Below are 144,179 nucleotides of genomic sequence, written 5' to 3' on the forward strand. Positions count from 1 at the left end.
GTCAGCCACTGTTTCCACTGTCTCCCTATCTATTTGCCATGAAGTGATGGGACCGGATGCCATGATCTAAATGATCATCTGAGTTAAATTCGCCTATTCCAGTCCATTTTAGTTCACTGATTCCTAAAATTTCGATGTTCACTCTTGCCATCTCCTGTTTGACCACTTCCAATTTGCTTTGATTCATGGACTTAACATTCCAAGTTCCTATGCAACGTTGTTTTTTACAGCATCAGACTTTACTTCTATCACCAGTCATATCCACAACTGGATGTTGTTTTTGCTTTGGCTCCATCTCTTCATTCTTTCTGGAGTTATTTATCCACTGATCTCCTGTAGCATATTTGGGAACTACCGACCTGGGGAGTTAATCTTTCAGTGTCCTATCTTTTTTGCCTTTTCATGCTATTCATGGGGTTCTCAAGCAAGAATACTGAAGTGGTTTGCCATTCCCTTCTCCAATGGAGCATGTTTTGTCAGAACTCTCCAGCATGATCCATCCGTCTTGAGTGGCCCTACGTGGCATGGCTCATAGTTTCATTGAGTTAGACAAGGCTATGGTCCATGTGACCAATTTAGTTAGTTTTCTGTGATTGTGGTTTTCACTGTCTTCCCTCTGATGGAGAAGGATAGGAGGTTCATAGGAAGCTTCCTGATGGGAGAGACTGACTGAGGGGGAAACTGGGTCTTGTTCTGATGGGTGGGGCCATGCTCAGTAAATCTTTAATCCAATTTTCTTTTGATGGGCGAGGCTGTGTTCCCTCACTGTTGTTTGACCCAAGGCCAAACTGTGATGGAGGTAATGAAGATGATGGAAACTTCTTTCAAAATGTCCCATGCATGCACTGCTGCACTCAGTGCCCCCAACACTGCAGCAGGTCATCGTCGACCCACGCCTCCGCTGGAGACTCCTGGACACTCACGGGCAAGTCTGAGTCAGTCTCCTGTGGGGTCACTGCTCCTTTCTCCTGGGTCCTAGTGCACACAAGGTTCTGTTTGTGCCCTCCAAGAGTCTGTTTACCCAGTCCTGTGTGAGTTCTGGCAGCTCTATGGTGGGGTTAATGGCGACCTCCTCCATGAGGGCTTATGCCATACCCAGGTCTGCTGCACCCAGAGTCCCTGCCCCTGTGGTAGGCCACTGTTGACCTGTACCTTTGCAGAAGACACTCAAACACAGTTCTGGCTCAGTCTCTGTGGGGTCTCTGGGTCCTGGTGGGCACAAGGTTTGTTTGAGCCCTCCTGGCATCTCTGGTGGGTAAGGGGTTTGATTCTAAATGGGATTTCACCCCTCCTGTCTTGCTGGGGCTACTCCTTTGCCCTTGGATGTGGGGTATCTTTTTTTGGTGGGACCCAACATTCTCCAGTCAATGGTTGTTCAGCAGCAAGTTGTAGTTTTGGAGTTCTTGCAGGAGAAAATGAGCACATGTCCTTCTATTATGCCATCTTATGCCATCAATTAATTGTTTCCTATTCTGTGATGGAGTCCCCCTCCACAGTCCCCAAATGTTTAGCTAAGTGTGTTCCAGTCACTGGCCTTGAGTTAATGGTGTTTTGGGGAATCAAAAAAGGACAGACCCACAGATCAGGCAAAACAAGCAGAGAGGCAGCAGCTGTAGGAATTGTGAAATCAGCTGAGATGAGTGGGAAGCAAACTGGAGGCAGGAATTAGAGAAGTAATGGGAAGATATAAGCATTCCTTTTAGGAACTGCTGAAATACTAGGGCTGGGGGACAGAGCTTTCTGCAGTATCTAGAAATAAGTATGGAGAAATAAGCCATTTCATTCAAGTATTAAAGGAAACTGTGACTGACTCCAGGGACTAGTGAACTTGGGAATATCCAGTTAAACTTAGAACATACCTTGTGAAAGGCCACTTGAGACCATGTGAGCTGACACACAGGTGACTCGATAGGAACTGGGTCACATACAGATCATGACGTGAACTGCAGACCTTGCAGTTGTCCCTTGTGCTGTTAATCCATCCCTGCTCTTGAGGTCAACCCCTCAAGCCATTCTGATTCCCAAGCTTGTCAATAACCTACCTTTCTTCCTATCTCTCTCTCCTTCTCATTAGAAAAACAAAAAATGAAAGAAAAAAAACTGGAAGAGTTTTTGTATTTTCACTTTCTCCCCAGCTTCATTCCTTCCCTGACTGGAACAGAAAATAACCCAACTCTTTTACTTTAATCACCTCTTACTTCACCCTAAATATGAGCTACCAGATTCCTCTATTATTTATTTTCCAACTTCTCCCAAGTCCCCTGCTTTCTGTAATAAAATATAGTTCACTCGGAATTTCAACTGTGAAATGGCAAGAGAGGGAATAACAAGGCAGTAGAGATGGAAGGAAGGGGTTGTGAGAAATGCATTTGCTTCAGTTGCCAGTCATGAGCCATTTATATGTCTAGACAATGGGCTTGGAAGGACCTTAATGCTGACATTTGAGTTGATCACACCACTGGTAAGATGCCCATAACAACCATGACGACCATAACACAACCACCTCACATGTGTACAAATGGCTTATAGCTTATCCACAAGTCCACATGTTCAGCTTGCGTTGCTCACACAACTGTGTTAGGCTGTTATATTATTCTCCTTTCTCACATGAGGAAGTTGAAGCTCGGGAAGTTTAAATAGCATGTCTAGTTCTTCTGAATTCAAACCATACTGCCTCTTTGCCATCTAATATGCTATCCCTAAGTAAGCACCAGTTCTATTTTGATCAGAGATTATTAACCTGGACCCCATGGTGAAGGGTGGGGGGTGGAGGGTGCAATGACTCTCAAAGCAAGGAGTTCATAAACTTCTTTGGGAAAGGGTTTCAACTTTATTTTAATCATTTCTAATTAAAATTTAGCCTTTCCTTCCATTACAAATATGAGCAACAGCTGCACCTGTAACTTTCTCTCCAGTGAAAACCATGGAAATTTTCATTTACAAGCTATTGTTGCAAATGTCTCAAAATACTGTTTACACTCATCAGGAAGACTATGATTGTTATTAGGTTTGTCATAGAATGCATTAACAATAAGCACATCTATTAATACACTGCCAATGTAATATTCTAATAACTCTAATTCACTACCACTGACTTCCTTTGTAATCCTAGGTATTTAATGCATTTAAAAACATTCTGAGAAAGGACCCATAGATTTCTCATGATTGCCAAAGGGGTTTATGGTCACGTTCACACACATGCATGCACACACACAGACTGAGTTCCTGATCTAAAGGATGCAGCACATGGTCATGAATTGCATGTTCACCTTGTTCCTGTTTACCCTATTGTATCATATATATTTATATACCTTTCCTTCCCTGGTAGCCTGTGAGTCCTCACGAAGCAGGAATGGTACCTTATATTCATTGGCTCCTCAGTGCCTAGAACAGGGCTCAACATTTGTTGAGCTATCATTTATAGAGTATTTTGTGTAAGGCTCAAGTCCCATTGGGTGGGGTAGAAGAATGGAGTGATTCAAAGGAGAGCAAAAATTCATTCACATGCTTGTTTGAGCATTCATTCATTTGTTCGTTTAGAGAACTGTCCAGTGGTACTCAATGCCAGCCACTGGGGTAGGCTCTGGGGACAACAGGAAAAATGAAACCCAACTGCTTATTCTCATGGAGCACCCATTCCGTCTGATGGAGAGGAGAGAAAACAAGATTTCTGAAGAGAGAGAGTGGGAATGATCCCATTTGTTCTGGGGCCATAGTCACGGGGAAACTCTAGTTCTTACACTTATATTCATCAGTTGTTTCTGGACAAAAAGTGACTGGGAGAGTCACCACAGAAGTAGAAAACGTAGACAACAATGCCTGTTCTAAGAGGACAAGCCTGTGGGATGTGCGTGAGGACAGTTTACCTTGTTGTGTGGTTGCTGGTCCTGCCTAGTAAACTGTGAGAAGTTAGCCCTCCATTGCCCCGGGTGTTTCTGGGGCTGGCCAGTCCAAAGACGGCAAAAAGGGTATCTGCCCTCTCTGCAGTTCCGTTTTGGTTCAAGGATTCTATGATGCTATCAGTAGTCAGAATGTTGCCTAGATACCTTGGGGCTTCTCTTTCTTGCAAGAAACCAACCCGAGAGACAAGTAGGCCAGGTGACTTCGAACCTGCCAAACATGTGCTGAAAGACCAGGTGGTGGGAGAAGGTGGTGGTACAGATCCCTGAATCTCTGGGCCAGGTCATCCATCCAGGCAGGATGGCAAAGGGAGAGACCCCAGCAGAATCAGGAGAGAAAGGGACTTGGAGCTGGGGGTATCTTAGGAATAGCAGAACTGGGAAAAGGATAATAAGGACAACAAGGTCTGGGGCTAACTAAGCAAAATCTGTTAAGGTGAAACATTTCCCCAAGGAGGCATAACCTCAACATGCAAAAAGATAATTTAACAAACCCACACAACATCCTTGAAGAGAGGTATAATGCCAATGCAAAAAAAAAAAAAAAAAGTTCATTTTCATAAATCTAAAACCTGTCCACAACAGTATCTCCATACCTATTTCATAAATGTGTGAAAAAATATTTCCTAGGGAACTCCCTCATCTGTCCCCAAGCCTCAACTGAACTCTCTCTTACCCTCCCTCCAGCCTCCTCCGTTCTATCTGTTTGAATGTCCTGCTTTAGCAAATGGAGACAATTAGCACCATTAAGTACATGAAATAAATCAACCTGCATGGTCTGGAATATCAAATATCATTCTATTCAGTTTGTTACCCATGATAATGGCCTACACTTATTCTAAGAAAAATTTCTTGGAAGACTTTATTTCAATCATGCCTCTATCTAGGAAATATTTAATAGGAATGGCACAGTGCTGGGTTCACTGGGCCAGAACAAAAATGTATCTAACAAAGCACTTACAATCTACCAGGCCTGATAAGAAATGTGTACAGATAACTCTGTGATAAGGTAGAAGGTTACAGGTGGTTTAGAGAATGGGAGCGGGGAATTAAATGAATAGAAAGAAAAAGAGAGAGGACATCCAGTGGGAAAAAGGTCAAGGACAGGCCAATTCCTCTTAGTTCTGGAGGGTAGAATAGACAGATGGGGCATGTAGGAGGGGCCGAGTTCCAGAGAGGTAGGGGTCAGTTTGGAAGATGAAAGTTCTTCTGGTCAACTCCTGCTTTTCCAAAGCAAGAGCTGTAGGATCATGTGGTAAACGCCCTGGTCACAGGAAGTATTCATTCAAATCAAATTCAGATAATTTGTTGAAGATATTATAGAAAATAGTCCATATATTTTCTCCTTGTTGGTAAGAGGTTTAAACTAGAGAGTTTAAACCACAACTTCTGACTCTATGTGTCTCTTCTTCCACCAACAGAGCATGGAGTCCCCAAGGAATGAAATCATTTCATTCCCAGATGAAATATTAAAACTTCATTCAAAGATTCTTGGGAAATCAAATATTTTTTTATTTACTGGATTTCATATACCTGATAGTCCTTTATAAAGCTATCATTAGCAGTGGCACAAACCACCTGTAAAATGACTAACAGGTGCCCCGAACAGCACCCTCCCTGTCACTCACATGTATTGAGAAACAAATCCTACAGGGCGCTGATATAACTCACTTTAAGCGTGAAGAGTTTCCTGAGATCCCTGGCAATCAACGTTTCTTCCTGGGACTGAATACTCCAAAGTTTTTGTTCTCACTTCATGCTTGAAGTCAACATGACAAGTCAGAGTAGATCTCCAGGTGATTACATAAGCCTCTATCCCTCTGAAATGTGCATTCCCAGTAGATGGCCCAATCTGCTACAAGCCATGACTGAAGCATTCCCATAAGGAAGTCAGCCAGCCAGGCCACCTGGGCAGATTGTGTGTTTGCTTCCAAGTCCAGCAGTCACAGGACCCTAAGCCACAGAAAATTAACAGCTGAATTGAGAAATTTGCTGAAACGGAATCTCTCGGGACCAGTGCTTTGGTTTTACAAGTTGGCCCATCTTTGGTACAAAGATGGCAAATAGAGAGTCATTTAATGCCGTTGAAAGCCAGTAACAAAATCCTAAGAGTACCCAAGAACCTGGGGTTCTCTTTTGGCCATCCAGAAGGTGAAGCCAGCCAGAAGCTTGCATGTTGGTCTTGACATCTGCCAGAGGAAAGGCTGGTCAGCAGCCAAAGAACACCAGGCCCCACCCCAGGGGCTTCCTAGTGCTCCCTTTGGGCCTGCTGTAGCCTCTTGGCCACAGCAGTGATCAGAGCTGCTCCCTTTCCACTCCCATCTTCTGACAGCATGAACATCACATCACATTGAGGAGCTAGTTCTTTCACAGTTTCCCGCAGTATCCGAGAAAAGCTATAGAAAAAGAGAAAGGGAAAACATCATTGGCACTTAGTTGTAGCATGTATCAGTAGTTCATGCCTCTTTATGAGTAATGTTCCATTGTACAGATGTGCCACATTTTGTTTATCCATTCATCTGTTGATGGTGAGACTGTAAACTTGCATAGCCATTATAGAAAACAGTATGGAGGGTCTTCAAAAATTTAAAAGTAGAACCAGCACATGATCCACTAATTCCACTTCTGGGTATTCAACCAAAGAAAACAAAACACTAAATAGAAAAGATACATGTATCCCTATGGTCATTGCAGCATTATTTACAACAGCCAAAATATGAAAGCAACCCAATTGTCCATCAATAGATGAATGGATAAAGAAATATGATACATACACACACACATATACACACAACGGTATATTAGTTATAAAAAGGATGATATCTTGCCATTTGCAAAAAGATGAAAGGATCTAGAGGGAATTACGCTAAGTGAAGTAAGTCAAACAAAGAAAGACATACAGCATGATTTCACTTATATGTGAAAAAACAAAACAAAACAGAAACAGAGTTACAGATACAGAGAACAAACCACTGGTGGTCGTCAGAAGGGAGGGGACTAGAGGATCAGGCAAAACAGGTAAAGGGGATTAAGAGGTACAAACTTTCAGTTATAAAATAAGTAAGTCAGTGGGATATAATATACAGCATAGAAAATATAGTCAATAATATTGCAGTAACTTTATACAGTGACAGGTGGTTACTAGACTTATGGTGGTGATCAATTTGCAATGTATATAAATATCAAATAATTATGTTGTATACCTAAAACTAATATAATATTGCATGTCAACTATACTTCAGTTAGACAAAAAGATGGTAAATTGTTCCCTTAACAACCTTAAGCCTTTCAATCCACTAGTATATTTTTCCAATTATTTAGGTCTTTCTTAATTTCAACAATGTTTTGTAGTTTTCAGTGTACAAGTCTTATACCTCTTTGGTTAATTTATTGTTAAGTATTTTATTCTTTTTGATGCTATTTCAATGGAATTGTTTTCTTAACTTCATTTTCAGATTATTCATTGTTAATGCATAGAAATGCAGTTGATTTTTGTATACTGATCTTACATCCTGAAACTTGACTGAATTTGTTTCTTAGTTCCAATAGTTTTTTGTGGATTCCTTAGGATTTCTATATACAAAATCATGTCATCTGCAAATAAAGATAGTTGTAGTTTTGCTTTTCCAATATGGATGCCTTTTAGTTCTTTTTCTTGCCTAACTGCCTGTCTAGACTTACACTTGATTCTCCCTTTGAGGTCACATAATTTTTTGACCTGGATCCTATAAGCCTCTCCCTTAAATAAAGACTTGACTGAGAGACAAAAACCACACAATCATCTGTAGGCAGTGTTAGAAACAGTACAAGGTTGAAGAACAGTGGCAAGAGTGGACATCCTTGTCTTGTTCCTAACTTTAAGGTGAAATCATCCATCCAGTGCTTCCCAGTAAGTATGGCATCAGCTGTGGGTTTTTCACAGATGCTTTTATCAGGTTGAAGGAGTTCCTTTATTCTTAGTTTGTTGAGTGCTCTTATCATAAAAGGTGCTCCGTTCAGTCGCTCAGTCGTGTCCGACTCTTTGTGACCCCATGGACTGCAGCAAACCAGGCTTCCCTGTCCATCACTAACTCCCGGAGTTTACTCAAACTTATGTCCATTGAGTCAGTGATGGCATCCAGCTATCCCATCCTCTGCCGTCCCCTTCTCTTTCTGCCCTCAATCTTTCCCAGCATCAGGGGTCTTTTCAAATGAGTCAGCTCTTCACATCAGGTGGCCAAAGTACTGGAGTTTCAGCTTTAGCATCAGTCCTTCCAATGAACACCCAGGACTGATCTCCTTTAGGATGGACTGGTTGGATCTCCTTGCAGTCCAAGGGACTCTCAAGAGTCTTATCCAACACCACAGTTCAAAAGCATCAATTCTTCAGCACTCAGCTTTCTTAATAGTCCAACTCTCACATCCATATATGACTATTGGAAAAACCATAGCTTTGACTAGACAGACCTTTGTTGGCAAAATAATGTCTCTGCTTTATAATATGATGTCTAAGTTGGTCATAACTTTTCTTCCAAGGAGTAAACGTCTTTTAATTTCATGGCTGCAGTCACCATCTTCAGTGATTTTGGAGCCCAAAAAAATAAAGTCTCTCAGTGTTTCCACTGTTTCCCCATCTATTTGCCATTAAGTGATGGGACCAGATGCTATGATCTTAGTTTTCTGAATATTGAGCTTTAAGCCAACTTTTTCACTGTCCTCTTTTACTTTCATCAAGAGGTTCTTTAGTTCTTCTTTGCTTTCTGCCGTAAGTGTGGTGTCATCTGCATATCTGAGGTTATGGATATTTCTCCCAGCAATCTTGATTCCAACTGGAGCTTCATCCAGCCCAGCATTTCTCATGATGTACTCTACATATGAGTCAAATAAGCAGGGTGACAATATACATCCTTGACATACTCCTTCTCCTATTTGGAACCAGTCTGTTGTGCTAGATTTTATCAAAAGTTTTGTCTGCACCTATTGAAATGATTATATGGTTTTTGTCCTTTGTTCAGGTGTTGGTTCAAAGGAAGAGGCTTGCAGGAATCACAGCAAAAATCTGTGACCTCAAGGGAAGACTCAAGAAAAGAAATCAGTCAGTTATCCTGGATAATTAGTCAGCATCATAGGAAGGGCTAAGCATCAAGGATTACAGTAATAATATGTTTATCTATATATTTCAGCATGATTAGAAATTTTTACAAGCTGGCTAAAACCTTTCTTCATCTACCAAGGTAAAATGTGAAACATTAAATAAAAATAAAAGCTGCCATCATTGCCATCTTTGTAATATGTCACATAGTCTACAGACACTATTTAACTGAATTCTCCTGACAACCTATGAGGTAGGTACAATTTTTATCACCCTTTTACAGATAAAGAACTAGCGTCAAAGAGGGTAAGAAACTGGCCCTGGGCCTCCCAGCTTCTAAGCAGTGGAGCCAGGATTCAAATTCACTCTTCATCCTTCTGCCTGCTGATTCTGAGCTCATACTTGACACACTCTCTGTTATGTGGAAAATACTCAGTTCTCATTGCTCCCTGTGAGGTCAGTTTGGACTGTGTTAATGATAACCACCTGTATTTACTGCGTGTGTGCTAAGGTGTTTCAGTCATGTCTGACTCTTTGTGATGCTATGGACTGCAGCCTGCCAGGCTCCTCCGTCCATGGGATTCTCCAGGAAAGAATACTGGAGTGGACAAGAATACTACAGGCAAGAATACTTGCCGTGCCCTCCTCCAGGGATCTTTCTGACCCACAAATCGAACCTATGTCTCTTATGTCTCCTGCATTGGCAGGCGGGTTCCACTAGCACCACCCGAGGACAGTGTAAAACACTTCACATGTATGAACTCACCCAGTCCTCATGCAGGCCCCTGATGTAGAGGTTATTTCTGCCTGCCTGATACAGATGAGGAGCCTGGGGTTTGGGGAGGGTGGTGAACACTCCCACATCATAGCACTAGGAAGCAGAGCCACTTTGTCTGTCAGCCCCAAAGGGGTCCACAGTCAGCCTCAGCCCCCAGCCCTGAGTCTCCGGAGTACTCACTGCGGGTGCAGCTTGTACAGGGTGCCGTCCACACCCACGGTGATCCTCATGTGCTCAAGTCCCTGGTCTTCCCTCCTCTTCTCCACGATGGCAGCCAGGCCAGCACCATAAAGCTGGGCCGCCCGCCGGGACACAGCACCGCACACCTCCTTCACCACGATGCTATCCTCACACGTGCTGTCCAGGCCGAGCTGCTGCAGGATCCTCCTGACCTGGAGGAGGGCCAGCCGGTCGCTGCCAGCAAGCAGAGCAGGATGTCAAGACCTATTGCTGGAGCCCTGGAACCTGCTCCCCAGGTCTCACAGCCCCCCATCTCCTGCCTGAGCAGGAGAAGAAATGGTCCCAGCAGAGGCAAGGTTGGAGCAGGATGCCTTAGAAGCTGAGATTCTAGAAGGTCTGTCACCCCCAGAAAGTCCCATCATCTTTAAAGTATTAGCACATCATCTTTTCAGAATCAAAAGAGGATCATTTTTTTTATTATTTATTTGGCTGCACCAGGTTTTAGTTGCAGCATGGGGGATCTATTTTCCTGACCAGGGATGGAACCCAGGCTCCTTGCACTGGGAACACAGAGGCTTAGCCACCAGATCACCAGGGAAGTCCCAGAAGAGGATCATTTTTTAACCTAACCTAACTCTTCCATAACCATTTAGGAATCTAGGGGTCCAGACAAGCTTCTGGCTCCTCAGCTGGGTGCTGTAGTACTGATGTAGCTGGAGAGTGGGAGCAGCCCCAGGAAGCAACCCTCTGCCCAGCCAGGCCCTTACTCTCTATTTTTAAATTTCAAATCTGCTGGAGCCTGGTGATACAGCAGCATGTCCCAATATAGGACCTTTTACATCAAGCAGGTGAAATTGACCACGAGTCACCTTTCAATCTGAGACAAGAACTTGGTTTCAAAGATGCCCCTGGTCCGGAGACGTTCTGAAATCTGGCCGCGGAAGAGGAGACCCTGCTTGGTCAAGTCGATCAGGATCTGCCGCACAATCTCCCCCAGGTACATCCCACTGGTCATTTTCTCGTATCTGTTGAGAGAAAGAGAGACAAGGTTGGTGAGAGCAGGGAAATCAGTGCTGGTGAGCGGTTCCCAAGAGGATCACACGTCAGAGCATGGAAGGCGTGCCACTGGCATCCACTAGCTGCCTGGGTCACAGTGGGGTGGAGCGGGCAGCAGGCCCAGAGAAGTGCATGCAAGAGACAGTATGATGTGGGAAGGCCAGGCTTTGGAGACACGTTGAGCAGAAGCCAAGTTCCAGCTCTGCCACACATTAGCTGCATGACCTGAGTAAGGACTATAAGCCATCATCTATGAAACAGGGAGCAAATCACTGACCCCACAAGGCTGTTGGGAACCACACATCTGGTACACAGTAGACCCGAAGCTAAAATAAGTCCCTTTTCTAGCCCCAAAGCTAGTTTACCTTGGCTTTGTATTTGAAGAAATCTCCACTAGAGCTTCTGCTCCATGAGATAACACATTTGAACTGCATACACACACCATGCGTGGTTCAAAATGTTAGCTCCCTTCCTTCTTCCTACCAGGCTGTGAGCTCCATGATGGAAGGTACAAGAGAAAAAGAAGCTCTACAATCAACAGGCACTGACCAGGCACTCTGCCCAGGTATGTGTGACAGTATTAATAACAATGAGGTGCAGCTGGACTCCCACTGCCTGCAGGGTCAAATGAAAATCCGAGTGTGCCTGAGACTTACATGCTGGACTTGCGTTCTCTTAACTGCTCAGGATTTCATCAGTCTAAGGAACCAACACTTAGACACACAATGGGGACAGCAAAGTAAATCCAAGTATGTTGCCCCCTAACACTCTTCACTCCAGAAATGAGAACCTCCAACGGATTCAGACACAAAACTTGGATGCCCCAACTTGGAATTCAGGTCCCTTGTGATTTTGGCCCCTGGTTCAGCTGGGCTTACGGTAACTCACCCACCTCCCAGCTACAAAGATTAGTGCCAAAGGAAGATGTGGGACCACCAGGGCTGGTCTTGGGCTTGTCAAGCCTCTTCCGACTGAGTGTTCTCAGTTGAATAGTCAGCAAGGCGTCTGAGACCCAGGCATCCCATCACATTTCCTAGCTCAACTTTTCCACTTGGATATTTTCTCACAGTAAATCTATATCCTTATTTTATTTTATATAGAAAGACACTGAGCTTAGTCGTGACAAAGACCACATGGTCTGAGAGTAAAACATTTACTCTCTGATCCTTTACAGAAAAAGTATGCCAACCCTTACAGAAATAGACGGGCCCAGGCTAATAATCAGTTCCCCCCATGCTAGCTCTACCCCTTTCTCTCCGACTAAAGAAGCTATATGAGAATGCAAATGAAAATGTACTCTGTTTTCTGTTTATTTTTTTAACCATTCATTGTTTTCAGTATTTTTAGTATGGTTAGCAATTGGAATAACCCTTACAAGTGATTGTGACCCATGCTGGGACATGACGTCATGGCTGAGAACCAGGATTCCCATCCTTCACTTGCAGTTACTTACCCAACCCCAGAACCACAGAGGTCAGCAATCTGGCAGCCTGCTCTTGAAGGATTGAGGATGTCGACCTCTAAACAAGACTTACTAGAAACCCATCTTGAGAGGCCCACCATGCCCTTGCTGTGTGACATCAAGGCCACAGTGAATAGACTTCCTGACAACCTCGGCCTCATTTCCAAAGCCACCTCTAGACCTTATGGTAACGTTATGGTAATTAGAAAAAGGCACACTTTCTGTTTGTTGGAAACTTTTCATAACATTTTGCTGCTTCTGTGTCCGTGCTCTAGTTGTGTCAGACTCTTTGTGACCCCAGGGGCTGTAACCTGTCAGGTTCCTCTGTCCATGGGATTTCCCAGGCAAGAATACTGGAGTGAGTTGCCATTTCCTTCTCTAGGGAATCTTCCTGACCCAGGGGTAGAACCTGTGTCTCTTGCGTCTCTTGCATTGCACGAGGATTCTTTACCACTGGGCCACCTTTGCTTTTATTCAAATTAGACACTTCACTGACATCTGACAAAGAGTTGTCATAAATATACAAACTATACACATATCTGTAATATGGAAAGGGCACCCCCATAGATCTGCTGAAGTTGGACAACTTACAGAAATGTACAAACACCCTCTTCTCACCTCTGTTTGCCAGGATTCAAGGACCCCTCATCCACCTCCTTGTCATATTGGGTCTGGATATCATCTAGGCAGCCATTATCTCCAAATCCTCCCCACTCGGTATTAATGCACATCTTCCCTTCATCCCCTTCCACCAGTTCAATGTTTCTCATTTCCTCCATGTAGCACATGTTGCTGCCTGTTCCTAGAAGGAATCATGAAGGGACTTTAGCCTTCAGAAGACACCACTAGGTCTTAAAGAGCCAGCAGGGTACAGTAGATAGGAATTTAGGTTTGGAGTCAGATACAACTGGGTGTGGACTTCAGCTTTATATTTATAGTTGGGTGACTATAGGCAAGTATTTCATCTTTCATAGATCCAATTTCTTCATCTGTAAAAAGGAACTAACACCTGTCTTATAGATTTGTTATCAAGAAAAAAATGAGATGATGTCTGTAAGTTTCCTCCACATAGAATTTGTACCTGTGATACCATTATCCTCCTCCTCACCCTCCTCATTATTGATAAGCCATAGGCACACAAAGTGAGCTCCAAGTAGTCACAGAGTTAGCAGAGCTGGCAGGGACCATGAGGAACCATCTAGTCTTGGATAAGCAGACACTTGGTATCTGAACACCACCCTCTTCTACTTTGTCCATGACCTGGTCTCAGAGCTATTCTCAAGACAACAGTCCAGGCAATTATCATCTTCAGTCAAACAAATCTCACCTCTTTGACCTCCCAGATCTAGCCCAACCCTTCCCATGGATGAGGAAGCTCAAGTCCAGACAGAATAAGCAACCTGCCCAAGGTCACAAAGCAGGTGAAGTTTAGAGTGAGATGAAACCTCTCCTTGGCACTGAAGACATCTCAATATATCCCCATCTCCATGTGCTATGTACTACTTACACTCAGGAAACCCAGACAACCAGCTGGAACAACTTTCTCAGATTCTGGGATTACTTAACCAGTGTCTGTCACTCGGAATGCCCACTGCCCCTGTCTCCATCTGTTCAAATGCACCTGTCCCCTCACCACTTACAGTCATCCCTCTGGAATCTACTTAATCACTGCCAGACTTTTCCAGAAGACTCCTAAAATGCCTATATCATACCTTGGAGCTCTCTCAGCTCCAGGCCAACCAACATGATCCAACTGTGGTCTCCCTCCACCCAGTAAAATCTGCCCCAAGGCCCAAATGTGAAAGTTCCCTCTTTCCAAGTTATTCTTCTTCCTCAACTGAAAAGACAATCTTGGCTTAGAACCCTTAGGGGAAAAGATATTAAGTAAAGACTTGGGAATTAGGAGACCTGAAATCCCAATGTTAACTTCATCTCAGCCATGGACAAAGCTGGCTTCAGAGCCCCTATGTAAAGGAACAATGGCCCCCTGCCCCTCAGTATGTTAAAAGGTAACTTCCAAAAGATCAGATGGGAGCAGGCCAATGGGACATGCCTGATCACTCACCTGCAATCAGGCCAACCTCACAATTACGATCTTCATAGCCACAGGTCATCATGGTCCCCACTGTGTCATTCACAACTGCAACTATGTCCAGGTCAAATTCCTGCAAAGGAAGAGAGCTCTACTGTAAGTAGGATGGGCAGGCCAAACAGTCTCAACGAGGGGCACATCAGACTGAGGTGGGCAGAGGCCAGAGTCGCAGGGCTGGTGTCTGATGACATAGCACGGGGGCCTTGGGGAAGGGACAAGGTCAGGTATGCACTTCAACACCATATCATACATTTCTCCTCTTGATGGCCTCCCTGAGCATATCCACCACATCTTCCCCTTCACAGTCAGTAGCTTTGAAGCCTTTGGTCCACTCAATGAGTGTTCCCTGAAAGAAAGGAAGGCAAATTCACTTGAGCAATAGTTTGCTGGAACCACTGCACAACCTCAGCATCAAATAGATGCAGGGGACTACAGCTAACTGCTGTCCAAATGCTTTTCACTGTGCTTCCATCTGGATCCCTAACACTGGACCCAGAGGCACCATGAAGCATGACGCTCAGACAAGGTCTACTGCTGAGTGGAATAATTGCAGAAATTTACATCAACTCATGTTCCCTGGCCATGCCTGCACAGAACAAAGACCACTGCTGATTTATCCAATCAATCACATCGTCATGATCAAAGATAAAGCTACAAAATGTTCATCAAAGCATGGTTTCACAGGAAAAATGGGTGGCTAAGGCAGCAAAGAATCTGCCTGCAATGCAAGAGATGTGGGTTTGATCCCTGGGTTGGGAGAATCCCCTGGAGAAGGGAATGGCTACCCACTCCAGTATACTTGCCTGGAAAATTCCATGGACAGAAGAGCCCGGTGGACTGCAGTTCATGGGGTCGCAAAGAGTCAGACACAACTGAGTAAATAACACACACACGCACACATTCTGTCTTTCCAACAATATGGATCTATCATTGTATATCAATATAGGAAATGCTCTAGAGCCACAAAAACATAAAACTTTAAGAGAATGTTAGCCGTTAGAGGAAGATGTTTACCATACACTGTTAGGTGAACTCACATTGAACAAATACAGATGTGAACTATTCTGTTATTCTTTTAAAAACCACACACACACTCAAATTTGGAAAAAGGTCTGGAACAATGCATACACCAGAGGGTTGACAGTGGTTCTCTTTAGATGTAAGATTACAGGTACCTTTCAGTCTCTCCTTTTTGCTTGTCCGTATTTTCTAATTTTCCTAAAATCAATATGTCTAACTTTTTATAATACCAAGAAGAAGTATATCTAATTTTTAAAAAGATGGTTACACTGTTGGCCAGAAGCAAGAGGTATCTAGCCTCAAACTCCATAGTCTAGAGCTGAGGGTGGGTGAGTGCAGGGAAAGCTGGGGTGTCCAGGCCAGGAGAGTGGCTGGGGTAGGAGAGATGGCCAGAAACTCTAATGGCAGCACCCCCAACCCCAGGGCATGAGTGGCCACCTCACCCTGAGGCCCTCAGCTCTGGGCTCCCCCCTTCTCTCCATAGTCCTTGGGAAGCTGGGCTTCCTTGCTCCTTTCCTGGTGAATATATGTAGAACCTCAGAGATTCAACCCCAGTTGAAAAATCTTTCTCATTAGTTGCAATTATACCAAATCATATTTTTTAAAAGTTTCTCTTTTTTGAAAAACTATTGGTTACCAAAATGAAGAGGGGTGAGGAGAGGGGCAAAATAGGTAAAAGGGATTTAAAGATATAAATTTCTAGGCATAAAATAAATAAGTTACAAGGATGCAATGTACAGCAAGAGAATATAGTCAGTATTTTACAATAATTTTGTATAGAATACAACCTATAAAAATATCAAACTATTATGTTATATACCTGAAACTAGTATAGTATTGTAAATCAACTACATTTCAATTATTTTTAAAGAAAGTTTTTTTTTTTTTTTTCACCTCAGCCATTGGTGTCTTTGCTCCAAGCTCTCCATTGGTCTCCCTTCCTTCTTAGTCATGTCTTCATGAACCTGTCAGAACTGCTGGGAGGGAGGCCTGGAGGCCCAGGGGCCCAAATCAGGAGGAGCAGCTGTGTACTGGTGCCTGTGGACCACTCAGGACCATGGACAGCTGCACGCGGCTTTCCCCTCCCCACCCCCAACTTCCATTCCCGTGTGTATTCATTTTTAACGGCAGCAGTAATACAAGAATGCATTACCTTTGCAAAAACTCAGTGCTATTGACAACAACAAAGTCTCCTTTAACTCCCCATCCTCCTAAATATGGGAGGTAACCTCTATTATCAGCCCGATAATGAATCCTTACAGATTTTTTTTTTCTCTATTTATGTGCGCTTTCAAATTCATATTGTGTGTGGACTACTGCAATTTGTTTTTATCCATAAACTGTAGCCCACCAGGCTCCTCTGTCCATGGGATTTCCCAGGTAAGAATACTGGAGTGGGTTGCCATTTCCTTCTCCAGGGGATCTTCCCGACCCAGGGATCGAAACCATGTCTCCTGTGTCTCCTGCATTGTCAGGCAGATTCTTTCCTTTGAGCCACCTATGAAGCCCTTGTTTTTCTCACTCAGTAATATATCTTTTATACCATTGCTGGTCAGTTAACATGGAAAATACTCCTCAAGTATAACTGCACAGAAATTTTAAAATCCACAAAACATACCTATTTTAATCCCTATTTTTCAAGTAAGGAAGTAAAAGGTGCAGAGAGGTTAAGTAATTCACCCAAGGTCATACAGCCAGTAAGTGTGGAGAAGCCAAGATGCAAATTGAGGCAATCTGGTTCCAGACCCATGCTCTCAAACCATTGCACTCTGCTGGCCTCCTGACTGGGTAGGTAATGTCTGTGAAGCATTTAGTACAGCACCAGGCACCAAACAAGCACTATGTATGTGTTTGCTAAATAAAAATCCAGTCATCTCATGTGAGTGATATACTATATTTAGTCATTTTTCATTTTAGGGGAAATGAAAATTTATTTCCATTTTTTATTTAGTCATTTTCCATTGCCAGGCATTTGGGTTATTTCTAATTTTTCATTATTAAAAAGTGATGGTGTAGTGAACATCCTTGTTCATTAATCTTGAGAAATGGATCTTATGGCTCTTAGCATTCTAGCATTTTTAATTTTGAGAGATCTAGCCATATTACCAGATAATTTCACCTTCTGAACCCCTCTTCCTGTTCTCTGAATGATTAGGAGTGAGAGGTAAGCCTGGTGAGTGGGTTTTCATGGCATTCTCAGAGCCCTGGAGAGTTCTGTTTCAGTTCTGGTTTTGCGACTGCTGTTTAGATGAGACTGTATGCCTCAATTTCCTCATATGAAAAACAGGATATGCCATATGACCCAGCAATCCCACTTCTGGGCATACACACTGAGGAAACCAGATCTGAAAGAGACACGTGCACCCCAATGTTCATCGCAGCACTGTTTATAATAGCCAGGACATGGAAGCAACCTAGATGCCCATCAGCAGATGAATGGATAAGGAAGCTGTGGTACACATACACCATGGAATATTACACAGCCGTTAAAAAGAATTCATTTGAATCAGTCCTAATGAGATGGATGAAACTGGAGCCCCTTATACAGAGTGAAGTAAGCCAGAAAGATAAAGAACATTACAGCATACTAACACATATATATGGAATTTAGAAAGATGGTAACGATAACCCTATATGCAAAACAGAAAAAGAGACACAGAAATACAGAACAGACTTTTGAACTCTGTGGGAGAAGGTGAGGGTGGGATGTTTCAAAAGAACAGCATGTATACTATCTATGGTGAAACAGATCACCAGCCCAGGTGGGATGCATGAGACAAGTGCTCGGGCCTGGTGCACTGGGAAGACCCAGAGGAATCGGGTGGAGAGGGAGGTGGGAGGGGGGATCGGGATGGGGAATACGTGTAAATCTATGGCTGATTCATATCAATGTATGACAAAACCCACTGAAATGTTGTGAAGTAATTAGCCTCCAACTAATAAAAAAAAATAAAAATAAAAAAACAGGAAGAAAATCCAAAAAAGACGGGATATATGTATATATATAGCTGATTCACTTTGCTATACAGAAGAAATGAACACACCATTGTAAAGCAACTATACTCCAATAAAATTTTTCTTTAAATTTATTTCTTAAAAAAAAAAAAAAGAAAAACAGGATAGAAAATAAAATGCACAGAACAAGGGTAGGTACTATTTCTTGATTTTTTGATCTTAATTACATATATATGTGTAAGTATACTGGGTATTACGGCCGAAATGGTCCAAAAACACTGGGTTCCAGGTCCTGAGGGCAAAGTGCAAGAACCTGGGCTCTCAGGTCGGTGTCCTGGACTGACCCCTCCACCACTGTTTATAGACACGGTAACCTGGACGACTTAACTTCTCTGTGCCTCTGCTTTTCTTAACTACAAAATGGTGATTGAAAATAGCATGTAAACATACAATAAAATATCATTCAACTTTAAAAAAGGAATGGAATTCTATGTGAATCACCCTTGAGAACATTATGCTAAATGAAACGAGCCAGTCACAAAATGACAAACACTGTTAGGATTCTACTTAGATGAGGTGCCTAAGATAGTCAAATTCATAGAGACAGAAAGTAAAATAAAGGTTGTCAGGGTCTGGGAGAAGGGCAAATGGAGAGAGATTGTTTAATGAGTATAGAGTTTCAGTGTGGGAAGATGGAAGACTTCAGAAGATGGATAGTGGTGGTAGTTCACAATGATGTGATGTACTTAATGCCACAGCACAGCTGTACTTTTTAAACGTACCAGTGTATACTTAAAAACAAGATACACTTAAAAACAGTCAAAGTGGTAAATGTTATATAAATTTTACCACAATAAAAGATGATAAAATAAACAAAACAAAAATAATGTGTACATCATGGAGACACTGACTGGATCAGACAAAGTCTTAAATCTTTGGTGACATTCTTATCATTGCCATGAGCTCTCTGCCTGACTTGCTGTGCTGACCAGGGTTCTCTCTGAAAATTGAAAGTGGTGTTCTGCTTTTACACCAGATCAGATAGCTTGATTGACATAAGCCTGTTAGAGAGCAAGAGGGTACTCTGTTCTCCTTGAGCAGGTGAATGGTGCTTTTATCCATGAAAAGTCATATGATATGTGCTTTTAAATTATTATGAACAATTTATTAAAATTATCATCCATGAAGTTCTTCAGTGTCAACAAAATATGTGTCAATGTGATCAATGTCTCCTGAGAGTCTAATATCAGGAAAGAAATGCATTTCTTCAGAAGCACTGGTGAGCTTTTGTTCATCAGACAATAAAAGCCTTACCACCTACTGTGTTTCCCTGTTTACACTGACCACCCAGGAAGACACACGCAATATTACAGATTAAGAGTTATAACTTGCCTTAACTGATCATTACCTCTTATCTCTTGATAATATGACTTGACCTCTCTTTTAACAGTAATTTTATCCACGTGTCCTTTTATACAATCCGAAAGCATTTTGCAAACTTCAGTCCATAAAACAGTAATAGTGAAAATGGAACACAGTAAATAGAAGAAATTAAATAGTCTAAATTCTTGATCATGTCTCCCCAGCTGCCCTGAACCTGAGACCCCTAAGCAAAGTGAACGGTGACTCAGAGCTGCCTTGAGACGCCCCAGGTGCAGGAGGGAGGCCCTCCAGGCTGACCGTGGTACCTTGTCAATGCTCGTCTGCCTGCAGGGAAAGGAGAACGTGAAGCCCAAAGGCAGCTGGGCTCCCTTGAGGCCCATGTAGTCCAGGAAGTCGGCGATGCACTGCACGATGTGGTCAAACAGCTGCAGGGAGAGAGCAGCAGTCACGCTGGACCTGCACTGTCCGGGGTGGATGGCAGGCTGGCCCCTCGGAGGGTGAGCCCCCGGCCGGCATTTACCTCCTCGCCCGTGCCCTGCATGATCTCCAGGGGGATGGCGAAGATCTTGTTGTACATCCGCACTGACCGTCGTCCACTTCTGATCTTTACCAGGAGGACCCGGAAGTTGGTTCCCCCCAGATCCAGGGCGAGGAACTTTCCTTTCTCTGTGGTAGAGGAAGCGAGGGTGGCATCCCACCAGCATGCACTGAGCAGGGCCTCGTGTGCAGGCATTGGGAGGAAGAAGAGATGCCGAAAGAGAACAGCCCTAGGGCTTGTTGGCCTGAGGTTCAGGGGCCACAGGGGCGTGGTGGTCAGCAAGCATGGTGTCAGAGCCCTGGGCAGGCATCCTGAGCCCATCTGAGGCCAGCTTGCTTTCCTTGGTGTCTGCTAACGGCCACTAACTGTATTTGTGTTCAAGGAACCTCTGAGGGTGAATCCAGGTCAGGCTACCTGACTACATTGGACTCAGGAAGGTGCTTCCATTCTGTCTGTAGGACCTAGAGAAACTGCTCATCCCAAGCATGAAATGATTCTCTGTCCCACTCTTCCCATCCCTGGATTCCCACACCCCCACCAGACTGACAAGAAACCATATCAAGTCCAAACCCATTACCGCCTCTTGCTTCTCTGACATCTCAGAGCATCATAGTCTGTTCTGTGTGATCCCTCCCCTCGCTGACTGCCTCATTCACTCTGTTACAATCACACTGGTCATTTTGCTGTTCCTTGAATTTGCCAAAGCCCTCACCCCCGGCCAGCTCTCTTACCCCTGACTCTGCTCTATTTGTCTTCATAGCCCTGTTATGACATGGCTTCATCTGGTGTTTGTTCGTTTACTGTCAGCCCAACAGAACAAAGGCTCCATAAAGGTAGGGACTGTGTTTTCTTTACTGCTCTGCCACTGTGCCTACAACAGAGCCTGACCTATAGCAAGTACTTAATGAAATTTTGAGGAATGGAGGCAAAAGGAAAAAAGAGATGAAAGAATGAATAATTGAATAGTGTTTTTTCCTGCTCTCATTTTCTCCCCCCAAAGACTCAAAGGATACTGGCTCTGGAAAAGATCTTTGTTGTTGAGAGATTCTAAGTCCAGCTGTATAACCTTAAGTATGTCACCTAACTTCTCTGAGTCTCAGTTTTGGCATCCATAAAATGGGAATCATTCTCTCTTTACATAACATACAGAGTGGTTATGAGCATAAAATGAAATTAAAGAGTCAAAAGCAAATTAAAGAGATGAAGCATTTTACAAAGATCATTATATCTTGGTGAGATTCATGAGATGCAAAGAGGTGGAATTACTTGTCTAAAGAACTGACTTCACTGTTGTGTAGCTCCTGTCAGCTGAGCACAGAGGACCAGGAAAAGGATCAAGTATCAGAAAAGTCAGGGGCAGAAAATGAAGAGAGGGAAGAGAAAGAGAGCCAAGCCCCAGGAGAGAAGAAAGCCAGAAGAAAGGGCAGAAGACAAGCCAGACATGCCACAGTGTCCAGATGGTAGCTCCTGGGGACAGCGTCTGGGTCTTCACACACATGGAACCTAACTTAGGTATTCTTCACTGCCAGTGCCCTGGATCAACCAAAGAACACATTCAGCAGAGTACTCTCCCTCCCTCCATTATAGACATGAACCCAAGGCTCTTGAAACAAAGATCCTAACTGGGTTTAAGGAGCTTGGATGGAGCTCTGGGTGGCCCATCAGAGAAGGGAGTGGCGCAGGGCCCCACCTGTGCCATCCGGCATCCCACAGACGTAGGTGGGCAGCATCTTGACTGTGGCCAGTGGGTGGGTATCCTTCTTCAGCCCGTACTCGAACTCAACCCGCATCTTGTTCTGAATGCCCACCAGTTGCTCTTGGGTCAGCCGGAACAGAGCCAGCACCTTGTCAATCTGCTTCCGCTGGGCCTGCACGCGGGAGGCTACTGCGGTCACCATGGCGGCGCCCTTGGTGCTGCCGCTCTCGGACAGCAGGAAGCGGACGTCACAGTTCGGGACCAGTTTCCTCACCACCTTGTGCAGGCGTTTCGGGTACCTGAAGGCAGGGGTGATGGCAAAATATGTAAAAACCGTAAAGGCCCGGGCCCAGTCAACAGAAACAGATACAGGTGGAGCAGTGGGACAGCATCCTGGGGAGCCCTGCTGGGCCAAGGCTCACCCCTTTAGTTGCTGGATGGAGGGAGACGATGGGGGTGCTTAGCGTAGGGTCCAGATCATCTGAGGGAGTGGAAGGGACCCTTGGAAGCCTCAAAGAAGTGGTTATTTTATCACTAACATTACAACTAGTAGAGCATATCCACACATAATATATGGACTCCCCTGGTGACTCAGCAGTAAAGAATCTGCCTGCAATGCAGGAGCTGCAGGAGACGCAGGTTCGATTCCCAGGTCATGAAGATGCCCTTGAGGAGGGCATGGCAACCCACTCCAGTATTCTTGCCTGGAGAATCCCATGGACAGGGGAGCCTGGTGGGCTACAGTCCATAGGGTCGCAAAGAGTCAGACACAACTGAAGCAACTTGGCATGCATACACTCATAATATGTTGATTGAACATCATCTCTGCCCATAGGGAAAGGTTTTTTTCCCCAGCCCTTCCCAGGTCTACACGCCTGACTTTCAATTACACCTCTGTTAGTCAGAGGGGCTTGCATTCTCCCTTCTTCTGTGTTTTCCTACCAGTATCCTTCATGTGAACATGGCAACCTCTGCCATCCAGATATTTCCCCATTTATAACTGGACATATCTTACTTTCCTATCTTAACATAGTGAGTATTCAATAATAATAGATAGATGAATATAGGGATAGATAGATAGATAAGCACATGGATGGATGGCCTTGCTAGTCAGACTATTGACTTTAGCAAAACATTCCTTTAAGAATGAGCCCCTAAAGCAGCCCTGCCAGCTAGATGAATGTAATCTCTAAATTCACCCTTTGCTGTATAATCTCAGAACCATAGAATATGGTTGGTTCTGGCAACCCAGAGAAGCAGCATAGTTTAGAAAGAAAACTGGACTCTGCTCCAGGGGCGATTGCTTGTGGAGGGTGTGGGCCAGCGGCCAGCACTCACTGGGGGTGGATCTTGTAGAGTGTGCCGTCCATGCCCACCGTGGTCCGGAGCCGTACCAGCTTCTTGTTCTCCCGGAGGCGTGTCAGGATGGCTGCCAGGGCGGCTGCGCAGAGATTTGCTGAGCGGAAGGAGACGATGGTGCAGACGTGCTGGACCGCAATGCAATCTGCATCCGAAGGTTCCAGGCCCAGATCTGTCAGGATCTCTCTCGTATTGGCTAGGCCTTCTTTGTACCTGGCCAGGGGACAGGAATGAGAGGACCACACTGTCCCATCTCATGGGAAGCCCCCTCAGAGAGAGTGTTCCCACCTCTCGGGACTGTGAACATAAACAGGCTGGCACATCATCATATAATAATAATGATGACTTCAACAATGATCATGGCGGCCACCACTTATTGCTCACTCACTATGTGCCAGGTGCTCGTCTAAGGACTTGACATATGTTAACTCAGTCCTCACAACAAACCTGGGGGGAGGACCGTCATTATCCTACTGTGCAGAAGAGGGATCTGAAGCACAGACAGGGTAGGTAACCTGTCCATAGGCACACAGCTGGTGAGTGCAAGGGTCAAGATTTGAACTCAGGCAGTTAGATTAAGGAGTCCACCCTCTTAAGCACCCTGTACTGCACTGCCTTCCATAGAAACTCAGTCCCTGCCAAGCTCTGCATAAACACAGACTCTGGAAGTCAGATGTCACCCTGCTGAGCTCAGAATCTAAGCTGATTGCAAAGCTCAGGGCAGTGCCAGGGTTTCTAAGCTTGAGGAACAGGATCTTGAGTCAACCCGGGCCAGTCACCCTCAGCAGTCAGCTCCCTACTGCAGACCTTTGTGTGAGCTCTTCCCTCTAATCACCAAAGCCAAAACCAAATGCAGTCCCTGACGGCAGCAGGTAGAGAAGATTATTGCTGTAGTGGGAATTCTTAACCTGGATTCCATGCTAGGGCCTTAATGGTTCCAAGGATGTCCTGATATTATGAGCAAAACTGTGTGCAAGTGTGCATTTTGGGGGTAAAGGGTCCAGAACTTAGACTCTCTAAGGGGTCTGCAACCCTAAAAAGGTTATGTCACCAGTTTAGGGAGGAAAAAGGCAACAAAACATGAGAAGAGGGTAAACCTCCAACAGCAGAATCCCTGGCTACTGAAACCAACCAGAAGCCACATGTGAGGCATGACAGGCACTGCTAATCCACCTGAAGCCGTGCGCAGGTCTGAAATTGTCCCGGTGAAGAAGAAAGATCTGGTTCCTCCTATGCACTACGCCCATGAGCATACCATGCCTTGGCTGCCCACGCTACCCCCTTCAGAGTCAAGGTGGGAGGGACCCTGCCAGTAGCTCACCTCTCCATGGCAGCCACATGCCGTGTTTCAATCTTGCCCTTAATGTGAAGAGCAGAGGACTTCTCGCCGCCAAACAGGAGGCCTGTCTTGGCCATCTTCAGCAAGATGAGCCTGACGAGTTCACCCAAGTATAGGCCGCTGATCATTTTTTCAAACCTACAATTTGGTGAACAGATAAGTAGCAGCAATGCCTTTGGTTATGCAGCATTCCTTTCCCAAGCCCATGAACCATGGCCCAGGGTCAGGAACACAAGTAGTGGAAAGGCCTCTTTCCGGGTCAGGAGCCTCAGTCCTTGCCCCACCTTGAGGTGCCCTTCGGAGCCCACTGCAGCCCTCTGAGCTGCATTATCCCCACTTATAAAAGAGGAGCACTAAACCAGAGGAAACCTATGGTTCTTTCCTGATCACAAAGTGCTTGAGTCCAAGAATCTCTACTTCAAATCACCCTTGGCCATGGGGGTGCCAGTCTCATATTAGATATAAGGAATCTCAACTTCAGAGAATTTAGGTACTTTCCCAAGATCACTAACCACAGCATGACAAATCCAAATTTGAAATTTTTCCAACTCCTACGTGTTTCTCCCCAAGAGAAAAAGATGTGTCTGTGTTAGTTGGGCTTAGATAGCCTCAGAGAGGTTCTACAATAATATGAGTAAAATAGATAACCAACAAGGACCTACTGTACAGAACAGGGAACTCTATCAATAGTATGTAATAATCAATATGGGAAAAAATCTGAAAAAGAATGAATATATGCATATGTATAAGTGAATCACTTTGTTTTACACCTGCAACTAACACTATAAATCAACCATACTCCAATAAAATTTTTAAACATAATAATAAAATAAAGTCTATAGACACACAAAATGATAAAGGTGAAATGTCCCACCAGGTTACCCACATGTGGACTTTCAGTCTGCATACAACAAGCAATTACTAACTGTTTCCCAAGTAAACTATTAAATATAATTTTTATTCTGCAAATATAATAAAATACAAAATCAAGGACAACCAGTTTCCTAATTAACTGTATCCATTTCATTATAAAACATCTTAAAACATTGCAAAAATAGAAGACAATAAAAAGAAATCCCAGCTGAGCTTGGGATAGTGGAATTATGTTAAGTGAAATGAATAGTGTGAGGATGCCAAAGTCCCCACAATGGACCCAGTTCCTTAGGCTGTGACTGTTCTGTATCACCAGCAGAATGGGTGTGTGCTGGGGAACAAGTACATCAAAACCAGAAATTTGTTCCTCAGATATTCACTTCCAGTGCTGAGTGGTTTCCAGGAGGCACTTAAAATGTTTATTCACCAGGGCTTCTTGGGAAAATGGTTGATTCCATTGCTGGGACTGGGAAAGTACATGGTGAGCCTGGAGCATCTTACTGTGCAAGAAAATAAGGAAGTACTTAAAGAGTGATGGGAACATGTCAAAAGCACTTAGGGACTAGCTTGAGGGAGCTTCCACTGGCTAAATCTGAAAAAAAAAAATTGATGGGAAGGAATGATTAAATAATGATAGGAAAAAGTTATAACTCATTAAATTATAAAAGAATCCGTATTAGTATAAGGAAGTAAGTGGAGGAGATAGCTCTTCCTTACAGTATTCCTTACAGTAGAATAGCAACTAATAACTGCAGAGGGAATGATGGATCTAGAAATTCATCAATGGATGCTAAAACTAGAGAGTAAAATTTAATGAGATACAGGATAATTGCATAGTCTCAAAGTATCTCTTCACCAGATACTTATTCATTACAGAGGGAATAACCTTGCGGTGGAAAAACCTCTCAAATATTCCCTTAACCAAGTGATTTGAATTTGTGTCATCAGTAACTGAAGAAATATTACACACTTCCAGATCTGATGTCCTGGGAAGGACACACACCACTTGTGTGATAGTCCTGCTGAAAATCTATCACCTGAATCTAATCATGAGAAACGGCAGACAAATACAAGCTGAGAGACATGCTGTGAAATACATGGTCTGTATTCTTGAAGACCATGAAAAGCAAAAATATATTACAGAAGATTGAAAGAGGCTGAAGAGATACAGCAGCAACATGTAATGTGTGATCCCGGACCTGGACAATTTTTCTTTTTAAATAAAGGACATTAGTGGGGCAGCAGGTGAGTTTTGAGTAAGATCTATAAATTAGATATTAGAACTGATTAAATGCTAATGTCCTAATTTTGATAATTACACTTTGGTTATATAAGAGAATGCACTTGTTCTCAGGTAATACTCTGAAGTATTTAGGGGTGAAGGGATACTACATTTGCAATTATAGTCTCAGATGGTTCAGAAAAATAATTTTATTCAGACATATGTGTATTTTATACAGGTGTATATTTTATGTGTCTGTGTATATACATACACACACAGATAGAATGTTACTATTTGGGAATTTGACTGAAGGTTGTACTATTCTCATTACTTTTCTATAAATCTGAAATTATTTTTAAAAATTGTAAACATTTTTTCATTCAGCAGACACTTTTTGTTTGCTTTTTAACAAACAAAGTTGCAACAACGTGTAAAGACACTATGTGTAGAAAGGAAAGGGAATCCCAAGTGTAGCAGCCCTCGGGAGTTCGGCATGCAGTCAGAGCTGAGGCAGACCCTGAAGGCTCAGGGCACATGTGAGCGTGGGATGACAGTGCGGGAAGTCTGCGTGAGACCTCAGGCCGGGGGGGGGCGGGGGGGGGGGCTCCCACCAGGCGCTTCCTGATGAGGCCTCGGAGAAAGTGAGGTGCAGTGGAGCCCTGAAACGAGTGAGGAATGTGTGCTTCCTCGGGCTGCACTGATCTGTTCTGTGACCATTCATTCCAGTGGGCCAAAAACGCAGGACTTGAGTTCACAGCTGTATCTCCCCTGCCTCTGGATTGAATCTGATCAGCGATATGACCTGGGAGAAATCACTCGATTTCTTTGGCTTCCCTTTCCTCATCTATCTGGTGAAACTGAAATATCAATACAAGCCTTGCCTCTTAAACGCCCGTGATGGAGAACAAGCGACAGCTAAGACGTCTCCCAGGTACGCAGCGTACCTGCGTGAGTGGACAGTCACTGGCGCCGGTGCCCAGATTACAGCGCAGAGTACTCACAGCTGCTTCCCGGGGTTGAGGGAGCCGAGGTCCAGCTCCCGGTCGAACTCAGTGCGGATGTCCTCCAGGGCCCCGTCGTCCCCGAAGGCCCCCCACTCGGTGCTGATGCACATCCTCCCCTCGTCGCCCTCCACCAGGTCGATGTTGCTCATGTCCTCCATGTAGCACGCGTTGGTGCCGGTACCTGGACGAGGGATCAGAGAGAAAATGGACAGCCGCGAGGGCGCCCAGCTGGGCAAAGACAGAGGAAACTCTCAACCACCCGAGAGTCCTCTGAATGCACCACAAAGTGCTTTTGATCCACTCCCGGGGCTGGTTCTTGCTGAGGGAAGCGGCTTTGGCAAGCCCGGGAGTTCATGAGGAATAAAGCTGACATGTCAAGTCACACTTGTCAGGGTGTTAATGGTTTGCTGTTATGAATGGAGTCGATTGTGAAGAAGTCCCTGATGAATATGTATAAAAGCTGACAGAGCACATTTACGGAGAGGAGGATGAGTTAACTGAATCTTATGTTTTTAAAAATTCACCGACTCACTAATATTTTTAATCCTTTCCCTGTGCTACTTGGCCTCTTCTCTATTTGATACTAAAAATATTCCTTACTCATAGCCTGCCACAAATCCTTCCTAGCATAAGCTACATCCTTATGTTTGACAGTGATGAGCTATCACATAAGACAGCAACATGCCATTATTCAAATATAAATTCACTCCAAGGAAATGCCTCAAACACTTGAGCAGTGAGGAGAGGCTGCAGATAGGCACAACCTGTTTGAGACAGATTGGGATGATGGAAACGTTCCAGCTGGACTATGGTGATGATTACAAAACTCTATAAATTCACTAAAATCACTAATTATTACCTAAATGAGGGGGCTTTTATGCTTCAATAAAGGTAGTCTTTGTTTGGCCATGACACGTGGCATGTGGGGTCTTAGTTGGCCAACCAGGGGCCAAACCTGTGCCCCCTGCAGTGGAAATGTGGGGTCTTAACCACAGGATTACCAGGGAAGTCCCAATAAAGCTATTTTGTTGTTATTGTTGTTTTAATTTTAAGTATCTTTCCCTGGCTGATGTTTAGTTCTCAGGATTTTAAAGCCAACATGAGAAATAAAAAATGTAGGCAATCAGATTGTAACACAATATCTGGAAAAGCCTTTTCTCAGAAACGCACAGACAATGGCACCCAATTGGCAGGTTATCAGACAGAGTCAGGAAGACAGACACAGCGGACTGTAGCAGATGTCATGCCAGGCAAGCGCCCGGCCCATTCTGAGGTGTGGGGCTCCAGAAACTGGAAGGCAAATCAAGACCCCCAGATGTAAAGATCCTGCTCTTTGGGAAAGTCAGACTGAGGAGAGTGAGATGCAAATTAGGAAAAAGCAATTCAGAAAACTTTCCCCAATAGTAGCAAAGGAATAGGAGAGTTGAAGGGACATTTGAGAATAGCCTATAAATCCGGTCCATTTGGCCTTACTGAGCCCACACAGCCTTTTCATGGACCCTCCGGGAGGGCCCCCTTCCAGCTCAGGTGTTGAGACCACCCACAGACACTCCCACTCTGCTGTGGCCTCCCTGGTCCTGCGCCACAAAGCGCCGTGGCCTCTTGGCTGGCCTCACCCCTGGGAGTTGATTCTCTACACAGCAGCAGAATGAGCTTTTTCAAAGTGCACACCCCACTTGCCTATCCACCACCCAAAGTCCTCTAGTGCCCTGTCTCCCATGGGTTTAAAGTCAGAGACCTTCCAGGGACCGTGTCCCGTGTCCTCGGTGATCTGCCGGGTCCCAGCCACTTTTTCTCACCTGAATGGGCCTTCTACTCTCAGCCTCACCCCCTTTGATTCACAACCATTCAGCCTTTTAGGGCTCCTCAAGCAGCCCAGACTCATTCCCCTCTCACAGGCCACAGGATTCGCTTCCTCTCCATCTCTGCTTTGCTCCCTCCTCCTCATCACTGAGGTCCCTGCTCAAATGTCACCCCTCAGGGAGGTCTCACCTCACAACCCCACTACACACACTCTCAGTCACATCACCCTGCTTTATATTCCTCATCACACTAACCACCTGAGATGTGATTTGTTTAGGCCTTTTGGTCTCTCCCCCACCTCTGCACTGAAAGTTTCACAAGTACAGGAATCTTTGGGACTCTCACCATCGAGAATCTGACGCAGAGCCCAAGGCCTAGCACACAATGGTCACTCAGTAAACACTTGTTGAATGAATGCGTGTATTAATTTTCTATCTCCCTATGTTGCTTCTTCTAAGTAGAAAATGCCAATACTCTTCCCACGGAATTTACTCAGAGTTTCCTTAAACTAAGCCCCAAACCAGCCCCTTTCAACCCACCTCCAAAGAGCAAGGCAAATTGAGTTACCAATGATGACACCAACTTCGCAGTAGGGATCGTCATAGGCACACGTCATCATGGTCCCCACGGTATCATTGACCAAAGCCAGGATGTCCACATCTAAGTCCTGCTGGGACACAAGTCGCAGAGGGCATCAGTGTGTGGGAGGGAGGCGCTATTCCCTTATTTTTCCCCATCAGGGAAGGTGCCTGGTTGAGAGGATCACCAGATCCTGCCTTCTGGGCCTGCCTGTAAGAAATAAGACCTTTGTCCCACAGCAGTTGTCTGCCTTCAGTCAAGATGTTCTGACTTTTCCTGCTGACCCCTAGATCCTACACAACTGTGACTCAAAATGAACTAGCAAAACAGGAAAGAACTATTAGGAAAATTAAAATGGAGGTAGTCTTGTTCAGGATTCAAAATTAGGGGAGCAGGCCTCTGACTGACTTCCGACCTTGACAGAACTGCATGTCTGCTTGCAAGCACACTGGTGGTTACCAGCAAGTCAAGTGGCACTTTAGATAAGAAAATGAGTGGGTGTTGGACTTTCTTAAGCCCCTGGAGACCTCGCTAGTCCCCCAGAGTCTAAGGAATCTTAAGATTCACAAGTTGAAACGAATAGCATTGTAAAAGTTAAAGGAAAACCAGAGCTGCATTTTTACGTGAAAACTGATTAATAGTATCAGTTTGCAGGCTGGGATTATAAGCAGAAGCCCCCAGAACTGCAACTTGAAGTCTCGCCCATGGTGTGGATGCACCACCTTGGACCCTTTCCCCAAGTGGGGCTCCAGATTGCTGTTACTTGGGACTTCCCAGTGTTGTTCAAGTATGGACGTAGGTTGCTGGCCCAATTTGGTGATGTAAACACTGTTATTCCTTTCTATTGTTTCTGTTTCTTCTAATGACTGTACATTGAAATTAAGTTAAATAATCTTCTAGAAAAAATTTAAATTGTCAAAAAAAAAAAAAGGAAGGACTTTGTCAAGGTTTAAGGTCCAGGGGAGAAAAAAGAGCAGTTGAGACTGAAGAGTGAATGAAACCCATACTCCTGTTTCATGGGTGAAAGCCTCTGAGCAATGAAAACATGAGGGACAGATCTCCAGGACTCCAGCCAGTGCTTGAAGAACCCTGAGGAATCATGTTTATCCTAGGAGCAATGGTGCTTCCAGGAGAAAACACCAAAGTCCTCACCCACAGGGACATTTTAACCAGCCTCAGCCAAGTCCTCTCCATGAGCAGCACCAGGGGTTTCCTGTTCTATCAAGTCAACTAGGGTTATTGCACCATGGTTCCACAAGGTTTGGGAGAGCATTTTAAAGCAAAATGAAAACAATAAGAGAAAAAGTATACAAAAGACTATGATAGCAACTTTAAACAGAAAAAAGACTGGAAGGGTATACTTCAAAATATTTCTCACATTGTCAGTGTAACAGGTCAATCCGGTTAATTTGTGTACTCAGCTCAGCCAGGAGCATGGCTTGCTTTAATAGTTCTTTAAATTATTGAAAAATGTATCCAACAAATAGAGACATTCAATGAGTAGGGTGTGGAAAATGGGACAGAGAGCCAGACAGGAAAGAAAATGACCTTTCATGCCTCAGAGAGGAAAGGTGAGGGTCAGAGCATCACACACAGCATCGAGTCTAACCAAGACCCCCTGAAGAGGCTGTGGCAGCTGGAGAGGTCCCAGGGAAGTATGGGTCACCCTTCAACAGTGATTAGAACACTGGCCACATACCAGGCCCACAGAAGGGTTTATCCAAATTGGCCACATCTGTGCTACAGTGAGAACTTTCTTAGGATCAGGTCCTTCTCTGATTCTCCTTCAAAGGCAGGCACAGTAGAAGACAACCCTTCCCCACCCCCACAAGAGATAAGGGCCAGAACTAGGAGAGCTCCCCACACTCAGAGGGGTTCCTTACCTGGTGTCTTTTCATAGCATTGGTCAGAGAGCGCACAACGTCTGTGCCCTGAACTCCCCTCGCCTTAAACTTCTTTGTCCATGAAAGCAGGATACCCTGGGGGAAGATATTAGATCCAGACAAAACAAAGAAGGCACTCAGTTCTGAAAATGAGCTGCAGAAATTTCATGCTTACTACAGTGGGTCCCCTGTAGCCTTCTCTTTAAGTTGAGTCGCACTGATTCTTTCATTTCCTTAGAGGCCTTTTCTAATAATTTCGACAGGCTTATTACTCTCATCTGAGCAGTTTAAAATATTATACACAGGGGCAGAAAGAACAATGGCTGCAGGGTAAGAATGCTTGGGTTCACAGTACACTGTCCAAGTCATTTAACCTCTCTGAGCCTCAGTTTACTCACCTGGAAGTGGAAACATCACCTCCCTGCCTCTGTCACAGGAGTGTTCTGATGGAAGTACCCGGAATGTGGTAGACATGGGATGTGTGCAGAATGTCTAGTTTGCCAGGCCCACAAAGCAGAACCAACATGTTACCTTGTAAGACCCTTTTGGGGACTTAATTTCAACTTGGAAAAATGGATCTCAATATGCATTATCAATTATCTGCTTACAAGTGGTGTTTCTCAAAGAGTTTCATGTCTAACATAGCAAATAATCACAGGATTTTTCAGACTGAAGGAGAACTTGGAGATTAAAAGATGCCCAAGGGTACCTAGTGGAGAGGAGTTGAGCCCAAACTTACAAACTCCCTGACTAGCACCACTCCCTCAGCTTATGAATAAAGCAGACAAGCTTCAGAAAAGAAGGAAGTTGCTCCAAGTCGCATACTCAGTGAAGGAGAGAGCCCAATTGGAACAAAGGTTTCTGACGCTAACCCCCTCCCCACACCCCTCTAACCCCCTAACGCACTTCAGAGATCAGGTTTTTTCCCCTGCACCACAGCGCTCCCTAGTGGTAGCTCCCCCAACTTCTGCCCTCTTGGGCCACGGTAACTCCTGCCCCCTGAACAGAGGAGTGAGAGATTATTTGGTGGTGTCCCAGCAAAAAGGATGCCAGGGACAATGTGGGACCTTAAGGGGAGATATACGGGGGAGTGGTGAATAAGTGCATGTGACATATTGTTAAGTGGGGGAAAAAAAAGCTGTACATACAGCATAACACCAGTATTCAATATAGATACGATTGCAAGGGGCTCAGACAGTAAAGAATCCACCTGCAATTCAGGAAACCCAGGCTCAGTCTCTGCTTAAGGAAGATTCCCCTGGAGAAGGGAATGGCTACCCACTCCAGTACTCTTGCCTGGATATTTCCATGGACAGAGGAGGCTAACAGGCTATATAGTCCATGGGATCCCAAAGATCCACATGACTGAGTGGCTAACACTTTCATGACTGCAAGGAAAACCCAATAATTCTAGTAGTGGGTATCTCTGAAGGTTGGGATTAGAGGAGATTTCTATTTTCTTCTTTAAAGTTTTCAATTCCAACCCTCTTTTCTCTCTCTTTTTCCCCCTACCTTTAAGAATTATTGCCATTTTATCATCAGAAACACACATACACCCACAGAAATTTTTCTTTAAGACTTTTCTGTTTCCTCATTTAAACAAACAAAACAAGAACAAAATGACCTTCTCCTTTAAGTCCAATGCCCTGATCTTCTTTAATCATTTTTTAGTGTCACGAAGAATCCTCCTCAGTCACACCTCCTCATGAAGTCTTCCCTTTCCCACCTCCTTCTGCACCTACATGGCTGATCAGACTCCATCTTCTCCAAAGCCCTTACTTTCATGTCACAAATTTACATGCAGCAGAATCGTGGTTAAACAGCTATGCCCACTCTTGGTTGTTATTACTAATGCATTTCCTTGTGACTGAAACTTTTCTACTTTAGACCTCTCTGAAAGGCAGCCTGGGAGGAAATTTTACAAAATGCAGGCTAATTCAACTAGAATTTGAAGAGAAATATTTTCACCTTTACTTGATATAATCAAGCCACCCTTGCCTAGTTTAAATGTCATCTGAAAACTCTCCTTGGGATACAACACAAAATGGGTCAAAATGCTTTCAGGCACCTGTTGGTATTTTTTTTAAAATAATTTTATTTACTTACTTTTGGGCGGGGGGTGGGGGGGATGTGGCATGCTGCACAACATGTAAAATCTTAGTTCTCTGACCACTGATCAAGCCTGCACCCCGCCCCCCCCCCCCCACACTGGGAGCGGAGAGGATAAACCACTGGATCACCAGGGAGTCCCCTGCTGGCATTTTAAACAACTTTCTAGAGCTGTGTCTGTTTGGAAAATCAGTGTGGTCAGAGAGTTTGTAAGCTTGGGCTGAGAAATTCTTGGCTGTGTGGCCTTGGATAAGTCTCTTAACCTCTCTGAACTGCAGTTTCTTTTAATATAAAATATAAATAATTTTATCTGCCTCTTATGATTGCTTTGGGATTTTAATGAGGTTATACACATGGAGAGTTCAACATAGTACAAGTGTAAAAATCTGAGGTGTAGTCTATCATCATTATCATAATCTTCCTTCTTCTTAAGGTCTCTGTTCCTAAGCTCAAATAAGACGTGTTTAACTATCTGGAGAATTGAGGCCTGATTTCCTGACTCCCCCCACTTCCCTTACTGACTTGGGGGAACTCTATTCTTTCAGCATGCAAAGACAAGCAAAGCTCCTCTTCTAACGTCCCTGAAACCTTTACACTATTTCCCCCCCAACTGTTTCTTTAGAAAATAACTCATCAGTAAACCTCAGACCATATCCCATATAAACAGATGATGGTAAATTCCCAATGGAATCCAGTAAATGATTGATTGCACCTTTCAGTTGTCAGATAGTTATCAAGCAGCTATTAAATATAAGACACTGTGCTTGAGACCCTAGAAATGGACAATTTCTAGGAAGAACAATATAAAATAGTGCCTGCCCTCCAGAAATATCTGTTCAGTTGAGGGACGAGGTACAAAAGCATGAAGAGACAAGTTGTATGGGGACATTCATTAAAACTTTGAAGCTACCATCGATGCGCCAGGCACAGTGCTCAGCGCATTACAGAAGCTTTGTCTAAGCTTCACCTCAGCCCCGCGAGTAGACAGTATCCCTGTTTCACAGATAAGAAAACAAGGGACCCAAGAAGTTAAGTCATTTGCCCAGGGGACAAAACATGTCCTGAGCCATGATTCAAAGCCAGGTCTATTAAATGTGAAAACCCACTCCCTTTCCACTATCCCATAATCAATAAACATCTCAAGCCAACAACATCAAACACATCCCAAGTCAAGGTGGGTCCATGAATCGGCTGTGAACTGGGTGCCATGACCGGTCTGGGCAGCAAGAGTTCAGGGACCATCACTCAAGGCAGGAGACCCGATTCAAGACAATAGCCTCCTGGCCCCAGAAAGCTCACTGTCCTGTTATATGGCCCTTTATTTATTTTCACATATTCGTGCAAGATCAGGTTTACCTTCTCCCCATTTACAAACTGATACTCTGAGGCACAGAGAGGTGGATTACCCGAGTGCCCAGCTGGCTACTTGCATCCCAGAGACCAGGGCTGCTCAGTAACACTGTCACTCCAGTGACCCCGGCTCAGCCCTCCTCCTAAGGGCTCACCATAGAGGGAGACTTCCCCAGCCTTCCCCTTCTTATTCTGGTTAACTATGTCAGTGTTTCCGAGTGTGGTCGCCGGAACAGCAGCATCCATGCCTCCCAGTAACTATTAAAAACACAAATCAAAGGCTCCATTGGTTAAGAACCTGCATGGGGCCAGCAATCTGTGTTTAACAAGCCCTCCAGGGGTTCCAACTAAACTAAGGTCTGAGAACCATTGAGCTTGGTGGTGAAAACATTTCATTCCTTGGTCCGTGCCCAGGGTAAATGTAAACTCAAGGCAGCCGTGTTACCATATTCTCTGCCTCACACATCCACCTCACTGTTTAAAGACAAAGAAAACACAAACAAGAAAAGTCCTGCTGATCTTTCCTGTTCCCAGCCTGACCCCCTCACATGCCACATTCTCCAGCCCCAAACCCAAATCCTACACAGCTTATTCCCTCCCTTGCACCAGCCTTACCTCATCTAATTTAGTCTGTTTGCAGGGAAAGGAAAAGGTTAAGCCAAGAGGTAATTTCTTCTGCATCAGCTCTTTGGTCTTCATGAAATCTGCCAGACAGTCAGCTACGTATTCAAACAGCTGCAGGGACGAGAAAGTCCAGGACACAGGGCTAAGGTCATCCAGAAACTTGGTACCAAGGACCACCTTTGAAGAGCCCCCGGTCTTGGTACCTCTGTGCCATTCCCTCGGATGATTTCATTGGGTGTTGGGTAAAACTGACTCTCCATCTGGACATTTCGTTTCCCCTCTTCAGAGACTTGCACCTTCAAGACTCGAAACTTGGATCCTCCAAGATCCAGGGAGAGAAATTCCCCATTTTCTATGAAAAATATAAACCCCCAAAAGTTATCATTTACTGAGAGTCTGCTATACACAAGCTCATTAGAAGTTGGACTGTGGTAAACATGAAATCTCACACCCCCACAAGCCAGGTATGCCTGTGTGCCAAGACTCTAGAAGTGTGACTGTTGATTTGCACCCTCCCAGTGAGGGGCAAAGTTGGGGTGTGACCCAAGTCTGCCTGCCTCTGCCGCCTCAGCCCTGCCCACTGGGCCATCCTGTGGAGAATAAATGTGTTCATCGGGAGAAGGGAAATGTGAATGCACTTTAGGCAGGTGGTATTAGAAATGTGCCTTGAGAGACTTCTCTGGTGGTAGAGTGGATAAGAATCTGCCTGCTGATGCAAGGGACACAGGTTCAATCCCTGGTCTGGGAAGATTCCACATGCTGCAGAGCAGCTAATACCATGCACCTCAACTGAGCCCGCACCCTGTAACGACTGACGCCCATGCACACAAAGCCTGCACTCCGCAACAAGGCAAAATGCTGCACTGAGAAGCCTGCACACCATAACTAGAGAAAGCCTGCAGGCAGCAAAAAGACCAGCACAACCAAATATTAAAAAAAAAAAAAAAAGAAAGAAATGAGCCTTGAGGATGGAGCTTATCCTAGCGCACCACAACCACCACAACCAGGAAGGGAGAGTTGATACTCCACAAAATGCAAATAAGGCAGAAAAGACAGGAGGATTTCAGGGAAGAGAAACACCAGCTTCATACAAGCCTCAGTCTCATGGACAGAGAGAAAATACTCTAGGAGGGAAGGGAGACAAACACCTAATCCTGGCCCTTAAGGAGCCAAGGATGCTTAATATTTTGGGCCAGAGTCATTCCAAAAGGAGAAAATGTAACATGACCTCGCCCAGTATAAGACAGATGCTATTAATAAGAAGGTAAAAATGAGACATGTGTTGGGGTGAGGCGGCCCATCCTGATGACTTCAACTCAGTCATCAGCATCCAGCCAGCCAGAATTTCTGCCTAGGACCTGCCAGTGTCTTTAGCATCAGCCACAGATATGGGTTGGGAGCTCGTGTGCAGACCCTTGAACCAAGTCTTCATACAGAATTAACTGTGCTGGAAAATTGGCTGCATGTACCAGGCATGCCTCATGACACATATCCAAGGCATGTATAAATGAAATTCCGTGCACACCAATCTGGTCACCCAAATGGCCTTTTTTTGGTACCATGTGACCCTAGACACAGCTGCCTGAATCTAAGGGACCAGCTGGCCATTCGGAGTCACTGCTTGTAAACTGTGAAATAAAGCACAGGGAAGTTGCTAATGGGTGGTAAAAACAGAAATGGAAGTGTCTTGCACACCAGAGGTCAGCTGGTAGCCCAGGTGGCCACATGGATGTAGGCTGAAGCCATAGACAATGGGCTTTCCTGCCCTGGCTTCGGCAGTGTCTGGCCTGTGCCCCTGCTCCTTCTCCACTCTCTAGCGCGGCATCTCCCAAAGGTGTGCAGGGGCCGAATGGGTAGATTTCTGGAGATTCACGATCTCCAAGGGGAGAAGCCTGGGAAACTATGTTTAGGAATTACCCCATTGAAGTGAAAGTGAAGTGGCTCAGTCGTGTCCGACTCTTTGTGACCCCATGGACAGGCTCCTCCGTCCATGGGATTTTCCAGGCAAGAGTACAGGAGTGGGCTACCATTTTCTTCTCCAGGGGATCTTACCAAGATCTTCCCAACCCAGGGATCGAACCTGGGTCTCCCGCATTGTAGGCAGACGCTTTACCGTCTGAGCCACCAGGGAAATCCCCCAGGAGTTACCCCAGGTGAGTCTTATGCTTAGGCAAGTGTGGGACCTCTGTCCCAGTGCAGACGTCTGGGGCCCTCAGCTGATAACACAGAGGCTGCTGGTCTCACCCACAGGGCTCAGCCTAGGAGGCTGCCTGGAGGCAGAGGTCAAGAAGAGAGGCCAATGGAGACGGGCCTAAAGAATCACTGACACATTCAAATCACAAGATGGGCACTTCCTGTCCCCCTTCCCTTGTGAGTGGTGGAGGAGAAGGCACAAATGACCACCATGCTTTTAAGGCTCTTATAAGAACAGTCAAGCACAGCTCCCTGACTGACAGCTGGGAGCTAACTCAGGCTCTATCAGGTTACCCGCCTCAGTCAGGTTCAGATGAAGGAGGGGAAACTAGAGAGCAGGCCAACACTGAAAGATTTCTTCTGAAAACTGCACAGATTTCAGAAATGGAGGCCCCGAGAGATTAGGAAATCATCCTGAAATCAGACCAGGAGCTCACAGGAGCTCCATAGAACTGGGACATTTTGGAGAGTTGCAAGCATTCCTTGCACATGACCTCATCTGATGCTAATTAACCTACAAGTTGGTGGACAAACTGGCCACATCTCTTTTGCTAATGAGAACAGTGGTTCTGGGACTTGACAAAGGCATGTGGCTCCACAGGCACGCTGGGCCCAGCCAACAGCCTCCAGACCATTGAAGGCCGCTTTCCCTTGCTTCTGGGGACACACCTCTACAAGAAGAGCCAAAGCACTGGAAGGCAGGAGGACTCTGAGCTGGTGCTCCCCAACACACACACACCTCATGACTCAGGTGCTCCTCAGAATGGCCCCAGAGGACCCATCAAGGACCACAGTCTTCTCAGCATTCTCAAAGAGCAGTGTCAGAACTCAGCAGAGATTTCAAAGCAGGACTGTCTCTCTTCAGAGCTTGTGTTTCTCCACATGGTACAATACCCATGCCGTCCAACCCCCACCAGCAAGGGAATGGGTCTTTCACATCACAGTTCCCAGGGGCCTCTCAAATGGCAGAGTCAAGCAACTTTGGCCTAGGTGTTCTCCCAGAGGGGCCCAGAGCACTGCTAATCCAATCAAAGGTCCCTGAGAGCTCCCTAAACTTTAGTCCTTGCTCCCTTGAAAGCCCCAAAGCTCCTGCTGGAGCTTGGTTGGAGCACTGGGACTCTGACATTGGGGGGAGCCCCTGGGTCCTCACTGCTCTCATCTGACTTGGGGATAAGAGCTTCACCATGGGGTTCTTATGGGGATTGTATAAGACAGCGAGTCCCTAGCACCCCATGACCACAGGAGGTGTGTAGTAGATACCAATTTCTTTCCTTCCTATGGCTTTACCCAGAGGCTGAGAGTAGAGCAATTTGATGGCAAAATAATAGTACCCACAAGATGTTTACATCCTGATCATAGGTCCTATGAATATACTAGATTCTGTGACAAGAAGGAATGAAGGTTGACGATAGAATCAAAATTGCTTATCAGTTGGCCTAATGTAATCACAGGGTTTTAAAGTATGGAAGAGGGAGGCTGAAGGGTCAGAGTCAGAGATCTGAAGATGCTACACTGGGGCTTGAAGATGGGAAGGGCATGAGCCAGGGAACATAGAAAAAGCTCGGAAATGCGAGGAAACAGAGAGACTCTTTCCTAAAGCCTCCACAAGGAATGCAGCTCGGCCACATCTTGATGATAGCCCTTGATTATAGACCCATCTCAGACTTCTGACCTCTGAGGCTGCAAGAGAATAAATTTGTGTTGTTTAGAGCTACTAAGTGTGTGCTAACTTATTACAGCACCAAGAGAGAACACATTTTACAGATAGAAAAATTAAACATTTTGCCAAAGGTCACTGATGAATGACAGACCTGGGCTTAGAACTCAGGTTTCTTCAATTACCATTTAATATTTTTTCCACTATACTGTCTTCCACTACTTGCTATCTATAGCCCAGAACCTGGGTACTTAGGTGTGAAATGCCATTTACTATCCATTCTGCAAACATTTCAGGCCCAGTATGCATCCAGGACTGTGCAGCGCTCAGAGCACTGCGGTGAAGAAGACGCAGACTCGGCCCTCAGGGAGCATTGGTCCACTGGGGAGACTCTCATACACAGCGGGGTGACAAGAACCTAACCCAGCATGGGGATGCTTCCTAGGTGGAGCCAGTGATCTCTACACTAAGATGGAAAGGCCAGGCTGGTGTTCATAAGGGGAAGAGTGTTGGGATGCTCTAGCAGGAGAGGGAACAGAATGCATAGGGCCAAGGCAGGCAGGGAGAGAGCAAGATGCATTTGAACTTTGGCTCAAAACTTTTGATATGGAACATGACTGAAACATAGAGAGTCAGGAAGGTGGGAGGGGGAGTGTGGAGAGAGGGCTTGGAGAGGTAAGCCAGGAAACAGGAGACAACTTCAGGTACCCATCCATCAAAAGGGACCCAGGGGGAGCAGTGTACCCAGCCGCCCCCAGCCTCACTCACCCGAGCCGTCTGGAATGGCCCTGACGAAGGTGGGCAGCATCTTCACCGACGCTGTGGGGTTGGTGTCCTTCCCCAGGCCCTTCTGCATTTCTGCCTGGAACCGAGCCATGATGTCCAGAAGGGTCTCATCGGAGAGGCGCATGTGATACAGGAACCTGTCCACCTGGAACAGAGTGCAGAGTGACCAGGGGTGGTTGCTGGGGCACCTGCCCTCCACTCAAGGCTGTTCATTCCCACTCCAGGCAGAAAGCTGCATTCCTGGCTCAGGACAGCTTCTTTTTTTTTTTTTTTAAAGATTTATTTATTTATTTCTGGCTCTGCCAGGTCTTCGTTGCTGTGCCCGGGCTTTCTCTAGTTGCGGCGAGCAGGGGTCACTCTCCAGCTGTGGCGAGCAGGGGTCACTCTCCAGCTGTGGAGAGCAGGCTTTTCACTGTGGTGCTTCTCTTGAGGAGCACAGGCTCTCGGCTGAGTAGCTGTGGCTCATGGGCTCAGCTGCCATATGGCACGTGGGATCCCCCCGAAGCAGGAACTGAACCCATGTCCCTTGCATCGGCAGGCAGACTCTCAACCACTAGACCACCAGGGAAGTCCCTGGGACAGCATCTTGATGTAGATCCCCAAAGGTCCCTTGCCTGACCCCTCACTGAGCTTAGAAGAACAGAATGGAATGGAAAACTGAGGGGTGAGGGTAGGGACTTCTTCCTCTGAAGGACAAGCTCTGAGGAAAAAATGGTTCCCCCACTTTTCTGATGGGAAAATAGAGGGGGCAAAAACAAGGACTCAGTTTCTAATTCCCAGTTCAAGGTCCTCACCATTTTCCCATTGCCTCTCCACTGGAAGAGACTCACTTATAGAGTGAAGCTTAAATTCCAAAACAGGGAAGCTTTCTTTTATGCAATGATAATAATAGGTGTTCACATGTCTCCCCTCATTTATGGGCTGCTAGGAAGCTCAAAGCTAAATTCAATTTCAGAGTACAATCTCTGAAGTCCAGTGCTTTAAATTTCCTTTTTAACTGAGGTTGTTCTAACTAAAATGAAGTTTAATTTTTAAAGCCAGCTCAACTTGCTATTGGAAATGAGTGGATGTCACTCATATAATCAGAAAATCGGGACAAAGGACAAATGCCCCAATGGAGGAAAGATGTAAAAATTATTCTTGCTGTACACAGTCCATTTTAAGGTAGGAAGTCACATCTTACCACCTCCCCGTGCTAACACAAGTCACTCGGTGGCGTGGCTTGGACTCCCGGGGCTCGCTGGGTTGGAGAATTAGGAGAAGGAACAGTGGGACAGGTGCCCTGTATTGCCGCCCTGCTTTATATACTGAATAGCCTCTCTATTCATCCAGGTCAGAAGAAGGCTTGATCTGGGCACATTCCTATAGGAATTGCTTCCCCACACTTTTCCCTGAGGCTAAGAACATTGGCTGCAGTCTAAAAAATGCTTTTGTATAAAAAAAATAAAAATAAAAAATGCTTTTGTGTATGATACCTCATCTAATCTCCAAGATACCTATTTGCGTCTCCTGCATTGTGGGCAGATTCTTTACCGTCTGAGCCACCAGGGAAGCCCATTGAGGCAGCCAGCTAAGGCCAAAAGGATGGCTCCTAATTGAGAGATGGGGACTTCAAGGCTCAGAGCCACTAGGAGAGCTGCAGGTCAGGGGCAGCATTGGGACTCTAATTCCTCCACGTTCCTCACTTCCATGGCCTGGTTTTGCTTCACAGCTTTGTGCAGGACCCGCAAGTCCAACAGACAAATTATACCAAAGCCAGGGGTCACACGACATTTATCATAAGACAGGTCCCCAGCCTTCAGCCAAGCCTATAGGGCAGGTATCTCAGTTCAGTCCAGGGCCAGTATGGAGTCCTACGCCAGTGAAGTGGTCCATGGCTTTAGGGGCCTGGGAGCCAGAAAGAGGCCAGAAGACCATCAGAGAGCCACTAACAAAAGAGGACAATTGGGCTGTCAGCGTATTTGAGGAGATAGGATAGAACCAGGTCATGCTTCATTAAGGGCTTTCTGTTCCCTCTGAGTCTGTTGATAACTAATTGGTTGGCACAGCAACAGACAAGGAGACCACCGACAGAAAGGATGTGACCCAAGTAATTGGGGCTCAGAGAAGGGTGAGATGTGTCCCTCAGGAACTAAACTTGCTCCTTTACCACCCCCAAGGCCCTTCAGACAGTGGCCCTGAATCTACTGCTCATTTCTTCCCATCCCCAGAGTATAATGAGCTTTTCTAGGCATTCCCATAGCATCATCCTTTGTAAGTAAGTAATGGTTTTGAGGCCCTTTGGCAGTCGTTTGCCAGCTGACGTTTAAAAGAGTCATTCAAGATGGGGTCACTACTCCTGCTGTTTCAATAAGTTAAAGTTATGTCAAAAAAAAATGTCAACTAGCATGGCTTTCTTGTTTTGTATATATTTTTTAATCTTCCACAACACCTGGTAAAGTGAAAAGAAGAATGAAACCTGCTGCTAAGTCACTTCAGTCATGTCCGACTCTGTGCAACCCCAGAGACGGCAGCCCACCAGGCTTCCCCGTCCCTGGGATTCTCCAGGCAAGAATGAAACCTACACTGGGACAAAAAGGCTATATTTTAGACCCAAACAGGTGATTTGAGGACTATATAACCAGGAACACACATTGCAGGCACCAAGGAAGGTACTTGAGTTCAGAAAACCAAGCCTACTCTCGGAGTGACTCACAAATCATGTGACATGAGATATTTTCTAAACAAAAGAACCAACAAGTAGCACATTTAACATATAAAGAGCAAATTCAAAAATGTAAACTCAAAGCTGCTGAATTAGAGAATGTGGGAGCTGGAAGGGACTTTACAGATCACTTAGTCCAAAGGTCCCATATTACGAATTGAGAGTCGTAAAACGGTTCAACTCTTGGACCCAGTGATTTCACTTCTGGAAACCTATCCTTAGGAAACAATCCCAAATATGGAGAATATTAAATGCATGTCTATGTTTAACATAGCAGTATTTTAATTGGCAAAAAAAAATATTTGTGAAAGTAGCTGAATGTCCAAAAAGATGGGGAAATTTAAATTCTGGCATATCCAACTTAATTGAATATTGTTATTGTTTAGTCACTAAGACTCTTTTACAGCCCCATGAACTGTAGCCCAGTGACTCCTCTGTCCATGGAATTTTCTGGGCAGGAATACTGGAGTGGGTTGCCATATTCTTCTCCAGGGGATCTTCCTGACCCAGAATTGAACCCATGTCTCCTGCATTGGCAGATGGATTCTTTTTTTAAATTTTTATTTATTTTTTAATTGTGGCAGGTGGATTCTTTACCACTGAGATACCAGGAAAGCCTCAACAGAATATTAGGAAGATATTAAAATGATAATTATGGAGAAATCTGTACACGTGGTTACGATATAACAGTAAATGAAGGACACAGATCCAGAACAATATGCACCATATAACTATAAAAACGTCCACTGTGAAAAACGACTACAAAGTCTTCCACATGGCAAATATGACAGTGTTTATGAGGAGGATGGGACTAAAGGTAATATCTCCACTTTTTGCAATGTTGACTTACTAAACTGTAAAAAGTACACATAGAAAACCCTAGCCAGTCCTTCTCTTATGAATGAACAATCTGCAGGTCAGTGACCAAGCTCAGCTCAATGCTATCAATAGGTCAGATAATGTCAATACATGGAATTGGAAAAGCAGCTCTAAGAGTGGTTTCTCCTTTCTCTTCTTATCTTCCCTCTCTCTCTCTTTCTTCTTCCTGTTTTGTTTTCATTTTAATGTTGGTATAAGCAGGTTTCAAAAATCATCTCAGGTTCTGAATACTAACACTTGCGGGCAAGTAGGGCCCAGGATCTTGACAACTCTCCATGCAGGAAGCACAGAAACTCTGGAGGGGACTGGCTGCTTGACCGGGAGGGAGAAGGAGCCCATGCCTTTTGACCAGATGTATTGTCACCATGAGGAGGGTGAATGAGTTGCTGTTTTTCTGAACCTGTGACTCATCCAAGCAGCTCATAAAACCTTGCTATGCCAGACACCTGCTGGCCCACTCACTTCAGGTGACTGGAAAAAGTTCCTGACTATCCTTGCTCACCTCACCCTTAGCTTTCTCCCCGGAGAGAGAGGGGTCACCTCCAGGCCTTGACAAATAGCAGTCCTCCTCCCAGAAGGACCGAGAACAGATTTTGGTGGAGGCTGCGTACCTTGCCTCCTGGGCTTGCACCTGCGCTGGTGGACAAACATGTCCAGCCTGATTCCAGGGTGTGACTAAAGGTTAACCACCACAAAGGGGCCCACGGAAACGAAACTCATTTGCTAGAATTGGAGGTATAGAGGTTGTAAAGACTCCCCTTGGGGGCTGGAGAGACACCATGCAGCTTGCATCTTGACTAAGAAGTAACTGAATTCTTAAGCAGTGCTGTTGGCACTTTTCCACCTCCTTAAGCTCGTAGAGGGCTCCATGAATCTAAGTGACAAATGGAAAGTCAGATAACTTAACTCTGACTGATTTACATTTTAAGATTTGCTGCAACCTGCAAGCCAGCTCCCTAATGAACAGAATGTAGTGGGAGGTTATCCCACCCAGGGCAGGGGGCTGCCCAAAGGTGCCATGCTTCCTTCCTTTCAGTCTGAAAGGCTAGGAAGCATCATGACACAATGGAAAGAATGCTGGAGGAGGAGTCAGGGGCTTGGGTTTAATCCCTACTCCACCTTAAATACCTGGGTAATCTTGGCTAAACCAACCTACTGGCAGAAGAAGAGGAGAACAGAGGATGAGATTGATTGAATGGCATCACCAACTTGATGGACATGAGTTTGAGCAAGCTTCAGGAGTCGGTGATGGAAGTCGGGAATCGGGAAGCCTGGCGTGCTGCAGTCCATGGGGTCACAAAGAGTCAGACAAGACTGAGCAACTGAACTGAACTGACCTGCTGGGAGAACCTCTGGTATCTATAAATTGAGAGATTCTCATGCCCAGAGCCCTGCCACTGGTGTGGCTAGAGTGGCAGGCTAGGCTCATTCCAGGCTGCCAGGAGAGAATGCTGTTGGCCTCCAGCCTTGGCAACTTTTAATCAGCCCACCTTGGAATCAGTTTCGTAGACAGGTTTCTTGGGCAAAGTGGCAAAATAATGCACATCATTAATAGCACACCCCTGGCAAACAGCACATACCAATAATTTATATTTCGATTACTATACGTGGAATCTCACACCCCTTTTGGTGTTTGCATTTATATCTTTTCAAGCATGTGAGGAATCATGTGAATTACTTCTAAAGTTCTCAAACTCTTTAAAAAAGAAAAACAAAATGATTCTCCTTTGTAACCCTCCCTCCTAAACATCTCTCACATCAAACACAATAATCTCCAGGCTTCCCAAAGACTTTCTCCCCATCCCTTTCCTGTCTGGTGTCTGCCAGGAATTTTCGAGTGAAATTGAAGGCTCAGACAGTATGCAACGTACGGCTGGTGGGAGATTTACCTCTTTGTCCCCTTCTGTGAGTCGTTTTTTTTTTTTAACTGCTCCTGAGTGCCTCATGCCTATTCTAATAAGCTCTCTTAAATCTTTTCATGTGTAGGGGCCAGTTAACTCTATCAGGGAAGACATAACCAGGTATCTCTCAGCTCTGAGAGTGCTTACCTTCTTGATCTGATCCTCCTTCAGCTTGGTGAAGTAAAACGCCATCAAGTGTACCGCAAACATTTTCTCCAAGTTTGGTTTCTCCTGAGGTGAGCGGAGGTTTCCGTGCAGGGTTACTCCCTCGTCTCTGGAGAGCTGCCCACTTCCAGTCCAGCCTGGAGGCTTCCGGGGAACTAGGTGCTACAGATTAAATACTTGCGGGCTGCTTAGTTCAATGATTAAACTTCGCCCCCAGCCTCTGGTCCCTCCCTCCGGCACACACTAATAGGAGGCTCGGGGTGGTAGCTGAGGGTTGGTGGAGGGCAGGCAAGGGGTGGGTTGCTTGACTCTTTGAGAACTGGATGTCACAAAATCTTGTTGCTAAGCAACATGCTCAAGCTAGTGCCCCACCAAGCCCACTCAGCCAAGGAAAATCTTCTGAGGAGTTGACCATTAAACAAAGCCAATTCCTAACCAGCCAAGCTGCTCTCCAAAAGTCCAGTCTCAGGCTTTTCTCTTTGGTCCTTTCTTCTCAACACAGGGACATAACTCTTGGATCCCTGCTCTTCTAGAGCACTATCTTAATTAAGACTAAGTATTGCCCTGGTCAGAAGATTTCAAGAATGTTGGGGCAAATTCCTTCATTTGTGACAGATCAAGATCTCTTAGCTGACAGCCTGTGGTAATGGAAAAAAAAATCAATAAAGGTTTATCTTTTCAGAATGGTAAGCCAGAAAACCTTGATTTCCCAGATAAGGAACTAGGGAAAAAATACCCATGAGAAGGAATGAAATCACTGTACTCATTGTACTCACTGTGCTATTGGCGAGAAAAATCGAAGTCACAAGCAGGAAATGTCTCAGGCCACTCGGATATTTGGTTCACGTATCTCACTCATCGTACTTGATGTGAGAAGGGCCCATAAAGGAGCCAATGTATGGGTACAACAGACCTTGCATTCTTCCTACCGTCATTGGTCAGCTAATAAAGCCAACAACAATGTTAACAACAGTAGGTAACATGGATGGAACACTTGCTATTTCCATTTTATAAATGTGAACACTGAGGCCCAGAAAGGTTAATTTACTCAAAATCACTAAGCTTGCAAACAGTACAATGAAGAATCAAATCCAGGAGTTCCATTTCATGGCCCAACTCTTAACCAACACGTAACATTGCCTTTCTTCTTTTTCCATGAGATAGATAATTAATAGCTACTACAAGCAGCAGCATTCTGTTGGGTTATTGTCAAGAATTCCAACTACAGTTGACCCTTGAATAACACGGGGGTTGAACTGAATGGGTCCACTTATATGTGGATTTTTTTCAACAGTAAATACTACAGTACCCCATGATCCAGGGCTGGTTGAATCCTGCAGATGTGGAATCACAGATATGGGGGAACCACATACAGGGTGGGCCGGCTGTTAGCTGTTAAATTTTAGACTGCATGGAAAGCCTGGTGCCCCTAACCTCTGAGTTGTTCAAGGGTCAACAGTACTTGGAAAACTAAACACAGAGATATCACTACAACAGGATCTTCCCAGTGGCAGGAAATGACTAAATAAGGAAATTTCTGAGCATAATGTCCCAAACACTAACCAAATGCTTCCTAAAATTAGCAACTGACTGATGTTAAGGAGGGTCAGATGGGCACCCCGGTGTTTCTCTGCTCCCGTAGGCACGTGCTCTACAATACAAAGGGAAAACACTGTTTCCTGGTCAGCTCAACAGCCTCAGTTTTGTTTGCTTTTCAGCAGCATAATCTCATTAATCAAGACAATTTCCAGACAATTGCCAGGGTAAGAACCTTCAACAGCTGCCTCTTCAGAAGGCACTGATTCTCCAATCAGTGCTCGCTACTCCTCCATCCTGTGGATGAGCCACTAGAGGTCTCGGCTGAGCCCAGCATGCTTGATTATAATGACTCAAGTGCTTTTCTCAGATTGGTATAAAACCCTCTCCCAGGTGGAGAAACACTGTCCTTTTCAGTGTGTGCCCCTCAGACTCTGGACGCTCTCAGCTCCTTGGTCATTCCTACGCGCAAAGGTTAATCTTCAGTTGTTGACATGACTCAACAGGTGGAATTGTTGGTTTCCTGAGACAGATCGTGTTGTCCCTGAGTCTACACTGGGTGAGGATAACATCCTGGGCAGGTCACCTGCCCACAGATAACAGCATTGTCCTAATTCCTTCATTTAAAAAATAACCTCTGTATTCTTGCCTGGAAAATCCCATGGATGGAGGAGCATGGTAGGCTGCAGTCCATGGGGTTGCGAAGAGTCAGACATGACTGCGTGACTCCACTTTCACTTTTTTTCCCCATTAAGCAATTTACAATGAATAGGAGGACTTTTTATAGTTAGATTTAGGGAAAGGGGTACATTTTACTTTCTTTTTCTTTTCTTAAAACATTTTGAAAAAGAAAAAATAAAGCATTTTGATTATTTTGCCAAAAAAAAAAAAAAGTAATCTCTGGGATGCAGTGTGGCACCGAGGTCATCAATCTATTCAACATGGGGATAGGGGTTACGATGACTCGTGGAGAAAAGGACACAAAGCTATAACCAAAGATCTCTGCAATCTTGTGGTTGCTTTTATGTGCCAGATAGGCAGCCTCTGGAATCTTAATCAGGCAAAACACACCAGAGGGTTTTCATCTGTTGCATCATTCCATTTTTTAAGCTGAGCACATTAGCATCTATTCATACATTCCAGGTCTGGAATTGGATGACTAAATCTAGAAGCTTAATGACTATAAAGATCATATGTATTTGGAGTCATCTAGCTCAGCCCGCTCAACTTATAAAGACTAAGTAATTAGATTGTTTTGCCATCCTTCATCTGATTATTTCAGCACAACCATTGGAATTTTTCACCCTTATTAAAGCTCTGTGGGGGACTTCCCTGGCAGACCAGTGGTTAAGGCTCTACACTGCCACTGCTGGGAGCACAGGTTCGGTCCCGGGTCAGGGAATTAAGATCTCGCATGCCACATGCCACAGCAAAATTAAAAGAAAAAAAAAGCTCTATGTAGCTATTCAATGATATGCATGTCTTAGAAGCACTTAGATTTTGCTTAAGAAGACCATTTGAGGGTTGGTCAGCTAAGTGACCATTTTTTTTTCTCTTTGTTCAGTCGCTAAGTCATGTTCGACTCTTTTGCAACCCCAAGGACTAGCCTGCCAGGCTCCTCTGTCCATGGGATTTCCCAGGCAAGAACACTGGAGTGGGTTGCCATTTCCTTCTCCAGGGGATCTTCCCGACCCAGGTATCAAACCCACTGTTTCCTGCATTGGCAGGTGGATTCTTCATGGCTGAGTCACCAGGGAAACTGAGTAACATTTTAGTGAAAATGTATTATCTGTCTGGCCCAAACCTTCCATGTAAGAAGGAACTTTGACATCTATACACACTTCTGTTTCCATAGAGCTGGCCCCTAGGGGAAGGCCTGAAGACAGTATCTACTTTCCTTTAAGTACTGAGCATAGCAGAAAGATAAGAAATCCAGAAGAATTTACCTATTATTTAAGAAACACTTGTGCAATGTTTACTGGGTGTTTTACAATATTAATTCCCATAACCACTATCATTCTCTTCTATTTTATAAATAAACAGGCAGAGAGCCCAAGTGGTATTACATGGAACAGATATTTAAATGCAGGCAGTATGACTTCAGGACCCATGCTCATCCACTGTCCTCCACTGGCTCTTGCTAACCTGGAAGCAAAAGTGAAAGAAAGTGAAAGTGAAGTCGCTCAGTTGTGTCCGACTCTTTGCGACCCCATGGACATCAGGCCCCTCCGTTCATGGGATTTTCTAGGCAAGAGGACTGGAGTGGGTTGCCGTTTCTTTCTCCAGGGAATCTTCCCGACCCAGGGATCGAACCCAGGCCTCCCGCATCGTAGACGGACGCCTCACCATCTGAGCCACCAGGGAACCCGGAAGCAAAGCACAGGCGAAATAGGGAACCCAAGCTACTGAAACGTGCTCAGTGGAAAGTGCACAGGCCCTGGGTTCCCAGTTTGGCTCTGCCCTGTTTGAAGACAAAGGGTCCAAGTTTGTATTTGTAAAGTGTTCATAGTTCCCTCAGTGGTCATTCGGAGAATAAAAGTAAATGAGATCACATAAGAGAAGCCATGCATCCCACAGTGGGCACGCTAAAAGCACCTCTTTAAGCCTTCACCTAGCTAGGTACCCCTTCTTAAAATTGCTATTTCATCTCATCCCATTAAAGTCCTTAGGATAAGAAAATACATGCCGCCCTTTCAGTACATTCAGTAAAACATAACTACAAACCATGATATTACTTATTTATGGAATCCAAAATATAAATTAGTGAATAAAACAAAAAGGAAACAGACTCACAGATAAGGAAGATAAACGAGTGATTATCTGAGGGGAGAGAGAATGGGGGAGACAAGATAGGAGTAGGGAGAGTAAGAAGTACAAACTACTATGTATGACATAAATGCAAATTTTAAAAAAAGTCTAAGGCGAAAGTTCTATGGCAGAGAATCCTAGAAAACAGTAAAGGATAATAAAGGTCTAGAGAGATCATTATTAAAAAAGAGAGAAAGAAATGAGCTATGAGGATATATTGTATAACATAGGGAATGTAGCTAATATTTTATAATAACTACAAGTGGAATGTAACCTTTTAAAAATTGTGACTCACTAGTTGTACACCTGAAACTTGTGTGTAATATTGTGCATCAATTATACCTCAATAATAAATATTAATAAATAACTTGAATAAACCTAAAAAATATTCCATAACCAAAACCACTAAAAGTTACCAGTTTCACTTACTGGAATTATAGAAACAATTAGTAATTTTATAACTATTTTATTCCTGTTACTAAAGAAAACAGGTCTTGAATTCTGTCCTTTTTCTAACAATATGTACAAAGTTAAGATGTCCCTATTATAAGTCAGTCTGACCTGCTGGTATTCCACTTGCTGCCAAAGAAAGAAAGTGTGTGAAAGAGCAAACTGCCGTAAAAGAAAGTCAGTATAGAAGCTTCCGAACAGCCAGCAGTTGCAGTTACTGTGGTGTTTCCATGGGAGCAACCACAAATGAAGCTGAAATGTTAACTTCAGCAAGTTTCAAAAGAATACTACTGATAGTTTTGGGTTTTTTTTACAGGTTTATTCCTGACCCAAGAGCATCCAGGGAACACCTGTGAAGAAATGAGCATGTATGTTAACTATAGTTCTTAAAAAAAAATAATTAATTAAATAACACAGCTCTATGTACATTTGTGATAAAAATAATATAGTTGATTTCTTTTTTATTAATTTTAAAAATAGGTGCATATTATATAGATAAATGATACCTAAATTTGATTTTTTAAAATGAAATCAACTGTACATTATTTTTTATCACAGCTATACATTAAGAGCTGTATTTGCAAAATACATAAGCTTGGCATAAATCCATACAAACAAGAGAACTTAACTGATTTTGGAAGACAGAAAGCTGACAGAGAAGATTAGCAGGGGAAACACGGATACCTAAGTGCCTGCAGAGAGTGATTCCACCAAGAAACGAGTAATGACTCGTTTCTGCTCTAGAACTAGTCAGAAACTGGAGGCCCTGATACTTCAGAAAAGCAAGAGGAGAGGAAAAAAGAGATTGGCTGAAACTGTATATAAAAAGGCAATTAGGCCCCAGGTATGCTCCTCTGCCTAGAGCAATGAGTGACCATTGCACCCCACCCCCTAGAGGAGAACAGGTGTTTATTCTTTGGGGAGATTGAGTCCAACAACCTCTGGACCTGGGACCATTAGGCGCCATGGGAAGTGGGAGTGAGGCACGAGACAGGAAATATGGCCACAAATTAAACCCTCAAGTCAACAGTGAGACCCCAAACCACTTATTTCCAATTTCCACCAGCAAATATTTATCTGTATATATCCCTTTCTTCCCCCACTGGGAAGAGTTGGGGAATCCAGTTTTTCTTCTGGTAAAACTAAATGACCTCAGATACGGAAAGGACAAAACCGTAGAGCGAGTAAACAGACCAGTGGTTGCAAGGGGCTGGAGAGGAGGGCTAGATGAGCACTCAGAAGTTTTCAGGGCAGTGACACTATTCTGTATGATGCTGTGACGGTAAGTACCCGACATAAGGGTGCTCAGGGCTGGTGCACTGGGAGGACCCAGAGGGGTGGGATGGGGAGGGAGGTGGGAGGGGGCTCGGGATGGGGAAATAAATAAATAAAAATTTTTAAAAACACAATACATTTGTCAAAATCCATACAACTTTATAGCATGAAGAGTGAATTTAATGTATGTGAATCTAAGAGAATACTTAGGAGATCATGCATGTAATGGGAATGACAAAATAACAATGTTACAAATGTATAAAAATAGCCTCCCTGAAGGGGATGGGAAGAAAAGGCACTGACCTGAGTAACTTTGGAAATGAGTGAGTACTATGGTTGATAAAGCTGCTTTCCCCAAGAGCATGACTTAATAATTCTGGAATCATACGTGGAATCATCTCTTAGTATCTGTGGGGGATTAGTTCCATGACCCCTCAAAATTACCCAGGAGACTTACCCTATACCATTCACAAATATTAACTCAAAATCAATACCTGAAGCCATAAAACTCCCAGAAGAAAACATAGGGGAAAAGATCCTTGACATTGGTCCAGGCAGTGATTTCCTAGATTAGTCACCAAAACACAGGAAACAAAAACTAAAATAAACAAGTGGGACTACATTAAACTAAAGAGCTTCTGAATAGCAAAGGAAACAGTCAATAAATTGAAAAGACAACCTATAGAATGGGAGAAAATATTCATAAACCATGTATCTGATAAAGCACTAATAACCAAAATATATAAAGAACTCATGCAATTCAACAGCAAAAAAAGAAAATAATCTAATAAAAAATGGGCAAAGGACCTGAATAGGCATTTTTCCAAAGGAGACATACACATGTCCAACAGATCTATGAAACGATGGTCAATGTCACTAGTCATCAGGGATATGCAAACCAAAACCACAGTGAGATTTCATCTCACACCTGTCAGGATGGCTTTTTGAAAAAGACAAGAGATAACAACATTGGTGAGGATATGGAAAAAAGGAGACCCTTGTGCATGGTTAGTGGGATTACAAATTGAGTCAACCATTATAATGGAAAACAGTATGGCAGTTTCTCAAAAAACTAAAAACTGAACTACCATATGATCCAACAATCCCATTCCTTGGTATATATCCAAAGGAATTGAAATCAGTATCTTGAAAGCATATCTACATACCCAGTTCATTGTTATCTTTACTCACAATAGCCAAGATATGAAAACAATCTAAGTATCGGTCAGCAGTTGAATGTATAAAGAAGATGTGGTATATTTATACAGCAGAATATTATATGGCCATGAGAAAGAAGGAAATCATGCCATTTGGGACAATGAAGACAGACTTTTATTTATTTAGACCATGCTATGCAGCTTGCAGGATTTCAGTTCCCTGGCCAGGGACTGAACCTGGGGCCACAGCCGTGAAAGCACCAAGTCCTAGCCACTGAACCACCAGGGAATTCCCTAGATGGTCCTTAAAGACATTATACAAAGTGAGATAAGTCAGAGGACAAATACTTTATGGTCTCACTTATATATGCAATCTTTAAAACTTGAACTTATAAAAAACAGAGTAGAATGGCAGTTATCAGGTGCTAGGGATGGGGGAACTGGGGAGATGCTAAAGGTACAAACTTGTAACTAGCTGATAAATAAGTTCTGGAGATCTAAGGTACAACATAGTAATTATAGCAATAGTACTGTGTTATAAAGTTTAAAGTTACTATGTGACTAAATCTTAACTACTCTTAATATAAAAAAGAAGTGATAAATATGTGACATGATAAAGGTATTAGCTAACACTCAAAAATAATCATATTGAAATTTATAAACGTACCAAACCAACATGCTGCATACCTTAAAATTAAACAATATCATGTGTCAATTATTCCTGTTTTTAAAAAAGCCAGCTTATGAGTCAATCAACCTGCATCAAAACCCAAAAGCATTACCTGTGTAAATAGAGCTTCCTATTTCCTTAATTCACTTTTAAATAGGAACATAGCCAAAGACTACTAGACACTCAAGACAAATTTCCAACAACAAAGGCAGAAACCACACGAGAAAGAAAGAAAAAAGGAAACAAGAAAATTTAAGACAAAAACTATAATATCATTAGGGAAATAAAGATATTGATTACATTCATGAAACAAGAACAAGATAATAACCAAAAATAAGAGTGGGAGCAGGGGGTGGGAGAGGAATTATATGACACACACAAAAAAATTCTGTACTTTTTTCCCTAGCAAGAATTTTAAGCTCAAAAAGAGAAATTTAACTTTGAGCCATAACTGATAGAAAGTTTATATGAATTTTTAGAGAACATCTTAATAAAACTTCGGAGAATAAGGATATACTCTAACACCTTTTCCAATTATTTTTGATAGTATTAAACTTTCATATTCTCTGGTTACATGTTACAGCTCTTATTAACTTTGAGCAGTTTAAATTCTGCTAGTAAGATAATGGCCTGAGAAATACTATACTGTACCATGACTGTCTGCAAATGAAATAAGGATAAGATACACATCCATACATTGTAAACTTTGTTGTAACAAGATATGATGTATTAAGTTGGTAAGGTAAGAAGAGCATTACCCTAGAAAATAAGCATGCCCAGTTGCTTCAGTTGGGTCCAACTCTTTGAGATACTATGGACTGTTCCCGCCAGGCTCCTCTGTCCATGGGATTCTCCAGGCAAGAATACTGGAGTGGGTTGCCATGTCCTCCTCCAGGGGATCTTCCTGACTCAGGGATCGAAGCTGGGTCTCCTGCACTGCAGGTGGATTCTTTACCACTGAGCCACCAGGGAAGCCCAGAAAATAAGCAAGAAAAGCTAAAAACTTTCAAGATCAGGGCAAGAATTATAGTTAAAAGAATATGTGAAAACACATGAGTTTTAGTATTACTAAAAATTAAATACCAGGAGTCAGAATTGACAATTCAGCTGAAATAATTTATGTGAATTTATATACATAAGTGGATAAAAAGTCACAGTATCTGGACCAGGTGGTGATGAAATTAAATCATTGTGCAGAATTTAGGAGACTAAATCACAGGAGGTTATTCTTCTATCACCTCAAGACAGAGACTCTGCTCGTGGCTAACAGCCACCAAGAAAAGGCCAGTGCTGAAAGCCCCTCCTGTCTAAGAACTCAGGACTGTCAGAATGCCAGTATTCTCAAAGAAACCCTCCTAAACTGTTGGTAAGAATATAAATTGGTACAGTCACTATGGAGAACAGTTGGAGGTTCCTTAAAACACTAAAAAAAAAAAAAAAGAAAATTACCATAGGATCCAAGGATCCCACTCCTGGGCACATATCTGTAGAAAACCATAATTTGAAAAGATACCATGCACCCCAATATTTACTGCAGCACTATTTACAACAGTCAAGACATGGAGGCAACCTAAGTGTCCACTAACAAATGAATAGATTAAAGAGGATATGGTAAATACATACAATAGAATATTACTGAGCCATAAAAAAGAATGAAATAATGCCATCTGAAGCAACATGATGGACCTAGAGATTATCATACTAAGTGAAGCCAGCCAAAATATCAAATATCATATGATATTGCTTATATGTAGAATCTAAAAAAAAAATGAAACAAATTCACTTATGTACAAAACAGAAATAGACTCACAGACATAGAAAACAAAACTTATGGTTACCAAAGGCGAAAGGAAGGGGGAAGAATAAATTAGGAATTTGGGATTAACACATACACACTACTATATACAAAACAAATAACCAGTGAGGACCTCCTATATAGCACAGGGAACTATACTCAATATTTTGTAATAACCTATAAGAGAAAAGAATCTGGAAAAGTATATGTATATATATATGTATATATAACTGAATCACTTTGCTGTACTCCTGAAACACAACATGGTAAATCAACTATATTTCAATTTTTTTTTAAGAATGCCAACATTCTCATAACAAACCACAAAAGTCTTACCTTTTTTCTCTCACATTGCCACACTCCACTTTATTCTTCTAAATTGTGATTCTTAGCAAATGTGTATCTGAATCTCTTCTCAGATGCAGACATTACACTGTTTATTGTTACTCCTCTTATTTTCAAAATAAAAAATAAAGAACTATCAAATAATAAGGATGTCTAACAAATGAAAACTCTCACAGAAAAAATTAAATCTTCAAGGGGTTAGAAGATAAAATTGAAGAAATTTTCTAGAAAGTAGCCGAAAGATCATGAACATAATTTTAAATATGGATTTAAAATTAATAACTAATTTATTTTATTAATAACAAAAAGGAATAATAGCTATATCAAAAGAGAAATGGAGAAAAGGAGTGATTTAAGAAAGCTAAATCCTCACCTAACATAACAAGAAATCAGTAGCTAATGCTTTAAAATGATGACTCAAGAGTTAGCAGAGGATGTATATTATGCAGTCAATGAAGTAAATATTAGAAGAAATAGAGTTGAAAGTGCTTGTTTGTGGTTTTTAAAGTTGTGTATGAAAAAGAATACATTTGACTCAGTTCTAATGAGGTGGATGAAACTGGAGCCTATTATACAGAGTGAAATAAGCCAGAAAGAAAAACACCAATACAGTATACTAATGCATATATATGGAATTTAGAAAGATGGTAACGATAACCCTATATGCGAGACAGCAAAAGAGACACAGATGTATCGAAGTCTTTTGGACTCTGCCGGAGAGGGCGAGGGTGGGATGATCTGAGAGAATAGCATTGAAACATGTATATTATCAAGTGTGAAACGAATCGCCAGTCCAGGTTGGATGCATGAGGCAGGGTGCTCGGGGCTGGTGCACTGGGATGACCCAGAGGGATGGGAATGGGGAGGGAGGTAGGAGGGGGGTTCAGGATGGGGAACACATGTACACCCGTGGCAGATTCATGTCAATGTATGGCAAAACCAATACAATATTGTAAAGTAATTAGCCTCCAATTAAAATAAATGAATTTATATTTTTAAAAAAACAAAATCTTACTCAATAAATAAAGATGTGTATGTATTCCCTTGACAAAAATTACTTTTTAAAAAGTGGCTTAAGCTTACTTGGCTTATGTGTATACCTAGAGGTAAGTTAATGTACACAAGTGTGACTTAGGGGAAAGTTCTTACTTCCAAGGGAGCTTTGTTTTGAATTTCTATTATATAGTACTTTTAAATACATGTGATCAACATCTATTTATCAGTTTTTAAAGAATAACAGTGAGTGATGAACATGCTAAGAAAATGAAAATGTAGCTGTTAAGAGGAAAGAAAAAGGCAATTTGTGAACATTACAAATTACTTAAGGGACTTTAAAAAATATATATGATCTTGACTGAATTACAAGCACTTGAGAAGAAAGCGATTTCCCAGCAGGAAATTATCAGTTTTGCTGCACCTTACAGGTGTGTCAAATAGCAGTTCAAAGTAGTCACTGAGGTTACAAGCCTTTACCAAGCCTCTATAAGCACCAGTGGCTTTTCAAGGGCCTGGACTGCTTAGGGAGCACTTGATATTGAGTCTCTGGACAGATTCTAAGAGTGTAGCCTTAAAGGATTTCAAAATCGCCTCTTCAACCCAAATTTGCCAAAAGTAACTTCTTAAATCCAATCTTTAAAGCCTGATCCTACTTGCAAAGCTTTTTTTCCCGTCTCTGGCATCTTTTTTGCCCATAAAGACAACTATCGCTTATCACCTCTGTGTGGACGTGTCCTATTACATTGAGTGACAGGCTTTTAGATAATAGTGCTAATTCAGAAGGATGTTTACAAACATTGCTATCTCTGTTCAAGTGTATGTATTTTATAACCTTTGAAATACAGAAAGGAAATAGCCTAATTCATTTATCCATTTTCTTCTCTTATTAAACCACAACTTTTCATTATATACTCATAGGTTTGTTTCGAATTGGACAAAGAATGACTACACCATTACAGAGTCCCAATTTCAAGGTGTTAAGAATCTTTGGTGGTTCCTGATGATAGCTTTGTGATTCACAAGAAGTCATTTTTCAAAGACTCAATTCCATTTTGTAGATTCACACTTGTCCATAAACACAATGTACAATGCTTTACAAATCATTGGTTATTATTGTTAACCAGCTATGTATTAACCACATTTTACTAAGTTACCTAGATCTCTACTGACAGAACTGAAGTCAGTATCTAAGCCTTAGTCCATATTCAGTGCTAATGTTGAGCTGAATCCACAATAGTCCAAGGAGGGTTTTCAGACAAGTGTTCAAAATCTGTTAGAAAACTTCAAGAACAAAAAAAGTTGTGTTTTGGAAAGCCTGAAAACATCACCTTAGTGAAAAGTATGCCTTGAACTTAGCTTGCCCATAAGGCCACAAAGAAAGTGACATGTCCAACTTGTAGCAGAGAAGGAAGATTTGTTTTCACAGCAACAATTTTAAACACACTGTGGAGAATTAATTAGGGCCACTCCAATTATATTTTTCCTTGTTTGTTTCATCTGATTTCATCTTTCTTTAATCTTATTCTGCCTAACCACAGAGCTCTTCCTCCCCCACAGACAGGACAGGTGAAAAACTATCACTAGTATTTATAAATACACTTTAGCTCAATGTACAAGCAGCTCACAGCACCCCCTGCCTCCACCTTATCTGAGGTTTCACTAACATTCAAACTTGCCTGAGTCTGCAAGTGTCTTGCCTAAAGCGTCTTCTCTGACTTACCAATTCTGTCTTCCAAACTGGAGAAAGTGGGAGAATTAATAACACTCTAAGTGACCTACGTGTGCATGCGTGCACAGTCCTGTCTGACTCTTGCGACCCCATGGACTGTAGCCCGCCAGGCTCCTCTGTCCATGGGATTCTCCAAGCAAGAATACTGCAGTGGGTTGCCATGCCCTCCTCCATGGGATCTTCCCGACCCAAGGATCAAACCCACGTCTCTTATGTCTCCTACACCAACAGGCAGGTTCTCTACCATTAGCAACACCTGGGAAGCCCAAGTGATGTATATCCTCACTTAAATATGAAACCAAATCCATTATCCAATTCAGTTCACAGGTATTTCTTGACACCACCTGGGCAAGAATGGGCTATGTCTGCTACGATGTAAGTCACAGTGGAAAGCAAGTTCTATAAATTAAAGTTGCTCAAACACAAAATATTAAAAGAAACATGCCCTTCCAGGCATTTCACTATTGATTATACACAAGTAAGGGAGAAAGATAGTCAGTGCCACCTGTTCAGCCTTTGTGTCTGTGAAGGCAAAGGTTAGACGGATAAAGATTGCTATCTCAATTAAATACCATCTGAACTCTGAACTACTGAAGAAAAAGTCAGAGATGACTAACTGCAAACTTGGCTATTCCTTGACCCAAATGCCACCAAATCACTTTAATCCCCAGGCTGTAATCAGCCTCAACTTAGCAGTTGCTCAAGAAATAAGTTCTTCCAATGACCTAAGAGCTCAATTCACAGCCCAAAACAAACTCAAACTTTCAGGTTCCTTTATAAAACACCTCCTGTATACCAGGACTTAAATGTCATGAGATGCCATTTAACCTCCCAAACAACTCTAAGTAGACATTACCATCCGTCTTTTTTGAATGTGGGGACCAAGCCATAGAGAGGGCAAGGTCACTGAGCTGGTAGTGATGACAGAAGCTAAACCACCATCTGCCCAACCCCAGAGCCTATGTTTTTGAGCTCCTACTAGCTCTGTCTCCAACCAAAGCTTGAAACACTACTGGACAAGCGAAGGCCACTATGCATCAGACTGGCCTTTGGACATGAGAAGACCCCCCTCATTCCACGTGAAATAGCCCACGAACTACTACCATTCTCTCTCCTTATTCTACTACTTTCTAGCATTTATCTCTGAAATCAGATCTATTAGTTTCACATTCATTTGTGCTTCTACTCTATTCTAGGCACCAGACATATAGCTGTGAACTGTACAGACAACAATATTTGCCCTCATAGAGCTGACATTGTTTATTTGTTAACTTATTCTTATCCGTCACCATACCAAATATAATCTCCATGGGGGTATGGATATTAACTGTTTCATTTATTACATATTTCCAGCACACAGAAGAGCCTCTGGTGTGTGGGTACAATAGACAGCAATGCTTGCCAAAGAATTCCACCTGTGACATCCTCACGAAGGTGTAGGGAAACTGGTAAAAACAATTCACCATGCTGATTTTATCCCCATGCAGAGTTCCTCAGAATGCATTGTCTTAGTACTATACTACAAATGGCCATTAAATAAAGCTTTGAATAAACCTCTAAGACATGAAACAAATAGTTATCTTTAAGAGTTCATTTTTCTTAGCCAAAAACCACAGTAAAAGATAGCCACAATACCACAGTAGGCAGTAAATGCATATAAAGATAAAAGGAGCTTAAAATATTTTTATTTGTAAAAATAGAAATGAAGCTAGTCTGAATCAGGTTCTCTCTTCTTCCTTCTTGTGCCTTTTAAGGAGGCCCCGGTTTCTAGTCTTGCTCTGCCCTGCTCGGTCTGTTGTGTCATCCACTCTCTTTCCAGTTGTTTCAGCATGTCTGTGGTGAGGAGTCCTTGCTGCACCAACCTGGAAGCCAGGGATTTCTCTTCTGCATCAGGGCCGAGGGGCTCAGCAGCTTTACTCCCCAAAGCTTTGGTGCCCCGATTCCTTCTGCTTTGGCTTTTTGTGGCACCTGACAAACGGGACTGGCTCTCTGCCGACAAGTTCTGCAAATTCAGCAGTTTATGTGTCTCTGAAATTTTAATCAGTTTGGTGATGTTGTGTACACCATCTTGGATAATGCCATCTAGTTGTTTCTGGAGATCTCGAACCAGGCTGGCATCTGGAAACATATCTAAAAACCGGTAGCTGCAAAGAAAAAAAACACGTAACATGATAGGAAGAATTCTTAGGGCAGTTGCTGGACTACTGTCAATGAAGTGACTAAATCTTGACATTGATTAATTCCAAATATTCTGTTTTTGCAAACTGTGTCCAGTGCCTTTGCTCAACCTTTATGTCTGCCCCCAGCACACCTAAGGAATATGTTGATATGAGAGTTGCTCACTATTCCTATCTTAAGTGATTCTGATATGCTCCCCTAGTGGGACATGCCCCTCCTTTGGGAATCATTGATCTACAGCAGTCCCTCTTAAATCATGATACACATGTGAATCACCTTGAAATTTTACTAAAATGTAGAATTTTATTAAAGCTGGAGTGGGCCCAATATTCTCTATTTTTAACAAGCTCCCAATCAATACCAATGCTTTTGGTCCAGGGACTACTATTTGCATAACAAGGATCTAGTAGAGTTTCTCACCTACTTAGCTTAACTACAATCATAAGAACTCTTAAATCATTTTTGGAATGGGTATAAACCAGGCTCAACTGCCTAAATAGACAATAAAACACCTTGCAAGTATGTGCCTAATTTGAAAGTGTAAAAGACTATCATAAAAACTTTTGATTTGCCTTATTACTTGGAAAAATGAGAGCGCATAATGGAAGAATTTGGTACCTTAGCCACAGGTAAAGATCCAAGACATCGTGGACAGCTTCAAGATCCATGAGGTCTTTAATATTCTTAGGTGGAAGTAATGGCCATTTAATATATCGGCGTAACCATGAGAAGGTTAGGGGCTCATTCCTGCTATACTGTCTGGCAAACTGAGAGAGACAGAAGAAAGGAATTTGGCAAAAGAATCAAAATTCACTTTGATCTGTGACCCCCACCCCCCAAAAAAAGACAGCACAACAAAATGTTAACTGTGGCTGTTATCTCAATAGGAAGGCTGGTTTCTCTCCTTCTTTACACTTTTCTATATTTTAAAGAACATTTCATGCTCTTAAAGTTTGGGTTTTTTTTTTTTTGAAAGGAATGATTTCCTCCTTTTTCCAAAACCAGGGCAATAAAACGCCTATGAACTAACTTTCCAGGGACTGCCTGTTAACATTTATAAATATTTTATGTTCTAAGTTCCAAGTTCCAGGCAGACAGTACCCAGAGACTTCTGTCCCTTCATGTAATAGTCCTATAGCCTTAAATAGGAGCTTGTATTTTGTCAATATCATCCCTTATTACATTAAAAAGTCTTTGAGGGATTTCCCTGGTGGTCCACGGGGTTCAGACTCCGTGGTTCCACTGCAAGGGGGTTGGGTTCGATCGCTGGTTGGGGAACTAAGTTCCCCTATGCCACATGGCATGGCCAAAAAAACACAGAAAAAAAGAAAAAGAAACTCTTTCAGGTGACTTGGTGCAAGGCTGGCCATGAGTTGATCAAACTAGTAAAGAGACTCTGCCTCTTCACCAGCTGTCCAGTTATAGAGTTCTGGCCAAGTCATCACTGTGATTCAGCTTCCTCAATACCATGCCACCACACCTTCTTGAACCCCAAGACACTCAAATCATGCTGCCTCCCAAACAACACTAGATGCTATTATGCATCACAATATCTACAGAGATAATAAAACCATGCAAAAACTAGCAAGCATAAGTTTACAATCTTTAGCTTCAAGGATAAGGTGATTCTGAAAGGTTCATTTCCTAATTAGGGAAAATTATCTCCAAATATTTAACCTAAGGAAGGTCAAAACTTTAGAAATGCAGGGTAGTTTTCGAATAACTGGTTAAATAATGTTACAATTTTATTAGTTTCAGTCTGCTTCATTCTGCTGTTTAATACATGCCAAGTAAGGTGGCCATGAAGAATGGAAACGTGACCACATTAACTTGCTAATAAGCAGAACATGCCAAACACAGTTCTCTTACAAAAGCAGTGGTTTAACATTTTAGGCCACAAACTAGTGGAAGCCCAGTATGTGAGTATGGAGCTGCTCAGAGACAGAGGAGAGAGATCCATACAACAGACAAACCTAAAGGAGCTCCAGGGAACAGTTCCTAAACTACTTCCTAAGGGGCGTCAGAGACCATTAGCGGAATTGAGCTCTTTTATTCAGTAGTAATGGAGATCAAGGAAAAAGGAAAATCTCCAGATTTCACATTTTAACCTGTAAACACAACACATAAGCAACTATTGGCTTCCAGACTCCTTATTCCTTAGTAACATGCTGCTATTTTATTAGAGAGCAGTTTGAAGGATGGTTTAAATGGGGTCAGGTCCATGGGCTCCAGTTCCGTCCAGGTCAGTTGTTAGGTTTTTAATATTTTGGCAGCACTGCACAGCATGTGAGATCAGTTCCCCAAGCAGGGATCAAACCCACACCCCCTGCACTGGCAGCACAGAGTCTTAACCACCGGGCCACCAAGGAAGTCCTCGGGTCTTTTAAGTTTAAGATTTTGTTCCATAAACTTCAACCTTATACTAGTTAGTTCTCTCACAAACCCCAGCTCTAAGAAACATATTTCCTAGGTAAATACTTGGACGTGGAACACCTCTAAGACATATTAAGGGAAAAAGACAAGCTGTGGACTAATTCATTATGGCATTTATGGGAGAACACACCCACCCAACAAAAACTAGAATTTCTACTCCTATGGGTATGTAGGCAAATGTAACAGAAAAGGTCTGCAAGGAGAACAGCTGATATCACCTATTATAGCAAAGCTGATAATAGCAGTTATGTCAGGGAAGCAGCCCAATTTAATCTTCTCTAATGTTTTAATTTTGTGCAAAAACGTACTTGTGTATTATTTATATAATTTAAAACATAAACTTAGAAATAGATTTGATCCAAACAAAGCTAATATGCAGAATGTTAACAGCTCTAAAAAAGATGGCAGTGAAATGACAACAACGAATCAGGAGAAGATTTAAAGAGACGACCTCTGGGCGCAGTGGGGAAGGGAGAGCATGCAGAGGCAACAGGGAGAGCAACGGCCCAGAGACAGGAGAGAACATGGTGAGAGACTGGAAGCTTAGCTTCTACTGCCTTTGCCTGGCCCCTTGTTTGGGTGACTCTTGTGATCAGAAGTCAGAGATTTGTCTCTCTACCCAAAGGAGTTAAAAGAAAAGGGGCTGGAACCTTGGCACCAAATTCACACAAACAGCCATCCCTGACAGTTAAGAGAACTGAATACTATTGCCACTACTGACTCCTAAGCCCCTTCCCTTCCAGGATATATTCCCCAATACCAACAAGGAAAAAGTGTATCTACCATCAGGCAAAGACTGCTTTCTCTCAAAATATTATGTTTAATTATTTTTATTTTAGCTTCTGCAAAAAGGCTACTACATAAAACCAAATACAAAGCAAGAATTCTCTTTCCCCCCAAAAATTATCTGAAAGAACAAGAGAGTCATTTTTTATTTAAGTTCTTACACAGTATTTCATATTAAAGGGTTCTCTTATTTCTTTATTCTGATTAACAAAATATTGTTTGGGGAAAATGCATCAACCCGAAACAACTCAAAATATCAAAAAGATAAAGGCTTACCTGCAACAATGAAGAACAGACAAAAGGCTGCTTCTTGTTGATAGGGGCTGTGCAGAAAACATACCTCACTCGGAGACTTAACGGAATATGCTGGATCAACTCTGCAGAAAATTTAAAATCATCCATATTGCAGACAAAATACTGCCCATCAACTTGTGAAAAGTCTACAAAAATATCCTGGGGGGGGAAAAATACATTGAATTACTGAACTACCTAGTTGGGCATGAATAAAGTACTCAAGTCTATAAAAGATAATCACTTTAATACAGTAACAGACGTCTAGAAAGGCTTGCTTAATTCACTGCCTCCTCAAGCTAACAGACGTCCTTACCAGCCTTCTCAACCTGAAATACTCAGAAAATTCCTCAGGATAAAAGCCCTAAAACTTCTGAGAGAAAGTTTCCATTTTCAAGATAAACTTCATGAATAGCAACTTCACAAAAACAGACTATCCATTCATGTTCACAAGGTTAACCAGTAATTGTCTGACATACCACCTTTTAAATGTTTTTTATTTTTCCCAACAGAGGATTGAACTCATGACCACCGGGGAAATCACATACTGACTTTTTTAGAAAAGAGATTTAGGAGTTTCTACTTACAATAAGATTAGAAAGCGTTGTGTCAGGGAGATGGTAGGCAAACATTTCAATCTGTTCAGCAGTTGGATGGAGACCAGCTGCCTTGAGTAAAAGAAAAAACAACCACAAGCTTATTTTTTCTAAGCGTTAAGTTTTCTTAAGTTATTTCAAGATAAAAGTCCTATATTTGGGTTAGACCCCTGCCAAATGAGTTAAGGGACAAGAATTTGAGTAAAACAGAGACAAGCATCATATTTTGCCATTTATTACCAACTAGGAAAGCTGATGAGATAATTCAGTAAAACTAAACAAGCACACCCACTGAGCAATTAATCTTTTGCTTATATTTTACTTATATTCCTAAAATCTATGGTGATCTGATAGCATACACAAGTACTTTCCAGGGTCTCAATTCTCTCCACTGAACAAAACAAAAAAAGAAAACCCAATCACTTTAACCAGGGCAATAAAATTGACATACAGAAGAGAAAATGTCTAAACTGGAGGCCAGTTATCTCTTTACCTGAATATTTACAATTTCAAGAATTGCCCACAGTTAAGTATTAGAAAGAAAAAAAGAAAGAGAATGGGAAAAAGAAAGAGGAAAAGGAGAGAGATGAATCATGGGAAGGAAGAAGAGAATAAACACAAGAAAGGAGGCACCCAGGAGGGAGGTGGGGCGGTCCACTGTCAGCCGCACTCTTTTTTTTAAAACATTAAAATATATATATTTATTTGGCTACATCAGGTCTTAATGGCAGCACATGGAATGTAGTTCCCTGACGTGGGATCCAATCTGCGCCCACTGCATTGAGTCTTAGCCATCAAACCACCAGGGAAGTCCCACAGCTACACTCTTAACAAAAGCTACAGAAAGGATTCCAGCCACAGCTTTCCTCCAGGAACTTTCCCTCGTGTTATCTCCTTTATATACCCTTTTACCTCAGATCCCTAAAAGTAAGATAAGCCTTATTAAGTGAATTTTCCAGGCAAACTTTAAATTGTAACAGTTTGTTTAATATACATACACTTCTGCCTCATTAACTGCACTAACCAAAATTTAACCTTGTCCTCAATGGTTCAAAGCTGTATAGCTTAATGCTGTTTTTACCCAACATGCAGAGCTTTCTTCTACTGTCAGGTTTCTGGCAAATTTCAGTCTGCTGACAAAACTATGTGCCCACCTGAAGCAACCATGCCCTAATCCCCACCTGTTAAATTACAGGAAAAATTAAAGTAAAATCAGGTTTACTAAACTTGTTACATTATTGCTACATTTATAAAATCTGGATCATTCACTTGCATACCATTCTCTAACCATGGGCTCTCTATTAGGCCTCTCAAAAGCAATAAAACAGGGTGTTCCTTCATCTTAAATATTTTTATTCATTAGGCTGCACTGGGTCTTAATTACCACATGCGGGATCTCTTAATTGTGGCATGTGGGATCTAGTTCCCTGACCAGGGATCGAACCCAGACCCCCTGCACCAGGAGCAAGGAGTCTTAGCCACTGGACCATCAGGGAAGTTCCTCAGCAGGGCTTTCTTGATGTGATTTTCATGGCACAAAATATTCTTTGGCTTATTTGTTTCCAGGTACCTGAGGTGAAAGTCTGGAAAGGGATTGAAGGAAGGAAGGACTGTCCTTCACAGAGAAGAGGTAATTAATTACTATGTTAATTAAACCTTACCTTTATAGGATCCACAGGCCTATTCAAAATTTCCTTTAATAAACCGAGGTCTTCTCGATTCATTGTTGTAACTTCTCCTTCTTTAAATTTTGAACTGAACCTACCAGCTCTGCCAGCAATCTGCAAGGCTTGAGAGGTGGTGATTGGTTCTATTTCTTTCTCTCCCTTTTCATTGATACTTGGCTTCATAAGGGAGTAAAAAATAATTCTTCTTATGCTCCTGAAATAGAAATAAAGATGATCTCATGAGCTGCTGTCTGAAAAGTTGTCCATCATTTGGTTCATTGTAGAAAGGCTCACTCTAATTCTTGTTAGGCCTACTTGCAATATTGCCCACTGTTTACAAAGTAAGGTAAAGGGGTTTGTCAGTAATTATTTTTCTTCCCTTTAAATAGCATTTTCTAACAACTCTGTTCATGTACTAAAAATCATCAAATTATTCATTTAAAGTGGGTTAAAAGTGTAATACGTAAATTATACTTCAGTAAGGCTCTAGAAAATAACTCTTTTTACAAATAAACCACACAAGGTCTTCTTAGGCTACTCTTAAATGCTAGCTTCAATTAATGGCTTTGAATAGCTCATTCATAAAGGTATGGCTGCTTTCATTCCCCACAGAGGAATATTTAGGCTTACTATTGTTAACCCCTAAAGATAATGGCTGGCCCCACATGCCTAACAGGCATATACACTAGCCGACTGAGACACTGAAAACAGTGAGGAAACATAATCGGTATTAAGATATTAAGAAGAGGTGGCAAGAAGGCACAGAAGAACTACACAAAAAAGACCTTCACGACCCAGATAATCACGATGGTGTGATCATCAACCTAGAGCTAGACATCCTGGAATGCAAAGTCAAGTGGGCCTTACGAAGCATCACTACAAACAAAGCTAGCGGAGGTGATGGAATTCCAGTTGAGCTATTTCAAATCCTGAAAGATGATGCTGTGAAAGTGCTGCACTCAATATGCCAGCAAATTTGGAAAACTCAGCAGTGGCCACAGGATTGGAAAAGGTCAGTTTTCATTCCAATCCCAAAGAAAGGCAAAACCAAAGAATGTTCAAATTACCACACAGTTGCACTCATCTCACACGCTAGCAAAGTAATGCTCAAAATTCTCCAAGCTAGGCTTCAAGAGAACATGAACTGTGAACTTCCAAATGTTCAAGATGAATTTAGCAAAGGCAGAGGAACCAGAGATCAAATTGCCGACATCTGCTGGATCATCAAAAAAGCATGAGAGTTCCAAAAAAACATCTACTTCTGCTTTACTGACTATGCCAGAGCCTTTGACTGTGTGGATCACAACAAACTGTGGAAAATTCTGAAAGAGATGGGCATACCAGACCACCTGACCTGCCTCCTGAGAAATCTGTATGCAGGTCAAGAAGTTAGAACTGCAGTTAGAACTGGACATGGAACAAAGACTGGTTCCAAATTGGGAAAGGAGTATATCAAGGCTGTATATTGTCACCCTGCTTATTTAACTTATATGCAGAGTACATCATGAGAAATACCGGGCTGGATGAAGTACAAACTGGAATCAAGACTGCCAGGAGAAATATCAATAACCTCAGATATAGAGATGACACCACTCTTATGGCAGAAAGTGAAGAACTAAAGAGCCCCTTATGAAAGTGAAAGAGGAGAGTGGAAAAGTTGGCTTAAAGCTCAACATTCAGAAAACTAAGATCATGGCATCCAGTTCCATCACTTCATGGCAAATACATGGGCAAACAGTGGGAACAGTGTCAGACTTTATTTTTCTGGGCTCCAAAATCACTGCAGATGGTGACTGCAGCCACGAAATTAAAAGACGCTTGCTCCTTGGAAGAAAAGTTATGACCAAACTAGACAGCATATTAAAACCAGAGACAGTACTTTGCCAATAAAGATCCATCTAGTCAAAGTTATGGTTTTTCTAGTAGTCACGTATGGATGTGAGAGTTGGACTATTAGGAAAGCTGAGCACCGAAGAATTGATGCTTTTGAACTATGGGGTTGGAGAAGACTCTTGAGAGTCCCTTGGACTGCAAGGAGATCCAACCAGTCCATCCTAAAGGAAATCAGTCCTGAATATTCATTGGAAGGACTGATGCTGAAGCTGAGACTCCAATACTTCGGCCACCTGATGCAAAGAACTAACTCATTGGAAAAGACCTTGATGCTGGGAAGGATTGAAGGCGGGAGGAGAAGGGGACGACAGAGGATGAGATGGTTGGATGGCATCACCGACTTGATGGACATGAGTTTGAGTAAACTCCAGGAGTTGGTGATGGACAGGGAGGCCTAGCATGCTGCAGTCCGTGGGGTTGCAAAGAGTTGGACGCGACTAAGCAACTGAACTGAACTGAACTAAACTGAACATAATAGGTTAGCAGTGGTAGGGAGCAGCACTCAAAAGTACAAGTGTTATGTGATATTTTAATTTTATTCCTTCAGGTGTGAGCAAGATAAATCTACGATCTATAATACAATACCCATTCACCTAAGCCAAAGAGTTTGGTCATTCTAATGCCATTGAGAAGTGTTTAAATTGCTATCTAACCCACTGAATATCCACGATTATTAAAAACAAATTACTTACAAATTAAGTCCCATGCCAATTGCATCTGTAGCAACCAGGATTTTGCATGGATCATCAGGATCATTAAACTTTTTTGCTTGAGCAAGTTTGGTCCCTAAAATAAGAACAGTTTATGTTAAATTAATGTTCTCTGTCTTCTACTACATCACACTACTACATCACACACCTTGTAGTGTCTTGGAAACCCTCACCTCTTACTCTCCGTTTTTATGGATAAAACTCTCACTGTTTCAAACATTTCTTTTTATTCTCAAATAGCCACTTATCCTTTTATTTCTATTCCTCTAAATAACCTCACAAAGAGCAACATAATCCCCTACCACACTAGCTATATCGTTTCTGAGGACACTTTTAACAGATTTCATATTTTAGTGACATTTCTGTAAGAAAATCATCAGCTCAACATTTAAAATACAGTCTACTAATAGCAACAATTAACAAGAGCTATAGATAATCAAAATACTTCTATCACCATAAAGATGACTAGAGAAGTGTGTACTTTATATGACCTATAACGAATTATACACCAAGCAACTCAATTCACTATCTTACTGTGTTTTCTATACATATCTCAAAATAAATGGTAAAAACAAGAGACTTCATATCCTATCATGATGAAAGTCAATAATTACCAGGAGGGAGACTGCCATATATAACAGCTGATTCCAATCCCCGAATTTCAATCTGTCGACTCACAGAATAAATATCATTCTTGCTAAAGCAGACAATGCAGTCCCCAGGCCGAAGGTTGTCTAAAGATTCCAGTGCATGATCCAGCACAGAAATGGGGGTAAGCCTTTTATAGGTTCGCACCTACAATAAAGGACATGATACTGTAAAACAGCATACCTAACAGAACTTCTTACGACTAAGCATTGTGAAAAACTCACAAAGCAGTTGAGTAGCTAAAAACTGCTAAAGTTAGACAAGTTCCAACATTTTCAAGAGAAAATACAGAAAAACATTTATTTTGATATTACAAGTGTTACCATCAGTTCTCAATGGTATTTCTAAATTAGTAAAATGTTACAGAGGATTTCATAAATTTTCAAAGCACTTTCATATATATTTGATTTGTACAGGAACTTGCTAAGTTCAGAAGGTTTATTAACCGTTACTTCCATTTTATGAAAAAGCAAAATAGAGTCTAATAAGTGATCAAGCCAAAAAGAAAAGATCAGGTCTGATGAGGATCTTTCCAGTTGTAGCCTTCTGTGATTTGACTAAAAACACAAAGTGAGTTAACAACAAAACCAAGACTAAAACCCAGAATTTCTTCCACTATACCCCACTATTTCTCCTTGAAAGCGGAGTACAAAACTAAAGTAATGGACCAGTTTTTAAATATTTCATTTTATTATAGAAGTCTGGTAAAGAATGCAAAAAGTAGAAGTAAGCAGAAATGAGTTGCTTCCTATTCTAGGAATGTGAAAAAAGGATACAAACTATCTCTAGCAATTAGATACCTATCAGAGTCCCCAGTATCTGACAGTTGAGACTTTGAAAATTACAAACTTTTGCTGAGCCTCAAATTTCTGACATTCCAGATTTATTTAATTCTAAAGAGATTTGCTCAAATTCCAAAAGGTTCTGTCAAGAAAAGGTAAGGAATCTGCTTGGACTTTTGAAGACTTAGGGTGTGAGAGCCACTCAGTCAGAACTTTAGATCATGAGGTTCAACCAACTTTGCATGATCTAGTCAACTACAGGGAAATGAAGCTAATCTTTCAAGTTCTGAACGATTTGCCATCATCTGGAGCCTATGAAGCCACTGCCTGGGTACTCTGGCTATTTGCTATGCCACCTGGAGAACAAGGCATATAATTGAGTACCTCCACATCCTCCCCAGTTGTGTACATAAGCTCGGTAACGAGGTCAATTGCAGCAGATTCTCCACACAAATGGATTTCTTCGGCACAGAGTCCTGTTAAATGCAAAATTGGGATTTTTTTTTTTAATTTTAAAGATACAAAAGTAAATATGTAATACTTCACATACCCAAAATACTTTGCTTACCTACTGCTTTACAACTTTAACAAGTGTTTTCATAAATGCGATCTCTATGATTCAACCCTAAAAACAAAAATCTTCTAGTGGGCAAAAATTATCACTATTTTTATAAATCTTGGGGTTTTTTAACTGCTGCGGCCAAGGTTTTAAGTCTACTAGATGGTGAAGCCAGTCTGAACTAGAATCTGGCATTTTGATGGTTAGTACTGAACATCAGTCCTATACTTTTCTTTTCAAATCAGGCTCCATGGAATCACTGAGGTGACTCGGGGGTGGGGGGTGGGGGCTGGTGGGTAGAAAAAACTCCAAGATCCTTACCACTTAGCATATACACTTTCACCTATTTTATATTACAGGCTTTAGTGTACACTCTTGGTTTAAAGAAAGAGTTCACCTATTTGTTTTTAAATTTGAAAACACTTGCCCTACAACATGCTGATCAAAAATTCACTCCAAAGATTGAGCAGGAGAAATGTTCATTCATATCCATGGACTTCAAGAAGTCCACTTCCAGGAGCCTATCTTGAAGAAATAATAAATAAAAGTTATGGCTACAAAGATTTTTTATTGCATCACTAATAATAGGGAAAAATGTTCAACTCTTTGGGACAAATTACAACTGGTCTCCCACATCCACAGGTTTCACATTTGCAGATTTATGGATGCAGAACCCATCTACCTGGAAGGGATTTGAGCATCTGCAGAGGTCCAGGAACCAATATTCCACAGATACTGAGGGAAGACTATAGCACAGTTCTTCAATGGATAATATACAACATTGATATGTGGTATGAAAAAAAAGTCTATGAAAAAGCACTGGAATAAAAAAGCAAGATACAAAATTTATATATTCACAAAAGTGAAAAGAAAAGTGAAGTCACTCAGTCGTGTCCGACTCTTTGTGACCCCATGGACTGTAGCCCACCAGGCTCCTCCGTCCACAGGATTTTCCAGGCAAGAGTACTGGAGTGGGTTGCCATTTCCTTCTCCAGGAGATCTTCCCGACCCAGGGATTGAACCCAGGTCTCTCACATTGTAGGCAGACGCTTTACCATCTGAGCCACCAGGGAAGTCCATATATTCACAAAACACCATATAAATGAGAAAAAAGATTGTCATGAAACACCAAAATGTTAATAGTGGTTGTGTAAATACGGTAAGATTTGAACACTTTTATTAAATGATTATGCTTTTATAACAGAAAAAAGGGACTATAATTAAAATATTTAGAAAATTAAAACTCACACCTAGCTGACTTTTTTGTTTCATTTGTGTCAAGACAGGATCTAGCTGGCTCTATTTGGCAATGCCAAGCAGATAAATGCATCCCATTGCAGACGTCACAAAGCACAGATTTTACAGTATTAACCACCAACCTAGTAGCGCCCTGGTCCAGGCCCATCCTCTGGCTGGATCTTTAATCATTTGAATTTCATCAATCACGGCCACTTCATCTTAAAATAGAAAGTTATCGTGAGCAAGACAATCTACTTCAATAGTATTATAAACAAATCACAATATCAAAATTGAAGCTTTCAACACCACCATAATCATCATCATTACTTACTATGTGCTTCTTTGCTGGCAGGCTTGTTCTAAGAGCTTTACAACTACAACTCATTTAATCCTTACAATACACCCACTAAGTGTCATCATTACTTACATTTCCTTTTTTTAAAAATCTCATACTTGTATTTTTAGTTTAAAAAAAAAAATTGGGGGGGGGCAACTTCCCTGGTGGTCCAGTGGCTAAAACTCTGTGCTCCCAAAGCAGGGGGCTCGAGTTCAATCCTTGGTCAGGAAACTAGACCCCACATGCTGCACCTAACAGTTCACGTGCCACACTAAAGCTCACAGACCCCGTGTGCCACAATTAGGATCCAATGCAGTCAAATAAGTGACTAATTAATTTAACAAAATTTTTGTAGCACCATCTGGCTTGCAGGATCTTAGTTCCTTGAACAAGGATTGAACCCATACCCTCGGCAGTGAAAGTGTGTTGTCCTAACCACTGGGCTGCTAGGGACTTCCCCTACATTTACATTTTAAAGAAGAATAAATTGAGACCCAGAGAAGTTAAATCACTGACCAAAGTGTAACATTTTAAAACATAAAATTCAAACCCAGACCGGCTCTACTCTACTGCCTCCCAAACTGAGCACATTCAATTGTCCTATTTTTTGCAATCTCAGAAGAAACCTGCAGAATCTGCCTAATAAGAATACATCCACACAGCAGTGAAAGCAGCTCCCAGGACCAAGGAATAGATAACCCTGCTGTAAACGAAGCACCTTAGGAACCCAGATGGGCGTTAGGAGAAGTGGAGTGGAAAGTGTAATTCCCTGAGCTACAGCTCTGCTCATTCTTTGGGGTTTTAAAGTTCATTACTATGATAAAAAAAAAAAAAGCCTATTTTATTTTCTAATGCCAAAATGCTTCCAACCATATGATTTTATTCTTTCTAAGTCACATAAATTATATTTTAGTTCTCTTCCCAAAATACCAAAGATTTGAGAGGAACATCTTTTAAAGAAAAATTTAATATGCCCACAATGACACTGAGGAAACAAAAGCAAGCTAATTTTATACTGAAAAACCATCAGATTAAAAATTACTCAGCATATCTGAGTGTATACAAATAAGATTAGAAAAGAGGGGGCAGAAGAGGGAATTTTGATTTATAAGTGCTATTTTAATATTTATAATGTATTACTTTTACAATAAATTGATTTTTAAAAACTATCCATTTACTCAGAAAGTTAAGATTATTAAAGTGAAAAAAGCAAGCTACTAAACAGTACATAATGTATAATCCCTATTTTAATATATACACCCACAATGCACATGTAAGTATATGCATATGAACACAACCTAGAAAATACATACCACAGGTTAATACTTATTGATTCTGGATGGATGGGATTGGGAGATTAATATTTTTTCTTCTCTTTGCATTTATTTTTACATTTTCTATAATGAAGGAATGATTGTCTATATAGTAAGGAAAAAGTTAATTTTCATTTTAAACATTTTCAAAACTACCATACTTATACAGAAGTTCATTGTGGTACTATATATAATAGTGAAAAACTTTAAAACAACCTAAATACTATTTAATAGAAGAATAAGGAATAAATAAATTTAGTCATAATATGGAATACTATGTAACAGTTTAAATGAATATATGCAATATATATATATTTATGATACGTAGATCTAAACACATGTGTAGAAAAAAAAGCAAGTTGTGGAGCAATAATACAATATGATTGTCATGTAAACATTTGAAAACACACAAACTATAATATTGATAGGTAGTATATAATAGTGACGCCAAAACAGACAGGAAAGGTATACACCAAATATTTGACAGCAACTGGATCACAGAGGGGAGAGGAATTGAACTGTGGAGTGATACAAAGGAAAATTCACATGTGTTAACATTTCAGTTCTTTTAAGAGAAAAAGGGAAAGAAAATTCAAAAGCAAACATGATGGAAAGTTTGACATTTTTAAGTGGCAGTTAAATACTAGGTATTTGCTGTTACTAGTCTTTTCTTTGCCTCAATTACAAATTTTTTTCACAGTAAAAAACACATTCCACATGTTCATCTGTATTTTAAAATAAAAAAATACTGAACTGTAAAGTTTTAAAATAGTATATACATACAAGGAGTTGTAACACTGCACATCTCAACAGTACAAGCAACATGGGCAGCCTGTTTACCATCTGGGTCTACTGTAACACGCTCTTCACCTGTTACCAAGTCACATGGCACCCCCTAGGATGACAAAAAGAAAACTGGAATTATCTCCACCTTGAAAACAACAGCAAAAAGAAGATTTGGATGTTTAATAGAGTATTCCTTCTGTTAAATATAGAATATTTAATAGAGTAGGTCGGAAAGATCCTCTAGAGAAGGGAATGGCTACCCACTCCAGTATTCTTGCCTGGAGAATTCCAAGGACAGAGGAGCCTGGCAGGCTACAGTCCACAGGGTCGCAAAGAGTTGGACCCGACTGAGTGATTAACACTTGCACTTATTTTTCTTTTCACTTCCTTCCATTACATCAAATTTATTTGTCTAACACTTGAAACAAATATTCCCAATCCTCTAAAAAATTTTTAATAAAAAGCCACTTTCATATAACCTATATAAACTTGGAACATCTCAAATCAGCTAAATTCTCAGGTAACAAAAGCATGAGAAATTGAAGCACTTTTATTTTTTAAACTTTGTACTGAACTTTCTTGGTGGCACACTGGATGGGAGTCTGCCTGCCAATACAGGGGACAAAGGTTCGATCCCTGGCCCAGGAAGATTCCATATGCCATGGAGCAACTGAGCCGGTGATCCAGGGCCCGTGAGCCCCAACTACTGAGTCTGAATGCTGCAACTAAAGAAGCCCATGTGCCTAGAGCTCATGCTCCACAACAAGAGCCTTTGGAACTAAGGCAATGGCACAACTAAATAAATAAATAAAATAAACTTTGTATTATGTCAATAGTTTCTGTACTATTTTAGTTTATTAAAATGAAATTGTTTCTATGTTCAAGAAAAACATTATGAATAAAATTTAAGAATATAAAGTCCTCCTAATATATTTCTTTGAGAAGGACTAGTATCAGTGCTATGGTATATATATGTGAGTAGTCAACTACCCCAATCCACTCAGAACCGAGGGATAACCCAGGACAAAGACCATTTGGTAATAAATCTGGGAAAGTCCAGGCAAACTGGAACAGCTGGTCTCCCTAACGGCCTGAAACTAATGAGGAAACATCAGACATATCCAAACTGAGTGACAGCCTACGACACGACTGACCTGTAATCTTTCAAACTGTACAAGTTATGAAAGGCAAAGACTGAGGAACTGTCCCAGATTAATGGCGAAACCGGACACATGACAATAAAATACAGCAGGAGACCCTGAACAGAATGCTGGAGGTGGCGGGGGCACAGGGGGAGGGGAGGGGGGCTAGTGGTGGTGTTACTGAACAACTGGCAAAATTTGAGTATGGACAGTGGACTAAATAATGGCATTCTATCAGTATTAATGTCCTGCTTTACATGAATATCCTGAAGTTTTGTAAAAGAAAGTCTTTGTTTTGCAGAAATACTTCTAAGTATTTATAAAGAAGAAGGTATTATGTATGCAAATTATACAAATTATCCAAAACATGATGCAAACTACCTACAAAACTGGTTAATCCCACATTATAAAGTCATAATAAAACAATGAACCAAAATGTGGCCCCTTGTCTGAAATGATGCCTCAGACCACAGAGCATTCAGTCCTTTTCAGGTTGGAAAGCTGGCTTCAGTCTTTATCATTAGTTCTAGCAATCACATCAAAGGTTTAATCATAAAAATTTTAAAAAAAAAGGTAAATTGAACACAACAGAGTAGTGGGTAACTCTGAGGGGATAAAGGAGGGGTTCAGAGGGAGTTTCATCTATATTAATAGTATTTTATTTCCTGCTTTTTTTTTCTTCTGGTCATGCCACACAGCTTGTGGGATCTTAGTTCTAACCAGGGATTGAACCCAGGCCCACAGTAGTGAAAACATGGAGTCCTAACCACAGGACCACCAGGAAATTCCCCAATATTTTATTTCTTAAAAAAGTTAAAACATAAGTAAGTAAGGCAAAATGTTAGAATCTGATGGGAGCTGGGTAGTGGACTCAAGTTATTTGAATGTCACTCCTTCATTTCTCTGTATATGTGAAATATTCTATAATATTGTATTTCACTCATTCTAATACACACATTTTTTTTCACATTTTAGTATCTCTGAAACCAAGATATCTCTTAACAATGGGTGGCACGTCAGAATTCAGTTGGCAGCATCAACTTCTTTCTCAGTTTTGCATAAAATAATAGTACATCTTACAATTGATGGCCTTAAGTTAAAGGCAATGAAATATGGCACTTTTTGTTAAAAGTAAATTACTACTACACACACCCTCTCCCTCCACCCACTTCACGCTACTTTCCCCCAAATTAGCAAGAAAAAAAGAATATTTGGTAATATACTAACAGCAGCATTACTCTTCTCGAAGATCTCATGTGCCAGTAGTTTTAAAGGGCCACAATACACTCCAGATTTTGCTGACAAGTATTTCTGGATTGCATGATAAGTCTTTCCACTGTTTGTGGGACCTGAATGGAATATTATCTTCCGATGTATGGCTCTAGCTTCTGGGTACCTAAAACATGAGTAGATAAACAGCTTAATTTCATTAACCTCCAAATCCTGGCATAGGTTTTAACTGAAAAAACTTCCAGTGAAACATCCTCTTAACATTCACAAAATAGCAGCATCTTTGAAAAACTAAATTAAATGATGAGTTTCATGTCCACACCAAAATGACTGCTTTCCAAGAATGGCATTTACTAACTAGAGGACAGAAAAACCCTAGTGCAAATTAATTTCTTGGATATTCATGCCATTGTACAAATTCCTTTTCCCCAGGAGTTACTTAAATTTAAACTGCTATCAGCTCCAAAGACATGTTCACATTATTTTCACATTCTCTACATATGCCCTAGAAGTGACTATTCCTAGACTTCTGAATTTTAGCATACACAATAAAATGACTGAATCTTCTGCTTCTGGCCAGCATGAACGGTACTGGAATTGACCTATTATGATAAACAACTACAAAACTGGACAAAGTATATATGGCAGCTCCCTGGGGACATGAACAAGAGGCAGTGCAGGACTATAAGCTCCAAAAGAAAGAAACACCTGAAATGAGCCCTACTGGACCCCAAGAGGGCACAGGGAGGTGGAACCCAAGCAAGTTAAAATAGTCCCACTGAGCTGAGCAGTAGAGATCAAGAGTAAAGCTGCTGAAGCAGCTGGAATCTGAAGGCCTGAGTGTGCAAGAGAAGAAACAACAGAGAGACAGCCTTGAAGTCTGTGTGGGGGTTCCTTGGGTCCTTGGCCAACAGCTGGGCTGAACACATGCAGGGCATAGCAGAGGACAGCTTGCTAAGAGTTTAAGTGGAAAGTCTCAAAGAAATGGCAAAGTGCTAGGAGATGTTAGAGTTCCAGGCACAGTGGTGGTGGAGAGAACTTATTAACAGCATATTCAGTTGAGACACCAGAAAGGTCACACTTGAATTGTAAGGACAACCTAGAGACCTACTCTAGATCTGCCCTAATAAAGCCTTAAACCAAGCTTGATTAGGATTTAGGAGGAGATACTAGCTAAATTCCTGCCAAAATTAACTGTGTATTTTTCTAGAGAAAACAAAACAATCTAGACTACTTGATTTATCATCCAGTATACAATAAAAAAAAATATATAGTGATCACTAATCTCCCAAGATCAGAAACTGAAAATTTCAAATCCACAATAAAGAAACTAACCAGTTAGGTGGTATTCTTAGGTCACTGATTTTACGTAGATCATCCTTACATTCTAACACAGGAAATATTTGTTTTGCATGTCTCAAGAAAAATGGAAATAAGTCATCCACATGAGCTGGAAAATAAAACATTGCATTAATATGTGCAATCTAAATGTTATTCACAACTGAACTTAATGGAAGCTTTATTCTTAGTGAGCTACATTAAGGGGACGTTGTCAGGATAAAAAGGTAAACCCTAGAACAAGGAATGCTATCCTTTCCTGAGATCCTGCTTTGCCTTATGTTTTCTTCCTTATTTCATATGTATTTTCTAAGAAAGGAGAAAACTGGCTGTCAACAACTATGTTCCACTTCTTCAATGCAACAGGTAAAGATCAGCACTGACGAAAGTTAAATTAAAAACAAAGAACCAGGGGGTAACTCCTTGACAGTCCAGTGCTTAGGACTCAGTGCTCACACTGCCAGTGCCCGGGGATGTATTCCTGGTTGGGAAAGTAGGATCATGGATGGCAAACAACAAAACAAAACAAAAAACCTGGTAATATACATTAGCAAGAAGGCTCCATGGTTACTGAAGCAAAATACAGGACCCAGATACCAGTCTTTTTTAGACTACAGATATCACTGAGAGACAAAACATGTAAGTGAACTGACTTCTCAGCAAGAAGTCTCCACACCTTATGGCTTTGATGAGGGTGGGCTGAGTTCCATTCTGCTTTGTGTCCCAGTTCTACCTCAGTTCTACCTGGCCCAGGGCAATGGTCTAATAGTCAAATACATAAAAACATAACCAAAGTCAAACTGCCTATAGGAATAAAATAATGATATTTCTACATTGTTTTTCTTTTACAGCAAGAGGTTTGTCAAAGTATGAGGGAGAAAGAAGTCAGTGGCAAAAACAGATGGAAGCTGTTATGTGTTAATCCTACCTTGCGTGAGAGTTCATTTCACCAAGGCCTATACTAGTGAAGAGCAGATGGTGACAGATCGAGGTCCCAGTCTTTCTCCAGACTAAGACACATGGGTGACTTAATAACCAACCCAGGCCTACTATAAAGCAAAAAGACCTAGAAGGCCTCCTATGAAAGCACTGAATTATTTAGAGGATGTTAACAGGGCTTATTCTAAAGCAAATAAGCTAACTAGAAAAAAAAAAGAAATAGCAAGTATGTTCAAAGGATTTTAAAAAGTCTCTAAACACTTGCCTGCACTGAAGCAAATATCATTCAGAATAATGTGAATGTCCACATCCAGAGAATGAGACTGCATGATATAATTTCGAAAGCTTATGAAAGCTTGGTGGAAGAGACGAGCTGTGGAAAACACAAAATCAAAACAGGTAGGACTTAGTTTTCATTTTATTTTTCATTTCATTTTCTCATTTTAAAAAGTACATATACACATCACACCTAACTCATCAGAGTGTCTTTCTCCTTTCCTGTAGTAGAGCTGGTTTGCTGTGATCTGGGCTAAAACTGAAATTCTAGTACAACATGAAGGAAAGCTGAACACATAGCTCCTCTGCCATGTGTCTGGCTCACCAATTGCATCCTGACGATCTCCTGCCCGGACAGAGGCAAAAGTCAGGGACATTCTCCACATTACAACTGTGAACTTATGTCCAAGCCACACAAGGTCCCACACAATAACGAAAAAGCTGTAATCTAAGCACCAATAAGGTATCTCTAATGGAAATGGTATTAGCCTTACCATCAAGTCCATAATCAGCACTCAGTTTCTGAATTTCTTTTCTTTTGTAAAACTTGTCTAAGATCTTCTTTACTTCATCTGGAAGAAAGATAACAAAATTGAACATACGTTTAACATTTGTCTTCTAGAGAGAGAAATACCTCCAAAGCAAAAGAAATTTGAAGTCCTAACACTCAAGGCAGTGGTCTATTGAGTGTTGCAAGAACTTGAAGGTAGGTTAGTTGATCACAAACTCTTTATGGTTTAATAGTGTCAAGAAAAAGTATAAAGTCAAACAATGCAATCAATATTCTAGGACTGGCATCACCCTACCCTCCACCAGGTCACTGTTAGATACCCATGTTCTGTTTGGTTTACTCACAACCATTCTGCACATCTAATAGTGAGCAGCTAAAAGGTATCTTTTAGCTGAAAGATAACCAATACTGCAAGGGCCAAATCATCATGCTTTTATGTGAATGACTAAAGGATTCACAGATGAACTCTAGTTTGAAGATGATTTTAGGGAGAACAAATTACATGTATTTTGTTCTAGGTGGCCTAACTAAAGTCAGTGGGAAGTGAGGGAAACAGATTTCAGTGGAATTTATATAAGAACTTCCTAATAATTAGAATAAGAAAAGAAGTGCCTGACAAAAGTACCAGCTCCATGTCACTGAAAGTACTCAGTAAGGCTTAGATGACTGTATTTCAAGGGTGACAGCAGAGAAATTACTATGCTGCAAAGGAGATTGAATTAGATGCCTGCTGAAATGCCACTGTCAATCACTAATTTTACAGGTGAAAATATTTTAAATTAATCAAGCTGAGATTGTATTAACAACCTAAAAAGAGAGGCTTAGAACATTTACTTATACAGTAACCTAAATATACTTATTTTGTTAAATCCTCATATCAACCTATGTTATATAGTTGGGGTAGACTATCTGGCCTCCTAGGGAAACAATTTTCCCAGCTTCCACGCATCAGATTCTACTGCAGGGTAATTCCATTTTTTAAATAGCAAATGTTTAGTACAAGTGATACTAGTTTACATTTATTCATCCCTTCACACTTTTCAAAGTGCTTTGCCAAACACGTTAACATGATTTTCACAATCCAGAGATACAGGCAGAGAAAATATTATTTATATTTTAGCATTTGGGAAATGGACAAAAGGTAAGTAAACTGTAAATTGTTCCAGTCAGTTAAGTGATGTATGACTATCACAAATGTGCAACATTTTCTACTTGTAGTCAGTCTACCCTTCCTTGCCTAATTGTATTATGATCAACCAGAAAAAAAATGATTTATACATTTACCTATGTATGTGTATATATATATGATATATACATATACTTATATATATGTGTATTACAATCAACCAGAAAAATATGTATATTTTATACATATATATTAATTATTATATGTAACTTACACACATATATATACACACATACACAGACACCTACTGTGTGACTAGAAGTGTGCTTGGAAAGTAGCACATAGTAGGCATTCAATCAGATTTGTCAAGGATAAAAACTGTACTTCATAAGGATTTTTAGGAAGATTAAATGGGTCACATGTTTAGAACAGTACCTGTCTCTAACACTCAGTGTTAGCCAATGTTATTTTTCAGAAGAGATTCTAGGCAGCGGGAGTAGCATATCTAAAAAGCCCTGGAGCACAAGTGCCCATTTCATCAATCTGGCTGAAAGGAGAGTGATGTGCAACAAAGCTTCTCCAAGAGTTACCCAGGCCAGATCAAGAAGAGAGGACCCTTTCAAAATGGGGACAATGGAAAAGCATTAAGCAATTCTTTGCAGGGGAGCCACAGGATTAGATCTTGCCATTTGCTGATGCTAAGCCAGTGCTTTCTCTCTGGAGCCCTGGATGATCAGGGTACCTTCCACCTTTGGTAAGCTCACCCTTATCGTGTTCTACCTTGTAGTATAGTTGGTCATCCATCGGTCCTTCCTCCCACAAGGCTGTAAGTTTCTGGAGCGGAAGAGATCTGGATCTGAGTCTGGTTCCTCTTGGCAACCACCATACAGCCTAACAGTGTCTGGTTTGCATAGGTACCCAGCCAAGGACAAAAAGTCCTGAAAGAAGTCTTCCTCTGGCTTTTCACCACCCCACTCCAGTGTCCCTTCTGGGAGCAACAGTTATAAGCATCGGGGGGAAAGAAAGACTATTCTAGAAAGTCGGTCGTGCACCGAACGGCTCAAAAAAGATGAATTGTCCCGTCACAAGGGGACTTAGACCATTCCCAGGGGAACAGTGAAAGGGAGAAGGCCAGTTCAAGGGCAGCACATCAAAGGATCAATCAGACACAATCCCAAGCCTTGAGGGGCTCAAAACCAGCAAGGGAGGCAGGCACTGACAGGCACAATGACAAAGGTCGAAGGGACCTGGGTCTCCAGGGGATGGAAAAGCAGCTTCCCCGGAGAAGCGTCTCAGCCCTGCACCAAGCACCCTAGCCGCCCTCTCCGGCTCCTGCACTCACTCTTGTCCAGAGGGCGGGTTAGCTCAGCCCCGACGTCGCCATCTGCGCTAGGACCCTGAGGTTTCACAGTCAGCGGCACGAACAAGGACGTGTTTGGAGCTTTGGAGCCTCCGGAGGCGGAGGAAGAGGCGCAGGCAATAGCAGGAACGCGCCCCAGAGCCCCAGGAAAGGGCCCGGTGTGGGCACGAAGGGCAGAGCAGACGGCTGCCCGGTGGCCAGCCTGGCGCCCCGCGGGGAGCCGAGCCCACAACAGGGCACACCGGGGTAAGGACATCGAGACTGCAGGCTCCAAAGGAGGCGGGCTGGAGCAGCCGGGGGACGCGGCGGCGGGCAGTGACGCGCGGCCACCGACAGTGACGCAAACCGCCAGTGCCGGAAGCCTGCAAAGACCCAGAGCAGGGGAGCTGCCCAAGAAGAGGCCCGATCAATAAGGAAAAAGCAGAGCCGGAAAATTGCTCATAAAGGGGGGTAAAAACTTCGAAGTGAAAATTAGAAAAGATAACTTTCCTGTAAGTCCTTATTCTCTTTTATCGGCGATTGGAGACAGCTTTCTTTAAAGAAAATAATCAGGCACCTTTGGGGATGTCACAGATGAGAGACGGGGGCCTGTGAAGTGTGTCACGTGATGTTAACAAACTGGCCGTGAACGGGTAAGTGTTCAAAGCACGTGGGCAGAGCTGTGAGCTGTGTGGGTGCCACTGGTGGAGATGCGGGTACTGGGATGTAGCGCCAGCCTTCCTTGCGGATTGGAAACTCTGGAGAGCATTTCCCCTAAGTTTCTTGGATAATTAACTTTAGTTTCCGGATAGAATAGCGTTAGAGAACATAACTTGATCTACCCTCAGGACAGTAGGAATTCTATGAGTTGCTAAGGAATTCTGTGAGTTCTTAGGTAAACCCTTTGTATGACATGCGTGTAAATTCTTATACTTTAATAGGAGCAGTGTGTGTACATCATATGCTGCTGTTACAACCGCATAGCAAAAATATGTCCCGTACCCAGGCCAAAGTTCAGTTTCTTTTGCATTAGTTGGATACTGTTTCATATGAAGTTGAAACATTAAATTCAAGGTAGGCCTTTGGATTTTTTGTATCTCTTTATTATACTTAAAACATCAAGGTCTTGCAACTTAAAGAAATATGTCATGTGACCTGTAATAGTGTGTGTCAAGTAGGATTTCAGTAACAATGTTATGTGCGTTTGATTCACTGGATACTTTCTAAACATCAGGGATTCAAGTAGACAGCCTCTTGCCCTCAAAGAGTTTCTGATCTGGTTTTGGTCATATGAAGGGTTAGCGTTAACTAATGCAAATATTAATTATATAATATATAAGCTAATTATATAATATACAAGCTAATGAGAAGTCAAAGAATGATCCATGTCAAAACTACAAGCCAGTTGTTAAGTTATGCCATCATTTCTCAAGTCCATACCTCATAGAGTGTCAGGTGCAACTGCTGTTACAGCACTAAAATTGTATCATAATTGTGTCTCTTGAGGAGTAGTTCTCAAGCTTTAGGGTGCATAAGAGTCATCTGGAAATTTTATTAAAATTGTTAGGGCCCTACTTCTGGAGTTTCTGACTCAGAATGTTTGTGGTAGTGCCCAAGGTTGGAATTTATGTTTTCAGGTGATACTGATCCTGATGGTTTGGGGACCACACTTTGGGAACCAGTGCTCTGGATTATAGTTCCTTCAGGGTAGGGCCAATAAAACAGCACTAAAGAAACACTCAGGAAAATGCTGAATGTGTGTGTGAAAACAAGTAAATGTGGGACAGGGAAAGGAAGTGGGAGAAATAAAGATATCTCTTGTGGTAGGGAATAAAAGAAGCAAGTTCTCTCTTCTTTGTCTTTGCTGTTAACAAAACCTGGTTTATGAGGTTTCACAAAAATGCATTCTAGATTTCTCCCCCTCACATCTCCCTACAAATTCTGTACTTTGACATTTCTGGCATTTTTCTAATGTAAGGTTATCATGATCTAGATGCCAAATTGTTTATCCCTTAGAATCATGGAAGGGATCTCAGAGCTTATCTGGTCCAGGCTCCCTATCTTAGGAAGGGAGCCAACTATCAAATGCATTTGTAGAACGTGTAGTATCCACATGGTCCTGCTCTGCTGTCTTGCTTTTTCTCCAGGACCTGATAATATTCCTAGAATCTAGTCTATTTCCTTTATTCTAACAATTCTAAGTTGCATTAACTGTTCTTACCATAATGTTATTACATGTAGACAATTTTTTTTCTAAAGGAGGCCACTTTAATTTTATAATCACTCTCTAGGAAAATAAGCGTCATCCATTTTCTCAGATATTTTAATGTGTATTATAAGCACAAAGTATAGCAAAACAAAACGGGCTGAACCCCCAAGAGCCATACTAAGTCCATACAATTAAAAATTATTCTAAAAGTGGGGTAAACAGTCTTGGAGATGTGCCTGGCATGACTTGTCAGCACAATGAAGGGACATGTAACACTTTGACTTAAGAGAGAGAGATGGTGTCAGACAAAAATGGTCTGGAGAGTCTTAACTGAAGGGCCGGCATAAGGGAATGTATTCTCCAAGGAATCTGGCATAACTGGAGCTGAAGGTGTTTTGTAATATAGATTTAGAACCTTTCCTGCAATTGAGTAAAAGATTTTGAACAGGGGAGTGACATAAGAAGACCTCAAGCCTAAAAAACAATGTTGTTTAAGGGTGCACATTTTCCTCACTCTGCCTTTATCTGATTTGAAACTGTAAAATGTGTTACATTTCAATCCAGGTGCGTATAAACCTGCTGGAGAGGGCCTTTATGTATGTTCAGATTCAGCTGAATATCAAAGGAATTAAAGACTGCTGACTCACAGAGTAATTAGAATATTCCAACTACTTGATCCACATTGAAGGGATCCAGAATACACCACTGTGGCATAAAATTCTTAATAGAATGCATGTGAGTTCCTGAAATCCTGGCTGCCTAAGTGCAGAGCCTCCCAGAACTCCACTGCCATAAATCCCCTCACAGGGAGCAAACTGAAGGATTAACTCATCACTGTGAGAAACTGGCATAACACCTAAACGGACTTTGGTTACAGAATGCTCGTATCTACCACCTGTTCTCCTAAGGACCCTTTATCTTTCCTAAAAGTCATCCACTTTCCCATTAGTGCTCCTTTCTCCCCACAGCTTCCCCTACTAAGTCAGTTGTATCCTTCACCCCCATTCCTCTAGCAAGATGGTAAACAACCCTCAAATTCTAACCACCCCTGTAAGTCACATTTTTTGTGAATGTCCTCTAACTCAATTAGAATCCTTTTCTTTTGCTAATCTGTCAGTTTAATAGTAGGCTCTCAAACACAAAAGACAGCAGAGAGAAGTTTTTCCTCCCTAGCAATTCAAAATAATGAAAACTTCACCAGTGAGAGAAATAACTAATTAAATGGTTTGAACAGTGGTTCTCCATCCTGGGTAGTTTTTAAACGCTGATGTCCGAGCCCCTGAAATTCTGATTTTATTGGCCTGGATAGGATCTGGCATGATTATTTTTAAAAAACAGTACTGTAAAGTAATTAGCCTCCAACTAATAAAAATAAATGGGAAAAAAAAAAAAACCTCCTAAAGTGATTTGAACATGCAGCCAGGGTTGAGAACCACTACATTAGACATTGTACTCTAACAGACACAAATTTTTTTCAGTTCATTTCTAATTAACTGATTAACTTATTTACAGTTCACCAAATACTGTTCAAATTTTTATTTTTCAAATTGGTTATGCACAAAGTCTCAAGCAAGCTGAATAAGCATCCTATTTATGACAGTGTTTTAAGCCACCTAGTTAAAAGTAATTATATTTAAAATTGAAATTGATATTTGTAAAAACTTCTAATCATCACAATTACAGCTTCTTAAACTAGTGAGCAATTTTGTCCTCAAAGATAAATATGACAATGAGAAGAGATTTCAGAATATAAATATTTTAATCATTCAAATAGCAAGCTTAATATCTGTTTCAAATTCTTTATTATACACATCATGGTTGCACAATTTGAGGCTGGTTAAATACAATTGGTTTTCAATTTTTCTTTGAATATTTTCCAGATTACTACATGCAAGTGACCATGAAAATATTTGGCATTTTAAAATTTTGAAACTCTGAACAGGCACTTACATGAAGGAAAACATTATCATTCACAGATATCCACATTTATAACCGGGGCTCCAGCACATGGAACTTTTTGCCAGTTAAGCTGGTTACTGACCATTCTTCAAAGAGCCACAGTAGTAAAACAGGCTTAAAGAAACGTAATTTGGGTTACTTAGTTTACTCATAAAGTAAGGTTAACTAACAAGACTTGCACTGAAGTGTATAAAAAAATATTGGTACAAAAACCAATGAACCATAAGTGAAAGTAGTTTCATACATCAGGTTTTAGTTTCTACACCCCATATTTAGTGTATCTGAGATCAGACCCCATGCATAGCATAAAAACAGATGACTGTAACCTTCTTTTTTAGAGGCTTTGAACAATGCTTGAATTTAATGTTAAAAAAATTTAAACATAGTGGACAAAGAAGTTTAAATTTGAGTTTGAACTAGTCAAGGTTCTGATTTAACAAATGTGAAATTGTCCAGATCTGGATAACTACATGCTTCACCAGTTCTCCTGAGTGCCCTCATCCTCAATTTTCTCCTGAAAAGAGAATATTTGCAAGAAAGTTTATATTTGTGTACATGTGCTAAAAAGATTCCTTAAATCAAAAAAACTTTTTTCAAAGTATTATGGAACAATCATATAGTTTTAACAAATTCTAAACTGCCAACATAGAATCCACTCCACACTGCAGAAAACATACAGTGGTACCTGTTGGACAGCAGTAGCAAATGGTTACTTAATATGGTCCCCCCCAAAAAAAAAGCTGCAATGACATGCTACATAATCCCTTAGGGGAAAAATTTAATATACCACAGAAGATTTCAAAGAGAACAAAATTCAGGAAGCCATGGAGTGGTAGACTCAGAGGTACCTACAGTGAAACACTCGTATGCATTTCTCAAACACATATAGAAAAACATAAATGTAATTGTTTTCAAAAATATTGAGATGCCATGTTTTAAATCTTTGCAGGCTGTAAGGGCTACTCAGGTTTTCTAATTTTATTTGAACACAATTTTTTTTGCATGTAGAAAGAGTAAGAGGTAATCATTAGCATGAGAAAGGAGAAGAAAATTGATAATCAACATTATGCAGAAAAAAAGCACAAGTACAAATACCAACCTACTCACATGAAAATCTTTATAATGTTTATGCTGATGTATATCTGAGTGCTTATTATCAAAGTGTGCAGTTAAAAAAACAAACAACCAAAAAACTGCAGTTTAAGAAAGTTCCAGTGTTTCAAAGAAAGCGGTTTTTTAAATGTATATACACGAAGAACAGTTATGTCATAAAATAAATTCAGCACTGTAAGATAAAGGAAGACTATTATAAATGGAGTTTTGGCCTTTTCCCTGCCTGCACGCTGCCACCATCTCTAACCAGCCAAACCGAAACCTCCACGGGTATAGGAGGTTTTTTTTTCTTTTTTTTTCTCCCATTCAGTTCACATTTCAGGCTGCTCAGCAGATGCCTGTGATTCTGGTGATTCAAATCGCTGGTGAAAGTTTGTTCTCTGTTTCCTCAGTTTTTCAGGAGCTTTTCTCCACAAAATGATCTCCTAGAAAACAAACACATGATAACAAATTAGTATCCTCAAATTAATATTCTCGTATTATGCCTTAAATTTTCACCACAGAAATAATGCACTTCAATTTTAACCATAACAAAACTAACTTCTTCCCTACAAAAGCTCTACTCTTTTCCTGATGGACCTTTCTTCCAATTCTAATAATTTTCTAATAATGGGTCTCCCCTTCTGCCAACTCTGCTCCTCCAACCAACACCTATGTACACCACCACTATGAATCCAAACTGACACAAAGTTCTAGCTACTACTGCTTTAAAGAATTCCTAAAACCTGTTGTTTAGTTTGTTTCCCCTGTCCGTATCCAAATTCAAGCCCTTGTCACTATTTTAGCTTCCTGATAGATGGCTCTCCCTCCCTTGCCTGAAACCCTTTTTTAACCTGTCCTACCTGTCATTGCCAGACTAGTGTAAAACATTGCTTGGATGACTCTTCAGTAGCTCTCAGTTCCTCCTGGATAAATCTCCAACCCAGTGTTCAAGGTCCTCCACAACCATTATCCAATTTACTAACATCACTCTTCCCTACCAAGGTCCCAGTACCCCGCCAGCCAAACTAGGTTACTCTCTTCCTCTAACGCACCTTAAATTAAACCTTCCCTTCATCCTCCCCTTTATATTCTTCAAATTTTGATTCCTCTGCCTGTCTTACCCTAACCAATCCATCCTGAGATCTCTTCTAAACTCTTTTTTAAAAATAATAATTTTATTTTTGGCAGTGCCTGGTCTTTGTTGCTGCACAGGCTTTTTCTCAAGGTTCAGCGAGCAGGTGGTGGTGGTGGCGGTGTAGTCCCTAAGTTGTGTCCGACTCTTGTGACCCCATGGACTGTAGCCCACCAGGCTCCTCTGTCCATGGGATTTTCTCCAGGCAAGAATACTGGAGTGGGTTGCCATTTCCTTCTCCAGGGGATCTTCCCGACCCAGGGATTGCACCCCAATCTCCTGCGCTGCAGGCATATTCTTGACCACCTAAGCTAGGAGGGCAGCCCTCTCTAGTTGCTGTATGCAGGCTCCTCATTGTGGTGACTTCTGCTGTTGCGAAGCACAGGCTGCAGGGCATGCGGGCTTCAGCAGTTGCGGCACGCAGGCTCCAGAGCACAGGCTCGACAGTGGGGCACACAGGCTTAGCTGCTCCTCGGCATGTGGGGTCTTCCCAGACCAGGGACCAAACACCGCGTCAGCAGGAGATTCTTCATCCCTGAGCCACCAGGGCGGTTCATCTTCTAAAGTCTTAAGATCACTTGCTTCATGAAGTCATAGCGGCTGTTTGTTTTTTAACCAACGCAGCAGAATTTAAACATCTAAATGAATGACCATGGGAGGCATATACTACTCAATAAGGTCATAATATGTAACTGATTTGAAAATTGTAAATTTCACATAATCTAATTTGAAGTTATAAATCACCTATGTTTAATTATATAGCATTATGGCAACATTAGCAGAATAAGTTTTCTCTCTTCCAAATTGCTGTCAAACCATTATTTAAGTTTTCTGTTAATTATGTAATTTTTCTTTTTCCACATATATGCAATGTGAGAATTGTGAGGAAAAACCACATGTAAAAAGGTAGCTTTTATATTCTTCACAGTCCTCAGCACAGAATGCTTTCTTTTCTCCCTCCAGAATAATTTCCAATTTAGCTTTGAGCATTCAACTGACATTCGAATATTTATTACTCTGATACAGAACAGAGAAGACCATTCTAATCACAGGTTTTACTCAAAATTCACCAAAAGCTTTTAACTGATTTTCAAATGAGAGCAAATTTTATGATAAACATTTGGGTCATCTCAAAGACATTTATAAGAGGATTGTTTAATTAGGGAAAAATGGAAACCTGAAATCCATCAAGTGGATGCAGTCATGAAAAATGAAAGGAAATCTTTATTTGTTGATAAAGGAAATCTTTTTAAGACAGTACTGAATGAAAAAGCAAATTAAAGATCAATATGCATAATATGATCTAAAAACAAATATACAAATTTGTCTGGAAAACTATCACAATGGTGGTGGAATTTTTGTTGACCTTTATTTCATTGTTTTTTGCCTGATTTTTTAAAAAAACAAATAGCAGATATTGTTTTTATAAAAAACAAAAGTTTCAAGAGAAAAAAATAAAAGCCCTGCCAAATTATAGCCCATCCTGGAGTCCTGCAGAATGACTGGGAGGAGACTGATCACAACAGAGATCCATTCACGCCTTACTTCTGTGTCACACTTTCAGTGTTTTCATTCACTTAGAAACCCCCACTTGCTCAGTACAATAAAGCTTAGAAAAGTGAGTGCTTTTCTAGAACCACCACAGAACAAAATACCATGTATGTGGCTCCATACCTGCTGCTTGAAGTACCTTCTGTCTTCTTCATCAACAAGGACTAGATTCAAAAAGTACCTTACTGAAAATTTTTTGTTCACATCTCTCATTGTTGGAGTTGGGTCATATCCTGCTAAAAATAGTCTTATTGGAATTGATTCACCTAAAAGAAAAGCAATTTCTATTTAATTCTAAAGGATGACCAAATACAGTTACATAACACCTAATACTAAGCATTATAAAGACACTAACGCTTCAGTTCCTCCTGAGACGGGAGCATAACAAAAACTTTAGACCAGAGTTTCTTAGTCTTGACACTACTGACATTTTAGGCCCAATAATTCTATGTTGTGGGTAGGGTCATATACACTGTAGGAAGTACAGGGCATTCCTGGTTTCTGCCCACAAGATGCCAATTAACAGTCCCCAAATATGACAACCAAATATGTCTCCAGACATTGCCAAATTTCCTGTGGGGAGGAGGGAGTAAAAGTGCACCTAGTTGAAAACCACCAGCTCTAAAGTCAAATGCCTGGATTCGAATTCTAACTCCAGTCAAGTGTATCCATCTTATAAAGAATTTGTAAGGACTATGTGGGCTAATATATGTAAAAGCTTAAAACAGTGCCAGCAGTTAAGTTCTACCCTAGCACTTTTGTTACTTTCTGCTTTCATGAATTTTGCCATTTCTCATCATGTGTATAAATTCTTGAATACTTATTAGATTGCTATTTTTGGTGACTTGATGGCTTCTCTTTTCCTAAGAGTAATTACTGGCATATTCTGTTTTGAATTCTTTTTATGTAATATTTTTCTTATGTGTATCTATTTCCTTAAAGATATACAACCGAGGGCACGGAAAGGGAACAAAGGAGAAACCTCAGGTGAAACAAACATGCCCTGTTCCTGATCAATGATGGGTGCTAGCCCTAATTTATATAGGGCAGGCTGGAGGGAGGAGACAAAAAGTACAAGAAGAGGGGGCCAGATGGGTTGGGGCCACTCCTTCAGGGGTCAGCCCACCGTCATGCCTTGGGGGTGCACTATCCTTTGTTTACCAAATAAAACTAAGCTGTTAACTAGAGGGGGGAAAAAAGATATACAACTGGTTTCTTTACATAAGAATTTGTGGCTGCTGGAATTTTACTAAGTAATGTTGCATAACACACAAGTAACACAGGCATGAGTCTCGAAGTCAGAAAGGCCCGGGCTCCAACGCCAACTCTGCAATGATTATCTCTTGAAGGAAACCAAGAATATGTCACCAAAAAATGTGCCTCTTTGACATTAAAATTATTTCAGAGCTGAAGGCAATTACAGCAGTGAAAGCAAAAAAGAATCCCCCTATTCTGCCTAAAGGCAGGATATAAATTCTTTGATTGGAGACAGCCTCTCTTCAGCCCAGGGATGGCACCAGAGGAATCTGCAAACAAGCCTGCTCCGCTAGTTTCCTCCCACATATTTACCTTCCCATAGTCTGCACCCTTGGAAGCCTAAGCTGCTTTCATTTGCCTAGTTGATTCTCTCCAAATTTATTGTTATTCTGAAGATGCTATATAAGCTGAAATGCTAAGTCACTGCTTTGAGTTACTTTCTTGTTGAGGTTTCTCCTGCGTGATGTGCAATGCATGCACATAAACTGTTTTTCTCTTATTAACCTTTTGTTAAAGAATTCTAGCTGAAAATCTAAGTGGGTAGAGGTAGTTCTGCCTACCCTAACAAGTTTTTAACCTCTACATCTCAGTTTCAGGGATAAAATAAGGGCTACCACTACCTAACTCAAAGTGTATACGGAAGGGAACTTTAGAGCACCTGAGAATACAATGCCTCGTCAATAGTTGGCACTCAATAAATGGTTAACTACTCTCTGAAGTAATTACTAACAGAGTAAGAAAAAGCCAAAGACAAAAATTTAAAATGATAAATACTGGCTTCATTATCTTAGATACTGAAAATTATTTAGTAAGGGAGCTGCTTATTTTCTTGGGGGCTATATAGAACTCCAAAATCCCACAGAATGAATGCTCAGCTATACTGTACCTTATGTTCAGCATGAGTAAAAAAAGATTTAGAGAGAAACTCTTGTAACAGAAGACAAAATATTATAAATTCAGAACTAGGGAACAGATATACATAAATGTCTTTTCTAAATCCTAAATTTAAGCTGAGTAAAAAATTAAACCTTATTTCAAACCAGAAAGTACTACTACAGTCTCCTCAGTATTTATACAAAGATGATCTTAAAAATCATTGTAAGAATAATTGTAAGAATTCACATATTCACACTGAATAAATACTTTCAGGCTAAACTGCCATGAGCACTGCTATCTGCACCACCTATGACACAAAAGAAGTAGAAGAAAGCTTATTACCTTTAACTGGTGCACCATCCATTATTTCATATTTAGCGATTGTTTCTGTTTCTGTTGTGGTACTGGGTCCTAGGGCAATAATGTAAATGATATTAAATGTTGCTAGAATATAATTTCCAGGCCTACACCTTCTTCCTATTTTCTGACTACATTATTTTAGTCCTGACTTTCCCCCTTTTGTGAAAATGTTGATCATTCTTTTCTATTTCTTGATCTACACTTATTTACCACCCAACTGAGGTCTCACTCCCTTCTTCTCAAAGGTAATTCAGTAGACGCCTGAAAAACTGCAGGGGCTGAAGTCCTTCCTATGCAGATTCAACCAACTGCAGATCATACAGTAGTGTAAAATCTACTACTAAACAAAATCCACTGTAAGTGGACCAACGCATTTCAAACCTCGTGTTATTCACAGGTCAACTGTATACGCTCAGAAATAATCTTCACAGACTTCCTTCCATCATTTCTAACATCTGCTAAAATAGAAACCAGAAAGGCACAGCAGTGCACCGACATGCTGGTTTTCTCTCTAACACCCAAAATGTCTTCTCTTGTTAACTTTAACAGAGATAAAATATCAAAGTGAATACTTAATTGACATATAGTTCTTTATGAAGAGTCAATGATACAAGTTTAAAAAGTACAGCAAAACATATAGTAATGATCCCAATGTTGTAAAGTATATAACATACAAAGACTAAGTTCTTTTCTGGATTATGAGTACAAATTATTTCTTATTTAAAATTTTCTAGAACACCCAAACATAAATTTTATAACTAGAAAAAAATGTTTAAATAATTTTTTAAACAACAAATGGGGAACTGGAGTTTGGTTTTAATATCTTTAAATCACTTTAGCAGGTAAAAAATGGAGATTAAGAAACTACAGATGTTTATGACATCAATTATAAATTCTTAAAAAGTGGTGCCTAAAATTCTTTTTGGCAGAAAACCAGGAAAGTTAAAGGGAACAAATTAAATCTATATACTAATTAAAACTAGGGGAAAAAAGAGGCAGTTCCTTGGAGATCCAGTGGTTAACACTTTGCACTTCCACTGCAAGGGGCATGGATTTGATCCCTGGTCAAGGAACTGAGATCTCAGAAGATCCATAGTGCAGCCAAAAAAAAAGAAAATTTAAAAAGCAGTTTTGAACCAATAAATGATTTGGAGTAACTCATCAGCTATCTGGAGAAAAGTAAAGCTGGACCCATAGCTGTTTCTTGCTTACATCAGAACAAATTCCAAATGAATTAAAACTTTAAACAAAATTCCTTAACTATAATGTATTACTTTAGTAGAATCAAGCACAGAAAATTATTTTTAGAACCTCAATGTAAAAAAGGCCTTTCTCGCTGTGGTACAAAAGCCAGAATCCATAAAAGGAAAAACTGACAAATGTGACTTACACAAATGTCAAGAACTTCTACATGGTAAAAACTACTGTAAGCAAGACAAACTGGGGAAATTTTGCTGCTCTTAATACAGAAAATGGGATTGATTTCTCTAATATATAAAGAGTTTCTACACATCAAAAGGAAAAGACTAATAACTCTATAGAGATGGGGCAAAGGATATGGGTAGGCAGTTTATAGGAAAGAAATACAAACGGCTTTTATACACGTGAAAAGATGTTCACCCTCACTCAGAATGAGAAAAATGAATCAAAACTACAATGGGGAACCTCTTCCCCACTCCCATGAGATCAGCTAAAAGTTCTATAACATTGTGCTTATGAGAACACATGGCAAAAAAAGGCACCTTCCTACATTCATTGCTGGTAGTAATGCAAATTGGTACAGTCCGTAAAAAGGACAAACTGATAGTATTAATCAAAATTACAAATGAATATACCCTTGGAAACAGCAACTCCACTTCTAAGATTTTATTTTGCACATAAACCAACATATGTGAAATGATATTGTTAACTGAAGTGTCTCTACAGTATGCACTGTACATAACCACTTGACTAAAAGGAAGGGTGTAATAAAGAGGCACTTGCATGTGTATGAATAAATGTTTAAACGACTTTACAACTTGTATCACCTATGAGTAGCTGGAATACATAAATAGGACACTTATTACTGTATGATCATTCACATTTTATTTTTGAACCATGTGAATTATCTACTCAAAAACTAATTTTTCAAAACATAAATGAGTAACTCACTGCCAGCAATATTAAGTATCAAAGTTAGTATCCAAGGTGGATATTTAAGTTTAAACAGTATTTTAAGATTTTAAAATTTCAACTAAAATGAACTTCAATTCAAGTACCCTTTAACTTACCAATTCCTGTGATCTCTTTTTTAATCAGTTGTAACTCCATATGTTGGATTTTTATTCTTACTAATAAGAAGTAAATTTTTCCAACAATCACATCCTTTAAATGATACCTTTAAGGAAAGAATATTTGTCACTTACTAAATGTCAGTTTACCAAACAAAGAGTGAAATATGTCCTGAAAAGGTTTATTAGATATCTGTAGGATAATTACTGAGTTCCCTGATGGCTCAGAGGGTAAAGCATCTGCCTGCAGTGCAGGAGACCTGGGTTTGATCCCTGGGCTGGGAAGATCCCCTGGAGAAGGAAATGGCAACCCATTCCAGTATTCTTGCTTGGGAGAATCCCATGGATGGAGGAGACTGGTAGGCTACAGTCCACCGGATCACAAAGAGTCAGACACGACTGAGCAACTTCACTTAGGATAAATACTATTTAAGAATAACATTCTGGCTATTCATGTATTTAATGTTCCTTTTTTTTCAAAACAGTATTCATCATTTTACTATAAAAATTAGGAAAAAAAAAACTTTTACTCAATCATCAGTAAACCTCAGAGGGAAAAATTAGTCAGAGTAATTGTTAGTCACCTCTTTAGAGGTCAACTTCATTTCTAAAGAACTTAAGCGAGGAAAATTAAGATTTTTATGCCTGAAAATGTTTGGCATATGAAGATGTTCCGAACATTTAAAACTTTATACATTTTTTTAGTGTATTATTCCAAGTGCTAGAATAGTGCAGTTAAAAAATCACAGAGACTCCATAGACTTGAGTTTCTTGCTGTAATACCTAATAATCAAAGACTTTTCCCAAGAATCTTGAAATAATGTGGTAATAAACCTGGGAACTTCTGTAATTCCCAGAGGGCTTTTTTTTTAAACCTTCTCTCAGGTTTGAATCTCAAAATAATATCCCAAGAGTTGACTAATGCAATTATGTCTCTCTGAAGGGAGACTTCCAGTGACAAGTTTTAGGTCCTAAACTAATAATTTTATCAACAATATAATTTAAGACTCTGAACACATGTATATCACAATTTCAGTGATATAAACTGGGACATGACAAGCAATAAAAATCATGTAGGGCTTCCCTAGTGGCCCAGTGGTTAAGAATCCACCTTGCAATCCAGAGGACACAGGTTTGATGCCTGGTCTGGGACCATCTCACATGCTATGGGGCAACTAAGTCTGTGAGTCTCAACTACTGAAGCATGCTCACCATAAAGCCCGTGATCCATGACAAGAGAATCCACTGCAATGAGAAGCCCACACACCTCAACTAGAGAGGAGACCCCGCCCGCAGCAACAAAGATCCAGCACAGTCAACAATACACAGATATATTTTTAAAAATTCATATACCAGAAGAGTGTACAGGAAAAGGATAAAAGAATGACCATTCTTCAACAAACAAACTTTAATGAAAAAATAAATAAAAGGGAAAACATAAAACAGATTTAAGTATCAGAAAACGAAATGTTTTTTGATTAGTGTGTTTGTTAAGTGAGTTTGGATCCACTGGATTTGAACAAATCTTGTTTGGATACTGACATGAACAAACTTTATAAGTCATTTAAGGAAATGAATACTGACTAAATATGTGAACATGTTAAGAAATTATTAATATTTTTAGATATATACTTTGGTGAAAGTTTAAAAAGACATTAATAAATAAAATTAACAGCCCATTTCTGAAAAAAACACAACATATATAAATACATATGCCCCCTCCCACGGAAAGCTATACAAGAGTATATTAATAGTGGTTAAGTGGTAAAGGTGAAAATATGTGGTATTTTTATTTCCCTTGACTTTTCTACATTGTCAATTTTTTTTAATAATAAAAAAGTACTGAAATGTAGTCAGAAAAAAAGAGCATTTTTGCTTATTTTTAAAGAGATGACCAGCTAAAATGATGCCGAGAGTAAGATAAATTTTCACAGATTTACAGAATTAGCTGCCTTCTGAGATGGTGAGATCCTCTATTAAAAAACAGCCAAGTGGAGTCTTACCAGGAATAGAATACGAAAGACATCTACACCAAGTCAAATTCCTACTAAAACAAAACCAAATTCCTACTAAAGTTTCTTTCAGTTAGGAGATTCTGATGGTCTGTTAACATCAGATTAATGTCTATTCTACCCTTTCTTTGACCAATTTACAAAGACATAAAAGGTTTATTTCTTAATTTTCCCTGACTATTTATCTGTTTGTAAAAGGTACTTACTTTGATTTATTATATTCAAATTCAATGTGTAGACAATCTTCAATGCCCACTTCCATCTTAATAGAGTTGTTGACATCAGGATAGGTAGCAAGCTGGTGAACAATAAGATCATATTCTTTTACCAAGTCTGTCAGTCTTCTTACTATTGTCACTTTAAGAAAATACCTACAAAAGTTAATGGAGAGAACAAGTTAAATCTCCTGTGAGATATCTTAATGTTTTAAATAAGCAAACATTAGCTTTCTCCTTCCTGAAATTCCTTAGGGATCAATTTACTTCATGAAGAAGTTTTCATTTTTAAATAAATGCCTTCACAATGGAAAAAATACAAAGTTCAATTTTAAGAAGAGTGGACATACTTTTTAGATCAATTTGGAGTACTACCATCAAGCTTATTTGAGGACATCTCTCTAGATTGATTATTATTTTTTTTTCTACATCACTTCTTAACCATAGACTAAATGAGATTCATTGAGAAACTAATGGATTTAGAGGGTAATTCCATTTACAAGACAAATGAAGTATCTAAGAAACTGAGGTACATACAAGGGAAGTATATGACTAAAACTTCTCCTAATGGGATTCTCTGAATCCTACAGAGGGCTTCCCAGGTGGAACAGTGGTAAAGAATCCACTTGCCAATGCAGGAGACCCAAGAGATGCAGGTTCGATCCCTGGGTCAGGAGGATCCCCTAGAGTAGGACATGGTAACCCACTCTGGTATTCTTATGTAGAAAGTTCCAAGGACAGAGGAGCTGGCAGGCTACAGTCCATGGGGTCGCAAAGAGTTGCACATGACTGAGCGAGCGCACACACACACACACACACACACACATACCCTGATAGAAGGATCTTATTACATACACACACATACACATACACACACACACACACACACACACACCCCCTGATAGAAGGATCTTATTACATCAGATCTGCATTAGCCAGACAAAAAATATATATACATTTGAGAGAATTTTCAAAATCTTAAGTCTTCCAGTCCAAAATTATAATTAGAAGTTCAAGACATTCAATAGTAGTCATTACCTTCTGGTTTGTGTAACATAAAATGTAGACAAAATCAATTCATACCTTAAGCGGACATTGGCACCGATGTAAGATTCATATGGCTTTTCAACTTGCATAAATTCAAAATCATAACTTCTGCTCTGAGTCAGTTCTCCAGGTAAGGCTAGTTCTTTCACTAGGTTTACAAATTCGTGAGTATTACTCTTGTCATTGAAAAGCTCTAAGAAATTTTAAAAAGTGAAAGACCAATTATGTTTGATATCCATCTCATCAAAACCCAAACTTCTACTTCCAAAGCAAGTAATTTTTATCAAAATAATTACTTGGATTTGCCTTCACTTTAAATATCAGAGCTATGATCTGAATTCCATTATCCTATTTTGCTCCACATAGGCATAAAAAAATTCAAGTGGTATAGCAAAATGAAAATTTCTGTTATGAAAGAATTCATTCCTTTAGTGTGGTTAGGATTTGCCCAATAAAGTTTAACTCCTGCTAAAGCAAGAAATATATGTATGGAAACATACAAAAGTTGATCTAAGTTAAGAAGAAATTACAACTTTCCAACAATTCACATGGAATTTTCTGTTGACAGGTGAGTCTGGCTACAGGTATAAAAGTTAGGAAGACAAATGGCATGAGTAATTAGCAAGTGAAGGATGAAGGTGACACAGCTAATTGTGAATAAAGCTGGTGAAAAACCTAGGCAGATGGAAATTTCAGGGAGTCACCTAATTTCCTTGAGTTATTTTTCAAGACTGGTAGCTTACATAATTCCTCGCACCTTTAATAATCAGATTTCATCACAAGTAAATGCAGCATGAGTCAAATATCATTTAATAGAATTAAAAGAAACATGATTATTTAATGTTTATAAAATAAATCCTTTTATTATGCAAAATCAATTCCTTCTTTCCATAAAGCTAAACTCTAATTCAATTATTTAACTGCCAAATGAAACTCTCTTCAAACTCAGTTAACAACAAAAAAAGTAATACTATTTTAAAACTCACCAATTTGACCTACAAATTCAATTCTAATTCCTTGGTGCTCTAGCCTCTTTCCAGGTTGCTTAAAGGCTAGGTTCACCTGCCAAAACATGAAATTATAAGAGATGTTAACAATCCTTTGTGGGCCTACTAACAGATTCCTTCCAGATGAATATAATATATAAATACTTCAGGTGTTCATTTCTGAAGTCTGAGAAACCACCACATACCTAGATTATGATGACCTTATAGCTCCAAAGAAGGTAAAACTTACTCCTATACAATCACTAATGAACTTATTACTTATACGTACATTTAAAGCATCTGCTTTGTTAGGAAGGAATCTTTCTTTAGAGCTGGAGAACTACAAAGAATCAATAAAAGGGAAAACTTTCAACTATTCAAATACGTTTTCTGGTCAAATAGTTAAACAATTCTATAATAGCATCTTAATATAAAGGTTATTAATAATTCCAAGAACTGACCTAAAAGATCACTTTCAGCTTTTTATAGCCAACCATATATTGCTATAATTTTTGATATTAAAAGCAACAGTTATTGCCCTGAGTCTGCTACGCATCCTAAAAATAGAATGTCTAAAGATTTAAATTTTGAGTATGATATAGCTTACATACTTTTGAAATTAAGTATATAATCTAAAATCCCTAAATTTGTATCTGCTAAATGGAAACCTTAATATTATATATTTTGACAAAATATAAAGTACACAGATATTAAAAACAAAATTTCAACCATTTAAGGATTAGCTAAAATTTAAAAAAAAACATACTCCCAGGTTTGTTCTTTACTGTAAAAAATATTGGTAATGTGACTCTTAAAAGCTATTCTTTCAAACAATGCTTCTCAATAGAAATCAAGAACCAATAGAAAGAAGTTCAAATACTTCTGTTTATAAACTACGTAATTAAAATATTCATGCTTCTATATCTTCTACATCTATAACCAGGATGAATTAAGTTATTCACCTTCCAAACTAATATGTCAGAAAAAGAAGTAAATAATTAAATTGGAGTATATCACATGATAGAGTATAATTAAAGTATAAAAATAATAAGGTCAAAGAATTTTTAATGATGTGGGAAGATGTGCATGATATGTTACATGTAGGAAGCATGGTCAAATTGTATACAAGTATAATGCCAATTATATATTTTAAACTACAGAAAAGAAAAATTCTACGGGTAATTCTGTTTCCTTCTTTGCAGCCTTTTTTTTGACAAACAGCAATTAAGTTTAACTTTAAAAAGTATATGCTACAGGAGTCCCAAGACAATTCAATGGGGAAAGAACATTCTTTTCAACAAATGGTAGTAGAACAACTCAATCTCAACATACAAACAAAGAAATTGGATCCCTACCTCACATTATACATAAATATTAATTCAAAATGTAGCAAAGACCTAAATGTAAGAGCTACAGTTATGAAATTCTTAGAAGAAAACACAGGTGTAAATCTTCATTATCTCTGATGGGAGACTTTCTCAAATGACACCAAAAGCATGAGAAGTGAAATTTTAAAAAAAGATAAATTGGACATCATCAAACAAAAAACTAGTGCTTCAAGATACCATCAAGAAAGTGAAAAGACAACTTACAGAAGTAGAGAAAATGTCTGCAAAATATTACTGATAAAGGACTTGTATCTAGAATACATAAAGAACTCTTACAACTCAGTGATCAAAAGACAAATAACCCAATTAAAAATGGTCAAATAAATGAACAGACTTTTCTCCAGAGATGATATACAAACAGCAATAAGCACATGAAAAGATGCTCAATATTATTCATCATTAAAGGAAATGCAAATAAAAACCATATGACCACTTTTTACCCACAAAAAAATAATACAGACAATAATAAGTATTGCCAAGAATGTGAAGAAACTGGAACTCTCATACACTGCTGGAGAGAATATAAAATGGCACAGCTGCTCTGGAAAAGTCTGGAAGTTCCCCTAAAAGTTAACACATGACCCAGCAATTCCATTCTTAAGTCTACACTCCAGAGAAATGAAAACACAGTCACACAAAAACGTATACACAAATGTACAGAAATGTTAATAAATAGAAACCCAAGTATACTCAACTGAAATGTCCTCTACTGAAGGATGAAGAAATGTACATCCACACACTAGACAGATATATACTAAAATATCATTCAGCCATAAAAAAGAATCCTGCTTTGATAAATGCTACAACATGAAAGAACTTTGAAAACATTATGCTACATGAAATGAGGCAGACACAAAAAGACAGATCTTGTGTAACCACTTACATGAAATAGAAGAAGCCCAGAACAGACAAATTTACAGGGAAAAATAGTAGGCTAGAGGTATTCATGGACTGGGAGAAAAGGGAAAAGGACAGCTATTGCTTAATGAGTACAAAGTTTCAGTTCAGGATGATGAAAAAATTTCAAAATAGTGGTGATGATTGTACAACATTGTGAATGTGATTAATGCTACTGAATTATATACATTAAAAATGGTTAAAACAGCAAATTTTATTATATTATTGACCAAAAGTTTTCTTAAAAGTAATAAACCTTGAAGACATCATGCTAAGTGAAAGAAGCCAAACACAAAGGCGGCATGTTGTATGATTCTATTTACATGAAATGTCCAGAACAGGCCAAATCCACAGAGAAAGAAAGTACATCTGTAGATTAGTGGATGTTAGGAGTCTTAGTTCACTCAGGCTGCTGTAACAAAAAAAACCACAGACTAGGTGGCTTAAAAACAACACAAATTTACTGCTAACAGTTCTGGAACCTGTGAAGTTCAAGATCAAAGCACCAGCAGATTTGGTGTCTGGGAGAGTTTGCTTTCTGGTTCACAGATGGCTGCCTTTTCACTATGTCCTCACATGTCAGAAGATGCACACAAGATTTCTTTGAGGATGCTAATCCCTTTCGTGAGGGCACAGCCCTCATGACCTAATCATTTCCCAAAGCCTCTCCCCGTCCCGCTCCACTCGGCCCCACCCCACCTCCAAGTACATCATGCTAGGGATTAGGTTTTAACACATGAATCTTATGAGGACACCAACATTTAGTACATGGTGCCAAGTGAATGACTGCTGATGTTACGGTGTTTCCTCTGGGTGATGAACACATTATGGAATCAGCGAGTGATGACAGCTGCACAGCTCTGCAAGAGTCGTGAAGATCCCTTAGCTGCATATACTCAGTAGGGCGCATTTATGATATGCGAACTATAACTCAGTAAAGCTACTTTCTTAAAAAAAGAAATCAAAGTATATGTCACAAATAAAACAATGGAATAGAACAGAGAGGCTGAAACAGACTCATACAACCTCTGGTTAATGACAAAGGTGATGCTACAATGCAGTGGTGGAAAGGATGGCTTTTTCAATAAATGTCCTGGGTCAATTAGATATCCATATGGGGAAAAAAAAAATAAGTAGCCCTGACTCTTATGTCATAAAGACAAAATCAATTTCAAAAAACAGAGAATCTAAATGTGAAATATAAAACTACTTAAAATTATAGGAATAACAGAAGAATATCTTCATGCCCACAAGGTAGGCAAAGATGTCTTAAATAGGATACAAAAAGCACTAATGAAAAGGAAACACAACATTTGTAGAGTATATTATTATTTTATATTATACATTATACATTTGTCCAAACCCATAGAATATACATCACCACAAGTGAACCCTTAGGTAAACTACAGACTTTGGGTGACTATAATGTGTCAATGTAAGTTCATCCTTGATCAAAAATGTACCACTCTAGGGGCTGATGTCGATAATGGGAAATCTCTATACCTCCTTCTCAATTTTACATAAATCTAAAACTACTCTTAGAAAAAACCTGGAAAAAAAGGTATACATAGACAGCTCACATGTCAGGAATATTCTTGCTCTGGGTAGGATGTCAGGTCTTCCAGTCTCTAAGATTTTTTTTTCTAATACATGAAGTATTCTTCCTACAATGCATAACAAAGTTTGGAAATCAATGATTTAGTCCAACCTCAACTTACAGGTGAGATCCAGAAAGTTAAATGACTGCCCAGAGCTGCCTACCAAGACAGTGGTAAAGTCCAAGGCTAGATCTTCCAACCCTAGCCCAAAGATCTTTTAACTATATTCAGACATTTTACAAAGCCTAAACTAGTGTGGTAAGACTTGTTTTTGGTGGTGTTATGTCTATAAAATTTGAAAATCTGAGGTTCAGTCTCCCCCTAGAAAAACTAGATTGGTATCTCTACTCCTTCTAGTCAAAGTCAAAGTGAAGTCGCTCAGTCGTGTCCGACTCTTTGCGACCCCATGGACTGTAGCCCACCAGGCTCCTCCATCCATGGAATTTTCTAGGCAAGAGTATTGGAGTGGGTTGCCATTTCCTTCCACCCCTTCTAATCTCACCATATGAACAACTCATCTTTTCCATAGATCAAGCACTATTTACTTGTTTGATGTGTTCCATCCTTTTAATGAATTTGTCACTCTCTTTCAGATTTCTTCTCTTTCTCCCCATCATTTTAAAGGAAGAGTAAAGTAGAAAAGCAAAACATTTATTTCAGACTTAATACTAAGACACCAGTAAGTAGCAAAGGACCAGGATAGATGATGCAGTAAAATGGCTAGTAAACCTAAGTTCAACCTATCTAGTAACCAAAGAATGCTATCAAAGAATAGTATCATTTTTGCCTACAGAAATAGCAAAGGTTAAAAAGCGATCATATTCAACTCTACCCTGAGTGAAACAAGGTATTAAGTGAACATGAGATTTCATGCAAATTTTCCAGGTTAACATGTATCGATACCCTTCAAATATTCATGTCAAATATTCACGTCCAGCCACTTCTAGGAATTCATTCTAAGGAAATAATCTTATCCTACAGAAATCTGAAGAAAAATTTATGTATAAAATGTCTGTATTACTAAAGATATGGGGATGTACTACAAGCAATTTGAAAAATAGAAACTAGTTAAATATCCAACAGTAGGGAAAAGGTATGTTTAACATATTACATATACATAAACATTACTTAATGCAGAGAGACTAGGAAGAAACACATTCAAATTTTAATAGTGAGTTATTTCCATATGATGGGACTATAGATAATTATTTTATTTCCCAAATGGTTTACCATGTGTATGTATTACCTTAACAAGCAGGAGAGAAAAACTCTTAATGTTTTTTTAATCTTTTATATTTAGAAAAATTATTTCAAACATTTTATGATTTGATTTTATCTAGGATATTACCATTCTTCAGTATCACAAATTAATGAGTAGTAATCATATTCCATAAGGTATAAGAATAATCCTTGGCAAGGAAAAGGGGGAAAAGGTTAAACCACAGAAGGTATCACAAATGTATCTGACCACACATGGACACATTCTAAATGTGCTTAAATCCTCTACCGAGTATCAAGAAATGAGATCAACAGACACAATGACAGTAGTACAGACTGATAACCTACAAAGAACGAGAAAAAACTTTTAGAAAGCGGCACTAGAGAATTATCCCCAATCTCCATAACTCAATTCAAGGAGAAACAAACTGTGAGTGGATCACAGCCCTACTGTAGAAACTGTCTGAAGTGAAACAGATTCACATGGTCACAAACACAAAATTCTCCACACAGTTTAATTTAGACTCTGTCCAGTAACCATTTCAGTTTAAGACTCTTTCCTGCAAGTGTTCTGTTGAATCAAAGCTTTTAGCTGACCTTCTGAAAAACATTTTCCATCTCTAATAAAATCATTCAAATTTAGATACAGCACAAGGCACTTTCACGACTAATTCTAATATTCTACAACTAGATAATTCTCCAAACAAAATATTTACCTTTCCTGAAACAGATTCTCCATCATAGAAAAGATAGTGCTTTTCTACTTTGCCATCTTCAGTTTTCATTTCCGCCATTTTCCTGGTTTCCCCATCATTAAGGACAACGTCGATCTCACAAATGGGACCAAAAAATCCTCCAAGAAAACTCTAAAATAAAAGAAAAATTCTCACAATTGTTTTGTCAGTCACTACAGTTTAAAATTCAAACTTGATTACCTATAACCTAAAGTTAACCTATGAATTCAGGATGAAGTAAGAATTCATACCAAATACTGCATCAAAACGAAATAAATTTTGTAAAATATGCATATAGCTAATGCTGCAATGTACCCTTAAAAATTTATTGCAGATAAATTTGTTTTCTACCACAATAAAATAAAAAATGCCCCTCAAAACTAAACAAATTGAAACACACTATAATTTCAATCATTTCCACAAGTAACCACTATAAATACTAACATACCCCAAAAATCTATAAAATTAATCTTAACATCTGGATTTGAAAAGTTGCCTTTAGTTATACATCTTTGAGGTTCTTTCATTATACTGCTATAAGGAAACTCACACAATCCCAATTACTCATGAGTTATTACAATGTACTGCATATGGAAAACCTACTGCTATATAAGTCTGAATAGGATATATTGCGTTGTGTAAACCCTTGAAATAAAACTGGCTCTAATAGAGGAGACTAATTAAATTTGTTAATTTTTCTAAACAGAGTGTATAAGCCTTGTTCTGTAAGTCCTGAATATGACAGAAGTAAAGGAGACAAAGGTCAATTGCTTATGAATGGCAAAATGCATTAGCTGGAAATAATACAGAATCCATTGGGTATTCCAATGTCAGATATAGTTGTGGACTATTTTTTGTCTGCTATAAAAGCTAGTTTTCTAGTTGGTTTTTTTTTTGTTTTTTGTTTTTTTTTAATTTACACAGAGTTATCTCTTAAAAACATAAATCTGGGGACTTCCTTGGAGGCCCAGTGGTTTGGACGCCACGCTTCCATTGCACCGGCACAGGTTCGATCCCTGGTTGGGGAACTAAGATTTGGAATGCTGTGCAGTGCAAAAGAAAACCCAATCATATCCTTCAATGTGCTGGTGGCAGTATAAATTGGAACAACTACTTTAAAAAACAGTTGGCATTATCTGGGAAAGCTATATATATACATCAATGATCCAGCAATTATACCCCTAGATATCTACCCTAAACAGAAACTTACACACATAAACCAGGAGACCAATATAAGAATGTTCATAACATCATTGTTCACAACAGGCCTAATTAGGAAATAATCCAAATATTTATCAATGAGAAAATGGATACATACATTTTTATCTATATTCATACAGTGGGCAATGGAATGAATTACAGCTACAGAAAACAAAGATGAATCTCACATACATGTTGAGTGAAAGAGACCAGACACAAAAATACACACTGTATTATTCCATTTATTAAAAAATCAAAAACATGATGCACATTATGGTGGTATTAGAAGTCAGGAAGTGGTTGGAAGAAAGCACTGGGGTACTGTTAATGTTCTGTTTGGTTTTATCTGAGTGCTTAATACACAGGTATATTGCCTTTGTGAAAGTTCATCAGGCTGTACACTTATTTGTGCACTCTTCTATAGTTAACACTTACTTTAATGAAATGCTATTTTAAACATACATATATACAATGTATTCTCTAACATGGCCTATACATATCTTGCTCTATTCATCCCTCCAGCCACACCAGCCTCAAATGATCCAAGTTCTCAAATACGCCCAGTATCCTTCTTGTCCTAGACCAAGTAATCCTAACAAAGTCATCCTTTCACTGTGACTCACCTCCATAAAGAGGCCTTCCCTAACTTCCTAATCAAAACTGAATTCTCCAAATTTGGGAAGTGCAACGCCATGTAGGTTTACTTCATCATTTATTATAAAAATGTTAGTCACTCAGTCATGTCCAACTCTGCAACCCCATGGACTGTAGCCCACCAGGCTTCTCTGTCCATGAAATTTTCCAGGCAAGCGTACCGGAGTGGATTGCCATTTCCCTCTCCATGGTATCTTCCCAACCCAGGAACTGAACCTAGGTCACCTGCGCTGCAGGCAAACTATTTACCGTCTGAGCCACCAGCGAAGCCAATCCATTAGAATCTGTGTACTTACTGAGTACCTGACTCCCCAACTGAACTATAAACTTCATGAGGACAGAGACCTTATCCTTTGCTCAACACTGAAGACACAGTGGCCAGAGGCAGCATGTGGCATTTAGTAGAAGGCATTCAAATACTTGTTGATTGTTAATTTTGAGTAAAACACATACTGTCCTGAAAATAAAAAATAAATGGATACATAACTTCGCATGTTTGGCAAGACGAGCCCTCCCCCAGGAAGTTGGCATTGATGCAGTAGTAAAGTCTAGAGCAAGGAGCTTGAGTTAAGGCTCAATTCTGTGCTCAGGAGGAAGGGTAACAGCAAACAAGTTAACAATCCTGCTAAGGCTATGTGGATCACAGGGTGATACTATTAATATGATCAACAGAGACTGTGTTTTCCTAAATTCTGAGTTTGCTTCTTTGTTTTGGGTTTTTTTTTTTTTTTTGGCTACACCACACTGCTTGTGGGACCTTGGTTATCAAACCTGGGCCTTTGGCAGTGAAAACACAGAGTCCCAACCACTGGACCACAAGGAAATTCCTGCTTCTTTATTTTTATTAGTCCTTTATTAACAAAAGGATTATAATTTCAAGAAAGCAATTCAGTGAATTACCAGATTAGTACTTATACTCCAAATACACAAAGAGCAAATTTTCCTTTTGACAAGACATTTTGTCCCTTCCTAGTTAGCTTTCATACCCCAAGTTTTAAACTCACAACTTGCTCAAAATGGTGTACATTCTCCTAAGAGCTACAAATATGAGAATGTATAGCAGGTCAAAATCAGTCAGCTGATATTTACTAATCATCAACTAGCTGCAAAGCACTGATCCAGCAAAGGGGGCAGGTAGTGGGGAGCTGCCATGAGAGAAACAATTATGAAAGAACAGACGACGTCAGTCTCAAAATTTGAATTATAAAACCGAAGCAGGAAAATAAAATTTCTTTTTCTTATTCCCCCTTAATACTTCCTAGAGTTAGTTCCAAGAAAAATGAGATTTGAAAACTGTAAGAATTGTTTTACAAATGAAACGAAATATTATGGTCACTTTTTCCCACATACATAATGCTTAACATATACAACTGAACTGGGATTTGAGAGTTGATATTAAAAGATCAATAATCAAAAATAAAATATCAAAGTTGCCACTAATTAAAAGGGTATAAAACAGACTTAAAAGTACATACTCTTCACAATTAACTAACGACAATTAGTAATTGTAAACAGTAAGTCTTGTTTTGACACCATATGTAAAACTTAAAAATTGTTAGGCATTAAAAATATGTAAAAACTATCTGTTGTCCTCAATCATTTTCTGCATGCATGAAGTATTTCATAAATAGTGGTTAGGACTCAGCGCTTTCACTGCCAAGGGCACAGGTTTGATCCATCCCTGGTCAGGGATCTAAGATCCCACAAGCCACCTTGTGTAGCCAAAAATTAAACAAAGTTTTTATTTCAAGATGTGCATCTTCTTGCACATCCTGTCATTTCAAACAAAAAGTTACAAAATTTAAATCTTTTAAAAATTATTCACAAATGATAATATTTCTAATTTATCTAAAGAGGGAAAAATACAGAATTGTCAGAATAGTGAAGACTACAAGGCAAAGGAATAAAAGCCGTAAAGAAGGTTAGGATATATTAACATACACTTCTGCTGAAATTACAAGAGGCACTTCTGAAATCTTAAGAGGAAGACTGCCAAGATCTTTTAGAAAAGATATCTTCAAGTGTGTATTCAAAATATGGGATTTTCAGGAGCAATACTAGAAATTATACAAATTAAAACTCTTAGGTAGCCTTTAAATAACTACAGGGCAATATATATAACTAATTAAATATTAGAACAATTATTTTCACAGTTTTCTAATCGTATCCTAAACTTCACATCACTAACTTTAATCTAAAGATTTTTCACGTAATTTGTAACCCAACATTGAGCATTACTATCTAGCAAAATTACAAGTGGATGTTAAAAGACGAATTTTATAGCCCTCACTGAAGAAATTTCACTACATCCTTTGGATGTAAAGAAAGGCAACTCAAGCTGAGGCAGAAGAGAAGCTGTCAAAATTTATTCACTTAGTGCATACAGGAGCAATGAAACAGCAAATTTTCATACATATATTACACTTGTGCCTATTTCAGTGTTTTCAAGCTTTACAACTGTATCTGTTTCACGAGTAACTTGAAAATTGTTCTTGAAAATAATGCATTAAAGGAGTAATTTTAAATGTAAGCAAAAAATAGGAGGGCCTTTTACGTTTTCCTTGCAAATTATATTCAATTAAAGAAGCCATCTCTAACCCCCTGACTAGTCAAGGTCCCCCAATACTTCCTTCTTATCACAGCTGTTTTGTTTCCACGTTAAACAAATAATCACACAAATAAATGTTTATCTCCTGGACTATAAGCTACAAGAGAGCAGGGCTGACTCAGTCTTGCTCAGAGCCCCCGGGAGCGCCTAAGTATATCTGATGAAAAAAAGAGAAAAGGGCTCGAAGTTTAAGAAGGAACATTTCTGTGCTCCTTTTCTTTTTTAAATTTAAAGCAACTCGATTCCTGACTTTAAAATGTATTTATCAAATGTAACTTTTTCAAAAAATAAACCTAGCTTAGTCTTTAAGTCAAAAATCTCAAGCAGATTACGGAACTGGGTGAGCTCTGGGAAACCAGGTACTATTAAAGGAAAGTACACAGTAGGCGCTCAACATATGCATGCTAAGTGAACCAAGTAAATGAATATTACCATAAAATGAGTCAAATGAGATCCAATCTAGAGGAAATCGCCAACACACACAAAGCTAAACGCCATCGTGCTCACGCTTGTGCTTCCCACTAATTGTGGTGAAAGTACTGATTTCCCTCCCTCCTCTGCTCCCTAGGCCAGTTCAACATCCCAAAGAGACAAGTTTCCAGAATGGCTTGGTGAAGGAAATGAGAACCAACGTCTAAACCAGTGGGCACGAAACTACTGCCTTTGACTTAAACACGTCCTCCCCTCCAACGTCCTTTTCTTTTTCTCTCTCATTCTACAAGTGTCAACGTTAAGGCTAACCTAGGGTTAGGAAATCGCAGGGTATCACCATATGCTAGTTTAAGAAGAGAGAAAGAGAGGAAGCAAAAAAGATTCAAGGAGTTTATCAAGCGCCTGATCAACACTGGAAGAGAGTGACCAACTCCACCGAGTCCGGAACTGGGGGACTCTTGGGTCACCCCATCTGAAAGGAAGTGAGGCTGCCCAGGAGGAGCAGAAGGTCTGGCTACCTTGGAAGGGGAGGCGGCGGCGGGCCCGCAGAGGCGGGGTCCGAGTACCCAGCCACGGCCCCCCATAGCCGATCGAAGAACGCTGGCAGAGGCTCCGACATAGCCAGGAGAACGCCTCGTCACCCGCAGGTACTCGGGCCTCGCCGAGACCGGGAAGAAGCAGCGCAGCCCGCTCTTCCCTAGCCCCGCGGCGGCCAGACAGGCCTAACCCGGCTCCCCGCCCTGCCCGCCTACCCCCTCCTGCCGCTCCCAAGAGCCGCTCCCGCGACAGCGGGCCCGCCGTTGGCCGTCCCGCCGCGCGCTCCGGGACAAAGGCTGCGGACGAGCGCGCGGGCCCCCGTGCACTCACCATTGTCAGCGCTGCCGCCGCCGCCGCCGCCGCGTCCCCCCCACTTCACGCCTCTTCCCTCAGGAGAACTCCTAGCCCCAGCTCCCTCCTCCCAGGCGCCCGTCACGTGACCTCAGGCCGCCGGCCGCACGTGACCCGTCCTTTCCTTTCCTGCCCTCTCCTAGAACAGGCTCCCTCTGGGCCTCTCGCCCCGCCCTACGGGCCAGACTGGCCCTCGGAGGGGAGGCCGTTTGGAGGAGGGGCCTCGTGCTCCACCCCACGGCGGAGGGGGCGGGGTCACTGCGGTGGCGTCAAGGGGGCGGGGCCAGGGCGGACCAAGGCTCCCCAGGTCCTCCATCCTGTCATGTGACAGGCGGTTCCCTGACTGACTTTTTTTTTTTTTGCCACACCCAGTTCCTCTTCTTGCTGGAAATTTGAGCTGCTGGGAAAGAAGGTAGAAAAGGTTCTTGCGGGAGGCTCTCCCTGCGGATGGGTTATGGGGCCGCGAAGTTGAAGGCTGGCTGTTACCCGAGGCCCTGTTTCGTTAGACGTCGCAAGAGACTTGCTCTCTCAATGCCGGGAAGAGGCATTCTGCCACCATTCTCGAGCTTTGCCTAACTTATATCCTCTCCCTCAGAGAGCTTCTGAGTTTTGAGAACTTACTAGCTTTGTCACCTCTGACGAGACAATCCCCACCCCCGAAAAAGAGGGTACTACTTCCGTTGCTTCGAGAGATACACAGATGGCTCGTGAAGTATCAATCTCGAGCTGTGGCGGACTCAGAACAGTTGTACCGCCCTGCCATTCCGTGACGGGTAGAAAGCGTTCCTAACAGTCCGATGATGCTGCTCTAAAGTACTGTCTTTCAGTTCAGTCGCTCAGTCCTGTCCGACTCTGCGACCCCGTGGGCTGCAGCAGGGTGACAAATATACAGCCTTGAGGTACTCCTTTCTTGAACCGCATCCTAATCATTGTGTAAATTTAGAGGACATACCCCTGAGTGGAACGCTGTTTTAAGACATCAGAACTTACAGTTTTTCGCTACCACAGTGCACTCTATACAAAACCAAAGCAGGAAGAAAAAAAAAAATGACAGTCTGAATCCACCGGCTTTCCCATCATAACAAAACCACATCAAGTTCGTGATGCAGGGTCATTAAACAAGTCTCAGATTTAAGAGGCTGGAAATTAGAATATGGTCTCTAACCACAACATAATTAAACTAGAAATAACAAAAAGCCAGAAAATCCACAAATATTTGGAAGGTAAGCAATGTAATTCTAAACCTCTAAGTCAAAAAACACTTCAATGGGGATTTTTAAATGGTTTGAACCAGAAGATAATGAAAATACTACCTAAGAGAGTTTATGGGATGCAGTGAGAGTAGTGTTTAGAGGAAGATCTGTATCTTTACATGCATATATTTGAAAAGTTTTATAATCTTAAGTTTACATCAGGAAGCTAAAAGCGTATTTAGCATATGGGTTGGGGAGGAGCAAGGGATACATGAGAATTCTGTACTTGCTGTGAATCTAAACCTGCTCTGAAAACTATATTTTTAAAAAGCCCTCAGGTATATAGTCAAATGATCTTTGACAAAGGTGCAATGATGTCTCAGTGGGAAAAGGACAGTCTGTTCAACCAGTGGTGTCAGGAAAATTGGGTATCCACATTCAAAAGAATGAACTTGAACCATTATATCATATATAAAAATTAACTCAAAATGGATTAAGGACCTAAACCTAAGACCAAAACTGTAAAACTTTTAGGAGAAAACATAGGGGAAAATATTCAGGACCTTGGACTTGGCAATGAATGAATTCTTGTTTATGACACAAAAAGCACAGGCAACAAAAGCATATACAGACAAATGGAACTACATCAAACTTAAGAACTTTTATGTGGGACGTCCCTGGTGGTACAGTGGTTAGGACACTGCCCTTCCACTGCAGAGGGCACGGGTTTGATCTCTGGTAGGGGAACTAAGACCCTGCATGCCATACAGCATGGTCAAAAAAAAAAAAAACAAACAAACAAACCACCTTTTGTGTATCAAATGACATAGCAGAGTGAAAAAGCAGCCTATGGATGGAGAAAATATTTGCCAGTCATATGTGTGATAAGACATCCAGAATATCTGAAGAACTTCTACAACTCAGTAGCCAAAAATCAAATAAACTGATATAACAATGGGCAAAGGACTTAACAAAACATTTCCCGAAGATGATACACTAATGTTCAACAGGCGTATAAAAAGATACTCAACATCAGTAATCATCAAAGAAATGCACGTCAGAACCACAAAATACCACCTCACAGCCGTTAGGATGGCTACTATTAAAAAAAGAAAAGAACAAATATAGATGAGGATGTAAAGAAATGAGAATCCTTGTGCAGTATTGGTGAGATTACAAAATGGTTCAGCCCTTATGGAAAATAGTAGGGAGGTTCTTCGAAAAAGTGCAAATGGAACTACCATATGATTTAGCAATACCAGTTCTGGATGTATATCCAAAAGAATTGAGAGTAGGGCATTTGCATACAAGTGCACAACATATATTAACATTCCTGTTCATTCATAATAGCCAAGAGATAGAAGCAACCCAAAGGTTCATGGACAGATTAATATTAATCAGTCTTTAAAAGGAAGAAAATTCTGTCATATGCTACAACATAGATGAAACCTGAAGTCATTATGCTAAGTGAAATAAGCCAGTCACAAAAAGACAAATACTGTATGATTCTGCTTTTATGAGATACCTAAAGTAGTGAAATTCATAGGAATAGAAAGTAGGATAGCAGTTACCAGAGACTGAAGGGAGGAGAAAGGGAAATTGCTATTAAATAGGCTTTGTTGTTGTTCAATTGCTCAGTCATGTCTGAATCTGTGTGACCCCATGGAGTATAGGCTTCCCTGTCATTCACTATGTCCTGGAATTTGCTCAGTCATGTCCATTGAGTCAGTGATGCCATCCAAGCATCTCAACCGCTGTCAACCCCTTCTCCTTCTGCCCTCAATTTTTCCCAACATCAGGATCTTTTCCAATGAGTCAGTTCTTCGCATCCAGGGGCCAAAGTATTGGCGCTTCAGCTTCAGCATCAGTCCTTCCAATGAATATTCAGGATTAATTTCCTTTAGAATTGACTGGTTTGATCTCCTTGCTGTCCAAGGGACTCTCAGGAATCCTCTCTAGTGCCACAGTTCGAAAGCATTGATTCTCAGTGCTCAGCCTTCTTTATGGTCCACCTCTCACATCCATACTTGACTACTGGAAAAACCATAGCGTTGACTATATGAACCTCCATCTGCAAAGTGATGTCTCTGCTTTTTAATATGCTGTCTAGTTTTGTCATAGCTTTTCTTGCAAGGAGCAAGCATCTCTTAATTTCATGGCTTTAGTCACCACTTTCAATGATTTGGGAACCCAAGAAAATAAAGTCTGTCACTGTTTCCATCATGAAGTGATGCCATGATCTTAGTTTTTTGAATGTTGAAGTTTTAAGCCAGCTTTTTCACTCTCCTCTTGCACTTTCATCAAGAGGCTCTCAGTTCCTCCTCATTTTCTGCCATTAGAACAGTATCATCTGCATATCTGAGATTGTTGATATTTCTCCTAGCAATCTTGATTCCAGCTTGTGCTTCATCCAGCCTGGTATTTTGCATGATGTACTCTGCATATAAGTTAAATAAGCATGGTGACAATATACAGTGTTGACATACTCCTTTCCTGATTTGGAACCAATCCATTGTTCCATGTCCAGTTCTAGCTGTTGCTTCTTGACCTGCATACAGGTTTCTCAGGAGACAGGTAAAGTGGTCTGGTATTCCCATCGCTTGAAGAATTGTCCATAGTTTGTTGTGATCCACACAGTCAAAGACTTTAGTGTAGTCAATGAAGCAGAAGTAGATGTTTTTCTGGCATTCTGTTGCTTTTTCTATGATCCAGAGGATGTTTGCAATTTGTTCTCTGGTTCTTCTGCCTTTTCTAGAAGTTCTTGGTTAACATACTGTTGAAGCCTAGCTTGAAGGCATTTGAGCATTACCTTCCTAGCATGGGAAATGAGTGCAATTGTCTGGTAATGTGAACATTCTTTGGCATTGACTTAAAAAGACATCAAATTATAGGTTATTAAATATTTTGGATACAAGTCCTGTATTAGATATATCAATTACAAATATTTTCTCCCAGTCTATCACTTTACTATTTATTTTCCTAATAATGTTTTTGGATGACATGAGAATTTTGGCTTTTACATTTAGCTATGTGATCCATTTTTAAAAATATTTTATTTATATTTGTTTTTATTTGACTGTGCTGGGTCTTAGTTGCAGCATGTGGGATCTAGCTCCCCAACCAGGGATCGAACCCAGGTCCCCTGCATTAGGAGCACAGAGGCTTAACCACTGGACCACCAGGGAAGTCCCTATGTGATCCATTTTTAATTAAACTTTGCAGACAATGTGAGGTAAGATTTTAGAGCTTATTTTTGTCCACATGGTTCCAGCACCACCTGTTGAAAATAATTTCCTTTTCCCATAAACTGCTTTGGTGCCTTTGTTAAAAATCTGTTGACTACAGGGACTTCCTTGGCAATCCGTTGGTTAAGACTTGGTGCTTCCAATGCAAGGGGCACAGGTTCAATCCCTGGTCAGGAAACTAAGGTCTCACCACATGCCTCCCAGCACTCCCCCAAAAAACTTTTGAGTATGTGATTATGGATTTATTTCTGGACTTTTACTTCTGTTTTATTGATCTATTTGTCTTTCTGCAATACCACATTGCCATGATTACTATAGATTTATAGTAAGCCTGGAAAGTAAGGAAGCGTAGTTACTCCAAATTAGTTCTTTTTCAAGAATGTTTTGGTTGTCCTAAGTTCTTTGTGTGTGTCTTAGTTGCTCAGTTGTGTCTGACTTTTTGTGATCCCATGGACTGTAACCCACCAGGCTCCTCTGTCCATGGAATTCTACAGGTAAGAATGCTGGAGTGGTTAGCCATTCCCTTCTCCAGGGGATCTTCCTAACCCAAGGATTGAACCTGGGTCTCCTGCATTATAGGCAGATTCTTTACTGTCTGACCTGCTAAGGAATCCCATCTATATAACTTTTTGAATTGTTAATTCACTTTTATTTTTCTTAAGGCTGCTGTGATTTTTGTTGGGATTGACTAAACCGTTAGCTCTATTTGAGCTTCCCTGGTGGCTCAGATGGTAAAGAATCCACCTGCAATGTGGGAGACCTGGATTTGATCCCTGGGTTGATAAGATCCCCTAGAGAAGGGAACAGCTACCCACTCCAGTATTATGGCCTAAAGAATTCTATGGACAGAGGAGCCTAACAGGTACAGTCCACGGGGTGGCAAAGAGTTGGACACTACTGAGCTACTTTCACACTTAGCTTTATTTGAGGGAAATTGACTTCTTAATAATATTGAGCTTTGCAATCCGTGAACATGGTATATTTCTCCATTTAGGAAGGTCTTTAATTTTTCTCAGCAGTGCTTTGTAATTTTCAGTGTAGAGATCTTACACATGTTTTGTTAAATTTATCCCTAAGCATTAATATTTTTATAATATTATAAATGGAATTTTAAATGTTCATTTTCAGGTTCTTCCATGCTTCTGTGTGTGTGTGTGTGTGTGTGTGTGTGTGTGTAAGAGACAGAAAGATATTCCATGTTTACTTTATAACTTGCAATCTTGTTAAGTTTCTTTGTTAGTTTCTTCCCTTCTCTTTTCTCTCCTCTTTTCCTGAATCTTATATTCATCATATTGGGCTTCCTAATTGATTTTTTCATTTTCTTACTTTTTCTTTCCTAGTTTCCAAAGCCAGAAAGACACTCTCACCAAGATGGTTAGATAGCATCACGGACTCAATGGAAATGAATTTGAGCAAACTCTAGGAGATAGTGGAGGACAGACGAGCCTGGTGTGTCACAGTCCATGGGGTTGCAAAGAGTCAGACATGACTTAGTGACTGAACAACAACAACAATGGAAACTTACTTTGAAATAATACGTGTCTACTGTTGTTTTAAGCCACTGAGTTTTGAGGCAATTTATCACACAGCAATAGGTAACTAATAGATAGATGTTATATTTTTTTATTTTTAAGAACTCTTTTTATTCTCTGACAGTCCCATTTTAATAGCATGTTGTCCTTGTGAAGATAAACAAACCATCCAGTAATCAACATAGAAACATCTAAAATTGAAGATTTTTTCATAAATCACTGATGTAATTTCCTTTGTATCAGATGATATATCAGGTAGCTGAATGATCATGATAGTAAAGTTCCTGAATCCTGTGGACCAATGATAAATGATAAATCATACTATTCCATTATAAGGTGAGAAGATAACTATTAAGACTTCAGTCCACAAATAATCATTGATTTAGTGCCGTGATTCTCAAGAAAGAAAGAAAGTGAAGTCACTCAGTCGTGTCCGACTCTTTGCAACCCCATGGACTGTAGCCTGCCAAGATCCTCTGTCCATGGGGTTGTCCAGGCAAGAATACTGGAGTGGGTTGCTATTTCCTTCTCCAGGAGATCTTTCCAACCCAGGGATTGAACCCAGGTCTCCCACATTGTAGGCAGATGCTTTACCATCTGAGCCACTTCTTGAGGGAAGTCTCAAGAGGAGAGGATAATTCTCCTCAATGGATATTTGGCAATGTCTGGAGACATTTTTAATTGTCAAGTCTGGGAGAGTGCTACTAAGATCAGAAATGCTGCTAAACATCTTAACAATGCTCAGGACAAGCCCCTACAACAAAGAAATACCCTGCCCAAAATGTCAATAAAGCCAAGACTGAGAAACCCTGGGTTAGTATAAACCTAAGAAGACAAACAGAATTATGAAAGATTAATTATATAATATTGTAAGCAATGACTTGAGTGGTAAAACAGACTACATGCTGAGGGAATAGAGACACAAATCTTTAGCAAAATCAATCATTTCCTTCTCTTTGCTACCTTAGTGTTTTGTTTATAACTGTTAAAAATTGAAAAAAAAAAAGCATAATGTAATGTATTACAGTTATTTGTTTCCCCCACTACATTGTGAGTAATCTTAACTGTTTATTCCTAGTATCTTGGTCCTTAGTACATTTTTGTTGATTGCATAATATGAGAAAAAGTGACTGTGAATTAGAGGGGTACAGAAAGTTCAAACTAGAAAAAGTCCAGCCCTTCCCCTTCCCTCATACTCTATAATTATGGCAAATGATTGATTAAAAAAAAAAACTCAAAAGGTAAAAGAGTAAGAATGAAAAAGAACATGGGTTATATACTATTTCCCCTACGTGCCTGAGAATAGTTACTTCTATCTATCTACCTTCTTTTGTGCCAGGCAAGACTAACATATATTCAGTCTCACTTGATCCCTGTTAAGACTCTAAGCTCAAGGTCAAAGTCTGCCTTGGAAATTCCCTGGCAGCCCACTGGTTAGGACTGTGAGCTGTCATTCCGGAGAGCTGGGGTTCAGGAGAACTAAAATCCCACAAGCCTTGAAGGTGCAGCCAAAAAAACCAAAAAAGGACAAAATCTGTCTGGTGTGTCTTTGTTTCCCTTTGTATCTTCAGTGCCTAGCACAATTCCTGGCTATGCCAGGAACCTTTAAAATAATCTTAGGAAGTAGCTGTAACACATATTCATGATTATAATATTTAGGGGCTTTGAGCTAATCAAATCTCATACATTGCCTCATTTAATCTTCACCATATGCCTATGGGCAAATGTTGTTAACCTGTAGTACAGATCATAATAACAGCTTGTACATTTATTGATCACTCAGTGACATTGTTCTAAGCATTTTACATACAATATTTAATTTGAACAAACCTATAACGTAGTCACTATCATCATCTTAATTTTAAAGAGGAGAAAACTGAGGTACACAGAGGTTGAGTTAACTCATCTGTTGTAACTTAGTGACAGCCTTGAGCCCAGGTGATCTGATTTCAGAGGCCACACAATTGCCCTCCCTAGACAAATTAGCAAAATTAACTAATTTGCCTTAAAAGAGTGAAGTAAAGGGTGAAATTGGTACTTAAGCCAGGACTTTGAAATTCTAAAGTTCATACTTCTTTTATTAGTTTAATTACTTGACTAAATGTAGACATATTCTACATTTTGTCTGTGGCAAGTTTAAGATCTTTCTCAAAAAAAAAGTGTCATTTTTTAATAAAAATCAACCTAGATTATCCCTTTCCAAATGTATAAAACCTTGTACTTAACTAGAAAATGCAAAAATAGTATGTGTATTTTCTAAAACATGCCTTATTTTTCCTGCTGTGTTTTTGGGGAGCCCAAAAATACTCATGATAGTAACATCCTCCTGGGCGTAAAACTCTCTAAGTCCTTGTTAAATAAATCACAGATTTATTCATGGAAAATTCAAGGTATAACTTAACAACTGTCATCAGAAGTAAAATGCTATAAAGATAATTCCTATGAGTTGGATCCTATGAAAAGCAAACCCATAGAAGAAATTTATCAGGGATTGTCCTTAGGATCAATGCCTGTGGATGATTGGAAGGAAGCAGGGTTAGACAGGCATAAACTGAGCTGCAATGGAATCACAACAAAGCTTCATATGACACCATAAAAAGCTCTGAAGTAGTTGTCCTTTCAGAGTTGCTCCAAGGGGACCATGAAGTCTGAACTTTATACTGCTGCATACATGAGTCTTTGCCTGTGAGCTGTCCTAGGAAGGGAGTATGACTTTGGATGATGTAGCTTTCTGCATCTAATGACTTGGAGCTATCAGTCAGCCTTCTCTGTAGCTGGGGGAATAAGTCCTCCAATTCTAAAGGGGGAATCTGGGCAACACAGTACACCACAACCCACCCATGTGCCTCTCAGATCTGTTTGCTTCATATCAATTCTGGAAGCAGCTTCTTGAGGACACTGGAGAGTTCTTTTCTTGGGGAAAACTTATGAGGGGAGGTCCAATGGAGTGAACTACAGCTGCTTCTGCTGCAGCTGGTAGGAAGATATTATCGATACTCATCAAATTCCTCCTTTGTTATCAGTGCAGGTTTTTCTTATCCTTAGCTATTTACATCACTAGTGGTCTAGATGGCTTAGTTGGAGGATTGACGCTTATCTTTAACCATGAGGATATGAGCCACTGGTTACCATTATTTCTCAGGCCTGACTGCTAAATTTGTCCATTTACCATCAAAACTGGATAAGGAAGTATTAAGAGAAGCCTGAGTAGATTTCGTTGGCTTTCAAAGATAGTCCTCCATGTCCCCATTGTGTAGCAGCAGCCCTCTCTCCTCTTGATGATCATGTCCATTGCCCTCACCTAGATGATTCCTTCATATTGACTGTTGAACCCTTGGCAAAAAGAGCTTAAAGTGCCTGAGTGATGACAGTCATAGCTTAAAGTTCAATAGGATTCTTACTATATCTGTCAACTGGTAGAAACATTTCCCTAAATGTATTATAACATCTAAATCTGCAAAACACAGTTGCAGGAATAAGAAGCACAAATTCCCCAAGCAGGCTTAATGTTAAGTTTGTCCTATCCTACTTCCACTCCTTGGTTCCTAGAGCCATATATTCTCTACATAGTAAGGATAACATGAAGGCTATTGACTTAGCATGTATATTGCATCCTGGCAGTTCACGTGCAAAACTCAGTATGTCATATCCAAGGTGGTACCTCAGCTGTGCCTTCAGTAGGTCCTTCCATCATTCTATCATGCTGGTGGCATCTAGAACCAGTGGATCCTATTTTCATGTATCACTGGTAAATCTCTTTGCTGTAGAGTAGGTCCTTTGCTCTGACACAATGTTATACATGAAATCTGTTAGTGGATTAAACATTCTGTAAGCCCTTAGATATTTTTTGATGCTGCTGAAGGCCCCAAGAGTAGCAAAAACAAACACATACCTAGAATATGTATCTATTCCTATTAAAACAAATCTCTGGCATATCCAGAATGGAAGGGGTCTAAGGAGTTAACCTGCCACCAGAGTCTTCTTGAAGAATAGCTCCATATCAGCAACACAGCAGTGAACCTTGTTGCTAGCATATGGGACATTTGGCAACATCAGTAGCTAAATTTGCCCTGGTTGGTGGGAACCCATGCATAGCCTGCCTCTCTGCCATTATGGCTACTCCTCCATCAATTCACTGTGCTACCATTATGGTAGCCCATTACAGAGACTGACTGATACCCACCCAAGTCATTTTATTTACCTGATTGTTTAGTGCCTCTTCTGTACTGGATGTTTTCTGATTGACATTTGACACAAAAATTTTCATACTATGCCTCTTCTCTCTTTGATCCATTCATGTGCTGTTGCAGAATTCTTAGTCCCCAATCGTCCAATCTTTTCTATTTTAGGCCCCTTGTTGTTGTTGTTCAGTTGCTAAGTCGCTAGGCCCCTTACCAACTTACCAAAACATTTACCACTACTCATGAAACTGTATGTATCGTAACCTTGGACTACTTCTCTTTCTACACAGGGTAAATAACCAGGTACACCACTTGAAGCTCTATTCACTGGGAGGGTTTCCTCTCATAACTGTTTTCAGTGCTGCTCCTGATGAACACTGCAGAGCAGCTGCCATCCTTTTTTTTTAATTATTATTAATTTATTTTTTTATTGAAGGATAATGGCTTTACAGAATTTTGTTGTTTTCTGTCAAACCTCAACATGAATCAGCCATAGGTATACATATATCCCCACCCTTTTGAACCTCCCTCACACCTCCTGCCCCATCCCACCCCTCTAGGTTGATACAGAGCCCCTGTTTGAATTTCCTGAGCCACACAGCAAATTCCTGTTGGCTATCTATTTTACATATGGTAATTGAGTTTCCACATTACACTTTCCATGCATCTCACCCTCTCCTCCCCTCTCCCCATGTCCATAATTCTATTCTTTATGTCTGTTTCTCCATTGCTGCCCTGTAAATAAATTCTTCAGTACCACTTTTCTAGATTCTGTATATATGCGTTAGAATACAATGTTTATCTTTCTCTTTCTGACTCACTTCAGTCTGTATAATAGGTTCTAGGTTCATCCACCTCATCAGAACTGACTCAAATGCCTTCCTTTTTATGGCTGAGTACTATTCCATTGTGTATATGTACCACAACTTCTTTATCCATTTGTCAGTGGACATCTAGGTTGCTCCCATGTTCCAGGTATTGTTAATAGTGCCACAGTGAACAATGGGATATATGTGTCTTTTTCAATTTTGGTTTCCTCAGGGTATATATGCCAAGGATTGGGATTAATGGGTCATATGCTGGTTTTATTCCTAGTTTTTTAAGGAATCTCCATACTGTCTTCCATAGTGGCTGTATCAATTTACATTCTCACCAAAAATGCAAGAGCATTTCCTTTTCTCCACACCGTCTCCAGCATTTATTATTTGTAGACTTTTGGGTGATGGTCATTCTGACTGCTGTGAGGTGATATCTCGTAGTTTTGATTTGCATTTCTCTAATAATGAATGATGTTGAGCATCTTTTCATTTGTTAGCCATCTGTATATCTTCTTTGGAGAAATGTCTGTTTAGGTCTTTTTCCCACTTTTTGATTGGATTGTTTTTCTGGCATTGAGTTGTATGAGCTGCTTGTATATTTTGGAAATTAATCCTTTGCCAATTGTTTCATTTGCTATTGTTTTCTCCCATTCTGAGGGTTGTCTTTTCACCTTGCTCATAATTTTCTTTGCTGTGTAAAAGCTTTTAAGTTTAATCAGGTCCCACTTGTTTACTTTTTTTTTAAATTTCCGTTACTCTAGGAGATGGGTCATAGAGGATCTTGCTTTGATTTATGTCATTGAGTGTTCTGCCTATGTTTTCCTCTAAGAGTTTTATAGTTTCTGGTCTTACATTTAGGTCTTTAATCCATTTTGAGTTTATCTCTGTGATGGTGTTAGGAAGTGTTCTAATTTCATCCTTTTACATGTAGCTGTCCAGTTTTCCAAGCACCATTTATTGAAGAGGCTGTCTTTGCTCCATTGTGTGTTCTTGCCTCCTTTGTAAAAAATAAGGTACCCATAGGTGCATGGGTTTATTTCTGGGCTTTCTATCTTATTCCATTGGCCTCTATTTCTGATTTTGTGCCAGTACCATACTTTCTTGATGACTGTAGCTTTGTAGTATAATCTGAAGTCAGGAAGGTTGAGTTCTCCAGTTTCATTCTTCTTTCTCAAGACTGCTTTGTCTATTTGGAATCTTTTGTGTTTCCATATGGACTGTGAAATTTTTTGTTCTAGTTTTGTGAAAAATGCCATTGGTAATTTGATAGAGATCACATTGAAACTGTAGATTGCATTTGGTAGTATAGTCATTTTCACAATATTGATTCTTCCTACCCAGGAACATAGAATATCCCTCCATCTGTTTATGTTATCTTTGATTTATTTCATTAGTGTGTTATAATTTTCTGTGTACAGTTCTTTTGTCTCCTTAGGTAAGTTTATTCCTAGATATTTAATTCTTTTTGTTGTGATGGTGAATGGGATTGATTCCTTAATGTCTCTTTCTGATTTTTTGTTGTTAGTATATAGAAATGCAAGTGACTTATGTGTGTTCTACCTCCTGACCTCCAGGAAAGGGAGATGGGAGAGGGACTGGAGATTAAGTTCAATTACCAGTCATCAAGCAGGAGGTGGCAAGAGTGAACACCAACATTTTAGGAATTAATGAACTAAAGTGGACAAAAGTGGGTGAATTTAATTCACATGACCACTGTATCTACTACTATGGGCAAAAATCCCTTAGAAGAAATAGAGTAACCCTCGTAGTCAACAAAAGAGTTGGAAATGCAGTACTTGAGTGCAATCTCAGAACCAAGAGTGATCTCAGTTCATTTCCAAGACAGACCATTCAACATCACAGTAATCCAAGTCTGTGCCCCAACCACTAATGCTGAAGAAGCTGAAGTTGAATGATTCCATGAAGACCAAAAAGACCTTCTAGAACTAACACCAAAGAATAAAGATTTCCTTTTCATCACAGGGGATTGGAATGCCAAAGTAGGAAGTCAAGAAATACCTGGAGTAACAGGCAAGTTTGGCTTTGGAGTACAAAATGAAGTAGGGCAAAGGCTAACAGAATTTTTCCAAGAGAACACACTGGTCATAGCAAACACCTTCTTTCAACAACACAAGAGATAATTCTACACCTGGACATCACCAGATGGTCAATGCTGAAATCAGATTGTTACATTCTTTGCAGCTGAAGGTGGAGAAGCTCTATATAGTCAGCAAAAACAAGACCTGGAGTTGACTGTGGCTCAGATCATGAACTCTTTATTGTAAAATTCAGGCTTAAATTGAATAAAGTAGGGGAAACCACTAGACCATTCAGGTATGGCCTAAATCAAATCCTTTATGATTATACAGTGGAGGTGACCAGTAGATTTGAGAGATTAGATCTGGTAGAGAGAGTGACCAGAGAACTATGAATGGAGGTTCATAGTATTGTACAGGAGGCAGTGACCAAAACCATCCCAAAGAAAAAGAAATGCAAGAAGGCAAAGTGGCTGCCTGAGGAGGCCTTACAAGTAACCGAGAAAAGAAGAGAAGCCAAAGGCAAAGGAGAAAGGGAGAGATATAACCAACTGAAAGTAGAATTCCAGAAAATAGCAAGGAGAGATAAGAAGGCATTCCTAAATGAACAATGCAAAGTAGAGGAAAGCGATATGAAGGGGAATACAAGTTTTTACAAGAAAATTGGAGATACCAAGGGTACATTTCATACAAAGATGGGCACAATAAAGGGCAGAAATGGCAAAGACCTAACAGTAGCAGAAGAGATTAATAAGAGGTGGCAGGAATACACAGATACAACAAAGGTCTTAATGACCCAGATAACTATGATGGTGTGGTCACTAACCCAGAGCCAGACATTCTGGAGTGTGACGTCAAGTGGACCTTAGGAAGCATTACCATGAACAAAGCTGGTGGAGGTGATGGAATTCCAGCTGAGCTATTTAAAATCCTAAAAGGTGATCCTGTTAAAATGCTACACTCAATATGTCAGCAAATTTGGAAAACTCAGCAGTGGTCACAGGACTGGAAAAGGTCAGTTTTCATTCCAATCCCAAAGAAAGGCAAAGCCAAGAATGTTCAAACTACTGTACAATTGAACTCATTTCAGATGCTAGCAAGGTAATGCTCAAAATCCTTCAAGTTAGGCTTCAACAGTATGTGAACTGAGAACTTCCAGATGTACAAGCTGGATTTAGAAAAGGCAGAGGAACCAGAGATCAAATTGCCAACATCCATTAGATCACAGAAAAAGCAAGAGAATTCCAGAAAAACCTCTGCTTCTTTTACTATGCTAAAGCCTTTGACTGTGGATCACAGCAAACTGGAAAATTCTTAAAGAGATGGGAATACCAGGTCACCTTACCTGCCTCCTGAGAAGCCTATATGCAGGTCAAGAAGCAACAGTTAGAACCAGACAGGGAACAACAGATTGGTTCAAAATTGGGAAAGGAGTACATCAAGGCTATATACTGTCACCCTGCTTATTAACTTATATGCAGAGTACATCATGTGACATGCCGGGCTGGATGAATCACAAGTTGGAATCAAGATTGCTGGGAGAAATATCAACAACCTCAGATATGCACATGATACCATTCTAATGGCAGAAAGTGAAGAGGAACTAAAGAGCCTCTTGATGAAGGTGAAAGAGGAGAGTGAAAGATCTGGCTTAAAATTCAACATTCAAAAAACTAAGATCCTGGCATCCGGTCCCATCACTTCATGGCAAATAGATGGGGGGAAAGTGGAAACAGTGACAGACTTATTTTCTTGGGCTTCAAAATCACTGCAGATGGTGACTGTTGCCATGAAATTAAAAGACGCTTGCTCCTTGGAAGAAAAGCTATGTCAAACCTAGACAGCATATTAAAAAGCAGAGACGTCACTTTGCTGACAAAAGTTGGTATAGTCAAAGCTTTGGTTTTTCCGTATATGGATGTGAGAGCTGGACCATAAAGAAGGGTGAGCACTGAAGAATTGATGCTTTTGAATTGTGGTGCTGGCAAAGACTCTTGTGAGTCCTTTGAACTGCATGGAGATAAACCAGTCAATCCTAGAGGAAATCAACCTTGATTATTCATTGGAAGGACTGGTGCCGAAGCTGAAGTTCAATACTTTGGCCACTTGATGTGCAGAGCCAACTCATTGGAAAAGACCCTGATGCTGGGAAAGTTTGAGGGCAGAAGGAGAGGGGGTTGGCAGAGGCTGAGACAGCTGGAAGGCATCACTGACTCAATGGACATGAGTTTGAGCAAACTCCAGGAATCTATGAAGGACAGAGAAGCCTGGCGTGCTACAGTTCATGGGGTCACAAAGAGTTGGATATGACTTAGCAACTGAACAATAATAACATGATTTATTTAACTAATCATACCTATATAATGAAGGCTTCAAAAAAACCTAAAGGACAGGGTTCAGAGAACTTCCAGATTGGGGAACCAGAACCTTCCACTTGCCACTGTGCCAGGTGTTAGGGAAATTAAAATGGAGGAAGTCTTGTTCAGACTTCAGAGACAAGAAAGCAGAGCAAGCCTCTCATTTTGCTTCTGGCCTGCCTAAACACTGCCCTGACCATGTGCCTGCTTGTGAGTGCACCAGTTGTTACCAGTAAGCCAAGCACTATAGATAAGATAGGGAAGCCCCTGAAAATCTGGCCAATCCCCCAGGGTCTGAAAAAATCTCATCACTCACCAGATAAACAGCATTGTAAAAAGATTAATGTGAAACCAGAGCTGCATTTTTGCTCTTAAACTGATGATTATATCAGTTTGTGGCTCTGGATTATAAACAAGAGCCCCCAAACTCCATTTGAAATCTTGCCCGTGGCGGGGACACACTGCCCAGGACCTTATCCCAACTGGGACTCCAGATTGCTGTTACTTGGGACTTCCTAGTGCTATTTCAACCTGGATGTTAGTCGGCCCAATTCAGTGATGTATGTACTGTTACTCTCTGCTATTTCTATTTATCTTTGCTTTTAATGATCATATGTTGAAAGTAAGTTAGATAATTCACTATTAAATATTGAAATTATGCACTTGTGTCTGATTCATGTCGATGTATGGCAATAACCACCACAATGGTGTAATTATCCTCCAATTAAAATAAATTAATTAAGAAATTTTTTAAGATAATGTTAAAAAATTTTTTAATATTAAAATTGCTTATTTCTGTAAAATGAGTGGTTTCTTTTGTTAATGAATCCTTCAAACCTGAAAGTTAAAACTTTCAGCAAAACACCAGGCCCTGAACTCCACAAGGACAGAAGCTCCTTTATTTGGGAACTCATTTTGGGTATCTCTTCATCTAGCTTCAGTTATAAGCTTTTACAATAAACTGGTGATTGAGTAAGTAAAATGTTTCTCCAAGTTCTGTAAGTTGCCGTAGCAAATTAGCAGAACCTGAGGAGGGGGCCATTGGAAGCTCCAATTTACACCCAATCAGTTAGAGGCATAGGTAACAATCTAGGTTTGCAACTGGCATCTGAGGTGAAGAGAAGTCTTATGGAACTGAGCATTTACCCTGTGGAATCTGATGCTGACTCCAGGTAGACCGTGTCAGAATTGAGTTGAATTGTAAGAAACCTAGCTGATGTCAGAAACCTGCCTGTTGGTGTGGGGAAATTCCTCCCCACTACCTCACTACCCTACCCCTACTGCAATGGAATTGGGTGCAGACCGTTACCAACTATCTTACCTCTGAAGATGCCAGTCTATAACTTTGCCCATCAGGCTTCCCTGCTTTCCATTCTGACCTTGCTCACTATGATAATTGTACCATCTGGCTTCCGATAGCTGAACACCTTCACCTGGCCTCTCTTGTTTTGGGATGCCCATCATTCCCATTGCTATTAGTGAGCCCAATTCTGTAACAACATTCTACCATCAACTCTGCCCTGTAAGGGGAGAGCTACCACTGATAGTTCAGAGATGCTGTCCCTCTTGCCAGCATATTCTTCATTGCTTTGACTTTCCTACAGAACCAAGCCATTTGGTAGGTTTTTAGAGCTTACATAATCTGTCCATTCTAGCATGCTCACTTCCTTAAACTTTTTGACCCCTTTTCCACTGTCTGCCATAGTAGTTCTAGAATTTCTACTTAAGGTGAACTTTTACTTTCTCCAGGCCTCTAAGGGCCATTCTAGAGTATGTCAACACTTTCTCCCAGGGTTCTTACCAGGATGATAAAACCTGCTTCCCGGATGAGTACTCCTGTTGCAAGAATGGGGACCCTTTCAGGGCCTGAGAGTAGGCTCTTGTCTAACACTCAGAATTGAATTGTCTGAGGAGAACACTTGCTGACCAAGTGAGAGATTTTATTGGCAAGGGACACGGGCAGAGAACAGCAGGGTAAATGAACCTAGAACTCTTCTGCCACGTGGCTCCCAGTCTTAGGTTTTATGGTAATGGAGTAAGTTTCCGAGCTGTCTCTGGCCAAACAACTCGAGTTGTTTCTGATTCAGGGTCCTTTCTGGTGCTGTACACATTTACCCAGCCAAGATGGATTCTAGTAAGAAGGCTCCTGGGAGGTTGGTAAGACATATTGACTTGTGTCTCTTCTCCCTTTTGGCTTTTCCCAAATCCTTCCAGTTGGTGGTAGCTTGTCAGTTCCACCTTCCTTGCTTGGACCTCCTGTTGTTAACCATCTGTAACTCATACAAGTGGTTGCTGAGGTGCTTGAACAGGGTAGGGCAGTTTTGGTCAGTGATTCCCCTAACACTTCTGTATTGGTGAACACTTCCTTATCCAATTTTATGATTTGTCTCCATCCTTTGATCTAGCACACTTGGAGTTGAGTTGGGCTTCCCTAGTTGCTCAGAGGTAAAGAATTCGCCTGCCAATGCAGTTCAATCCCTGGGCTGGGAAGATCCCCTGAGAAGGAAATGGCAACCCACTCCAGTATTCTTGCCTGGGAAATCCCATGGACAGAGGAGCCTGACGGGCTATAGTCTATGGGATCACAAAATAGTCAGACGTGACTTAGCGACCAAACAACAATAGAGTTAAGTCTCATAGACACTCTCTTGGCTTCTGAGGTGCATAACAACTAAGTTCTGCAGAACCTTCACCTTTCCTCCTTACTAGGCCCAACACTCTCCTGTTGGTTTATATTGTAACTTTAGTTATGGATCTGTTGGCTATGCAGGGAGGCAGGGCAGACCTTGAGAGAGAGTGCACATGGTCTTAAAGGGCAGAGGCCTCTTAACCATCTTCAAGCCAGAGGAAAGCACTAATTTTTAAGGAGTGGGCCTATTCTATAAAACCAAAGGGTTTGAAGAAGTTTAGGGGTTCAAATTCTGAATGTATCGACCCAGATACATTTCTACCCAGATGTCCTCATTTCTGAGGTCCAGTACTTTGCAAATCAGGGTCCTGATGTTGTGTAACAGACTCGGTTAGAGTGGCACCTTAACATTCTTGAACTCTGCTATTCTTCTGATTATATCCTGGGCCTGGGCCTCAACTTTTCCTGCCCTCCCACTGCAGAAGAGAGTTTCTTAATATGTTGCTGAGGAGACCCATTGGTTTTCACAGTTAGTCTTTAATTAACCATCCTTGATCTTTCATTAATTACCTCCAGCAAGAGCTATCTAATGCCATCATCTTTATAATTACTACTTCTCCATATTCTCAGATGTTTCATATACTGCATCCTGGTGCACTTCCTTCCACTGATACACCATCCCAGTTCATCATCAGTGCAAGTTTGAATAATTGCAATGCTCTCTTGTGTGTTTTCTACATTTATAGCCAGGGATAGGGTCCTCATTACTAGCCAAGACAGTAAGTGATCCAGCTCCAAAATCTCATTTTAGCAACTGCTTTCTCCCTGTCCTAGCACCAACTTTCACAGGTTGGAATCTCCATGGAAGAGATATTGATATGAAAACTAGTGTGCACAAAGTTTCTAAGGGAGCTCTCTCGGGGGGGGTGTAGGGAAGCAAGACTAAGTAAAAGAAGAAACCGAGCTACAAAGCAGTCCCAACAAAGCCTCAGCCAAATCCTCAGGGAATTCTGAACCTGTGATTTCCCTGCCAAGTTGTTCCAAGTTCAGGGGAGGAATCTGGTATCTATATGCCCACATGGACCAGGCATTGGGTGAAGGTTGCTGTGAGAAGAGGTGTGGCCTTAGACAAGGTGCATCTCTTACACAGAGGTTAATTTCAATAAGGTATCAGTTCTGAAGAGGGGATCTAGATAGTGCAGGATCCTTGACAGGCTTTTCAAAACTAGGGGGAACAGGGATGGGTACAGTATAGCTTTCAAGAAGAGGAAGTGTTTGGATAAGAATAACCCTCTTTCTGTATAATGATTGTTTTCTTCATCTGCTAGTTAATAGGATTTGATTCTAGTTATAAAATTTGGTCTCACTGTAAAGTAACTTTACAGTTGATGATAATCTAGAAACATTTAAACAAAAATAATCCTTTCATGAACACAAGAGAGCCCAGACAGTGTAACCCTTTGATAATACTTCTGCTTTAATAGACTGTTTGCAAATACATAGATATCCAGGGGAAAAGGTAACACAGCATGAAGTATTGAGAGCACAACTGTGCTTTAATTTAGGTGTTAAGTTTCTAAATGTGGCAGCAATCATACTTCAAAGCAAACAATGTCCACTAGCTCGCAAAAACATTTGATGGTGATATTAGAACAGTTAACTTCATACTGTAAAACATGTTAAATACCTCCTCTGTACATTCATGGTATGTTGCATCTGTGTTTTTCACAAAAAAGGGGCATCTCTAGATTTCATAATCAGAGTCGGCCTCATGAAGACTTAGATATGAACTAGTGCCTCTCAATTTGTTTCTCAAACTAAATTTTTTTAAAAAGAGTATAATTTATTCTTTAAAGCAATTTTATAGATATGGAGAGTCTCACTAATTTCATGGTGATATTGTTGAATATGATACATAAGAAATGCAGGTATTTTCCAAGACAACAGGATAGATAAAGGATGCTTTAAGAATCCATGAGAAAAAAGATGATAAAACTGAAAAATCCTTTTCAGATGTTTTAAATTTTCTAAAAAGCTTTTTGTCCTCAAATTAATCATTTAACCATGGTATACAAAATGCATTGCCTGGTGTGAAGATGGGAAACCCTTTCTTTTATATAGTAAAATCCTCTTCTGGTCCGTCCTGCCCCAAGTCCTGGTTGTATGAGCGCAAATTTCTCTCCCCAGATCTAAAATTGTAATAAAAAGCATCATTTCCTTCTACTGGTTGGTATTCCTGTTCTATTTCATTTAGGAAGTCACTTCCAGATCCTGCTTCAGAGCCTGATCCTGAGACATCCTCAGAAAGAGGGAAGACTTCATTCAAATTCTTGGAATTCGTCATTCTGAAGTAAGAAAAAAAGGGGGAAAAATCATTAAAGTTTGAGACATAAAAAGATAATCATAAAACATTTTTTAAGGTAAGAAAGTAAATGTAGTGACTCAGTTGCTGAAATTAGAAGTTAGAAGTTTCCCAGTTATTTAATGCTTTGAAACAAAAAAATAAGTCAGCCTTTCCACATGTTTGCATATACTTACTGTAACTAACTCATTGCCTTTATCAATTCCACATCTGCTCATTGCAGATGGATACAAAATGCTATCACTAACATGACAATCCTATATTTGGAATTTCTTTTTCTTTTTTTTAACAGAAAAGGCCCCATTTTTACACTTTCTCCCACTCAGTAGATAGATGATATTTTTCCTAATTTAAAATTTCTACAGAACTTCTAATAACTTCACAGTACTTCAACAAAGCTCACTCTTAGGTAATTCTTGGTAACAAGTCAAGAATTATATATACCAACATGTTAACATTTCAGTTTGTGTGTGCTCAGTCGCTTAGTCATGTCCAACTCTTTGTGACTCCATGGACTGTAGTCCGCCAGGCTCCTCTGTTCATGGGGATTCTCCAGGCAAGAATACTGGAGTGGGTTGCCATGCCCTCCATCATGGGGTCTTCCCAACCCAGGGATCGAACCCAGGTCTCCTGCATTGCAGGTGGATTCTCTACAGACTGAGCCACCAGGGAATCCCAGTTTAAATGTTTACAAAGCTTTAAATTCCCTCAGAATTTTTGCCAGTGTGAAGGAAAATAAAAAAGCACTGAAATTGGGAATTCCCTGGTGGTCCAGTGGTTAGGACTCCAAGCTTTCACTGCTGAGAGCTCAGGTTCGATATCTGGTCGGGTAACTTGGATCCCACATGCCAAGCAGCCAAAAAATATAAAAAGAAAAAGAAGAAAAGTAAGTGCTTTCACCAAGCATTCTGGGTGGAAGGTAGAACCAGAAGGGGTTGAGGAGAGGAGAGGCGTGGTAGTAAGCAGAGAAAGGGGCAACAGCTGGAGAGGAAGCAGAATCAAAGAGAAGATTTTACCTAAAAGTAGGTGATGCTAGAGAATGTCTGCAGACTAATGCTGGCTTCAGAGTGTGGACTGCAGAATTAGAGTCCTGGAGAAGGTGCATGAAATAAGATGCCCAGCACAAGGAAGGTGGCCTTAGAAGCTGCCACAGTCAGAGTCCAATCAGGAAACTTAACCTAAATATTTAAGACAGGGAATTGCTTACACATGAGATGGAAAAGAAGGAAAGCCAAATAGGGAACAGTGAGGAACTCCAGAAATGAGCAACAGAAAGAAAACACTTCTCTCCCTGGGCTAGAAGGACAGTAGAGAAAGTGGTACTACCTAAGCCCAGGGACCAAGAGCACTGGTGGAAGCTGAAGTCATGTATGAGATATTAGCCTTGCCAGAGGTGCCAGCAAGGCAGGAATGAGAAGAAACATACTTCTCTCTCCCTGCCACCCATGCTGAGCAATCTCCCTTCCAGGCATCCCATTGGCCAAACTTGGCCACAGATCTGGGAGTGTGAGAAATGCAGATCACAGGGATCAGCCCTCATCCTTCCACCCAATACAGAGCAGGGATGGGGAAGGAGAAATGCATCTGAGAGCAAAAGAGTCCAAGACTGACACAGGAGAGGCTATGCATCCATAGTGACAGGAATTTCAGAGCAGGAAGGAAAGTTACTGGCTGAGAAAAAGGAAGATTATACAGATTAAAAAAAAAAAACTATTTAAAGGTTATGTTCTATTTATAGCTATTATAAAATATTGACTATATTCCCTGTTGTATAATACATCTTTGTAGATTTTTTTATTCATAGTACTTTGTACCTCTTAATCCCTTGCCACTGTCTTGCCCCTCCCCACTTCCCTCTCCCCATTGGTAACCACTGGTTTATGCTCTATATCTGTGTATCTCTTTTTTGTTATATTCATGAAGTTGTTTTATTTTTTTAGATTCCACATATAAGTAATACACAATATTTGTCTTTCTCTGACTTATTTCACTAAGCATAATACCCTCCAAGTCCATCCATGTTGTTACAAATGGGAAAAATCTCTTGGATTTTTATGGCTGAGTAGTATTCCAATGTGTGTGTCCGTGTGTGTGTGTGTGTGTGTGTATCACATCTTCTTCATCCATTCATCTTGTTGATGGGCACTTATGTTGCTTCCACATCTTGGCTATTGTAAATAATGCTGCTGTGAACATTGGGGTACGTATATCTTTTCAAATTAAGTGTTTTCATTTCCTTTGGATAAATATCTAAGAATGCAATTGCAGGATTATATGGTAACTCCATTTCTAGTTTTCTGAGTTTTCTACAGTGATTGCACCAATTTACATTCCCACTAACACTGTACAGGAGTTCTCTTTTCCTACATCCTCACCAACATTTGTTAATTGTGGTCTTTTCAATGACAGCCATTCTGACAGGGGTGAGGTGATATTTTTTGTGGGTTTTAGTTGCATTTCTCTGGTGATTAGTGACGCTGAGCATCTTTTCATGTGCATGTTGCCCATTCTTCTTTGGGAAAATGTCTATTCAGATCTTCTGCCCATTTTTCAGGTGGTTTGTTTTATGATGTTGAGTCATGTGAGCTGTTTATATATTTTAGATAGTAACCCCATATCAGTCATATCATTTCCTCCCATTTCAGTAGGTCATCTCTTTGTTTTGCCAATGGTTTCTTTTGCTGTGCAAAATCTTTTATGTTTAGTTAGGTCCCATTTGATTACTTTTGCTTTTGTTTCCTTTTCCATAAGACACAGATCCAAAAAAATATTGCTACAATTTATGTCAAAGAGTGTGGAAGATTATGGAGATTTGAGGAGGGAAGAAATAGTATAAAATAGCTGTTTTGGAGGATTTAGGTTATTCCTCTAGTATTTTAGATTAAATGAATTAGTATTGAAATCCATGACTTAAAATAATGGAGGATGTTGTAACATCAGGTTCAAACTTTGTGCTGGAGAATTAAAACAGAAGCACAGGGTTGCAGAGTTGTATTTTGAGGATGGTGATGATATAAGTTCAGTGATAAATGGGGTTGCCAGTATCCCCAAAGTGATAATAGGCTTAACTGGTTTGGACACAATGACTTATGTGGCTTTCAGAAGGGTGATTTTCTTTTATTTATTATTTTTTTAATTTAATTTAGAGCTCAGATCAAGTGTAGAAATCTTTATAGTTATAAAGGTCTGTAGTAAAACCTTTTCATCATTGCTCAGAACTGATCAGCCTTTTATACACACACCTGCAGCCAATTCTCACTCACCTACCAATAGGTCCTCAGTTATCCATTGTTGCCTTTACACACATGCACACCTTATTTTACATTATTCTTTGCTTCTCAGAACTATGGAGATCATGCATCAGGTAGACCAGGAGGTCTTCAGATGCTCAGATTTGGCTATTTTCATAATTGATCCACTTTATTTTTAAAAAAAGATTTATTTATTGGCTGTGCTGGGTCTTTATTGCTGTGAGTGGGCTTTCTCTAGTGGCAATAGGCTGAAAACTACTCTCTCGGGCTATTCTCTAGTTGCAGTGTGCAGGCTTCTCACTTCAGTGGCTTCTCTTACTGCAAAGCACAGGCTCTAGAGTACGTGGGCTCAGTAGTTGTGGCTGATGGGCTTAGTTGCTCTGCGGCATGTGGGATCTCAATTCCTGGACTAAGGATTGGACCCACGTCCCCTGCATTGGCAGGAGGATTCTTCCTGGACCACCAGGGAAGTCCCAGGAGAGTTACTTTCTATTTAAGCCTGAATATTAAAACTTTTATGATAATTCTTTTCATAATATATCTTTGCCACGTGCAACTTTGATATTCAGTGAAATAATGGGCTCTAATACAATTCAATTTTTTGTTACTTATGAATTCCTATTGGATCCTTTTTGCAAGTATAAGGCAGGTTTTATTTGATCAAGAGGAGGTATGGCTTTCTTTTTTATGAGTCACAGCCACTTATTCTTCCTTCCCCTAATTTCTTTTTTTTTATCACTACTATCTAAACAGAACACTTTTATCACCCCTCAAAAATCCTGTACCTAATGGCAGTCACTCTTTATTCCTCCCTCCCTCACAGCCCCTGACAACCACTTTATTTTCTGTCTCTATGGATTTTGCCTATTTCTGTACACTTCTGGTTTCCTTCACTTTGCATAATGTTTTCTGGATTCAGCCATGTTGCAGCATTTATCAGTACTTATTTCTTATGGTCAAATAATATTACACTTTATGTATATATCAAATTTTGTTTATCCATTCAGGTGATAGACTCCTACTGGATTTTAATATATAATGTACTCTATTTACATTAATAAAATAATGTTCAATTATTTTCAATATCTATTGGTGAAAAATATTCAATTTTTGTTTCTGCCACCAGAAAAAGACCTTGCAAAAGTGTGAGTCATGTATTCTTGTGCATCTCATATACCAGTAAATACACTACAGTTTCACCCTGTACTATGCAGTGAAAACTGAACCATGGAAGCAAGAGCCTAAAAAAAAAACACTCTGGGCAACCCTTCTACCTCCATGCCAAGATCTCAACAGAAGTTGACAAAAGTAAAATCAAGAAAGTCCACTTACGAGAAACGGTCAGCCCTTGGAGGTGGGATTTTGCTGGATACAGTTGGAAGTAGATCAAACTCAGGTCCCTTTTCTTCAATGCAGTTTGCCGAATTACTGTCAGGATTGCAGCGTACCCACTGGTACCTGGCTTTCTGCACAGGAGAACCTGCCCAAACAAGGAAACCTCATGGTCAATACTCATGGTCAATAAGTATCTCTTACACAGCTTCTAATCACTCTTTCCCTAAGAAATTTTTAGTTAAATAGATTTTAAATTTGGTAGGTAAGGTGTGAACAGGTTTTATGACCATTTCACCCATTGTTTCCCAGCCCTTTATACATAGTTCATCCTTCTCATACTACACCTGTGCAAAGTAGCCTAGAGTTTAACATTAGAATAGGCTTTGGCAGTTAGCTGCCTCTGCTACTGGTGACCTGTGAAACCTTCACTTCCCCGAGTACCCACCAGAAAATTCAGGTACTAAAAGTGTCTCTTTTTCATAAGCTGGTCACAAAAATTAAATGAGAAAATGCATGTAAAGATCTTAACATAGTGCCAGGCACACAGTAAATAAACACCTAATATTACTAACTATTATTGTCTCTGTACTATTATTTCCATTTTATACAAAGGAAAACTGAGGCTGCATAGGTACTAAGCACCCAGAATTCAACCTTCTATCTGACCCCAAAGTCTGTCTCTTCTGATACAGATGAGTCAAATTATGTTCAGAAAGGTTAAGAAATGTACCAAGTAGTCCTGAAATATTACAGAACCCCAGTTCTTTGGGGCCATGTGGTATTCTTGAGAATGAAAAGCAGATTAAAAACTTAATCTCTTTCTTTGGCCTCAGATCTAGTCAGAGATTTCAAAAGTCAAGGCTCTTCTGTTCACCAAAGCTGGGCTTTCACAGCCTGTTTTAATTTCTACATAAAAGGCTCCATATCCTGTGTTAAGAGGTTATATAGGAGATCTCTTATTAATTTATGGAATAAATTTCATTCCTCAGTTTAGCAAGGATGGAGCCCTGGTGGTGACAAATACTTCACTACCCTGCCAAAGGATCATCTCCTCCCCACCTCAAGTACATATTTGATTCACACAAGTACAGCTAATCGTCATCTAACATGAAGGAGCACATCTAAAACTCCTGAAAAGCAGAAAAGGAGATTTTGTTAGGGGCACCACTGACTAAAGCTACCTTGTCCTGGCCAAGCACAGTCATAACCACTTGCTCGAGTTATCTGTCATACAATAGGAGGTCCTGGTAAAGAACGCAGACTAACAAGCTACCACCCGGAAGCATTTGGGAAAGGTCAAAAGGAAAGAGGAGATGACAGTCCATACGTCCTACAAACCTCCCAGAATCCTCCTCACTGGAATCCATCTTGGCTGAGTGATGTGCATGCTACCAGGAAGGACCCTGGGTCAGAATAACTAGCCAGAGATAACCTGAAAACTAACCCCATTACCATAAATCCTGAGGCTGTGAATTCCATGGAAGAGCAGTTCTTCTGGGTGCCCTACCCTGCTGCTCTCTGCCCGGTGTCCCTTCCCAATAAAGTCTCTTGCTTTCTCAGTATACGTGTCTTCTTGGACAATTTATTTCTGCGTGTTAGACAAGAATCCACTCTCAGGCCATGGAAGGGGTCCCCCTTCCTGCAAGAGTTTTAAAGCCCAGTACATTATTGTTCCGTACAGATTGAGATGCAACTGATAACACATATTTAAGAAAACAAAATAAAATGAAGAACAGTGTTGTAGATAATCACTGCAATATTTTTTGCAGTACCAAAGACTATAAAATTAAATGTTAGTGAATTAACGTGCAGCTATTAAAAGAATGTGGCAGTTCTCTGGGTACTGATATATAATAATCTCCAAGTATGTGTGTATACATATTACATATATGTATATGTATGTGTGTATGTGTGTATACATATATATGTATTTTTGGCCATGCTATGTGGCTTGCAAGAATTTAGTTCCCCAAACAGAGATTTGAACATGCCCTCAGTAGTTAAAGCATGAAGTCTTAACCGCTGGACTACAAGGGAATTCCCTCCAAGGTTAAAAAAAGTAAAGAACACTATGCATTTTGTGTTACCATTTGTATGTGCTGTGGATTTTCGGAATTTATTTACATACAAGCTTACATGCACAGAACACCTCTTAAAAGATACACAACAAACTGATCATCTTGGTGGAGAGAATTGGTGGCTAGAAGAGAGTGGAAGGAAGAACACTGACTTTTCACTGCATATCCGTTTGAACTTTTAGATTCTTGAGTTATACTTATGTATTTTTCAAAATTAATTATTTTTATTTTTACTAGCTTTATTAAGGTGGATTTGACATTCAATAAGCTGTGCATATTTAAAGTGTACAATTTAATGTTTCAACAAGTGGATACAGCATGGAACCATCACCACAGTCAAGGGGATGAACATATCCAACATCCCCCAGAGTTTTCTTGTGCCCCTCTGTGACCCTGCCCTTCTCCCTCCCTTCTCCTGACTCCCCCCAACCCCCGCTCAATCATCAGTCTGCTTTCTGTCATTATAAATCAGTTTGCATTTTCTAGATTTTATGTAAATGGACTCATGCAGCTACTTGTCAAAAGTTTTCTGACTTTAACTCTGGGTCTAGAGGGCTCTCTACCTTTTATAGTACTCTCCTAAAAGTGGAGAGTCTATTTAGATATTCCTTAAAACTTTGAAAAATGTAGCAAACAAAGAAAAAAAGTTACTGCTAATCTCATTACCCAAACCCCTAGGGACTATAAATTTTAGAGTTTTCTTTTTTTCCTTCTGAGTGTATTTTTCAGAGAGTATGCACAAGTTGTTTCCCTTCTCAACTATCAGAGGTTGAAAACTGGAGCCTCTACCAAGGTGAAATTCACTTTATATCTCAATGGGATGGCCAAGGACTTTGTTCCTAAAAGACTGCAGACCCACAGAATTTTGCAAAATGTTCTTTTTCCTTATGAACCTCTATTATGTTTATTTATACTCAACTTTGTCTTAGTTAATATTTCTGATTAATTTTATAAATACAGCTTTGTTAGCTTTCATTAAGATATACATATATATGAAGGGAAATATATAAAGAATTCATGATGCTGTTCACCCTAGTATTATTTAAAATAGGAAAACAGTAAATAACTAATCAAAACAAGAGAAAACACTGAGATTAATTATGAGGCATTAATATGAGAGAATATTAACCAAACAGAAAAAAGTAGTAGCTATGGAAAAGACTACATAGCATCATAGGAAAATTTATATTAAAAAATGAGTTAAAAATAGCAGAATGCCATTCTATGCATAATAGTTGTTATTGCAACTACATATACAGATATGGGGGGTGGGAGGAAATACTCAGAAATAGTTACAGTGGTAGGCTCGGGTGATTTTTTTCCTCACTTTGTTTTCTAAATTACTGTAATAAACAGTATTCTTTTAAAATATAAACAAAGCAAAGACTCTAATGTAGAAAGTAAATGTTTTAAATGGAAAAAAAGAGAAAGTAAATGTTCTCCCATTGTTTTCCTTCTTTCTTTCTTTCTGTCTTGCTTTCATTTTTTTCTTTATTTTAGGACTACTACTCTGTCATACTCTTCCACATAGTTCCTGAATATAGCTTACAAATTTCTGGTCTGGGAAACTAGTCATCCAGAATGGGTTAGCTTTGTCACTGCTTAGAGGCTGAAGGTAAGGTTGCCAGATGACATCACAATGGCCGACCCTTACTAGCTATATAACTATAACCTCCCTGTACCTCAGTTTCCTCATCCATAAAATGGGGACAGTAATAGATCTAATAATAAGATACAAATATTAGGTTCTTAGAATAGTACCTAGCACCATGGTCAGAGCTCTTTAAATGCTAGTTTCTGTGATGAAGAGGAGGATAACAATGACCTATTGACCTATCTCTGATAGAGATAAACCAAATTTAAATTCCTGTCCCACCATTGAGCACCTCTCTGATTCTCAATTTCTCATCTTTGAAATGGGAATAATAGTATCCCAAAGAGTTCCTGGTGGTTCAGCTGGTAAAGAATCCACCTGCAATGCAGGAGACTCAGGTTTGATTTCTGGGTTGGGAAGATTCACTGGAGAAGGGATAGGCTACCCACTCCAGTATTCTTGGGCTTCCCTGGTGGCTCAGCTGGTAAAGAAACTGTCTGAAGTGCAGGAGACCTGGGTTTTATCCCTGGGTTGGGAAGATCCCCTGGAGAAGGGAAAGGCTACCCACTCCAATATTCTGGCCTGGAGAATTCCATGGACTGACTGTATAGTCTACGGGGTCGCAAAGAGTTGGACAGGACTGAGCAACTTTCACTTCCAAAGAGTTCCAGTTTAAACAAGATAGAAGTATGTGACACATCTAGCACAAGCCTTTGTGTACGGTAGGTATTTAATACATTTTAGCTCTTTCTCCCTCCCTGATTCTTTCTTGAAGAAGTTCGGCATCTAATGAATTGCTGCTTAGAAGCTTCATCGTGTGAAGTCAGGTGAAAATTCAACATCTGCTCCAGCAGAGGGCAGTGTCTTCACACCCTATGCCATCTAGACCAATGCAGTCCAACAGAAATAAGAGGAACCATCCGTACATGTCTAAAATTTTCAATATTAGGACAGTCATATTTTAAAAAGTAAAAAAGAAATAAGTGACCTTAATTTTAAAACATTTTACTTAAACCAATATATCCAATAAACAATGTAAGTTATTAATGGATATTTTACTTTTTTTTTCATACTAGGATTTTAAATCTGGTGTGCATTTTGCGCTTACACCAGGTCTGTTTGGACTTGCCATATTTCACACATTTCACGTGCTTAGTAGCCACAAGAGGTTCCTGGCCACCATTTTGGATAGAGCAGGTCTAGACATTCTCCTCTATTGCCATTGATGGCTGAGTATCAAACCAAGAAAGTGCTTGCATAGACAGGAAGTTAAACAGAAAAGTAAAACTAATAGTTTATGAAGAAGCATCCAAATGAAAAATCGTATCTTTTCACTAGCGTAAAAAACACAACTTTGATAAATTAGAAAACTAAAATACAAATTCTTTCTAGAGTTTAGCATCTCAGATTTTAAAATTTATAATGAGTTTCTTTTTTCTTTTTTTTTTTTTTGAGAGAGAGAATGTGAAAATTCTCTTAAGGCAAGACATTTCTTTCCAACTTTTATTATTATTAGCTGCATGGCATAGCACATGGGACCTTAGTTCCCTGACCAGGGATCAATCCCATGCCTCCTGCACTGGAAGTGTGGAGTCTTAACCACTGGACTGCCAGGGAAGTCCCCAAGAGGGGTTTCCTTTTTTGGGTAATGAAAGTGTTCTAAAATTGACTATGGTGATGGTTGCACATATTTGTGAATATACTAAAAAACCATTGATGTACACTTTAAATGGGTGAATTATATGGTATATGAACTCTATCTCAATAAAGATGTTCCAAAATTTATAAGAAGTCAAAAGTAGAAGTCCATCTTCCCCCCAAAAATGTTTATCTAATTTGAAATTGGGGCTTCCCTGGTGGCTCAGCAGTAAAGAATCCTACAATGCAGGAGACATGGATTTGATCCCTGGGTCAGGAAGATCCCCTGGAGAAGGAAATGACTACCCACTCCAGTATTCTTGCCTGGGAAATCCTATGGACAGAGGAGCCTGGCAGACTACAGTCCATGGAGTTGCAAAGAATCAGACACGACTTAGCGACTAAACAACAACAACTTGAGACTGATGATTTTACTTCATTTGTTTTAATTTTAAAAAGTTTTATTGGTATTTAACATATTCAACCCGGCACACAATTCACTCTTCTAATATGTACATTTCAGTGGTTTTTTTTTTTGTTCATACATACATATTCATAGGTATGTGCAACTATCACCACAAATTTAGAACAATTTTATCATCACAGAGAAATCCTCTGTCCTTTAGCTATCCAACTCCTATATCTTATGCGTCTCATCCCTAAGTAACCGGTAATCAATCTACTTTTTGTCTCTGTATTTTTTACCAAATTGGACATTTTATATAAATAAAATAATATGAGGTGGGTTTCTTTTTTAAGTATAATTGACCTATAACACTATATTTGTTTCAGATGCATAACATAGTGATCCTCCATTATTATACATTACAAAATGATTAACACAGACTGGGGATCTTAAATCTGCTTTAAAATAAAGAACATGGTTACAGATACCAAGTTCCTGATATTTATTCAAGAGTGTTGGCAGGATGTGAAAATTCAACAGTTCTAGCCCTCCAATGTGTGGGAATATCTTGATTCTCTTTTGCTTGAGAGAAGTGTCTTGTGATTACGTAATTTAAAAAATAAGAGGAAACATGCTCATGGACAGAAAAATGATCTTCCTAAGAGGTCCCACTTACAGATCTCTTAGTTAATTCCATAGTGGATTCAAGGAAGAAGAACGTTTTGTTATATGAACCACTTCCTCACTCTACAACATGTCCCTTTCTTTCTGTGTCTCTGTCATTGTCCTCTTTCTACATATACAGCAGAGTCTACAGTCCTCATTTAGCAAAACACTTTCTATGCATTAAACATTACCTTCTATATAAAATAGAACCTCTGACACTATGGGTCAAATAAACTTACCGCTAAAGTAATCTTCTGTATCGTTTTTATATTGAGTAGTATGTATTTCCCCAACGTCACACAGTTTACTAATTCCTATCTTAATGGGAGACTATGCCTGCGGGTTTGTTAGAAAAACTTGTTTAAAATTGCCATGTTAGGGGAAAAAAAGATCATTCTCATTCATTATAAATAGCACACACTATCTAAAATAGGAGTTGCCAGATTCCTCACTCTGTGTGTTTGACCCAAGCTATAAATAACTCACAGTTTACTTTCAATTTTCTCCTCTCACTCACTCAGTGGTTTTTGTAGTAAGAAAATACATATATTTATGAACATCTCTAACCACTAGAAACAGCTATGCATTAATTTGAACTTGAAATCAGGTGACCAGCTCTGCCATTAATTAGTTGTAATGTGCCTAGGGCAAGTCTCATACATTTTTTGCAAGAGGTTGATGCAAAGAGGAAATGAGATGATGAATGTAAGATCCAGTTTTCTTCTCTATAAATTGGTATTAATTCCTCCTCACAAGTAATGTGATGACCATTTACCTGAGAATGGATGCGAAATCACTTTACAATTGAACAGTAGTGAACACTGGTGGAATC

General features: G+C 40.4%; 4 protein-coding genes and 3 non-coding genes across 8 annotated transcripts in view; all 7 read right to left on the reverse strand.

The window, feature by feature from the left end:
- Positions 1-5,390: 5,390 nt before the first annotated feature.
- Positions 5,391-46,735, reverse strand: HKDC1 (hexokinase domain containing 1). The gene is made up of 18 exons (XM_043477228.1): positions 46,543-46,735; positions 40,894-41,056; positions 36,479-36,627; positions 36,267-36,386; positions 32,193-32,288; positions 30,298-30,397; positions 27,925-28,108; positions 24,811-24,966; positions 23,469-23,702; positions 22,125-22,429; positions 20,417-20,562; positions 20,202-20,321; positions 14,789-14,884; positions 14,512-14,611; positions 13,065-13,248; positions 10,798-10,953; positions 9,929-10,162; positions 5,391-6,295 (listed from the first exon to the last, which is right to left on the reverse strand). Exons 1-18 carry the CDS (start codon positions 46,603-46,605, stop codon positions 6,148-6,150), a joined length of 2,754 nt encoding a protein of 917 aa, XP_043333163.1. The 5' UTR covers positions 46,606-46,735; the 3' UTR covers positions 5,391-6,147.
- TRNAC-ACA lies at positions 38,335-38,406 on the reverse strand. Its single transcript has one exon. It is a non-coding gene; the product is annotated as a tRNA-Cys (tRNA).
- A 14,243-nt stretch (positions 46,736-60,978) lies between the features above and the next one.
- SUPV3L1 (Suv3 like RNA helicase) lies at positions 60,979-83,796 on the reverse strand. The gene is made up of 15 exons (XM_043476746.1): positions 83,444-83,796; positions 80,959-81,036; positions 80,454-80,561; positions 79,247-79,361; positions 77,909-78,077; positions 75,537-75,648; positions 73,244-73,321; positions 71,690-71,781; positions 70,490-70,670; positions 69,858-69,951; positions 67,267-67,486; positions 65,597-65,677; positions 64,995-65,171; positions 62,118-62,266; positions 60,979-61,465 (listed from the first exon to the last, which is right to left on the reverse strand). Exons 1-15 carry the CDS (start codon positions 83,715-83,717, stop codon positions 61,030-61,032), a joined length of 2,364 nt encoding a protein of 787 aa, XP_043332681.1. The 5' UTR covers positions 83,718-83,796; the 3' UTR covers positions 60,979-61,029.
- A 3,593-nt stretch (positions 83,797-87,389) lies between these two features.
- On the reverse strand, positions 87,390-112,157 carry VPS26A (VPS26, retromer complex component A). Of its 2 annotated transcripts, none has more exons than XM_043476749.1 (9): positions 112,006-112,157; positions 106,227-106,376; positions 100,410-100,485; positions 99,460-99,616; positions 98,368-98,532; positions 96,150-96,256; positions 93,862-93,930; positions 91,510-91,652; positions 87,390-89,146 (listed from the first exon to the last, which is right to left on the reverse strand). In XM_043476749.1, exons 1-9 carry the CDS (start codon positions 112,006-112,008, stop codon positions 89,033-89,035), a joined length of 984 nt encoding a protein of 327 aa, XP_043332684.1. In that variant the 5' UTR covers positions 112,009-112,157; the 3' UTR covers positions 87,390-89,032. The 2 variants fall into 2 exon arrangements, with proteins under 2 accessions (XP_043332684.1, XP_043332683.1); XM_043476748.1 differs by lacking the exon at positions 112,006-112,157 and adding an exon at positions 111,657-111,845.
- Positions 112,158-131,470: 19,313 nt separating this feature from the next.
- The window catches only part of SRGN (serglycin), a 16,545-nt gene continuing 3,836 nt past the window's right edge, over positions 131,471-144,179 (reverse strand). Inside the window, exons 2-3 of the mRNA XM_043476750.1 lie at positions 136,963-137,110; positions 131,471-132,362 (exon numbers count right to left, since the gene is read on the reverse strand). Of these exons, the coding sequence (XP_043332685.1) occupies positions 132,131-132,362; positions 136,963-137,110 (380 nt within the window). The 3' untranslated portion in view covers positions 131,471-132,130. The remainder of the gene's footprint in view (positions 132,363-136,962; positions 137,111-144,179) is intronic.
- On the reverse strand, positions 135,524-135,593 carry LOC122446929. Its single transcript, XR_006271071.1, has one exon. It is a non-coding gene; the product is annotated as a small nucleolar RNA U2-30 (small nucleolar RNA).
- On the reverse strand, positions 135,716-135,795 carry LOC122446930. The gene has a single exon (XR_006271072.1). It is a non-coding gene; the product is annotated as a small nucleolar RNA U2-19 (small nucleolar RNA).

The sequence above is a fragment of the Cervus canadensis genome, chromosome 8 (assembly GCF_019320065.1).
Source record: "Cervus canadensis isolate Bull #8, Minnesota chromosome 8, ASM1932006v1, whole genome shotgun sequence".
NCBI lineage: Eukaryota > Metazoa > Chordata > Mammalia > Artiodactyla > Cervidae > Cervus > Cervus canadensis.

Bases quoted from the DNA above. Each gene is read 5' to 3' on its own strand.
- HKDC1 (XM_043477228.1), bottom strand. From the start codon at position 46,605: ATGTTTGCGGTACACTTGATGGCGTTTTACTTCACCAAGCTGAAGGAG. The intron at 13,249-14,511 runs GTGAGTGATCAG...GATTCCTTCTAG, and splicing joins TGAGGTTGGCCTGATTGCAG to GAACAGGCAGCAACATGTGC. The intron at 6,296-9,928 runs GTGAGTACTCCG...CTTTTTCTATAG, and splicing joins CTGTACAAGCTGCACCCGCA to CTTTTCTCGGATACTGCGGG.
- SUPV3L1 (XM_043476746.1), bottom strand. From the start codon at position 83,717: ATGTCCTTACCCCGGTGTGCCCTGTTGTGGGCTCGGCTCCCCGCGGGG. The intron at 75,649-77,908 runs GTTAGTATATTA...TTGTCATCCTAG, and splicing joins TCGAGAAGAGTAATGCTGCT to GGGGTGCCATGTGACTTGGT. The intron at 71,782-73,243 runs GTTGGTGGTTAA...TGCATTTAACAG, and splicing joins CTGGACCAGGGCGCTACTAG to GACTCTGTGCCGAAGAAATC.
- VPS26A (XM_043476748.1), bottom strand. From the start codon at position 111,722: ATGGGGGGCCGTGGCTGGGTACTCGGACCCCGCCTCTGCGGGCCCGCC. The intron at 106,377-111,656 runs GTAGCCAGACCT...CTTTTATTTTAG, and splicing joins CCGCCGCCTCCCCTTCCAAG to AGTTTTCTTGGAGGATTTTT. The intron at 89,147-91,509 runs GTATGGAGCCAC...TTTGTTTTCTAG, and splicing joins GAAGGTACTTCAAGCAGCAG to GAGATCATTTTGTGGAGAAA.